Source organism: Symsagittifera roscoffensis, chromosome 9 (assembly GCF_963678635.1).
Source record: "Symsagittifera roscoffensis chromosome 9, txSymRosc1.1, whole genome shotgun sequence".
In the NCBI taxonomy this organism is placed as follows: domain Eukaryota; kingdom Metazoa; phylum Xenacoelomorpha; order Acoela; family Convolutidae; genus Symsagittifera; species Symsagittifera roscoffensis.
In genome coordinates, this window is record NC_087070.1 from 26441382 (window position 1) to 26585560 (window position 144179).

The 144179-nt window shown below is 36.1% G+C and overlaps 3 protein-coding genes across 9 annotated transcripts; all 3 read left to right on the top strand.

The window, feature by feature from the left end:
• The first annotated feature begins 19329 nt into the window (after positions 1-19329).
• LOC134853940 (phosphatidylinositol 4-phosphate 5-kinase type-1 alpha-like) lies at positions 19330-65679 on the top strand. 4 transcript variants are annotated; one of them, XM_063869936.1, is made up of 18 exons: positions 19330-19435; positions 19727-19779; positions 26022-26078; positions 26603-26656; positions 26833-26931; positions 27130-27164; positions 33166-33388; positions 33532-33681; positions 35895-36042; positions 48196-48353; positions 48796-48861; positions 49929-50014; positions 54929-55021; positions 56860-57140; positions 57495-58035; positions 59638-59791; positions 63149-63346; positions 64190-64294. In XM_063869936.1, exons 1-17 carry the CDS (start codon positions 19417-19419, stop codon positions 63302-63304), a joined length of 2373 nt encoding a protein of 790 aa, XP_063726006.1. In that variant the 5' UTR covers positions 19330-19416; the 3' UTR covers positions 63305-63346; positions 64190-64294. The 4 variants fall into 4 exon arrangements, with proteins under 4 accessions (XP_063726006.1, XP_063726009.1, XP_063726005.1 ...); XM_063869939.1 differs by lacking the exon at positions 63149-63346 and adding an exon at positions 60004-60028 and having other exon boundaries at positions 64190-64290; XM_063869935.1 differs by lacking the exon at positions 63149-63346 and having other exon boundaries at positions 64190-65679.
• A 2240-nt stretch (positions 65680-67919) lies between these two features.
• Positions 67920-68531, top strand: LOC134854787 (uncharacterized protein C1orf131 homolog). Its single transcript, XM_063871145.1, has one exon. It carries the CDS (start codon positions 67920-67922, stop codon positions 68529-68531), a length of 612 nt encoding a protein of 203 aa, XP_063727215.1.
• Positions 68532-77117: 8586 nt separating this feature from the next.
• LOC134854498 (uncharacterized) lies at positions 77118-109902 on the top strand. Of its 4 annotated transcripts, none has more exons than XM_063870772.1 (5): positions 77118-77453; positions 102233-102357; positions 102725-102908; positions 103565-103668; positions 109370-109902. In XM_063870772.1, the coding sequence occupies exons 2-5, from the start codon at positions 102355-102357 to the stop codon at positions 109451-109453; spliced, it is 375 nt and encodes a 124-aa protein (XP_063726842.1). In that variant the 5' UTR covers positions 77118-77453; positions 102233-102354; the 3' UTR covers positions 109454-109902. The 4 variants fall into 4 exon arrangements, with proteins under 4 accessions (XP_063726842.1, XP_063726843.1, XP_063726844.1 ...); XM_063870773.1 differs by lacking the exon at positions 77118-77453 and adding an exon at positions 80035-81045; XM_063870774.1 differs by lacking the exon at positions 77118-77453 and adding an exon at positions 81047-81162.
• Positions 109903-144179: the final 34277 nt, after the last annotated feature.

Sequence of the window (144179 nt, forward strand, 5' to 3'; positions counted from 1 at the left end):
GCCTCTACGTCAGTGTCTTGTTGATTACTCTTGTTATACCGCTCGCAATCCATAGAGACCGGAAGCTGGGATACGCACTGCCGTTAAAATCTAGATATGAAATGACTGAAAATGTGAAAAATTTAAGGGGGAAAGTAACAGACGAAAAGATCGAAGCCATCAAGGACGTGTAAATGGAAATCAGGAAAATTTTTTCTAGACATAAAGCGGTTATCGGGTGCTGTAAATTCGTTGAACATGAAATAGAACTAGAAGAGACGGCGGTACCGCATAGGGAGGGGGCGAGGCGCATGACCCCGAACAAGTGCGAGGCATGTAGAAAGGAGATAGAAACTTCACTGGAGTATGATATGATTGGACCATCCAAATCACCGTGGGCGTGTGGAGTAGTGATGGCCAAAAAGAAATGAGAACAGTTAAGTCTTTGTTGTGAACTTCGATATCTGAACTCCGTCATAGTGAAGGATGCATATCCCATACCTAGAATAGATGAGAGTCTTTCAAAATTGGGGGATGCAAAATTTTTCACAACTCATGATCTGGGGTCCGCTTTTTGGCAGGTGCCACTTAAGAAACAAGATAGGGATAAAAGGCGGTTTGCTTGCGAGCTGGGATTGTTCCAATGGAAAAGGATGTCCATTTGTCCTTCCAGCGCGACGGCCACTTTTCAGCGACTGATGGCACAGGCACTAACAAGTGTGTCGAAGAAGTATGGCAACTTGGTGATGTGTTACGTGGACGACGTGGTGATTGCGACACTTACCCTGGACGACCACATCGAGCGACTGGACTAGGTGTTTGCATTTATGAAAAGGGCAGGATTAAAATGTAAACCCTCGAAATGTGAAATTCTAGAGGACTCGATAAAACGCCTGGGGAGGATGGTAGATAAAAATGGCATCCGACCAGACCCAGATGCGGTAGATGCAGTGCTGATTTGGAAGTCGCCAAAAACTGAGCATCTTTTTCGCCAATTACTACAGATAGTTCATCAACGGTTATGCCGTCAAAGTATATCGGTTGCAACAGCTCATGAGGCATAAGGGCAAGAAATTCACGTGCAGTAACGCGGCGAATAAAAAGATAACTACGTGAAGCACTTGTGCTAGGCATGCCTAGAGAATGAAATGTACGTACTGGACACAGACGCATTGGTGGTCGCGATCTCTGGCATACTCCATAAAGAACAGGAGTGCAACGGTAAGACTGTCCTGAGACCAATAGCCTATGGAAGCAAAGTCTTGAGTGGCACGAAAATGCAGTATGGGGCACCCAATGTGGAGATGTTTGCGATTGTCACCTTTCTGGAAAAGTACAGGGCCTATCTAGGCAGCGAGCCTTTCAAAATACGGGTCGACAACAGAGTACTCAGTTGGTTAAAGACGTACCTGATGGATCAAAGCTACATCGAGAGATAGATAGTACGGCTTGATGGTTACAATATGATAATTGAACATATGACGAGGGACAAACACCAGAATGCTGACAGCTTGAGTAAGAAAACGGGATTCTACGAGAGGCAGGAGCAGAGGGAGGCTGATAGTCCTGAGATAAAATATGGTTTCTCATTCATGGACAAGGAAACATACGATTTTACCAACTGTTACCAACTGAGCATCGGGAAACGGCAATTTTGAAGAGGAAATCCGGAATGCCAGTAGAAATCTTGCTCAAGTCAAAGAAAGTCAGAGAGTCGCTGAAGGCGAAAGGTTACGACCTCGACGAAGTGGAAACAGGGAAGGCGACTGTAGGGCAGGATTTGATGAAATTGCTTGAGAAACTAGCCGATGACAAACCCGTGGTCTCGATCAGAAGAAATGATGAACCAGAAATCACCATTACGAGAAGGAAAGAGGTAATACGTGATGAAAACTCAATGAAAGCCGGGGAACCAGAGAACAAAGAGATGGTGCGAAAGTTAGTCGAGAAAATCCGGGAAGAAATACAAAGGCGAACAACGCTACGTAGAAAAAAGTGTCATTTAAAGAAGAAAATGAAGATCTCGGACTAGATTAAGAGTCCGGAGAGTGGCCGCCTCTAGAGAAGGATGATGACGAGGAAAATTTGTCCGGGGATTCAAAAGAATGGGACGAAGCTTGAGTGGAAAGTGATGGTAAACAAGACAGTCTCTGCATGATATAAGCTGAAGAAAAAAAAGGTATCACGACAGGGAATTACAAAGTGATCCCTCGTCCGGGACATACAACCTGGATTATAATGACGTGAACGGAGGAGAAGAGCTAGAGATGATAGCGGTATCAAGAAAACTTTTCAGGGAACTATCATGCAACTCAAACATCAGGACGAATCTTGAGCCGGAGGGTGACAGGGATGTCTTGAAAGGGATAGTATGCGTCAAACTTAAGGACGATATATACAATCCCGGAGAACTGAACGGACCAGTGATGGCGCTAAAGGAGCACGTCAAGGTGAGGCACAGGCTATCGGACCTGATACGAGCACAGAAAAACGACAAAATAACAAGAAACCTCTACAAATGGATCCGAACGGGAGTAAAAGAAAAAAGAGTTCTTGAGGAGGACAGCTACAAGATCTTGAGCCAGTTCTACAAGAAAAGTAAGGACTTACTATGCCACACAGCTGACGCTTTGATGGCCTGCAGCAGAACATATGAAGGAAAATTACTGCACAAGCATAACCTCATCATATTACCGCAGCTTTATCAAACGGATATGTTGTTCAGATCGCACGATCAGATGTGACATCAAGGAATAGACAAGGTGCAACAAAGAATTTTACACCGATTTGACTGGCAAGGAATAAAGAAAGCTTGCGGAGGCAGTACCATGTCAGCGGAAGAAACTTGCGACCACTTGATCACGCTCTGGATATCGCGGTATGGTTGTCCGATGACCTTCCAATCAGATAATGGGAAAGCATTTGTTGGAGATCGAACAAAAGAGCTCATGAGAAGATTCCACATTGCACAAGCACACTCGACGACCTACCATCCACAGACGACTGGACCAGTAGAAAGGCAAAATAGGAAGCTAGTAAATTTGCTCAGGATATTTTGCTCGAGGTATATGACGGACTGGGACAAATATTTGCCACAAGTGGTAGGAGCGTACAATAGCACACAACACTCAACAACGGGAATTAGTCCTTTCATGATGCTAAAGGGCAGGGAGAGAGCAATGCCCCTGACGTTCTTCCACCCAGAATATGAAAGCAGAAGACATCACCTCAAGCACAAGTGAAGTAAGCGGTCAAGAGACAGCTATGCACAAGGAATACAGCCCAAGCACAGATGAGACAGCGGATGAAGTGTTGTGAGAAAATGCTTCAAGCGAAACCATATGCTGTTGGACAAAATGTCTGGGTGTTCCAGAATGTCATACCTCAAATAGGAACGAAAAAGCTACTAAAGAAATGGAGAGGACCGTTCATGATAACAAAAGTGCACCAGCAGGGTCCTTTCTATCGCTTGAGGACGGGGGGTGTGGCGCACTACGAAAATCTGAAACCTCACGTCCCGTCACCGGAAGACTGGTGTGTGTCGCAAAACATAGAAGAACTCGAGTATTTACTGGTGGAGCCAGCGTTGGAGGTAAATGAGAAAGGCACCAGGGAGAAAAATGATGGCAACGAGAACATGAGTATGGACGACAATGAAAAATTAGAGGAAGGCTCGCACGAAGGACCTTTCGTAGAAGAGGACTGGAATGAACCAGAGCAGAATGAGGTGCCAAAATGGACAGAACCAGATCTGCCCATGACGACGGAAACAAGAAGGGGTGGGGCGCAAGAAGACAAGTATGAGGTACAACAAGTATAGTGATGACTTCTTGATTGACAAAAAACAGCAAGAGGAGCTAGGAGCAAAGATGGTGAGCATGGGCGAACTAGTGGCAGATGAAGATTGGCAAATCATCAACGACAGTGAGCACTCGTGGCAGGAGGACCACACGGTACGAGAAAAAGAAGTAGATCTAGAACAAAACGAGTTGGAAAGAAGAGAGAATACAAACTTGAGGATTCTAGAATGGATGCATGATCTGCAGGCTGACGAGAAAGAAACACAAAGTCGACATATCAGCAAGGAAGCACGTAAAAGGAAGAAACTGGTTGTTTGGCTGAACGGCGACCGACCGATCATTAGACATACCACCTGACAACTTGAGCCCAGCACCATCGACGGGGACGTCGATAAATATTTTTGTCCGGGAGTGGGGGTAGGTCTTACCCACACCAAAAATTTAATGATTAAGAAACTCAGGGAGATGAGAGAAATGAATGGACTAGAGCTGGATCAAAAAGAAGTCGAGCCTACCATTGGAAGAAAAATCAAGACCAAGGTCGAGATAACAAATGAGTATTCGGGAAACATCCTAATCGCGGATAGTGACTTCATCTTGTCAGATAGGATCAGCGCAATCTGCATAACAGCGGACATGAGTTTCAACACCAAATTGGAAGCCGATTCTAAGAGAGAATACCAAAATGTGGAGTTTCTGTTCAGGCAGAGACCAGTATTGGGAGGACTGGCGGCACTTCTTCCTTCAATTTCACATATTCGTCGCAAATACCTATGCTTTTTTGTAACAAGAGTCAGTGAGAGAAACGTGATAGATCCCGAGCATGTTATGTTGGCATTGGCAGGATTGAGGGACTTCCTGGTGGAGAGAGCGATAAATGAGGTTTCAATGCCAGTCTACGATCCGATTAGGGGCAGATTGAACCCTAGGGAACTATAAGCCATCCTGCCCGTGGTCTTCGCAGAAACAGAGAAAATGGTACATCTACACAAAAAATAAATTTTTAGCATCGCCTGAGTTTCGGATGGCAACGAGGGTCTCGAAGTTGGGGGCACGAGGCTCATGAGCTAGGTAGAAGGGGGCACGCGACAGGCAAATAGGTTTTAGTGTAACTGGCATGAAAATCGAAACAAAAGTTTTATCTTAATTGTTTGGTGCTAAAACATAAATGGAATTGCATGGTTTTATTAGCTAATTGAATCATTTTATCGAAAATTGTTTGAATAATGTTTTAAAGGTGCAGAAGGGGGAGGTTTTGGTTGGTCATGACCAAAAAAGTTTTGGTCTAAAACTCAGCTTTCTTTTCTGGTAGTATTTCTTCCAGTATTACACAATCGGTACCGGAGGAAGGTATTTCTCGAGTCTTTATCTGTGCAAGGTGTTTCTTCTGTGCATGACTTCTTGATTGACAAAAAACAGCAAGAAGAGCTAGGAGCAAAGATGGTGAGCATGGGCGACCTAGTGGCAGATGAAGATTGGCAAATCATCAACGACAGTGAGCACTCGTGGCAGGAGGACCACACGGTACGAGAAAAAGAAGTAGATCTAGAACAAAACGAGTTGGAAAGAAGAGAGAATACAAACTTGAGGATTCTAGAATGGATGCATGATCTGCAGGCTGACGAGAAAGAAACACAAAGTCGACATATCAGCAAGGAAGCACGTAAAAGGAAGAAACTGGTTGTTTGGCTGAACGGCGACCGACCGATCATTAGACATACCACCTGACAACTTGAGCCCAGCACCATCGACGGGGACGTCGATAAATATTTTTGTCCGGGGAGTGGGGGTAGGTCTTACCCACACCAAAAATTTAATGATTAAGAAACTCAGGGAGATGAGAGAAATGAATGGACTAGAGCTGGATTAAAAAGAAGTCGAGCCTACCATTGGAAGAAAAATCAAGACCAAGGTCGAGATAACAAATGAGTATTCGGGAAACATCCTAATCGCGGATAGTGACTTCATCTTGTCAGATAGGATCAGGGCAATCTGCATAACAGCGGACATGAGTTTCAACACCAAATTGGAGAGCAATGCCCCTGACGTTCTTCCACCCAGAATATGAAAGCAGAAGACATCACCTCAAGCACAAGTGAAGTAAGCGGTCAAGAGACAGCTATGCACAAGGAATACAGCCCAAGCACAGATGAGACAGCGGATGAAGTGTTGTGAGAAAATGCTTCAAGCGAAACCATATGCTGTTGGACAAAATGTCTGGGTGTTCCAGAATGTCATACCTCAAATAGGAACGAAAAAGCTACTAAAGAAATGGAGAGGACCGTTCATGATAACAAACGTGCACCAGCAGGGTCCTTTCTATCGCTTGAGGACGGGGGGTGTGGCGCACTACGAAAATCTGAAACCTCACGTCCCGTCACCGGAAGACTGGTGTGTGTCGCAAAACATAGAAGAACTCGAGTATTTACTGGTGGAGCCAGCGTTGGAGGTAAATGAGAAAGGCACCAGGGAGAAAAATGATGGCAACGAGAACATGAGTATGGACGACAATGAAAAATTAGAGGAAGGCTCGCACGAAGGACCTTTCGTAGAAGAGGACTGGAATGAACCAGAGCAGAATGAGGTGCCAAAATGGACAGAACCAGATCTGCCCATGACGACGGAAACAAGAAGGGGTGGGGCGCAAGAAGACAAGTATGAGGTACAACAAGTATGGTGATGACTTCTTGATTGACAAAAAACAGCAAGAGGAGCTAGGAGCAAAGATGGTGAGCATGGGCGACCTAGTGGCAGATGAAGATTGGCAAATCATCAACGACAGTGAGCACTCGTGGCAGGAGGACCACACGGTACGAGAAAAAGAAGTAGATCTAGAACAAAACGAGTTGGAAAGAAGAGAGAATACAAACTTGAGGATTCTAGAATGGATGCATGATCTGCAGGCTGACGAGAAAGAAACACAAAGTCGACATATCAGCAAGGAAGCACGTAAAAGGAAGAAACTGGTTGTTTGGCTGAACGGCGACCGACCGATCATTAGACATACCACCTGACAACTTGAGCCCAGCACCATCGACGGGGACGTCGATAAATATTTTTGTCCGGGGAGTGGGGGTAGGTCTTAGCCACACCAAAAATTTAATGATTAAGAAACTCAGGGAGATGAGAGAAATGAATGGACTAGAGCTGGATCAAAAAGAAGTCGAGCCTACCATTGGAAGAAAAATCAAGACCAAGGTCGAGATAACAAATGAGTATTCGGGAAACATCCTAATCGCGGATAGTGACCTCATCTTGTCAGATAGGATCAGTTCAATCTGCATAACAGCGGACATGAGTTTCAACACCAAATTGGAAGCCGATTCTAAGAGAGAATACCAAAATGTGGAGTTTCTGTTCAGGCAGAAACCAGTATTGGGAGGACTGGCGGCACTTCTTCCTTCAATTTCACATATTCGTCGCAAATACCTATGCTTTTTTGTAACAAGAGTCAGTGAGAGAAACGTGATAGATCCCGAGCATGTTATGTTGGCATTGGCAGGATTGAGGGACTTCCTGGTGGAGAGAGCGATAAATGAGGTTTCAATGCCAGTCTACGATCCGATTAGGAGCAGATTGAACCCTAGGGAACTATAAGCCATCCTGCCCGTGGTCTTCGCAGAAACAGTGAAAATGATACATCTACACAAAAAATAAATTTTTAGCATCGCCTGAGTTTCGGATGGCAACGAGGGTCTCGAAGTTGGGAGCACGAGGCTCATGAGCTAGGTAGAAGGGGGCACGCGACAGGCAAATAGGTTTTAGTGTAACTGGCATGAAAATCGAAACAAAAATTTTATCTTAATTGTTTGGTGCTAAAACATAAATGGAATTGCATGGTTTTATTAGCTAATTGAATCATTTTATCGAAAATTGTTTGAATAATGTTTTAAAGGTGCAGAAGGGGGAGGTTTTGGTTGGTCATGACCAAAAAAGTTTTGGTCTAAAACTCAGCTTTCTTTTCTGGTAGTGTTTCTTCCAGTATTACACAATCGGTACCGGAGGAAGGTATTTCTCGAGTGTTTATTTGTGCAAGGTGTTTCTTGAGTATTAATCAGGGCAAGGTATTCCTTGAGTTTTTGACAAGTGAGATTTCTTTTGTGAGAAGCAAAAACATATCGTTTTCGAAAATCCGTGCCAGCAGCCTTCAAGAAGCCCACGCTCGATGAGCTGTATAGGCGCTTAAGGGATCTTGATTACACGCAAGTGGAAAAGCGCTGGCAGTGATGCTTAACGCTATCATGCAACTAGAATCACATGAAGAATGCAGAGAGTCGGTGAACGAGGCAGTGTTGATGGTGGGCTACACATCGGACGGGATTTCTAACCAAGAACAGATCAGGTGACTGTCCTTGAATATCGACGAAGGCTTGAGGGGATTCGACCTGGTGAGAAACCCCGGGTTGAACAACGCGACAGAGTATGGTGCAGGGGAATTTCCCCTTCCAACCAAACCGCCGACGAGAACTGGGACCCAGTCTAGCAGCAAGGCGCTATCAATTATACGGTCTCAGCAGACAGAAGAGGCATATCCAGACCTCAACAACTTGAAGAGGGAACTGGAAACGGCTCAAAGGGAAAGCGACCAAGCCAATCTTTACAGGGATCAAGCCATTCTCGAGAAAGACAAAGTGATACTTAAGAGGGACTTGTTAAGAGCGGAACGGGATCAAGCCCAAAAACTACAAGAAAATACAGCAAACTGCGACCAGATGAAGTCAAAAAATGAACGGTTGCAGAGAAAACAGCAAGAGTTCGCGAGTGGCCAGGAACGGAAAATCGAATACGCCAATTGAGCCCTTGATGATGAGGTCAGTACCGGAGTCCAGGATGGAGGTGGATGAAACTCCCAGGTTGAGCGGCCACTTCAACTTGGATCGTGTAGCCCAGGAGCAATTGAATGAAGACCTGAACACGTGGACGCCACTAGAAATTGTCCTTGAGAGATCATGAGTCGGGCCGAATAAGGTCGCTGAGGGGGGACATCGCACTGCCGGGTCTGACACCCAGTTCAACGGGTGGCAGTCAGGCTAGCGCGGGGACATCCCGCCTCAAGAAATTGCAAGAGAGGCTGCAGTCAAGAGTTACCGAGAGTCCGGCACGCGAAGCTGAGCCTCTCACTCGGAGAGAACATCCAGTAAGGAGTGGGATCATATCCAACTACAAGAAGAACATTGATGGCGCATATTACCGACATCACAAGGAGGATTGGACCGCAGTGAAACGCGAGAGGAGGGATGCCTTCAATGACGCATCTTGGGTGGGACACTTCACGCAGCCTAGAATACCCGATGGCCCGGTCCACATGATCATTTGGGACAGTCTTGTCAGGGTTCTGACGAGGATCCAGGCGCACTGGCAGCAATGCTCCGGGTGCAGCAATGCCCCAAATGTTGGCGTCATTGGGGATGTTGGAGATGGGAAAGATGTATACAGTTACCTTAATGATGGGAACCAACGACGTTTCTAGAGGCGAATCGAGGAAGATGATGAGGTTGCAGGAAATGGTGAGCTGCATTCTTGAGGCGCTGAGGATCTACTTGGACCCTACGATGCTCACGGTTTGCACGCTTCCCTACAATATGATGCCAGACTAAAATGCAACCAGCATGAACGAGAGGATGCGCCACATCAACGAAATAATCAGATAAGTGCAGAAGAAAAGCGTCCTGCCCGTGAGGTTGCTTGAGTCGCGTGAATGGTGGAGGATTCCCTGCCGCACAAGTCATCTTCGGACAGCATCCATTTTTATGGTGTCTTTCAGTGACACATCAACAATCTAGAGTCGGATTTGGTAGAGACTGGCTAATTCACCTTTGGTCCACCCCGATACCTTCCTTCTTTTCAGTTAGACCAGTTACCGACCGATTGGGAGGGAGTATTGATTCTAGAGGGAGTTCGGTGAGCCACAGGAGCAGGCAGCTGGGCTCGACACCCATGGAGGGGATGAGATGGAGTCTTCCACGCCACAAAGCTCAGTGGTGTTGTCAGTGGTGGTGGTGGAAAAGAATAAAAAGTCACGGCATCGGCAGGAGGCCCTGGAGACTCAAGCAAAGCCAGGTACTTGGAGCGAGTGAACGATCTAGACTTCGAGGAACTGGCCTGCAGGCGGCAGCTGATGGAGGTCTCGGTGCTCAAGAGTCTGTCGCACGAGGATCTGAGCAACAACTATTGCGTGGACTGTCTGAAGGCGCATGAAGCAAATTTTTCTCGAGTTAAGACCTTGGAAACAACGGACCTAACTGGAATTCCCAAAAAATCGATTTTCGGTCCAGTCAACTACCGGCCTCTCAAGGAGGTGGGAAGCCCAGGACTCATCGTGGTACCACCAAAGCATCGCATGAACGTTTGCAGAACTAGGATGGCGATTCCTGCGCAGCTAAGGGTCGTGGAGAAGCTTCTCGAGGCGAAAAGCATGGGACTCCCCGATACTGCTTACATGGGCCCAAAAACGTCGGAAGATCCAAGAATTGGAAAATCCTATGAAACCTCACAGACGGCCAAGACTCTGGCAGTATATGATTTCTCAGATCATGGAGCAGCGAGAATGATCATTGTGGCGGGGTCAGACTTCGATGGAACGTCTGCAAATTTGTTTTGGCCAAAAACGTTGGTTTACCTGCTGCCAAGAGCGGAACTCAATCAGATGTTGACTCTGATTGTGGCTATGAAGTCAGAAACGCCGTGCGAGTCCGAGTTGTTGCTGTTCGATCGCAGGGATGAATGATCATCTGCACGCAGCAGGATTGCTTGAGCCCTTGAGAGACAGAGAGCTTATGCCAAAGAACATCTGGGATGCGATACAGACGTTGTTTGCCGCAATGAACGCGGTGCAGGAATTTGTGACTTCTCGATTGGCATCGAAAACGAAGTTGGTATTCACATAATCACCAGGCTATGCAAGCATGCCACCATCTCTTCAGTTCGTATATGCGATTTTAGTCTTGGTAGCGGAGGGCAGCGGGCTGCGGATGTTAATGGCAACTCCTAATCGAGAACTTGAGCCGGTGAAATTGAGACTTCTGAAGTCGGAGAGTGCGGCGGCTTTGGCAGATATGTCTCACGCCCTGAGGGGTTTCTACGAGCTTGCAAGGATATTGATCGCCTTGGATGAGGTGGTTTGTCTCGAGATATCGAATTTGGCTAGACAACTTAAGTTTAATCCTGAAGTCGGTTATGACCACCCCGTGGTGAGCCATTTGACCGCCAGTCTGTGGTTTCGGAGCATGGAGCTCACGATAACGGGTTCCACTAGCTGTATGAGGGGACCCATAAACGATTGGAAGATTGTGTCAGGAGCAGAGAAGCAGTTGGAGTCGATAGTGTATCGTCTAACTCAAGAAAGAGGGAGATGGCCGTTCTTGACGCCAACGTTGGAGAATGGGGCGGACCAGACGAAGCAAAGCGCGCTTCCCCTAATTAAGCAAATATGGGAGTTTCTGCAGGATCCGCTTGAGCTCTCCGAGAAGAGGGAATTGACGGTGGGAACGTTCTTTATGTCAGCAAACGAGATCACCCTCGCTGGCTTCTTGAGAGAGCATGCGAAGGGTGAATTTAAAACCAGGAAATCATTCAAAATCTTGAGATTCTTGAGTCCTTACTGGGAGAAGAAGTACACGGATAGGATATTTTACGCGGCGAACACTGTTTTTGAGGCATTTGTACAGGATTTCTTGAGCATGTCAATCAATCTGCTGCTAGCTTTGTATCTGAAGTATCCCAGGTACTTGTTCAACATGGGTCCAGCTTACATGGTCAGCAGGGGTGTCGAAACCCTCAGAATTGACGGGTACTTGGCCTTAATACTCTTAACTATGGAAATCTGGTGGCATTCCACCGATTGATGAAATACGTGGATCCCCTGTCAGAAGGGAAATCCCATCCGAGTTTTGAGACCTACTCCTACAAGTGTGCTGCTGGGCTAAAAACCCTACTGGTGGAATATCTCTTAATGCAAAATCGGCACTTGACAGGAGAGGAGAAAAACCCGAAGACTAAAGAAGAGATACGGGAGGTGAATGGATGCATGCCTCTTCTGACCGATTTGTGCATGGCAATGCAATCGGATCCTCTAGGAATAATCAGAGGACTGGGGGAGGTAGTTACTTGCATCTACAGACCCGCGGTGACATATGCCTTCCCAGATCCACTTGTGACCGCGTACCAATATTCAGTTTTGTACGTGAGCCTGATCAGCATCTTGGACGGAACGGCGCTAAATTGATGCACAAAAGAAAACTTGAGAGGGCAGATGAGTGAAACGGTGCTATTCGGAAAAGGTGAAGTATCCAGAGTTGGTAGTGTTCAATTTCAGAGGTCAGCTTTAATGCAGAATGGGGGGAAAACGAGAGGAAATTCTGGAACCTGAATTCGTAGGCGAAAAATACGAGAGAAGTCTTGAGAATTCCAGCGTTGAAAAATAGTTTTGATTTCGTGACGAAAGAGCTTGGAACAATTCTTGAGCGGGACGTGTTGCCTGTCAACATCCCAGAGTTTCGTTTCTGTCGCTGAGCCGAATAACATTGGGATTGAATAGCCCAATGAGGGTCCCATCCATACACGCTAGAGATGCTGTGGAGCGACAGCAGAAAGTATTCACGCATGGCTATGATCCCCTGTTCACTGGATATTCGGCGGCAGTGTACTTCCGACGTGTGAAATCAAAATAATTTCTTGGATCACTCAAGCCAAGAAGATGTGGGGTTCGATGCCTCTCAAGTATGAAGTCCGGGATGTGAACAAAGTGCTTGAGAGGGCTGGGTTCCAGAATATGAAGCCATTATACGATAGCGGGAGGATGATTGTTGAAGAGCGTTATCTAGCTCTGAAAGACGAAATGAATTTCTGTACGAGGACGCCCCTAGCACCTTATGGACTAGACGAGGTGGAGTTGCGGTACGATGGACGAATATTGGACGCAGCGGGACCATAAAGCGATGGATCCGGAGACGCCTTCACCTCTGTCAGTGGACACTCTTGAGGACAAGAGGAGCCTTCCGGTGGAAAGCAGATTTGAAAATGCGCAAGAGAGGGAACAACTTGAAGCAGGCGAGGGAGAGAGGATGAATGAAACCCTCAGCGAGGCCGGAGAAGAAATGGAGTTAGAAGCTACACCCAACGAAGAGGTGGAACCAGGTTATTTCTGTCCCGGTACCACGCGCGAGCTGCTGCAAAACTTGAGCGGTGATGATTGGGCAGACACTGCTACGCCACCCTTGGGATCTCCTCGGAAGAATCTAGAGTTGCAGCCAGAAAGTGAGCCATCGTGCTCTTGAGTAACGAAATCAGAGAGAAAAACACTTTCGAAGAAAATAAGTTGATGTTCTTGGTCACTTTCGATCAGAAAGGGTGGCAAAAAATCTTGTGTGAGTTCAATCAGAAAGTGGGGCAGAGGGGCAAATGCTGTTCACATGGAGCCTGGCAGGAGTGGCGTTAGAATAACTGACTTCCAGCGATAAACTTAAGTTGGGCGATAAAGGCCTTCATGTATATCGAATGCTGATGCAGCTTGTTGCTCGAGATAACTCTGGATTAAGTCTGGCGCGGAGGAAAGATGCCACCTGCTTCTTGAGATGGATCATGTCAGTGATACCCGATGCTAAAACCCAAGTCTGCTACCAGAGCGCGACGGGAGGCAGAGCATTGGAGAAGAGAGTCTCGAGTGTCATCTTGAAGTTGTATCAGAGTACTGGAATTGAGAAGGATGATGATTCGAGGCAGTCACTGGAGAACCACGCAAAATTAGACGAGATCAAGCAAGTCTCCAACAAAAAATGCGATGAGTCATGACGTAAATCGTAACTTGGCTCTAGCGGAGGATTACTCGAGACCCACGAAGCGCGGGGAGTATCAACATGTGTCTGGCGTGATGGGAATTTCGTACAACCCTTTCTTAGACTCGGAAGCGGGAGCTGCCTAGATGAAATTTGAGGTCACGGAAATTGAAGTTTTGGACGGCGAAAATAATCAAAAATGATGCGACTGACACGGGAAAGCCGAGCTTGGGGTTGCTTCCTGAGAAGGTACCTGAGTTCATCTGTGTGCCACGATCTGCGAAGAAAGTGGAACTGAGGCTAGAGGGGAGGACAACGTGCTGTCCACAAAGTTGGGGACAGTTTGGAGACTGCTGAGACCATCCTGGTGTCCTCACCCTGAAGCAAACTTGAATCAGGAGGTCACGCAGCGAATGAGGCTATCACCAGGAAAGGATGAGGAATTGAGAATCCTGAACGTCATACACAAGTTGATCCTGCCTCAACTAGAGAAATCTAAAGAAATCACGAACAAGTCAGACGAAACATCAAAGGAAAAGGAGCCAGGAACATTTCTTGATATGGCAGCGGAAGGTGGAGAGCACACTTGTGATGGAAAATCTTGCGTGAGGATACAGTCATTCCAAAGGAAGGATCTAGCCACTTGGTTTGGTGACTTTACAGAAAAGGAGAAGAGTGAGGTGCAAATAGTGGCCGATTGTTACGCGAGCACCACGGTGAATTTAGCTACGGCACTAGAATTTTTCTCGATAATGTGTACTCTCGAGTCGCTGGAAATGCTGTAATCAGAACATGCTGGAAATGCTGGAATCAGAGTGTGGAGCCTTGGCCTGGAGTGCTGCAGATGCTACAGAAGCATATCACGGTATGGAAAACCGGTCTGGAGGCAGAGATGGGGTTTTCTGTGAGTGAGGCCTACAGTCTGTTGATGAATGCGAAGTCTCTGGTGGGATCAGTCATGGAGAACTTGTGAGGAAGTCATTACCCACTGCTCATGGCAATGGTGGAAGCGTCCAGACAGAGGTTGATGATCGATAAAGCTTTGTCGGTGCCCAAGTGCGTACGCTTAGCGCGAATGTCACATCATGCGCATCAGTTGTTACGAAAAAGGGTGGGGGCGGTGCGAGGGAACCGAGTGGAGGACTTGAGTGAAATCTGGGGAGAAGAACTTTTGAGTTCAGAAAAGGAGAATACTAGTGATTTCTAAAGGCAAAACGCAATCGGGAAGGCGACAAACAACACGCAAGCGGCAAACAAGAATAATGTGACGCACGCAAAAATGATAATCGAACCATTGTTCGAACCTTTGCCCGAGGCATCTGAATAGCGTAACGTCCGAAGCATCAATCTGACGCACAGAGAGTACCCATGTCCAGAGCAGTCAAATCTCTGCTTGATATGGGATATTGATTAGATCCGGTCGATAGGAATAATTGACCATCAACAAAAAGTTACTCTCTTCGTGGTGAGCTCGATGTTGGCTTTGGGGTGGATTGAGGAGAATACAGCGAATTATCGGTAGTCAAAGGCACCGACAGTGGAGACGATACATGCTATTGACTAGAGCAGGAGGCTTGAGTTGTTTGAGACTGCTTGCAAAGTATTCGCTGTACCCATCGAAATGAGACACATGTGGGGTCCCATAAGGTTCTTCTCATGTTTCGGGCGACGTTGACCTCTTGGCCTATGAAAAACTAGAGGATTAGTTCTGATGATGAGGAGGGATTAACGTGGCGAATCACAGTGTCGAGTGCATCTGGAACCAGTACCTCGAAAAACTGGGGCAAGAGTTGAACAGGATTCTCAGAGATCGGTTCCTGAGTCTTGAGTATGGAAGAGAATGGGGCTTGAGTGTGATCTCAGATGGATTCTGAGGGCATGGAAAAAAACTTTAACATACAATTTTTTTTATAGCTATATCTATTTATATATATCAAAATATTGCATGACAGTTTTCTGATTGGGTTGGACGAAAATTTTTTTAAAGAAATAACTTATAGGGTGATATTGAGGGTGCGGGTGGATGCAGATTGTGATTACTGTTTAGCATAAAGTGACAATTTTGCATGACTGTGAATTCTGAGGATAGAGATAAAGTTGAATCTGCTGTAAACTTCTGTAAATGACCACTAGCCTTGTATCTTGAGTCGCACTAAACATTCTGGAGGCTCACTGACATGACGAGGACATTGATCTTGAGTCCGGGGAGTATGTGCCAGTCGGTCATATCTGGAAGTTTGGTTTTGTACTGGGGATAAAAAGTAATTTTTCAAAAATTCGATTTGACCCTGTCAGGCTCAAGTTTCCCGCGACAACTGAAATTACAAAATGAATCAGATCAAAATACTCGAGTTAAAATTGCTGGAAAAACGACAGAAAACACCGGAGTAAAATTGATTTACCAAAATAATTTTTATTTCGCTGGGAAATCTGATAACTTCAATAGTTGTAAATACAGCAAAAGGTTAAAAAGCAGTTGGCTTATAGCCCGTTGAGTTAACTTCTAAAGCTTCCAGTAAGCAGGCAGCATTACCGCGTTGCAGTGCAATGCCGAGTCTTTGTTTGAGGAACGTGAATGACCTTTTCTCACCAGTGGTCGTCTTGATTCTATAGGAAATAGAGGATAGAGTTTTGTATGTCGAGCTTCCAATGCCACCAAGATGTTCCACGGCGATGGGCTCGAACATGCAGTTGCGTGGCAGACCAGAATAGTGTTGGCGCTTACGAAATTCAGCATGGTTAGCAACAGTGGGACCATCTTCGAGGCCTGTTGATAGATTTGACTGTGCTTGTCGGTTTACACAGGTAAAGTCCCAGACTAAAACTGCGCCATTTTTCCATGGAACTAAAGTAGCACCGTCTGGTCTTTTACCATCGTCACGCAGCATACCGGTCGGCTCGAGTTTGCTGTGTACTCCTGCTGATTTCAACGCGTCTCTGATGACTTCATTACCAAGTTGATGCCTGATGAAACGACTTTTGGTTTTCGGGCATATAAGTGGATGAATGCCTTGGCTGTCGCATTTAGTGCCACATGCACAGTTGCATGAAAAAAGAAGGGGGGCACCAAGGCGAAGTCCCGTAGCAATTCTGAAAGCGTCTTCAGTCAGCTGGAGACCGAGCGTATCAGACGGAATAGCAGCAAGCCAGTCTCCGGAACCGGGAACAGAGCATCCTTGTAAACGAACTTTGTCACTGTCACAGGTGGTGTTAGCTAGGAGAGACGACCGCCTACGAGAAACAATCGGAGTGTACCAGCTTTTCTGCCACTTTTGCTTGTCTTCCAGTGGCATATCAGGAGAAACAGTTTCAGACCACAGTTCAATGGCATTCTTGAAGGACTTGCTGGTGTATTGAGACGCAATGACTTTGAAGACGTCTTCACTGGTGGCGCGTGTAGACGAAATATAGGCAGCCAAAGTAAGGTCCGAAGGTGACTGTAAGCCTAGACCACCGAGTTTGATAGGCAATGTGAGCTGATCCCATTCTCTGTTGGTAATCAGAATGTTACTGACAGTTTGAACAGCTCCACGGATATAAGAGGTGATTTTTTCAACAGAGTTCATAAAAACAAAAGTAGGAGCAGTGCGGAACAAATACATGAGCTTAGGCATGGCAAAACAATGTCGGAGCAGGAAAAACGCGACGTGTGAAGGCAGTAACGGAAGATTCTTGCAGAGGTTTTCGATTTTCTCTCTCTTCTCTTCCAATGCATGCTGTAAAGTTGTATGGCCCAGAGGGCTTCCTAGCAGTTCAGCGTCTTCGGTGCTCACGCTGCTGATACCAGGACAGACACGTCTGAATTCACGTAAAATCATATCGCTCTTTTGCTGGTCTTGAGTGAAGACAGTGATTTCACATTTGGTGTTATTGAGGTTTAACCCGAGACCTTTGGCACTGTCAATGAACTTGGCGAGGTCACGCAAAACTATCTGCCACTTGTCCCCAGCACTGATGTCGTCCATGTAACCGACCTTGAACTTGGATGAGATTGCAGTGAGACAGCGATGCACTCCGAGACAGAAACCAAAAGACGCAATTGGGTCCCCCTGTTGGAAACCTTCTCTCGATAGCAAAGGGTGGTCACCATAAACAAGGAAACTCTCCCGCTCGTAGCACATGTTGAAAAAGGCAAAAGCTCAGGGCAAAACTCTTCGAAAGCAAAAGCAATACTGTCACGACGCATGGTGTTGAAAGCATTGCTGAAATCCAACTTGAGGAAAACGTCTTCGTCTGAAGCTAACTCGAAGAAGGAGCGAGCAGCATGGACCGCAACTTCGGCACCATTTTTCGCACCAGCACCAAGTTGAAAGGGACTGAAAAACTCCTTGAACCTCGCTGTTTCGTACTGACCAGCACATTTACCTGCAATCCTGCGCCAGACTTCTCCCACAGCAATGGGCCTCAGGTCATCTACTTTTCCTTTTTTGGCAAGCGTCGTCAAGTTGGCTGCCGCAAAAACTGGTCAAAATCCAAAACTGATCCAAAATAATTCGATACGAGTAGAATTGTCTTGTTTCTGATAAAGGATCGAGAGTTCAAGATAAAAAGTTCAATTGACTGGGAAAGTGGACAACCGAAGCTGCCCAATGATCCAGAAAAAATCATCTGATAGAGATCAATCATCTGACTCCTTGATATTTATTTTACTGATGTATCTACTTTGATACGTTAATTCAATTCAATAAATCGTCTTGAGCAAAACTTACTCACTTCAAACTTGTTCTAGAGTTGCTGTATTACACTACCTAATTCTAGAGTCGCTTCACTATGTGAATACTCAATTTAAACTTCTTGAGTGCATTTTATGTGATTATGTTGAGAAAAGGCGAGTTTCAGGTTGATCCATCTGAAATGGATCAAAGTTCCACTGTGCAATAAAAACTAACGGTATACCTAGGCTTCCAACCCTGTTTTTAATGATGTTCGCGTGGTTTAGGTATTTCGAGACCTGATCATGGGGGCGATCTTATTTCTAGCGTGGGGGGGGGGGGTATTTTGGTATTAGCCTTTACACTGTAAAAGGTTTGTAGTCTCATGTCGCAAGTTAACCGAATTGGCTCCGATTGAATGAGGCTCAAAAACACACTCCCTGGCCCTTGAGCCAATGATTATAGGGCCTATTTTTCTTAGCTTCATATACTTAAGTAGGCGCCTGTTACATTTCTCGTGTCGAGTTGCGTGTTCTTATTGAAGAAACTTAACACGTATCGAGTTTAATGTAAGGTTGATGTAAGGTCGAGTTTAATGTATTGAGTTTTATGTAAGGACATCAACACTTTTCATCTCCTTCTGATCATTATCACTTCTCTATCTAGAAAATTCAGAAGATTTTGACTGGAATACGTGATGAAGGGCCTACTGATTGCAACCTCTGTTATTATGATAATTTTTTTAAAAAAAAAGAAACTTAACACGTATCGAGTTTAATGTAAGGTTGATGTAAGGTCAAGTCGATCAGATATTTTAACCTTCTGATCACAACAAAAAAAAAACAGAAAATAAAAAAATGCACGATTAGCACAGTTAATCTTTTTAATAGCCAATTTTCTCACTCAACCGCTACAAATAAAAATTCGTTGCTGCCATTCATTTCAGGCCATTCTGGTCGAATTTCATACCTTATGTGATTGTTTTGCCAGTTGTCTCAGAACCTTGCCTATACCAATAAGCCTTACCCCTGATTTTTTACCTGTACTCATTTGTTTATCCAATTGTTTGCTTTGCTCGTTTGATTTGCACTTCTTTTGTTTTGGATGTCTAATTTGGAGAACTTTTCTTTTTATTCAGATAGATATATGCTACCTAAGGATAAAACGTGTCCTCACATTCAGGAAGTGCACCATATGGTTTGAAACGATGTTATGGCGGACCCTGAGTCAAGTAGGTTTTCCTTGACTCAATGTCTTTATGAACACGAAAAACTTAAAAATACATCCAACATAGACAATTCCATCTCTGCTATAATCGAGGAGGGTAGATTTTAATTGAAAATTCTCGAACTTTTGCCGATGTATTTACATAGTGTTGGTATGACCCTATCCAACTTGTGCACGGACCGTCGCATGACTGAAGGGCCCATTTTAATTTGCCCCTTTTTCTTATTAACGCTTCGCATAGAGGTAAAATGCTCGTCAATGTAGACTTTCACTAAGGAATGTTTTTTTTTATTAGAAGCATCCGGAGACATTCCAGCAGTGTCATCGTCTGCAGCTGGTGGAAAACAGGTAATTTTTTTGTCAATGTGAATTTCGTTCACCATGATAATTTCAGATTTACAAAGTATGCATGGACTGGAATCTGTTTAACAATGACCATTGAAGCTGCCGTTGGTTGTTAAGAGGCGAGGAACTAATAATTTGTTTCATTCTATCGTTCCTTGACGTTGCTTCCGACACAGGTCGTGAATCCTGAATTGATCACGAACGGAGATTAACAGATATTTTTTGACTTTTCGTGGGGATATTTGTCTAGTGAAATTCCACACCATAGGTCTTAATGGTGTACGATTATTGAAACTAGTAATGATCTTATTTAATAGATCTTTTTTCATTTACAATTTTTCTCATATTTTTTTTTTTAAACTTGAACAATCATATTAGGATAGGAGGCCACATCTGCATCCGTTGTTCGTAAATTGAAATCACTCCAGCAAAGGGTCGACACTTTTGGAAGATTTCTGTCAAGATTAAAAACATCACATCTAAGAAAGTCTTACAAACAAAAATACATTATCAGTCATATAGTGAAAACCAAGAGGTCCGTAATCGCAAACAGCACAAGCCAAAAACTATTGCTCCTGATGGCAGACACTAAAGTTGTATATTGTCTATATGATTACGCTGATGGGTCGCCTCCAATTGATAATTCCATTCGACCTGCCGTTATTTGTCCACCTCTCGACAGCATTGCCTGCGCGTTCGACCGCATTAATAGGCAGCTGAGCCGAGTGTAAATGGCGTTCTTCATCTCCGGCGTGCTGGTTGCTGTTTGCATGGCCACACGAGATGCAAGGCGGTCTAGGAATGCGATGGCCTCGTTTCCCCACTCGCCATAGCAAGTGACTACCATAGGAAGGCACTCCCAGCCAAGTTCCCGGCACTTCGCGTCGTTATTGCCGTGCTTTCTTGATGCCGCGGCCGCTGCTGCTGAACCCCTAATTGCGAACCCCTATTTTTTGTTGGTTTTCTAGCTCTAACTTGCTCTTTGTTGATACTTAGTTGTTTTTCGATATATAAGAAAATCATACCGAAGAAATTCGCTGAAAATGTAAAAAATTCCAAATCAGTTTTGATGCGTTGTTTGAGTTTTTATATGGACGTTGTCTAATTTTGAGCTGTTTGATGTCAAATTCTAATACATTTCACATTCAGAGAAACCAAGGAGTCGAAATATAATGGACTAGATTGTGTTTATTTAGGTTCTATCTGGTTTCATTAAAATTTATTGTAAGAAATTTGTTCTTTTTTAGGAATCGGTGAACGTAGTTGAGACTCTTATATAGGTGCTGCTGATTGTTTTTGTTTTTTTTTTCAGGAAAAGTCTTAAAACTTGTTCAAGCTCAAGTTTACGTTTTCGCGGTCTGGCTTTTTTCAGTTCAGTTTATTTCATTTGCTAAGTGGAAGGCAAAGCCAACGTGTAAACGTCTCAAAAAACGTGACCGAATTCTAGTTTTGATAGTGGAGTGTAATTTTCAGCGGAATAAAAACATTACCTAATAATCTAGTTTTCTCAAATTGGGCTGATATCATCAAACAAGTTTCGATCATAAATTGTTCAAGAAATTCAGGAATGAACGGGCATCTATTGTGGTCTCTGGAATTCGAAAGTTTTTTTTCGAGAAGTAAGTCATTATTGTTATATTCTGTTACTTGCGTTCATTTAATCTTTTCCAGCTGTCTGTTGGCTTTATGTTGTTTGTTATGATATCTGAAAGTGGCGAAGAACTTTTTCTTTTGGTGTGTTAGTTTTTTTTGAACTTCATCCCTTTGCTATTAACAAGGTTATTAGAAACGGGTACTTGACTTTTTCCCCGCAATTTTTTTTTCTGACACCTTTTCTCCTGCAATGAAACATCGCTTGACTCGTCTGTGTTGAAACTTTGCTGCAACAGTTCTTAAGTGTGCATTTTAGCTTTCAAAATATGCGTCCTATTCGAAAATTATGATTTTTTTTCGGCTTAAAAGCTTTCTTCATATAGTATAACGGCTCAGTGGCTACATATTCCATCCGAAGAAAAAACAGGTAACGAAATATGCTGAAAAAATGAAAGAAAAGCCCGAAAACGCCTATTAAATTGAGCTATGATGGAATCAGACTTCCAGGAATACCTGAACCAAGAGGTGAGAACGCCCACAAAAGACTCCAAAACGATAAAGAAAAGCTGCGGAAGATCACCACGTTTCTAGAAATTGACTGCGTCATAGAGGACGTGAATTGAATAAGCGTTTCGGACCAATCGAAAACGAGAAACCAAGTAGTCAAGCTGGCCAACGAACACCAGCGTCGGCTGCTCTTGCTCTGCTCATAAACAATCTTCATACACGAAACGAGTGTACCTCAGTAAAGAACTAGACCCAGACGAACAAAAGTTGGAGAATATCGCTCTCAAATCGGGATGCCATCTCATCCAGAACGAAAATGTCAGCTCGAAGGACCTTCGAATACGTAATATAAAGACAGAAGTCAATGTGAGGAGCATCCTCCAACTGAATAGGCGAATGACATTTGCGAATGCAATAGCCACTAACGACTATGATATACTGTGCATCAGCGAAATATGGCTAGTACAAGAAGTCCTAGACGGGGCTCTATTTTTACTCGAATACAACCTTTACAGAAGTCATCGCGTGAACGACTCATTGTCTACAAATCATGGCGGTGTCATCATTGCAATTAGAGGGCTGATACACAAAAGAATCCATTTGGAATTCAAACACGAGTGCGTCATTGTTCAGGTCTACAATTAGGGTCACTCAACACTTATATGCTGCTTTACAACCCGCCCAAGAACAGCCCCTATAGATTGAGCACACATGAGTTCCTTGTCATTTTGCAAACTCGGGACGAATTAAAGATTTCCCAGAACGTTTGCAATATTATACTAACTGGTGTCATCAACCTACAAGAAACAAGCTGGGAAAGCAGTGTCAGAGGATGACTTCGAGTCTTCCATTACGGAGAGGCTTTATCGAACGGGGCTTCGTCAGGTATTGCCAAACCAAAAAGATAAAAATCGGGATGTTTTCCTGACTCAGGAACCAGAACTCGTGGAACACTCATGCACCGATAATAAAATTGAAACTGTCTACTCGATCCCTAAGAAGAAGCTTTCCGACCATCACGCCTACGGAACAGTGTTCTCTTTCGAGTTCAAAACCTCGATACCACCTACAAAGAAAAATACGCCTTCAAAAAAGCTGACTGGAATGCTTTCAATGAATGCATATATGAGCGGCCTTTCAATCCGAACTGTTATAGCAATGTGGACGAATTGGTGAAACAATGTGCTCATGGCTCCGAAAACTAACGACGAAAATACACCTTCAGTAATGGCTTACCGATCCAAAGTGCCACCCGGGATCTGTCCATCAACCTCGCACTTGATGAAACAAATTGGAATTATGCTTAGAAAATATTAAAAATCTCCAAAACTGACGCTTCGAATTAGAATTTTCGCTTGAATTAGAATCTTCACTACAGAAATACCTCAAATCATTTCATATGAATAAGCCGTTCTCAGACAAAGTGTACCTATAGGATAACGAGAACAATAAACGTAACGACCAGCAGAATTGTGAACTCATCAATGTGTTCGTCTCGAATGTATTTTCACAAGAAGGTAACAGTACTCCCCGAACTACGAAAATTCATACCTTGACTTCATGCAAGTGGCGGAAGAAGAGATAAAGCACTTCCTAATAAAACTGGACGTGGACAAAGCCTGCCTACCTAACATTATAGGCAACATTTTTCTGAAGAATTTGCCTGGATTAGAAAAGTCCTTGAAGCCAAACGTCTCGAAACACATCCAAAAAAGCAACCATAGAAAAAAAGTCAATGCTTTTATAGGATATGTTGTCCCTGTACTAACATATTTCACACAGGTATGGAACCCCTCCAAAACCGTTATTAAAAAGATCAAAAAGTTCATAAGGAAGCGACTTCATGGTTATGCAACGGCTGCACCGACTACAAAGTGAGACTGCTCCGTACGAAAATCCTGCCGCTATCCATGTACATGGAACTGCGTGATGTGCTGTACTATATTTCAGTGCTGTAAGGAAACTACGAATCTGATGATATACCTGCAATATCCAGTTGCGGAGGTTCAACACGACAACAAACTGAGCTCGGCGTGTCGCGACCCCGCTTAAGAAAAAACTTTTGGATCCGAGCGCCCAAACTACTGAACATAGTACAGAGGAGTGTGAAAACAGATGGTGTAATCGACAAAATTACAATTACAAAGCTATATCAAACGTTCTTCCGAGAAAAGTTCAACTAGGTGAACTCATTTACATGGCGAGGTCAATGCATTTGTGGAACCTGCAACACCCTGAAAAAACTCAATTTTGTGCCAGATGATAACTGAGGGGTGAAAATTTTTGGAAAATTGTTCTAAAGCCTTTACTACTACTACATTGCGTCGTTTAATTTTTGTGCGCGCGTGTGTATGAAGGGCAAAGGAACATTAAAACTTAAAATTAGTGTTGAAGTTTCTCTCGGCCTAAAGGGTTTCTGCTGAGGTATTATTGGCTTTGTTACCGATTGGAAGACTTTCTTTCGATGTTATTTTCATATTCTGTTGCTTTGGCTTGTTTTTTTTTAAACTAGCTTCATTCATTTTGATATTGCTATTTTCTCTGCTGACATTATCAATTTCTTGAAAATTTAAAAAAAAACTTTACCTAGTACTGAGGTGAAGAAGTTAACTGGTAATAATTACGTTTTCAAATAAGTTTCTTGAAACAATTATTCATTTTTTTCGGAATCTTAGTTTCTGTCCTTGTTTCCGTCGGTTCATTTTCCGCTTTTTCCTCAAATGCTACTTTTATTATCGGGTACAGTTTTTTATCTGCGTTTTTTCTAAAGCATGGATTTTCTACAGTTTTTAATATACTTGAAAGTCCAGTAATTTGAAAGTTTACCAAATCTATTTCCGGGACAACGAAGGTCTATGGTACGAATCGGGCTAGAAGCTGTTTTTGCAAATTTTGATGGTTAATTAATTGGTCTTTCTTGTTCTCTTTCTTTTATTATTGTCGCTTGATATGCCAGAGCGCGAATTTTCTTTGTCATGTCATTAATTATCAATATTTTGATTTATTCCTATATATTCATTTTGATTTGTTCCTATAATTATAATTTCAAAAAGCCCTGACTTTGTTTTATTTCATTTTTCGCTTGATAGTTTTATCTGACTTAAAGGGTTTTGGCTTATATTATATCAGCTTAGTCAAATAAATTTGCGTTGTTTGAAAGAAAAATAATCTTTCCTCCTTTTGGGCTTCCCGGCGAGGTGGGCGTAAAAGTTTTGTATTTCAAAACCTTAATATTTCAAAATTGTCGCTAACAACTCGGCTTAATTTTTTCCACTCGAAAATTTTTTGAATAATTTTTTATGCTGGAGATTGTTTTTTTGCATATTTTCATCAATTTGAGCTTCATTCGAGACAAGCGTAAGAAGTTTTAGATGAGGTTTTTTCTGCACTGAATTTTTTTTTTTGACTTATTGGCTTCCGTCTCATTTTATGTCCGCTTGCGTATAAAGTTATGTTTTTCTGTTCCGCTTCTCCTGTGTTTAAATTTTGAAGCTCCCCAGAAGTACATGAAAAAAAAACCCCAATTGTATCTTAAACAATTGCTTGAGGAAGCGTTAGATGTGAAACAAAAGTTTAAATTGCTAAGGCATGGATGATCATTTGGTTTCGAATTGTTGATAGGAAACTTAAGTGTTGAGTTTATTTTCCTCCATTTGTATTGTTGGGCAGAAATTCTTCCGAAAATCACGGTTGAACACAGTTTGTTGACTATTATCTCAGATTGGATTTTGTAATTAATGTTAAACGGTTTTGATCAATCTTAAATGGCCGAAGACTGGTAACTAGGGTTCGCCTCTGTAATAGTTGAAATAATTCGAGACATGGATTCGGGTCTATCCGTGAACTAAATGTACTAAATTGTACCAGAAAATCAAATGAACAAAAATAAAAGCTTAGACGAGAAGTAAATTAGATAGCAGGCGGAAGTTTTTAATTAGCTTTCTTGCAGTAAGTTTAATTTCTAAATGATAAATATTCACATTTAAAAATAAATAAAATTTTCTGTTGTCAATGTCGCCATATTGAAACGAGTTTTTGCGCAAGAAAAAGGTGTTTAATTGATCTGGTAATGTGTACTAATGGTCCTAGGTTGTTTACTGATTAGATTATTCCTGCGTTTCATTGACTGAAGAGGGTTTGATTAGATAAAACGGGATAAATACTGTGCGCTGAGAGCATCTCATGTTTCACGTGACCAAGAGGTTTGCCAGTTATTCTTTGAATTGGTTGGTAGATAATTTAATTGCAGCTGGTTGATGTACTCACTCTTATTCTTTGCAATTAGGTTATCTTTCTGAATCCTTTCACTTCATAATTGTGGATTGAAACTGGCAGTTTAGTGCTGGTTAATCATAGTCGTTGCTGATGATTGTATAATTGGAAACTGGACATTGTTTTAGGTTATAAAATTACGAAAATTAACTTAAAATCACTTGGGGTGAAATACTCGCTCATTTTTTCGAAGAATATTCATTTAACTAAGACGTGTTTAATGAGTTGCCTCTGTCAACACTCACCAAAGGTAAACCTCTAGCTATACATAAGTTACAGTTATACATCAGTCTATTAGGCTTAATTGTCAAAGTCTGTAAGAATACAACTCTGGTAGTTTTAACTTGATTTTCTCCAAAACTGAACAGTTCACTTTATTGTCACCTCTAGCCGTGGTAGAACTATTTCCGCTATTTTGTTTGAAAAATTTGCTATAATATTTTCTATGTTTTAGAAAGTGGGGCACACGACCTTGAATGCCAACAATGAACCACAGAAGTTCAAAAAGGTGAGATTATCGAAATAAGTTTAATGGACTTAATGACATATATATTTTAAAATGTGTATGAAATTAAAACTTTCCTTTCAATTACTGTGTATTTTGATTATTTCTGGGGGTGAATAATGAATAATGGGTATTGATTAGTATATTTTACTGTGGTCTAATCGGTGTGGTGTGTGTAGTTGGAACTTGAGAACCTGCAGAGATCCATCCAACATGGCATGCTCACAGTCATCTCTAACAAGAAGCTGTACGAGCCAGAACGACAGATGCTCATGGTGGTATGTACAATACTCTCCCCAGATCAATATTGAAATTTCATCCAAGTTGTCAAAGCAGAAAAGTAGCATTTGGAACGTATCCAATTTTTCTCTATTGTAGTTGGTTGGTTGATTGAAACTGGAAAAGATTAGTATTTTGATGTCATTTTTGAGAAGACTTTGTGAAAACTGCAATTGATTGTCTGAAAACTGTTTCAGGATCTGGAGCAAGTGGTCATGCTCAACATCCAGGGGTGAGTAAAACCTTAAATGTTACACCAATACATTGTACAACACCAATAGTTATAGAAACCGTCAATCAACGAACTCGATGTTTTGTGACTCTAAAATGGACACTTTTTCTCTTAAGCTTAAGATTAAGACAATTTATTCACAAGAGAAAGGACCAACATACGAGCTGTACAGATCATCTAGGCTACCGCTGTTCCCTGTTTAAGAACTACATGCAGTTTTTTTGGTTATTTTCGGGGCTGGGTAATGCTGCATGAAGCGAGACTTAACCACTTCACCACCGCTCCCCTCTTTTTGCTTCTCTGATTAATGTTCCGACTTTCACGGAATATTTATGTGTGGGCTGGTTTTTAAGAGTGGATGAACGAGTGGCGTTGTAGTGCATCGGTAGTAGTGGCGTTGTGGTGCATTGGTAGTGATGGTGCCCAGCAATCATATCGGGTTCAAATCGCACGAGCGCTACTATTTACAATGTGAGCCACAGCTTAGTTACCCTTAGATAATTAAGCTTCGGGTTAGGCTTCTGGCTGGTTAACTAAAAAAAGACTTTTACATAGATTGTGACGCTTTTTTTGTTTTTTGTTCCGGAAAAGGCTTAGAAGTTCGGGTTCAAATTTTATTTTTCGCTATTCGATTTATGATTTAAGTTCATTTCTTTTCCTTTGTAAACTCCACTATCGAACAGCGAAACTAACGAACAGCAAAAGAGAAAAACGTGATCAACTTCTAATTTCAAAAATGGATTCCCAGCTGAAAAAAATATCACTCATTAATCCAGTGTTTTCAATAAGTGATAAATCTAAATGGTTCTATTAATACAATTTTTTTTATTTATTACATTAATTATTTCTTTGAAGTATGAAAATTGAAGTTTTTTTTTCAAATAACAACTGTTTATTTTTTGTTTTCTTGCGTTCATGACACTTTTCCAACTTTCTACTGGCTAAGTTTTCGTTTACTTACGTTCGTTGACTCATTTTGATCTGTATGTTAGCTAGGTTTTTCATTCAGTCATTTTTTGAAGCATGAACTCAGCATTTTTGACAAAAGTACCAATTATTTTTTTATATAATCTGAATAATATTATTGTCCCGAGCTCAAATTTAAGCATTTTTTACATATGATTGTTTTTGTGCAGTTATGGAAATTCAAAAATTGCTAATTTGTCACTTTGGGGCTCATTACCGCACGAAACGTTGTTTCTAATTCAATTGAGGCCGGTCATTTGTTCTTGATATTAGTATACAGGACGCTAATGACATCCCTATGTAGTTTACATTAGCTTGCAGGAGATAAAATGAAGATATAATTGTTTCCCTTTTTTGCTCATTTCCTTATTTTTGGTTTTGTAATCGGGAACTAGGCTTTTTTCCCCTAAACAACTTTTCATACATATCTGTAAGAAGTTGTGAAGTTGCCTTATTAGTGAATCTTAGCAAGTTTGAAACTCCTTCTCACTTGGCCTAGAGGTTATGCGGTCACCTTTTAATCCAAAACTATGGAGTCCGAGTCCCGATCGGACCTTGTTTTTTTTCAGCATGTATGAAACTGAAAGCTTTTCCAGAATAATTGAATTGTCCGATTTTCAATTTTTTGCTTATGTTTTTTCGGCTTTGCCACACCGGGGACTTTTCTTGTGTTTTCACCAGTATTCTTTGTAGTTGTAGGTGTTTTAACCCTTGCGATAAGCAAGGATATGGCAATCCGGTACTAGACTTTTTTCCCTGCAAATAACTTTGTTCACAGGACTTTCATATGGACTCATTTTTTGGAAGCCTGTTAGCAATTAATTTAATGCTACAGATAAATTTATCATCCTATTTGAAATTATCTCTCATGTTCGAATTAATTTTTTTGATTCTTATTTTTCTTGATTTTTAAAAATTTCGTCCTACATTAAGTCGTCTCTGTGGCCTTATATTGCGCTTTATCGTTCGATGAGCGAAGATTTTTTTTTTGTGTGTATGTGTTTTGAGAGTGAGGGGGAAATAATAACTTTTTATTAGTCTTGATTTTTTTTCGGATGTGTTTACCTTTGCAATATCAAAGGTATTGCAATCGGGTACTAGACTTTCTTTCCTGTTAATAACTTCCCATAAAACTTTATTTCCCAAAGAATTGTCTGCTCATTATTTATCTGCTTATGTTTTGGCGACTTAGATGTCAAATTGTAGAATAGTTTTTTTTTGTAGTTTTTTTTACATAGTTGCTTTTAGTGTTCTGATTTACCTCTGATGTTTGTAATTTTACTAGCCTTGACGCTTTATTTTCTTTTGACGTTTTCTTTTTTTTTCGCTTAAAGTCTTTGTTCTGATCAAATAATTTCGGCTTATTTTTTATTGGCTTAGTGACCTAATTTTGATTCGATTCACCTCTGGATCGAGCAAATGGCTTGAAATCTCAATAGAAATACTAGTTCAAGTTTTTCGTGACATTTTTTACGGCTTTTTGTTTTTTTTCTATCGGATTGGTAGGTTTTGACCTATATTGTATTGGTTTAATAGCCATATTGCGTCTGTCGACGGGCGAAAAAAAAACTTGTGTGCGTGTCTGTGTTTTGGGGGTGAAGGGGATTTATTAACTTAGGTCGTGTTCATTTTTTTCGGCTTAAAGGGTTTCTGCCAAGGTATTTTTGGCTTTGGTAAATTTTTTCTGATACTTATTTCACATTCCATTGTCTTGGATTGTTTTTTTTATTTGAAAGCTAGCCTTGTTTTTTATAGATATAGTTTTTTTCGACTTTCGATTTTTTTCTGACTTAGCGGCTTTCTTGTTTTGTAGCTCAGCTTCGCCTCTGTGTTTTAACTTTTTTTCGGCCTTATAGGTTTTGGCCATTAGTATATGGCTTAGTGGCCTCATTTTGCGCCGTTGAAAAGTTTTCGTGGTTACGTGTGTATTTAGGGCGAGGAGGAATTAATAACTTTTTGTTAGTCTTGGTTTTTTTTGAATTTTTTTCGGCTGTTTTGTTTCTTTTTTGTTTTCCTTTTTTTGTATTTAATAGGTTTCGGCCTATTTTATGTTGGCTTAGTGGCCTCATACTGCATCATTTGTCGAGCTGTGTCTGTTTTGAGGGTGCGGGGGACTTGAGAACTTTCTTAATTTTGTTTTCGAATTTTTGGTTTTTCTTTTTTTCCCCGCTTAATAGGTTTCAGCGAATTTTATTATACCGGCTTAATGGCGTCATATTGTTTCATTTGAAGCCTATATAAAGTTTGTGTGTGCGTGTATGTTTGAGGGTGAGGGGATTTCAGAATGTTTTTGAATTTTTATTTGGCGTAAAGGGTTTCTGCTAATGTATTCTCGGTTTTGTTACCGCCTGATAAATTATCTTTCGATGCTAATTTTACTTTCTACATTCTTGGCGCTTTTGGTTAAAACTTGACTATGCGTTTTTCGATAGATCTAGTTTTTACTAGGTAAAATTTAGTTTTTCAAATTTTTTTCCTTTGTCGGCTTGATAGGTTTCGGCCTATGTTAAATCCTCTTTGTGGCCTCATTTTGTCTTGTATCATTCGATGAGCGCAAACTTTTTTGTGTGTTTGTGTTTTGAGGGCGAGGGGGGCCTAATAATTTTTTAATTCTTTTGGGTATTGCAATCGGTTACTAGACTTTGTTTCCCGTAGATAACTCAAGGCACAGAATGGTCAAAGTTAGAAATGGTAAATTTAGGTTCTGTCACTAATTAATTTTAATTTCCATGCCTTTCGGGCACAGTTGGTCTGGAGGTAACGAATACGCCTGGGACTTGATAACTTTTCATTATTCTTATTTCTTCAAATTTTCGTTTTTCCCTTTTTTCTGCTTAATAGGTAGTCATATTGTTTCATTCGAAGCGAATACAAAGTTTGCGTGCGTGTGAAGGTAAGGGGGATTTAATAATTTTTGTGATTTTTCATTTGGCTTAGAGGTTTTTTGATTGAATTTTTATTTGGCTTGAAGGGTTTCTGTTAACGTATTCTCGGATTTGTTACCGCCTGATATTTTTTTTTTCGATGCTAATTTTACATTCTATTTTCTTGGTGGGTTTTTGGTTCTAAACTAACCATATGTTTTTCGATAGATCTAGTTTTTTTACGTTTTTTTTTCGACTTAGCCGCTTCCTTGTATTTTATCGCCTGTAGTCTGAAGTTTATCTTCGCCTCTGTTTTGATTCACTTCTGCACTTTGAAAAATTAAAAGCACTAACGTTGTTTATTTTTCTTGGTTTTCCTTTTTTATGAGTCGATGAAAGTAGTTCAGACTCTTCTATAGGTCGCGATTATTTTTTTTCCAGTTTTTTTTTCAGGAAAAGTCTTAGAAAATTGCTCAGGCTCAAATTTACTTTTTCGCGGTTTGACTTTTTGAGTTTTTTTGTTGAGCTTTTTTCGTTAGTTAAAAGGAGGGGAAATTCCGCTATTGAACAGCAAAAGTGTGTAGGTCACGAAAAACGTGATCGCTTCTAGTTTCGAATTAAGTTTCAGATTTTTCAGCGGAATAAAAACATTACTCAGTAATCTAGTTTTTCCTAAATTGGGTTAATTTTATCAAAAAAGCCTAAATTATCAATTGTTGTAGAAATTCGAAGAGCTTTAAGGCGTAATCTAGTTTTTCCTAAATCGGGTTAATTTTATCAAAAAAGCTTAAATTTTAAATTGTTAGAGAAATTCGAAGAGCTTTAAGGCCGTCTTTTTTCTGGGAAAATTCGAAAATTGAGATTGTTAAAAAAATATATGTCAGTATTTTTTCTGTGTACTTGATTTAATTGACTCTTTTCCAACTGTCTTTTGGCTATGTTTTTTTTGTATAAAAGCTTTATTCGGCCTAAATGATTTTGGCTGATGTTTTATCGGCTTATGTACCTTATTTTGTGTAGCATCGAAGGCAAAAAAGGTTTATTTTTTGAAACATTCAAGTAGTTTTTTTATTTTGATTTTTTTTGTATTCGCTAGCTTGCAATGCTGAGCTAGCATTATATCAAAATGATGTGCGATGCTCCGCTTCGCCTCTGTGACAGTTTTTCGACCATTTTTCTAATTGGCAGTAAATTGCAGTCGGAACATACTGGACTTGGGCCTGATATACGATTAGTATATTGGGTTTCTATGGCCATTTATCTATCAAAATAACTCCTAGAGATTGTATAGTTAGTAAGCGGCAATGCAATAAACAAAATGGAGACTTGTTTGGGTCGCGTGGTATCTTTTTGTTTCAGGAAACGCCTTTGTTTTCACGCTCAATTTTTTTTCGCGGTTTGATTTCAATCTGGTTTCTTTTGAAGTTCAATTCAAATCAATTTGCTAATTAATAATCCAGAGGAATTATAAATGGACAGATTGATCTAGGTAATAGTTTCCTGAAATTCGTTGAACATGTTTCTTTACTGGTCTGATTTCGTTTTTAAAAGTAAGAGAACAATATAATTTTCACTCAATAAAAAGTTTTTGATGATTTTTTGACGTCTTAAAATGCTCTAATAACTACAGAAATGCATTCATCCATATCAATGCTTTTACGAATGAACTTAGGTATATATGCACTTATTAAGTTCATTTCAAATTCATCTGCTAAAAGTTAGATAAAAATTGCTCTACAATTACGAAAGCGGAAATGATGCGAAAAAAAACGAATGTCTTCTAGTTTCGAAAGTGTTAAAAAATCATTTTTAAGCGAAATAAAAAATGATCTAGTTTTCTTATAATTTGTTATAGATGATCCAGTTTTCTTATAATTTCTTATAAATGATCCATTTTTATAATTTCTTATAAATGATCCAGTTTTCTTATAATATTTAAGCGGAATAAAAAATGTACCCATTGATCCAGTGTTTTTTAAATTGGGTTGATTTTATCAAAAAAGTGTCAATCATAAATTGTTGAATTGAGTTTTAACCTGATAGATTTTTTTTGAAGTTCGAAAGTTAAAAGTTTTTTCCGGTTCCTTTGTTCTTTTAATTTTTCCAACCTGCTGTTGGCCATGTTTCATGATTCGCCATTTGTTCAACTTGATGTTTTTTCTTGAGTGTAGTAGTGAGGTTCCGAGTAGCGTGTCAAACAGTAGACTGTTGAGTCACGTTTCTGGGATAGATGTGAGTGACTACCACGCCAATGAGTCAGGAGGAGGGACTGCTTCTCCCACCAGTTCCGGCTCCAGCCACGTCTCAGTTGCCAACTACAGATTCAAAGCATACGCCCCCAGGGCTTTCGATTTCTTCCGCAAAATTTACAAAGTCGACAAGGCAGAATTCATGGTTTGTGCATATCAGAAACGTCTCAATTACTGCTTTTCGCAGCTTTTACACCACATTTTTCAATAGCATGTGAGGTGTCCGCCGAATTATCTTTTCAAAAAAATTTATTGTGTAATGTTGCCGTGACTGATGTGGTGTTGTAGAGATCGATAGGTGCTCCGATGAAGTGTATTCCGAACCCGGGTGCCTCTGGCAGTCTCTTCTTCATCTCGGGCGACGACTGCTTCATCATGAAGACCCTGCAGAAGAAGGAGGCTACGTTCCTCCTCGAACTATATCCAGGATATATTCTGGTAAATGGTCAACATTTCAATCGGATCGGATAGAGTTTTCTGTATGGAAAAAGAAAATATGTCACTTTTCTTTGTTGTGGAATTCTTGAAAAGTATCATTGAAGATTGAACTAAAGTTCAGTTTGTTGATAAAGCAAGGAAAAACTTGCAAGGCTTATATTTGTTTGCTTACCGAAATTCGCCAACCTTTTTTAACAGTGCTTTATTTTGCTGTAATAAAACGTTTTTACACTCGCGAAAGCATGTGTCTTGTAATCGGGAACTAGACCTTTGAGTGCTTTTTTTTCAGTATGTACGCACAAGTTATTTCCCGTAAAAAGTGATTTAGTGGTCGTTCGTTTATCTGCTGAAATTTTGTCGGCTTAATTGCCAGATTACAGATTTTTCTTGTGCTGTAAGCAAATTTCATGGTAGTTGCAAGTGTTTTTCAGTGTACTTTCATGTTTTTTTTTCGGCTCAACTGGTGTCTGTTCGAAGATTGTCAGCTTTGTTTCCGCTTCGTAAGTTTCGTTCAGTTGCCAATTTTAAACTCAAATGTCTTGCGTGGCATGTTTGCTTGAAGTTCATGTTTGATAATGCAGGGATTATGAAATTGTATGGGATTGGGTTTTTTTGTATTTTATTTATTTTGAGACGCTGTGGAAGATTTTTTTTTGACTTTAGTCTCTTTTACTTTACCCCTCTGTCTACAGCCTTCGAAAAAGTCTGTGGATGAAATATTTTACCCATTTAGTTTTTGTTTTCTCGGAAACTACCATCAGAAATCTGAGGTTTTGGTTTCAATGATCGGGTTTGAAAAGCTCCCCCGCATTATTCGCCAGGCCAAAATTGTTTTTCTCAAATAGTCAAATTTTTGATTTTTTTTCTGAAATCTTACCTCTCAAATTGAGTTTGTGGATTTAAGGGCGATAAAGGGTAGTGGAAAACTCACCTGCATTAGCGCCACCCACAATTTTCCTACAAAAAGTTATCGCACTCGGAAAAGTCAAGATTTTGATTTTTTGTTTTTTTTTCTACTTTTTGAATTTTCTAAAAAGATCTGAGAGTTTGCGTTTAATCCTAAGAACGGAGTAAGAGAAGCTCATTTGCATGTGCGATTTCGCACAAGTTTTTTTGTCACAGAAACTTGTGACCCTCGGAAAAGTCAAAGTTTTGATTTTTTGTTCTTTTATAATTTTTGAATTTTCTAAAAAACTACTCTCTCATATCTGAGTGTGTTCAATACAAAAAACGGTTTGTTAGAAGCTCATTTGCATGTGCGAATACGCCCAAGTTTTTTTATTCAGAAAGTTGTGACCCTCGGAAAAGTCAAAGTTTTGATTTTTTGTTTTTTTTTAGTTTTTTGAATTTCCTCAAAGGCTACGCTCCCATTACTGCGAGTTTTTGTTCAATCCGAGGAAATTTTTGGCTAAATGTTTTACCGAAAAAGCTATGATGTCAAATTTTTGTTTTGTTGGCAGTTTTTTTAGATTTTTCTAAATAACGATCCTACCAAATCGGATATCACAGGTTCAATCGAAATAACAGGTTGTTCAAAGTCCACGTTTATAATTGGAAACGCCCAGTTGTTATAGAAAAAATAATGGTCTTAAAACAGTCAGAATTGTTTGAATGGCCTTCAAACAGTAAAATTTTGACAGTTTTTTGGAAACTTTTTGACTTGTCTGGAAAACTACCATGCCAATTCTCAGTCTAACTGTTGAATCGAGTACCCCGGCTTTGAATATTCTCTACTTCAGCGGCCTCTACCTTTGCAGAAAAAGTAATGAATTTCGGAAAGTCATTGTTTTGAGTTGAAAATTTCAATTGAAAGAACTGGTTGCGAGAATATTTCCTGCAGAAGCGGCGGCTTCTTATTTTTTTAAGAGAAATGTTGTCCTTGGGAAAATTCCAATATCTGCCACTTAGTTTAGAAGAGAAACCACTAAGGTTTTATGCTAAGTCCAATTTTCGAAATTACGCATTTCGTCTCGCAGCAGTACAACAAATTAAAAAAAAATCAAGATGTAACTCCAGCTTTTGCTGTGTCCCTAGTTGTCTTTAATCGAGACATGACAAAAATTTTAGCTTACGATTTTTCATTTTCTACGACTTATATATTTTTTTAATGTTTGTGCTGTATCGCTCCGCTTCGCCTCGTAAGCGGAACTAAATGCTCGAGGAACTATGTAATGAGCGAAATTAAAATTGTCATCGAGTTGTTTGTTGTGTAGAACCTCTACCAGTCTCCGGATACACTGCTTCCCAAATACTTCGGCTGCTACTGCTACCAGAGCATCCTGGGCAAGAATGTCCGAGTGGCCATTATGAACAACCTCATACCTCGCAATGTCACCCTTTGGAAGAAGTACGACCTCAAGGGTAGGTACATTCAAGGGTAGGTCCTCAAGGGTAGGTAAAATAATTCGATCATAGGGGGATAGAGAACAGTAATAAGCCCCTGCAAAGCAATGAAACTGATTGTTATACAATCAGTATTAGTCTAGAATGAGATTTAAGGTTATTTGGTGTAGTGTGTAACGGAATAAGATTATGGCTATCAAGAGGTGTTATTGATCATCAAAGTGATGCAGAAAATTTTCCCAAAGGGGCCTTCTATGTCAATCCAAAGCTTTTTAATGCCAAGTGAGTTTTACTTATTTAGTTTGCCCTTTCTTCCCGAAAACGTCGTGAAAGATTTTTCCCCCTATCTTACATTGAAGTCTGTGTTATAGTGTTCTTGGACTGAATTTCATAAGAAAACGCGCTCCAGCTTGACTATCAGTTTCGAAAGTGAATCTGCTGGTGAATTTGTTTATCGACATTTTTCCCTCTGATTGAGCATCATGCGAGACAAGCGTACGATTTTTTTTAGATCTAGTTTGTTTGACGTTTTTACTTAGCGTTCGCGATGATTTTTTTCGATTTTCTTCAGGAAAAGTCTTCGAATTTGTTCAGGCTCAAAGTTATTTTTTTCGCGGTCTGACTTTTTATTTCTTTTTAAGTTCAGTTCATTTCCCTTGTTAAAAGAAGGCAAACTACGCAATCGGACAGCGAAAAAGTAAAGGTCGCGAAAAACGTTTCGAAAGTGGAATTTAATTATCGAATTTCCCAGCGGAATAAAAATTTTATCTATTGATCCAGTTTTCTGAAATAAGTTACTTTCATCAGAAAAGTGTCAATCATAAAATGTTTTAGAAATTCGAGCTTTAAGACCATCTAATTTTTTCTTTGAAATTCAAAAGTTGGGATTTTCAAATTTTACTTGCGTACATTGATTCTTTTCCAGCTGTCTCTTGGATTTTTTTCGACAGTGGCGTCCATTTCGTGCCCAGTCCGGTAGCAAAGCTTGCAATGTTATGTTTGTGCCGTTTTGTAAGTTTTCGTGTTATTTATGATTCTGATGTCCATTTGTTATGAGAGGCCAACTTCATCGTACTTCTGTTTCAGTCATATTTTCTCCTCCCAGGTCCAATTCAAAATAATAAAATATGATCTCCGTTCATTCAATTACTATTACGTTCAGCTGTATAAACAAGCGATCGTTATTTTATAAGTTCGTTCCTTTTTCCGATCAAAGTGACATATTTCAAACTTTGCATTAAAGTTAATGCGTTGACCAAACAGACAATTTGTTAAATAAAAGTCGCTTAATCAATATTGGGCCAACAGGCATATCTCGTTCACCAATTTTAAATTCTCGTCATTATTACACTAACAAGCGTAGTGCATTAGTCTGACTCCACTTTTTTTTTCTAACCTAACTCGCAAATGAAACTGCTCATTTGGTGGCATTTTGCTGTAATCACGTTCTGTAGCATTAGAAATTTCATAGCATCTGTTTTATTTGGGCTAGTTTTTGATGGTCGTTAAGTGTGCGTGGCTGAGAGGGAAGTACGTGAGACTCCAATTCTCTGGGTAGCCGGTTTTAATAATTCGAGGATTTGTCTACTTTTTCTTATTTAACTTTATAGAGCTGCTTTTTGTCGTTATCTCGTTACGGTGTGCGAAGCGCAGTTTTGCCTTCATGTCAAAGTATGGGAATATACTACTGGTAACACAATACTGAATTTTAAGTGTGTCCCTTTTTACGCTGAGTATGTTACTTTGGCTTGAAATGTTTTGGCTAATATCATGTCGACTTAGTGGCATCCTCATGTTGCTTTGATTGAATGACGATTTTAATGCTACGTGAAACTTCTTCTAGGTTTGATTGTTTATGCTTGTTATTATTTGACTTTTTAGTTTTTTTTTGGCTCAACGAGCTCCGAACCAAGTTTGTCAGCTAAGTGACCGATTTTGTGGCATTAATTTATACCGTCATCCGGAAGCCAGATTCAAGTTAACTTCATAACCACAAGAAACGAAAACTCACTTTATCTCCTGTGACGACTGAAACGAACCATAAAGATATTGTGAGTAGTAATGTTAAGGCCCTCTCGCCAGCTTCATCTAAAGCAGTGGGGGGCATTATTAACTCGGGGTTGAATTGTAACAATTAATCGCCAAACTGCTTCGAGCGATGGGACTGAAATCGACAAGGGGTTTCAACCCAGGAGCCAGATGATGACACTTGAGCCAAAAATAAAAGCAATAATTGTCAGATGTGCAGTGATACCTTTATTTATACATACGTTCTCTTAATCGCAATTATGATGAATTAGTTGCTTCTTTAAGTTCTCCGTCTTTTATTACTATAGCTATTTGTCCCTGAGACTTGGCTCAACGATGAACAGGATGATCCACTGCTTTTTTCGATGCATAATTATACAACTCTTGTAACAATAAATCGTACAAAAAGAGGTGGATATATACTAAAGAAATTTCAAAAAACTTGTATCAAGATTCAGTAGGAGCTCTAAGCTTTCGAGCTGATTCTTTAAAGCATTGCTGCAATTAAAAATTCATTAACTCTTGGGTGCGTATATAGACTTCCAGACTCGAACCTTCAAGATTTTTATCTGGAGTTGGATAATTTTCTCGAAAACTCAGCAAGTAAAAATGTATTCATTCTGGGAGATTTCATTAATGACGTCTTCAAAGAGGGCTACATACAGTACATATATGGAGTTTCTATTAGCACAAATAGCTTTTGACAAGTAATAAACAAAGCTAAGCGCGTGACTGCTTCACTTTACTCGTGTATTGACCATATTCTCACAAACCTTGACGAAAATAAAGTGTGATGCCGGGGTTATTGAAAACACAATAAGCGACCACTATAGTACTTTTTTTGAACTGAATTTTTCATTCAGTAACAAACGATCTGAAAAATGACGCGAAATCTAAGGTTCTTAAAATCCAAAACTTTAAAAGATTATTTCAATGATGTTCCACAATCCGAACTCACTGTATCCAAATTGGACTCAGTCGAATCTTTGACACATCATTCGGTCCTAACATTAAACAAAGCGGCTCCGCTTCAAAAAACAAAATTTTTTCTTTCAGGAAAATTCATGGTTATCGAATAAATTTTAAAGTGCCATCAACAAAAGAAATGAATTGCACAAAAACATGGTTTCAAAAAATCAAAATCCATCAATTTGCAATCATTTCGTGAAGCAGCGAAATAAAGTTATTGATCTAAGCAGGCTAGATTAGAAGTTTTACGAAGAGAAAGTGAGCTCTTGCATGAAAAATTCAAATAAACCTTACCTAGCAAGTCATTGAACAAATTGAAAAAGGATTCATGAAATGAAAGCCGATCATCAATTAGATGATTTAAAAACGATGGTACATGCCTTCAATAAGTTCGTTGTCGACGTAGGTTCGAAATCAGTGTCAGCCATTCCTTATTCTCCTCTGATAATACCGAATGCCGTAAATTTCTCTACGTCTTGAACCGATGAAAAGTTTTGAGCTGCAAGACAATAAATGAACTACCGAGTGGCAAAGTACCCGGATTAGATGGTCTCGCTAACGAATTGCTTAAATCATGTTCCCATGTTATTGTGCCATATCTGGTTAAATTTTTCAACGAATGTCTTACGAACGGAAATTATCCTTTTGTGTTCAAATTGGCAAACATCTCACCAATTACAGGCCTATTTCTTTGCTCTCATCGTTTGGCAAAGTCTTTGAAAAACTATTCCATTTTCGTTTCTCGAGATACCTGTTTTTTTGACCAAAGCATTCAGCAGTTTGTGCAAATGTCGAACTCTTTGAATTGGTTAAAGAAAATCATTTAAGAAACGAACAACCGATTGAAGTTTTACTTGACTTAAAAAAAAGCTTTTGAAACTGGTAAATAAACGATATTACTTGAGAAGTTTAACGCGTATAGAATACGGGGTCCGGCATAAGGTCTCGTAAAAAAACTATTTACCAGACTGATTCCAGTTGCTAACATCGGACCATGTCAGCTCTGATAAGTAACCGGTGAAATGCTTGGTCCCTCAAGGCTCAATTCTAGGTCCATTACTTTTTCTCATTTATATTAATGACATGCATCAAGAGTGCAACTCTTTCAAAACCGTCCACTACGCAGATATCTAACTCAAATAAAAAATTTTCTGCTGATCGAACTTGACCAAATTTACCACTGGTTAAGAGCTAATAAACTTACTTTGAATACTAAGATAAATAAATTCCAATTGATAACTTTCAAAAACTCATCTCCACCTCTTTACTTGTTACCAAACGGCGTTAATATTGGACGTCAAAAATCTGTGAAATATCTTGGCTTACATGTTGACGATAAACTTTTTTTTAAGTCTTACATAAATTTTGTTTGCTCAGATGTAAGCAAATTAGTAGGGCTATCGTTTAGACTCAGTTACTTCTTAAGCAAATATCTGCTACTGCGTTTTTATGACTGATATTTTAAACCTGAAGTTCAATATGAAATTTTGGTGAATGGTTGCGCAAAAAACGGATTTAAAAAAGTTTTTAAGATTCATTAATTTTAAAAGCAAATTAGAATCTAGCGATCAACTTTCCGTCAAAGACAAAGTTTTAGATGTCTATAAGTTGCATATATATGATCTTTTTAAGTTTACCGTGAAATCAAAAACTTGTTGAACCCAAGAGTATTTTTCAATAATTTTTGTTGAAAACGCGAATAACCGTAAAACTAAATCAAGTGATCAGAACCTGTTATATTTATAGCGAGTCAAAATGAAGTTCGCCCAGAAATCATTGAAAGTTAGAGCTCATGTTATATAACCATCTGTAAAACTCGGACTTAGTCCTTTTTTATTTGGACTCAAATGCTTCCATCCATATTTTTGTGCAGTTTTTAGACAATATCCTAACGTTTGATAATCAAATAGAAAAATTATTTTTCTAATTGAGCTATTGCTTGTGATTACAACACAAAAATTTGTCTATCGCCATACACGTGCTATTGAAGTATGTGATCATTTGCTACCTGCCTGAGAGAATGTAAATAAAGAAAGGTATACTTTGCCTGTCGGTTATCCTCTTTGGTGCGAAAACTGCATATATGTACGTTTATTCACTGAAGAAATTTTTTATGATTTATATTTTTGTTTCTGTTTTTTCTTCCTATACAGGTTTTCGTAGTTATTCGGCCGGCTGGCCAAGCTATGTTTGTGATGCAAGTGATGTGAAGCTCCGAATTACTTCTGTGTGTACTTTACTCTCGGTGGGCTGAAAAATCAAACGAATCTCAGTTTTTTATCTTGTCCATAAACACCTTTGCTTTTTATTTCTGTCTGTTGGCTACGTTTTGATAATGGCATATTTTTAAGAGTCTATAAACAGCAAAAAGTCAATGGCCACAAAAAAACAATGTGATTGACTTCGTTTCGAAAGGGGATCTTAGTTTTAAAATTTTTTCAAAAAGCCAGTCATTTCAATTTTGGTTTACTTGCGTTCTTGACTCCTTTTCAACTGTCTGATGGCTATGTTTTTAAACAGCTGAAATCATTGGAGTTCATTAAAGTTGAATCACTTGGAAGTTGGAGTTCATAAAATCATTTCGAAGTGGGGGTTTTGTTTTCTATTACATTAGCAAATCAAGAAATAATTCCAAATTGCGCAATGCTTCCGTGATTTCGCTAGAACAGGTGAATGGCAATTGTACAATTTTAGCTCGGCAGCATTTTGCGCCAAATTAGTTTGTTTTTCATAAAAGAACAAAATTCAATTAAAAAACCTAACCTTAATAATTGCTTTTCTGAGTCTGACTATGCTGCGACGCTTGACCTCAGCACAAAAACATGCTGTTTCATTTATGACCAAGTTTCAATGGTTGTAGAACAGATAAAGGCGAATAAAATTAAGCTGGGTCAACTAAGTCTTGGTTTCTGTCTTGAAATGGTAGTAATGCTGTAAAACATGGCATTTTATCGAGTCTTTAAAAATAATCTGACTTGTTAGTATGTTGAAAACTGAGAAGATGAAACTTGAGATGGCCTTTGTGTGTAACTCTGCCGACGATATGATGGGTGGGAATCCCAAGTGTAATAACCGGATGTGTTTGAAGAAGAATTTCTGCGTCTTGTTTCGTTGTTCGATGAAAGATCGACACCCTCTTCAATTCGGTTGGGATAGTACGCACTGAAAGAGAATACGAGCAATCATCTTTCAATCTCAAAGTTAACAGTCGATAAAAATTGGTCTTGCGAAGTATCATATAAGGCTATTTGGGAATGCATTTTTAAGAGTACTCTTATATAGGTCTTGCTGATTTTTTTTGGGTTTTTTTTTCAGGAAAAATTTAAATTTTGTTCACGCTCAGTTTTGATTTTTCGCGGTTTGACTTGTGATTTCTTTTTAAGTTCAGTGCATTTCTATTGTTAAAATGAAGGCAAACTCCCCTATTGAACACCAAAAATGTAAAGGTCACGAAAAACGTGATCGACTTCTAATTTCGAAAATGGAAATTTATTATCAGATTTCCCAGCGAAACAAAAGTTTTACCTATTGATATAGTGTTCTCAAACTGGGTTAATTTTAACAAAAAAGTCTCTTTACTCTTTTCCAACTCAGGTGGCTAGGTTTTAAAATTTTTATGTGAAAAACAAGGGGTATAGGACCCGGGAATCTTTACAAAGGACCTAATAATTTGAAATGCAAACGTCATGAATTTCTAAATTAGCAAACGCTTGTGTTCTGCGATTTTTTTTTCCAACCTAAGTATCATAATTTAGTGCTGAACAATCATTTCTACTGCAATGCCATTTCAGCATTGACAATTGAATTTTATCGATTTTTTTTTTGTGGCTAGTGTTATGATAAGCAAGGCGTCATGGTGGAAGCTGTGGAGACATCTGGCTGTCGGTTGGCTGGGCGAAAATTCACAGTTCAAATCACAGTTCGTATCAATGTTTTATTTGATGCTCAACATTTAAAAGAAACAAATGAAAGCTTAACTAACATAAATTAAATTAAAGAAATCAGAAATTAGTAGTATTTTACTAATTCGATAGTTCTGATGTTTTTAAGTATCTAGCTGCGTTTTTTCGTATTTCGCTGTCTGTGACGCCTTCTTTCTGGATTTTATACGCACGCGCTTAGTCTCAGCTAAGCTTTGTTCTCGTCGAATAAATTCAGTGAAATTGAGAGTAATTGGCGTGCACATCCCATTCCCATCTGAAAAGCGCGATTCAAACCTTCCATCGAATTGTTTGTCTTTTGATTGCGCGCTCTCTCAAAACTAATTCCAGAGGTCTTGATCCCTATCTTTTCAAAAATATTCCACATATGGAATGATGGCAAATTTTCGCCCAATGGATCGTTGGGGCATTTGAACTCCAGATCTCATCGGGGGATAGTTCACTTTAGAATTCGCCCTGTTTCGTCGGATCTATAAAGGGAAGATAAGCCGAACTCCTGAGTTTTTCTCCAAATAGCTTTTTCAAAGTGGAAAAAGCAGCCTTTGCTAATGGCATGAGGGAAGGCTGATTGAAAAGTATTGATTGACATTTTTTCGAAATCCAGCTAAATTTTGACGCTCTAGGCAACAAATTTACACTAGTTGAAATGCGTCCGCTCTATAAATTGAGGCATGTTAGTTGGTATTTTTTTTTTCAAAATGACTGGTACTGCTAATGTTCATTCAGTTTTTCCCAATAGCGTTGTCGGTCTTATTTTTGCTTGTGTATGTGAAGTGCAACTTCGCCTGTGTCACTTTTAAAAAGTATCGATTTTTTCTTTTGTACCATTGTTATTCTTCTCAATGGTACCTGTGGTTGGAACATTATGTGTTACTTGCACATTGGACCGGCTTCTCTTATTGTTCTGACCTCTGAAAGCGGCTGGAAACTTAGTCTGTTTTTTTTTTACTTTTTCACGGAAAATCAGGTACCACAAAATGGGCATCGAAATGGATCGAGTGACATATCATATTACAGAACTTTCCTTGGTGATTCGAACGACATTGAAAAAACTTCAAAAAGTTTTTTTTTAGTTCTTTTTTCAATCGAGTAGATCGAGTTTGAAGCTTCGTTAAGCGTTTTCTAGCCTATAAAAAAGATGTTCAAAACTTTTTAGGTTTTGAGATAAATTTTGTCGCTTATGCCTAATTTACCTACAATCGTTTCATTTCAAGCTGATGTCTATTTTCTCTCTTCACCCACGCACAAAAAGACTCAAATTTGAAAAAAGTAATTATTTTTTGAATGTTGTCGAAACTCTGTACAGCTTGCACAGTATCCTGCTTGTTTCATAAGGTTTTACTTTTGTTTCATAAGGTTTCGGCTAATTAAGCTCTGTGTTTATATTTCATTTTTGTCCGTGTTTGTTTGCCAAAGGCTTACTTTGCTAGGGTTTCTTTTGCCTGTGTTTCTTTATTAGCTGATGAAACGTGCGCATATATGTCGAATTAGTAAGATAGAGTAGTGATAAATAAATTAATAGCAACAACCTGTGTAATGCTTAACAAATAGCCTTATTTGATGGTTTAATATGCTTTTCTATCGAATTATTTGTAAAGTTTGATTTTGGGATCTTTACAAATTACATGAATTTTTATGGCATGGGCGATTTTGGTAGGACGAATCTGTCCATTATGCGTGCTTGAACTTGACATCTATTAAACATTATTTGAGTTTTAAAAAAAATCACCAAGACCTATATAAGAGTCTTCGCTACGTTCATTGCTCTTAACAAGGAAATAGAAATCAGTCATATAAGAAATTATACATCATATATTGAAGTAACCTTGAAGTCGTGGATCTTTGATTTGAGCTGGGGACGTAGTCGGGTGGGTAACTGTTGCCCATGGGTAGAGAGTAGCGTCCTGGTCCTACTAAAGACTGTCGGGGAAATGTATTGTCGGCTATGTATCTCCCATCCCAGGGCAGAGATCCCGTCGTAGAGTAGGTGTCGAAGCTTGGCCTGGAACGACTAAGCAACGAATCTTTTTATGATATATTCAGAAAATATTGCAGTTGTTTTCGACGGCAGAAGTGGAAAAAAATATCAGATGAGTTATAGATTGGGGTAGGAGTTTTTTAAATCACATTTGAGTGTCGCAATATTCACCAAAATGCAAACTATGCCGAATCTTCAAGTAACTAGGGCAATTACTCAAGGGAAGTTTGGGTTCAGATAGGTTGGGCAATTACTCAAGGGAAGTTTGGGTTCAGATAGGTTGGGCAATTTCTCAATGGAAGTTTGGAAGAGGAGCAGTTGATATTTTACGGTTGGCTGAACAAAATCAAGCTGGTTCTTCTCAGGTGTTGATGACCTACCAAGTGTAATATGTAGAAGTTGTAGTGCTAGTTGGACTCCAGTCGCCATGATGTCCAGGTCCCACTCCTCGATTGTTTCCAGTCGATACAGATCCAGAACTCCTTCTGAAATGGGATCCAAGAGGCACATCACAGTATGACTCAAAGCTCAGTCTGTGTTGTTGTTGAGGTGCTGTTTGGGGTGCATTAGGTGGGTTGCAGTAGTCTGCTGGGGTGATTCTTTGTGGAGGTTGTATTGGGGTAGGTGACGGGTGTTGGTAGTAGTAGTTTGTTGGAGGGTTTTGACTGACAGGAAAGAAGTAGTTTCTAGTGTTGTTCTGAAGGATGTTTGGGGTTGGTGTTCTTCTGCTGGTGTATCCAATGTTGGCGTAGGCGTACTCGAAAGGGTGAAAGGTGCGGTATGTTTGATGCTGCATTTTTGAGACTGATTTAAAGAATCTAAATTATGAGAGGATTCAGTGACTAAATGTGGAAGCGTAGATGTACAAAGAAGCTCTGGTAGGCAGAGGCGTGTGGAGAAGTTTGTTCAGGTAGACGGCTATTGAAAAAAATTTGTTTGATCATAAGTTTCAGAGCTTCAGAAAAATGCTATAATGATTATTGTTCATAAGTTTCGAGCGACAAAAGCAGGGTTGGGAAATGATCTTTGAGCATTTTTTGAAAAGTTGCAACAACAAGTTGAACTCTTCTGATTGTTCCATCATTAGGTTTTAGGGCAGGTATCAATTTTTAAACAGTTTTTTTTTGTAATTTGAGCAGTCTTCCTGAAATCTGGGTACAATTTCGGTGATTTTCGAGCATGAAAAATGTGTAGTTCTTTCTTCTTCTCCCTCACAGGAGCTTCAACTTTACGGTGTAGCGAGTGGATTTACTAGGTGAGTATGAGACAGGGGCGGATCTAGGATTTTCTCGAGGGGGGGGCGGATTTTCAAAAAAATTTCGAAAATTTTGACGACCTTTTTTTTAGGTCGACCAAATTGATTTTTCGAGCTCTCCTAAAGCATTGTTTTGCCCCCATTTTGGCAAAGTTTTCTGCGCCGCAGGCAAGTTTTTGAAAAACAGTCAAAAAAAGCCGTTTTTGGGCACTTTTGTCGAAAAATTTTGACAAAAAAATCGCGTTTTTTTGGCGCACTCCCCCTCAAAAACTAGTTAGTATTGGCGCCAAAGGCGCCCTTAGAAAAATTTTAGGGTCGGTAGGCCAAAAATGGATTTCTTAAAAAGTATCAAAGGGGGGACCCTTTGGGTCGGCAGGGGGTCGAATCCCTGAGGGGGGCAAATGCCCCCCCCCCCCCCCCCCTAAATCAGCCCCTGGTATGAGACCAAATATGTTTGTCGTGGCCTAATTAATCCGCATATCAATTTCATAACAGTCAAGCTATGTTAAACAAGTTTTATTCGTTAATATTTGCACTTGAAGGAAGGGGCGTTCAACAGTGCCGAACTACAACAGTGCCAAAACTGAAAATGTGTAAAACAGTGCCGAAAATTGAGGCTGTTTGACTATTTTGAGTTCTGTTTGTGAATTGTTGGCAATTTGCTTGAATACGTGTTTTGTTTTAGAGGGAAACGATTTACTGAGTTAATTTTTGTTCGGAAAAATTTATGACGCCGCGCTTGGGGAACTTTTGTTTATTTTAGAAGCGGCATCAATTAAAATGGCTATTTTTGACGGGGAGGGTTCTCATGCTTGAAGGACCGAATGCTTGAAAAATTTCAACCAATCAAAATCGCTAAGCATTCCTGTTGGCTAAATGCCTTTCTCACAAAATCGAAGTCGATATTAACAGAAAATATATTAAATCAGTGGAAAATAATCAAAAATGTTACAAATTGCGGGTTACAACCGCAATACTATTCAGATAATCATCAAGATTCATGAGGTCAAAATCATAAGAATTTTTCAGTCTTGAAAAATCATCTGCTTATTATCTAATCGGTCAATATTAACACTAATGGCCTGGAATTTTGACTTTTCAACTTCCGTCGATTTGAATTAATTTACTTGAGTGATTTGGGATGATTAAAAACAGGTGGCCAGTCAATAAGCAGAATGGTCTAAAAGCAGAATGGGTCCAAGAGCAGAAAAAAATCAGCTTTTAATAGCTAATCTGTAAATTAATTATCAGAAATGTCAATAATACCAAAGCAATGAACATTTTATGCATAATTTGAGTAATTCAATCAAGAACTTTTAAAAATAAATGTAATCAAAAAACTTAATGAAATTAGTCAATTCATGCATAATTTATTCGTTTTCTTGGTAGTTTTTGACGATTCTAACAATTATTTTATCAATTAGCTCGTATAAACCAATATAAGTCAAAATTTTTCTGTTTTTCTGCTCTTGGACCCATTCTGCACTTGGACCCTTCTGCTTATTGCTCCGCCTCCTTAAACTCAGTATTCAAGCTATTTTTGGCACTGTTGCCCAACATTTTGATTTTCGGCACTGCTGTACGTCGGCACTGCCCTGGGGCAGCCATCTTAAAAATGTTGATAGAGATACTACCTTTATTTGCGTTATTTTTGGTAATTTTTCCGCTGACATCAGAGTTTATGAAAATTGGTTATATTAGCCATGCTTGGTTTCTCATTTATAGTTTGACGGCTGGTATGCAGTAGTGTAAGTCAGAAGTCGTCAATCTTGCAGGATTAAAGTCAAAAGCGGAATCATATTCTCTATCTCAAAAAGTCAATGCTCGATCTTAAACACTTCTTCTCTTTAAAAACGTCTTTTGAGAATCAAGAGCAACTTTTAAACAATTGTGCGTGGTCAAATTGAGCCTCAAAGAGCCCCCCTTTCCCCTGTTCAACAGGACGACATTTTTGGTGCTTCATCGTAATTACAAAACTCAATAGTCTGATTGTGTTGTAGGTTCCACATACAAAAGACTGACTGATGTGTCCAAGTCCAGCAGTAAGGTGCCCACTCTGAAGGACCTCAACTTCATTAACGACTTCAAAGGCTTCAGGATCCTCCTCGAGTCAGACGTCTACAACGCACTCATCAACAGACTAGAAAACGACACACTGGTTAGTTCAATCTTCGGTCTGATTGACTGCGTCATTAATTCTTCGCTCCACCTTCTATTTGTGCAGTTTTTGACAATAATAAGCCTCTTGACCGAAGATTACGTAACATTAGTTCAATTCACTTCAGTTAGAGCGACAACTCAGATCTATAAGTCTTTTACAAATTTGATGAAGTTTCTTTATAAATTTGATGGAATTTTTTGTCTTTGTAAAGCTATCCGAAGATCAACAACACCACTGAACTGTTGGTCATTACTTATGACCGGTTATTCAGTTAATAAACTACTAGCCGTTTTTGTAACAAAATGGTTTGATAAACCCGATCACTGATGAGAATTTTAACATCATCCCCCCTTAACGGCTTCGAGGGGAGGATGTTAACTTGGTCCGATAATTGAGTGTGATTATATTCTGGGTTTTTAAAATGTTTTTTTTTGTTCAGATGTTGGAGAGTTTTCAAATCATGGACTACAGTTTCCTCATGGCCATCGAAGAAGTCGACGAAGAGGTAAGTTCTCAAGACTTTTTTATATTTAAAGCGGACTGGCTCAATAAAGCTCAAAATATCGAATTTTCCTTTTCAAGCTTTAACATATTATGAATGAGTCGAGTCGACTTGTGATTGAGTCGAGTCTTAAGCAGTCAGGTTACGGGGGTAACGTCAACTTCATGCATTTATAAAGATAGTAATACTATTTTTGGTATGAAATTGCTGGTGAATAATGCCGGTTTGCGCGAGTGGTTCTGGTTGTATAGTGGGATTTGAAACCACAATTACAAGCGTGAAAAGCTTAAGTCTTGACCAATTAGACTATATACGAAGTAACCACTATGCTTAGCCGGGTGCCGGACATCAAGCCGACGGGACTTCAAGGCGAATCGTAAAAATAGGGACTTCAAGCCGAATAATTCCTTATAAACTCGTGAAATATGATTAATTTGAAAACTTTTTTGAAGAATTTCTGAAGTTCATGATCTTTCTTCACAAGTTATCGGCTTTTCATAAAATTTAAGCCTCCAAATGATGTTTCGGAAAGTTGAAAAGTAAAACATGGTTGAAGGCATTTTTCATATTCATAATTTCATTTTTATAATCGCCTGCCACTTGATTAGCTTGAAAGCCACAACTTTATATTAAAAGTACCATGGATCAACGTTAATATTAGAACAAGAGTAACGTCATTGGCTTAATATTGTGTTGTAAGGTGGCCAGTCAATGAGCAGAATTGCTAAGAGCAGAAAGGGTCCGAGAGTAGAAAAACAGACAAATTGAACTATACGGTCTCAAAGATAAAACAAAGGATGTAATCGTCAGTTATACTAATGAAATGAAAAATTTATACACTAATGAGGATTTATTCACTTCAAGTTTTTTTTATTGATTTTTCTGCACTTAGACAATTATGCTTATTGCTCTGCCTCCGTGTTGTTATAAAACTAAATGGTAGTTTGCTTCAAATGGTGATCGATTTCGGATTTACTAAATTGAATTATGGACAGTGACGGTATTGAGGTATCTGCAGCGATATGAAAGTATTCAATTAAATAAATTTAATTTCGTGTGATTTGTTTCAGAAAGACCGAGTGGCGACATTGAGACCGGGTCAAGACAATGTTCCATCCTTCTATCAATATAGTGAAATCTTGAACCTGCCTATGCTGTTAGTTTCTCGAAAAAATTTTACGCCATGTTTTGCTGGATGGCTTTTCTGTCCCTTTTTGGGCTGGTTTTAAAAGTTTTTTTCGGATCTACTTAGCAATCGCCCTCCCTTTGGTATCCACCAAAGAATTTCCACCCCTGTGAATAAAACATTTAATTAACACTAGAGCGTTCTGTTTAAAATTCGAATTTTGCTGCTGTGTGACAACTTAACTATTGCCCCCTTTCTTGAAAGGGGAGGCGACTGTTAAGTAGATCAGTTTTTTTCCACTGTTTTCGGCGTTTTGACTGTTGATTTCTTTTCAGGGGCAGTATTAAAATCATTTTGCAAGCTACGCTCAAAACAACCTCCCCGAAAATATAAATTGAAGTTGCGAGGTGTCTTTTCGGCTATACCCTCCCTTCATAATGAAAAATCAAATCAAAATTTTTGTTGCAAAATTAGATCGATATTACTTACAAATGCTGCCTATCAATACGAGGCAGGCCAAAGGAAGCAATTAAATCTAATTTACTACCAAAATGTTCTTTTTTCTTGTCTGCTTGCCGTTTTCTTCATATAAATTTCATAAATCTGAGTTCAAATGCATTCTGAAATGCCGTTTGGTTCCCATTTTTGCAGTTTTTGTATTGATTCACGGCTCTTGATATCTGTCTTATGATTCTTAGTAATATCGATTGAATTTTGTTATTGAGCTTGCGAGCGCAATGTGTTTTTACGAACCTTCTTTTTTTGCAACCGTACTCGCAAATAAAAAAGCTCACTTGTTGGCACCTTTGCTATAATCACGATCTGTAGCTTTGAAAATTTCATAGAATCGGTTCTTTTTTTGTGGCTAGTGTTTGTGAAAAATTAAGCGTCCGTGACTAAGTGGTTAGTGCGTTAGACTAAAAATCTCTAGGTCGCAGGATTAAATGCGACACGTAGCCGAATTTTGACTAATTTGAGGCTTATTTCTACTTTTTGCATTTTCTAGTGCTGCTTTTTGTCGTGTTCTGGCTGGTGTATGAGAAGCGCAGCTTCGCCTCTGTTGTTTTCTTATTTTTTGTTTTCATTATTTAGGGTGGTATAAGCGAAAAGACCCATTGCGAGATATGGATTCAATTTCTTGAGTTCTCAGCGGAATGGGAAATTTACATCCCTCAATTCTGCCTTTCTCGTATTTGGTCAGCTTAACGAAAGTTTTCTAATCCTAAAAGGATATCTCATGTGTTCTATGAAAAATTGAGTCAAGTTCTCTTGTTGAACGTTGCTTTTTGCACAAATGGCTGTTAGATAGTGGAGAGCGCAAAGTGCTGTTAGATATTTTTGATCTTGCGCATTTTTTGTCGGAGGTATTTGATTTTTTTTTCTAAATTATCCAAGTGCTCCGGCTACCAAACCTAAAATGAGCTTTGGAATTAGTTACTTTTTCACCAAAATCATCAGTCTGGCGGGGTTGAGTGATATATTGTTTTAAAGCTTTTCACTTGCCATTTGAGCTGTGGTTGACAATTCCCGAAAGTTTAATTGTAGACAAGATATGACAAGTCTTATTTAGAAAGATTCGATTGTAAAGTGTCAATGAATGTACAGGGTATCCAAAATCTGACACCTTTGAAAAGGCAGTCATTTCTAATTCAATTAACGTATGAATCTGATTTTTCTCAGGATGACAGCTCCGATGTGGACTTTTGATAATTCATGAACAAATATTTTTCCATCGCGAAAAAAATCGGAGCTCTACCAAATTAATCAAAAGTGTTGAAAATTTCTGTCGCTTGGTCACACGGGATCAAATTTTATCAGCTACTGCTTCAGTCCGCGAATGAATGACATGCCGTGGTCGAGTGGGTTAGGCACATGTCTCTCAACACGAGGGTCATGCGTTCGAATCCCGCTTCGGTCACGGCTGGAGGGGTCCCAGTGTCATCCGCCTCCTCAAGGTGGGACCGGCTGCGGCGAAATGGATGACATCTCCCCCTCCCCCATGGTTGGTCCTGCACTGAGCAGGCCGGGGGCAAATAAAAAAAAATGAATGACATAATGTCATCAATTTGGTTGGAAACCTTTCCAGCATCTCTTAAAATGGCAATTTTTCGTGAATTAACAAATGATCACATCTCTTCTATGAGGTGCTAAATTTTTTATGGTGCTACGTCAATTCACTAGAAGTGACAACATTTTCAAACGTGTCATAGGGGTTGGGTCACCCTATAGTTAAGACCCTTATTTGAAAATTGATCGCGCCAAATTTAATCTTCTGCGGTTTGACTCGAATTCAATTCAAATTCATTTGCTAAAAGAAAGGCAAATAACGTTCCAATAACGAAAGCAGAATTTTTTTCAAATAGGGTTTTTGCTATAAAAAAAATCGAAGTTAAATTGGTTTTGAAATTCACAGAGATTGACGGTCATACTTTTATTTATGAAACTAAGTTTTTTCAAAAAAAAGTCAGTCGTTCCTTGAGTTCTTTGACACTTTACTATGTCTGAAGGCTATAGTTTATTCTTTTTAAAATGTTAATCATTGAATCTGTTTTTAAATCATTACTGTCTTGGATTTTTCCTTGTTTTTTCCACGCTCAATTTTGTGGTGGTTTGACTTTAATACTCATTTCAAATTTATTTTCTAAGTAAAAGGCCTACTGTCTGATAACAGAAGTGCAAATGGCGACAAAAAACTTTATTCTTACAATTATGAGCGCGCAATAGAAACTTATTTATTGATCTGGTTTTCTCAATATGAGCTAGTCTCATTCAAGATAGCTTTATTAAAATTCCGGAAGTTTCTGATGATTTACAATTTTTTTTGAATCTCAAAAGTTGAAAATATTCATCAAAGTTAGTACTTTCTCCTGTTATGTCTGAGCTCATCAGCGCATCCAACTGATGGTTGGATATGTTTCGAAAAAATTACGCATTTGTATAGTGCGAATTAGTTTTTCTGACATAAGTTGCAAATCGTTAAATTTCTGAGTTCCGTTTTTTTTTGCATAGAAACGAGCAGAAAAGCAAAATATATGCCGAGGATTTAAAAACGGGCTGTAAGGATTTTACTTTGAACTATTTTCTGGCCATGTTTAACGGGTTTTTTTGAACCGTCTGAAAGAAATTGATATCCTGAGCTTGAATATAAAAGATTTTTTTTCCTCTGAGCTTTTTCTTAAACTTATAGGTGTCTGAAAGTTGGAGGTTTTCTGTTAATATGTAGCGTGAGCTGTATTTTAATTGACTCAGAAATCATTTTAATTGATTCGAGGCAAGGTTTTTGGTCCTGTTAGTTTTTGGATATGTTGAAGTCCGAAAAGGTGTTCGGATATACTAGACGAGAAGCTTATCCGTTTGTACGTTAGAAGACGGGTGTAAGGATGGGTTTTCAGGGGGGAAAATGTTGGTTTTTAAGAGTCGATGAACGTAGTTCAGACTCTTTTATAGGTAGGGATAGTTTTTTTCTCGTTTTTTAGGAAAGGTTATAAATTTTTCAGGCTCAAATTGAGTTAACAGCAAAAGTTTAAAAGTCACAAGAAACGTGATCGACTTCTAGTTTAGAAAGTGGAATTTAATTTTCAGACTTTTCAGCGGAATAAAAAATTATTTATTGATTCATGTTTCTCAAATTGGGTTAATTTCATTAAAAAGTGTCAATCATGATTTTTTCAGAAATTCAAAGAGCTTTACGGTCATCTATGTTTTTTTGTAATTCAAAAGTTGAGATTTTTTCAAAAAATAAGTCATTTTTTCTGTTTTTTGGCGTTCATTGACTCTTTTCCAACTGTCTGTTGGCTGCTCTGTTTGTTTGTTTTTTTTTCTCCGAAAAGTTGTTCGATCTCAGTTTTTATATTTTTGTGGTGTGATTTTTGATTTGTTTTTCTTTAACAAATGAGATATAGTTAAAGCATTCCAATATCAAATGGCGTGAAGGAGTTTTAAAAGAGGAATTTTGTTTCGGTCACTTCACGAAGTGAAAGCAGGAACTATGGCATAAGGCATTTTTTAAACAGATTTTACTTCAAAGAATTCTCAGAGGGGATCAACTTTTTGGCCTAGGATTCCATAACCTAGTTCTGAAAAGGTTGCTCAGTGTCGGAATAATTTTTCGATTTTAATACAAAATTTAGTGACACTGACAACTCAATTTTGATGAAACTCATTTTATTTGTACTCTGCGTTTTTTTTAAGTGCAATTAATTCTCTTTTTGTAGTGTTGGTTTTCTTAAAGCATGGTGGTCGGAACTTTCTATACTAATTCCGCAGCAATTTTCTATGTTTAAGATTTAATAATTCCCAGCAGATTATAAAAGTTGCGTATTGATCCAGTTTTCTCAAATTAGATTAATTTTTTCATGAAAGCGACTATCATAAGAGATTCTTGAAAATCTAACAGAGTTTTTCTCAAGTCCATTTAGCTTTACTCAACTCTCTAATGGCTGGTTTGATTGTTCTTTTTATCGCTTATTCAGATTCCGTCCTGCATAAATTGATTTGCGTATAAGTTGCCTTTCACATAGGTTGTTTGTTTTTTTTGGCAATTTTGAGGGACCAAAATAAGTAGTTTTGGAATCATTTTCAACTCAAAGCTCATTTGTCGCTGAGATTATCACCAAAAATATTTCGTAGACAATGGTGTTTGTAAGTACCATCATGGTGATTAGCTCGTGGTGCTTCTATCTCAGTTTCTACATTTGAATAACCACTTCGATTTAAAATAGAATCAGATTTTTCTTTTTCGCGAAGATTTTTATGTTTGGGCCATTCTGTAAGACAAGTTTTAATGAACTTTGAATCAATTGGTATTTATCTTTTTTACAACTGTTTACAATTAGTCTCTTGTAAAGGCTTTTCAAGAATCTATTTACTGGTTATAAGTTGAACGGCAAATCAGTATTTTTGGATGTTGGACTATTTAGTTCGTTCATGGATGTTGTTTTTCAGACGTCACCAAAAAGGAATTCCGGCCAAGAAGGAAGAAGATGGAAAGGGATTGAGATTATATGTGGGCATCATCGACATATTGCAGAAATACGTGTAAGTGGGGAGTAATTTATGACAGACAAGATGTCAAGACACACTTCACTTTATTAGGATGATAATGAGTTGGGCCTGTCTTTTCAAGGAAGTAGAAGTCATAATTCGATGAAAGCGAATAAGTTGGAATTTGGCTGTTTTTAGCCGCATTTGCTTTCACGAATATTTCGATGATTGAAAAAAAAGCATTGAAAAAAAATCATGCGCTCACAGTAAATTAGTTTCATTGAATCGTGCTGTGTTCTTTGAAATAAAGATAAAATATAACCTTTTCTTTTGTTTCCTGGTAAATATTTGGATGAATATCTTGAAAAATATGATTTTGGCTTACATATAATTTAATTTTAAACTACTTCTATTTAATTTTAAACTAAAATAAATTGAATACAGAATGGCGAATGATCTTGATCATTTTTGTTTATTAAATGTCAATAAGCGAAGTGAACACACTGATTTTAGTTGTGGTTTTTTCAAGAAAGTCGAAAACTTTGATCATGCTCAATATTGATTTAAAAATAAACGTTAACCATGCTTTCCGATAAGGAAATTCAAATTTCGCATTGCAAAATGCAAATGTTGCGAAAAATATGAATAAATTCCAATTTTGAAATCGGTTTTTCGTTGTTTTGGATTTCGAGCGGAATAAAAAACTTTCCGTTGACCCAGTTTCTTTCTCTAATTTGGTCAGTTTTAATAAAAAACCAACAATAAAAGTTTCTTGAAATTCAAAGAGCTTTACCCTGATTCCTTTTTTCTTCAAAATTTTGAAGGACGTGAGACTCACCATCGCGATGTCGCAGGTTCGAGTCCGACTTGTAGCAAAGTTTTGCTAATTCGAGGCTCAATACTACTGTTTCCTATTTCACTATGTAGAGCTGCTTTTTTTCGTTTTCGCGCTAGTGTTTGCAAAGAGCAGCTTTGGGCTATTTTTCCTTTTTCCCCACCTCGCATGAAGATAATTTGGATCAATTGAGCAATCCCCCCCCCCCGTAATGACCAATTGAGCTATCTCGCCCCAGCAAAAACGAATAAACTCTTCAAAAAGACGTCAGCAAACGGAAGTAGATGGATGTTTTGTTTATAGCACGCAATCATTTGACCGACTGAAGTTTTTTATATGAGTATCGAGAAAAATTTTGAAAAAAAAACTCGAAATTTATGAATTTTTTTTTGCAAATTTTTGTATATGCGACCATAGCCTCATCGAGGAAAGCGATTTACCAGGGTTGGTGCTCTAGCCTTGTATCTAAATAGCAAAAACGGTTCTCCGCAGCACCTTAATATTGTACGCAAAAGCTTTTTGTCATTTTAAGAAAGAAAAAAGTCGCTTTTTATGCCTGATTTATTGATTCTTTTTTCTATTTGAATGAAACTTAACTTTTGAGCTTTGCTATTGTAAATTTTGACTTTCCACAGTCGTTGGAAAATATGGTTCATGATTTCATGTCATTCAAACTATTTTCAAGTGGTTATAAACATGTCTCAAGTACCTATTGAGCTATCCCCCCCCCCCCCCCCCCCCACGCGAGAATGGGGGGGGGGGGGGGGGGGGAGATTGCTCACTTGATCCGATAATTTTTATGGTGTAGCGAGTAGTCTTACAAGGTGAGTGAGTATGAGGATCAAATATCTTTGTTATGACGTAGTTAGTCTGCATGTCAACTTTCGTAACAATCAGACTATAGGAACAAATTTTTTAATTGTAAAAACTTGCAGGTAGGGGGAAAATGAAAGAGAGCCCATGTGTGGTAGGATGAAATCGTTTTGTGTGGTAGGATGAAAAAGAAACTAGAGCACAGAGTGAAGGCAGTATTTCATGAAATCGTTTTGTGTGGTAGGATGAAAAAGAAACTAGAGCACAGAGTGAAGGCAGTATTTCTGGAGAGTCAAGACAACGAGGTGTCAGTCACTCATCCCACCAAATTCCAGAAAAGATTCATGAACTTCATGAAGAACACAGTGTTCAAAGAGGAAAAGACATATACCGGTGCCAGACCCTCTCACTTGTATACCCATACAAATCCCTATGCCCACCATTCGAATACAACCTACATGCCACATCACCAGACAAGTTCCATGACTTCCCACCATCCGAACGCAAATCACAACTCTCTCACAGGTAAATATGAATTCAAAAATTCAGTCCCAGCATTATGGCTAAGTGGTAAAGATGCGTGCTCAGCCATCAAATGATTGTGGGTTCAAAACGCTCGTACGTCGCAATTTTTGCTGTTTGCTTTTGTTAGCTTTAGTTTGTTTATTATGGCAAAGCTTAGATAATTGACATCCGGGTATTAATTAACTTCAGCAGAAACTGTTTATTTCGTTTTGCAGTGAGATCTAATTGCTTAGCGAAGCCATGAAATTATTTTGAAGGATAGTTCATGAGTTGTTTTTTGTGAAAGTCTTTTCCAGAGAAAGCATGGCTTTTAGAAAATAGATTTTTATCAATAATGTTATTTCTCCAATTTAGCTGGAACCCTTAAGCAGCCGGGTAGCAAGCCACAAGTGTTCGCCAGTTCATCCTCGGGATTGGGTTCAGATCTCAGTCCCAGTTCAGATCATTCGCCGAACCACCGCGGGTCTGTTGGATCCTCGGGACAACCATGTGGACCCGGAGCAGAGATGCCGCGAACTCCGACCCACCCCGTTACTAGTACATCGAACTCTAACAAAGCAGAATTCAGCTCAAGAAATACAGTAGTAGAGTCATCAACTTCAACTTCATATTATCGGGGAGGTAACCAAACAACGCCCAATGCAACATCCCGTAGTCGAGTAACGAACCAAATGACACAAGGGGCGAATGTTATTCACTCCACTCCGAGGAGTACATCGACACGGCTACACGACGATGTGGATTTTGATATTAGTAAGGCTAACACGAGTACTCCTCGCGTGACATCGACAATAGATGATGAGTCACCCGCATCCTATCGGAACATCAGGACTGCTTCTACTACAGCTCCAGTGCTGGCCAAACAGGAGTCACTCTCGGGGTTCAATAAAGAACTGTAAGTGGAAACAGGTCACTTTCAGAGGACCTCCAAAATATAGTTTATTGAACGGTTACTTGTCAGGCAGATTTACGTATACTGGGTATAGATGATATTTGTTTAAAAAAATAACTTATTTTTTAACTGATTTTTGATTATTAACTGGAAGTCAGTGATGCCATTTAAAAAAGTAAAAGTTAAAATTAAAAAAAATATAAAAATTGTTGGCATCATTTCAAATTTTTCCGTAATTATTTAATTCTTTCTGAAACTATTTAAGTTTTTCTTAAGAAATTTAAATTTTTGTTCTCTGTTTTTTACTAGTTTCCCTGCCATTCGGGGTTGAAGAACTGTAAGTGGAAACAGGTCACTTTCAGAAAACCTCCAAAGTATAATTTATAGATCGGTTTCTTGTCAGACAGATATACGTATAGTGGGTATGGTATAGATTTGTTTTTAAAAAATTTTAAACTAATTACTTTAATTTCTCAGGCAAAGCTTGTGTGATATTACGAACTCTCTTTTTCTTCCAAACTTCAATAACCAGCGACTAAGTATAGCCAATGCTAAGGATTTTAACGCAGACTATTATATTACAAATAGCACTTTAGCTTTAAGGCATCATGAATCTGTAGCGTAGAGGTAGGGAAGGAGACAGCAGCAAAATAAGGTTTTTCGAAACTTGGCAGTGTCAGATGTTTTTAATGAAATTTTTCGTATACTATTAAAATGCGTTCGCTCTACAAATTGAGGCATGTTACTTGGTAAGTTTCTTTTTTTGAAATTGACTGGCACTGCAAATGCGTTATAATTGGCGTGCGTCACTTATGAAATTTTCCAGACTCAAAGTTTCACCCATTCAGTTTTTCCCAGTAGCGTTATCGATCATATTTTTGCTTGTGTATGCGAAGTGCAACTTCCCCTCTGTGTATAATCTTGGGAACCAGTGATGTCCATTTTAAAGAAAAATTAAAAAATGGTTAAAGAAAATTATAAAAATCGTTGGCATCAATTTAAATTTTTCTGAAACGATTTAAATTTTTCTTTAGCAATTTAAGTTTTTCCTAAGTCTGTTTCAAGTAGTTTTTGTGAATTTTTGGGCTTTTTTCAAAATTTTAAAAAAATATGTTGAATGCATTTTTCGGGTATATCTATTTGCTTTTTCCGCTAAACTTTTGCTTTTTCCGAGGAACTGTGAAACTAATTGAAATTACTAAACTGTGTACTTTGGCTTCGGATCGAATACCGCCCGAGAAAAATTAATTTTTGAGTGGGCTCATAATGGACATCACTGGTGGGAGCTAATATGCCAATGACTTGAGCTGAATTGTTTTTAGGAAAAGTCTCAAATTTGATTTTTCACGTTTTGACTTTTGATTTCTTTTCAAGTTCAATTCATTGAGTTTTTGAAATGAAGGCAAGCTCCACTATCGAACAGCAAAAGAGTAGAGGTCGCAAAAAACGCGATCGACTTCTAGTTTGTTTCGAAAATGCAATCTAATTTTCAGAAGACAAAGGTTAAGCCTGTTTATCCACAAGGGAAATTATCAACATACGAGCTGTTCAGCTCTTCAGGGAGAGCCGCTGCTGTGCCCCTGTTTAAGTATTACTACGTTTCAGCGACGACAGTTACAATGAGACGCACAATGCTTCTAAGTTTGGCCCCCGAGCCACTCCTATGGCTGCAAAATCCAAACATCACCCAAGTGCACAACCATCCCGTGCAACCATAAACGGCTCAGCTGCACCCATAGTGGCAAACTACGAGAGCTCGGTTCGTACTTAGTTAAACAGTTCATAAGTAGGATGCGAATTAAAAATAGTAGATTGGTGACAATTTGTACTGACCAACAAATGATCGCAGCGATACAAACAAGTGTTAAAACAGCTAAAGATAAAATGCTGCTTTGTTTTTGTTGGTGTAAAAAATCACTCGAATGCTTGCTATATTACAGTAGATAATTAACAGTTCGTTCATTTCGACAGGTTTGAAACGATTGTCGCAAAAGAGGTATATGTTTCTATGGCTCAAGTTCTCTTTCCGCTATAAACAATAAACCACTCGGAGACAGCTTCTATATTGATATGTCGGGTCATTTAGTTTTACTACAATGCTAACTAGTTTTTAAACCAAGAATACCATCGTTGCAAACTGTTTTGATCATGCTTGCGAAATGCTAGTCAAGTTTTGACTTTGCTCATGTCAAACAGATTAACCCATCCGTTATATTTTTGAGAAATATTCAATCATTTCCAAACTAAATATGGTAGCCAAACTTATGAAGCTAGTCGGTTGAATTGGTGTCATTTTGGGTATCAATTTCTCTTATTGAATTCATGGTATCGGTATAATCTTCCTTTTTAAGGCTGTTTGATTTATCTGATGAGGATTCAATAAATGAATATTGAATTTGCTAATCTTAAATGCGGGGATAGTTACTATAAAAGAAGCTTTCAAAAACGTTTCGCACTCTTTCGAGTTCAGATAGTGTGTTTGTAATCTTTTCATTTGGTTTGTTTAATGCAAATTATTGCAATGGCGATGCTTTATAAAACGGATTTCTTTTGCTATATTCGGCTTAAAACTACTTGATCGATATGTCAAAAATGTCTAATTCAAAATGGGCAAGTGAAATTAAGAAGAACACTCATTCTTGAGTCTTCAGTGCTAATAGTCTTAAGATTGATTGATTGAGAGTCACTGGACCTAAAGAAGACTCTTATATAGGTCTTGATTTTTTTGGTTTTTTTTTTCAGGAAAAAGTTTTTAACGCTCAATTTTGATTTTTCGCGGTTGGACATGTGATTTTTTTTAAGTTAGTTGCATTTCATTTGTTAAAATGAAGGCAAACTTCACTATCGAACAGCAAAAAAGTGAAGGTCACGAAAAACGTGATAGACTTCTAATTTTGAAAATGGAAGTTAATTATCCGTTTTCCTGCAAAACAAAAGTTTACCTATTGATCTAGTTTTCTCAAACTGGGTTAATTTTACCAAAAAAGTGTCCATCATAAATTGTTCTACAAATTCAAAGAGTGTTAAGGCCATCTATTTTTATCCAAATTCAAAAGTTGAAGATTTTTGAAAAATAAAGTCGTTTTTTTTTTATTTCCTTGCGTTCATTGCTCTTTTCCAACTCAGTTGGCTAGGTTTTAAAGTTCCTATGTGAAAATCAAGGGGTCTAGGACCCAGGAATGTTAACAAGGGACTTTTTAATGTGAAATGCAAACGTCGTGATGCCTAAACTGGCAAACGCTTGTGTTATGTGATTTCTTTTTTCCAATCTAGGTATCATAATTTAGTGCTGAACAAGCATTTCTACAGCCGTGCCAGCCTTACATTTTAATTTTATAGATTTTTTGGTGTCCATGATATGATAAGCAAGGTGTCATGTTGGGATTGTGGAGACATTTGACTGTCGGTTGGCTGGGCGAAAATTCGTTACTGGCGACGATTCGTATCAATGTTTTATTTGCTGCTCAACAATTGAAAGAAACAATTGAAAGCTTAACTAACATAAGATAAGACAAAGAAGTCAGAAATTAGTAACATAGTATTAGTTATTTTGATCTGTTAGTTTTTTTAGTTTTTAGACAATTTTTACTGAGCTTTTTCGTATTTCGCTGTCTGTGAAGCCTTCTTTCTGGATCTTAATAGAAAATAGTGCGGCCGGCTGGAATAATCAACGTGTTGCTCCTCCTGATTTAGTGTAAAAGATTGAAGTGATTTTCACTTATTATAGGTTTTGATTTTTTCTTTTTTAGGTGAAAGTCTGAAAATGCGCTCGCGGACTAAATCCCCCAGGATAAAATCCCACCGGATATAATCCCACAGGACTAAATCCCCCATAGGACTGAATCCCCCTAGGACAAAATCCCCCATATTTTATTCACTATGATGGAAATCAAACTGTACACATTATATAATTTCATGTTTCTATTGATTCCATTTTGAACTGACTTCCATTTATACATGCATCGCCATTTTGACGTGACTTTTTAGCAACTTTAAGATTCCAGCATTCAGTTGACTTCCTATAAGAATGAGCTTCGATTGCAAAAATTAATAAGCCACGTGGCACAGTCAGTACGACAAGTGAATGGAAAACAATGTTGATTCCTTCAGCGTGAGTTCGAATCCCAATTATGACATTTTGTGCAATCAATGTAAAGGTCTGTTAAATTTACCCCTAGGGGTAAAAAATCCCGCGCTTCCACTAAGGTGGGGGTGCGGGATGGTGTGAAAGGAAGTCCCCGATTCCTAGAAAACCATCTTCTTTATTATGTCAAAATTTCAGACCTCTAGGATCAAGGAATGTTGATTTTGGGGGGGTCCGAAATTTTGAACATGATTTTGAACTTAATTTAACGTTAATTTATGTTGGCTGATAAACAAATTAACACCCGATATAAGTCTTTAATTAGTCTTTAATCTATCTACTTCTTTTCTGTTAATTATCTTTCATCTTTTAATTCAAGTTTTAGTGTCGCTGTTTTGTTGAATTCGAATGTGGGGGATTTTAGACTAGAAACTGGGGGATTTTGTCCTAGGGGGATTTGGTCCTACGGGGGATTTAGTCCTGAGGGATTATATCCGGTGGGATTTTATCCTGGGGGATTTTATCCTGGGGGATTTAGTCCTAGACCCCTGAAAATGCTTTAATGACTAAAGAGGTGCATTCATACATAATAATGCATTTATGAATTCACTTCAGTATATATGCGCGTTTTGAGTTGGTAGTATGTTAAATTGCGCGCTCTAAGTAAGAAAGCGGAAACTGAACAAAAAAGTGATTGATTTTTAGTTTAGTAAGTGGTTTTTAGTTTTAAGATGTCTCTTTGGAATAAAAATTTTACCCATTGATCCAGCTTTCTGAAATTGGGTTAATTTTATCAAAAAAATTAGTCAGTCACAGTTGTTCTTGAACTTTAAAGAGCTTCAACCAGATGTATTTTTTCTTCGAAATTGGGTACTTGTCAATCGTTTTTTTTTTCGTTTACTTGTTCTTTACAATGTTCCAACTTTCTGTTGGCTATGTTGAAAGCTGTTACTCCTAATTTATTCTTTTTAAAACAAGTCATGTGGAAAATGGTAAAACTACGTTGGTATATGAAAGAACAAATTCTTTCAGAGCAGAACTTCGTTGCATAAAATTGACGAAGCTCAAATGGACCATCTGTCAGCTCATCGTAAGGCATCTTATAATGCGGAAGACAGTGCTAAACTTCCCAGCGCCCATAGAACAACTAATTACAAAACAGTCAACAACTCTGTCATTTGGCTGTAGTGTCTGAGTTAATAAGCACTACTGGAATCGTGATGACCAATGGTGGGTAGATGCGAGAATGTGGGGTTTGTGTTATTGTTTTTGTGCTTGTCTGTGTATGACAAAAAGTGTTCTTCATTTTCCTGGGTTTTCTCTTGACATTCAATAGTCCTTTCTCTCCACGTTTTGTGTGAATTTTGAATGTGAGCTCTCCTCAGAATATCCTTGATTTTGACCAAAGCAAAAATATGTGATCTTTGGTACTCTAGGTTCAACTTATGAACAGCAGTGAATTTGTCGGAGAACCTCATACTAGTGATGAAATACATACGTGACCGTGAGAATTAAATCTTAGGCTAAGTGTGCTCGGGTAATTTTAATACATTATAAGTTGGGATTAAGAGAAATAGTGAGATCGTTTTTGGTATCATATCTTAAATCGATGGTGTTGACAGATCCGTTTCCTTAATCATTTAGGATCGAATCGGCTATCTGGGCATACATTTTTTCCCAGTTACTCTGGCGAATTCAGCTTGGACTCTCATATCCTTAAGTGTATCCTATATTCAACGAATGTTTTCAACACACTGTACCTATTATGTCTTTTTTATCAAATACCTTTAATTGCAGAAAGTTCCAACAGAAAAAAGAAAGCAAGAAATTTTCGTATGTGCCTAATATCTCCCTAGTTAAAGCCAATCTAGAGGAGCTGATGTGATGTGGCTAATAATGTTCAATATAAAGAATGCAGATTATTGCTGGCGTCGAACCACTAGCCTCTGGATTGAGAGGCGAAGCGAAGCCACTTCACCTCAGTTTCATTTACTCTTAACAGATGTCTATTGGAACTTTTTGTCAAAAACTAACTTTTTGGAAGAATATTTCTTCACCTAATTGTTTGTTTAGAACGGAGATGCTGCCAACCACAATGTAACCGATGTCAATCAAGTAGAACTTAACGTGATGCAGTGTAATGTGTTGGAGACGACGCCTGAAGTTGAGGAGAGTGATTTTTCATTTCAACCGGAGCAAGACTTCAATCAAAACCACGCTCAACTACCATCACAGGCTCCTGTTCAATTGATGCATGAAGATTGTCTCTGATATAGCTGGTCAAAAAACTAGACGAGCAGCAAATAGTTGTGGCTATTTGTCAAGTGTTTCTATGTAGCGAAAAGTGAGACTTTCCATCGGCCATAATTTGCGCCCTGAACCGCAATTGGTTTTATGCTGATTTTTTTCCACAGTTCATCGCCTTATTTCCATCTTGCTGAAGTGCGATTTTGATCGTTAATCCGGGTCGAAGTTTTCACTTGGTCCATGTCTGGTTTTTACTTGCGAATAGCAATTGTTTTGTTAAAGTTCTATTTAGAACAGTAAATTGTAATTGAGCTGATGTTTGTTGATTTGGTCGCTGGCTGTACATGCTTTCCAGAGTGCACACCAAATGTTATTGGAGTAAATCAGATGTATCTGCATGCATATCGAATAGCCCTTAGCCCTAATTACAATGTTTTATCAAATTGAGACCTACCACGAAACGTTCTAGAATTGTACAATATTAATACACTTATTGCTCTCGACTTTTATCGAAGATTTTTCTTGCGAATTTAGAATAACTTTGGTTTAACTTATATCTTACGACCAGTATACTTATGACCAATTCAGGGGGTCTATTAAAAGTTTTCGAACGGAGTCATTTTCGCGGTTTCCCAAAATCTGTCTTGTTTGACACTCTCACACCTAGAAGTAGTCAAAACAGTATTCAGAAAAAAAAGAAGGTTATTTGGCTACAAATAAATAACGTTGAGTATTATTAGATAAGTGACTGATTTTGGTGGCTATGTGCTCAAACTATATCCGCCCTTGCAATCATAAATATTAAATAGCAAGAGGTTGAAGCTTTGGGGAATCTATTCAATTTAAGCTAAATTCGCAAGTGAGCATATTTTTAGTGTTTTTTTTTGTAGAAAATTCTAGAATTACTGACTAATCAAATTTATTGTTATCTTTCGTTCTCTAAACAGTGTCTAGTGGTTTCCAAATGATCACATGTGATGTCGTTAATGTTCTATGTTTCCCTATGTTGTTCAATGTATTTCCAGTTGTAGAGCCCACATGCAGCCCACAGAAGAAGCAGATTCTTTTTCACTCTCTCTGTTTTGGTTGCTCAATTTAACCATTTCCAAAAATCAAATTTGTGCTAGAGTCTAACGATACAATCTGCTGTTTCAACTTCAACTTTATCTTCTCATTTAAAATTATTGATGATTACGTACTAAAAACTAATTTAATAATTCAATTTTCAGTCAGAGTAGTTTTACATTGCAATTGCGATGATATATCTGCATATAATATTTATTGCTAGTCGCTATTCCCATATTCAATTCATATTTTTCTACCCAAGTTTTCAATACATACAGACGTTAATGGAATTGCGAGCTTGCGTTGCGAGAAAAATTTTTCGGAAAGACTTTCAAATCAAACAGTTAATTTTTTGGGGCAGTTAATATTGAATATTTTTCAAGAAATGTTCTGACCACTAAAAATTGGGTTGTGGTGTAAAGTTTTTTTATTTTAAAATGTCAAGAAAATCGATATAAAAAGATGAGGCCGAGTAAAATATCATCCTAAAGCCGGTACCGTCTACTCAGTTCAAGGTGACATGAAGCATTATGAAACATTCGCAAAAATTGTTTTGATTTTCTCATTTATAGATAAATTTATGCGTAGTAATTTTTGGTTTCGTAAGGTTAAAATATGGAGCTTGTGCTCGGTTATTACGCAACATTGTTTTCATGCAGATGAAGTAAATATTTGTATTTTCTCTTTAAAGCGAATTTTTTTTACTCGAATCACGCAGCAACTTCTGTTCAAATGTTCGCGAAATTTTTGCTCGAAGAGTGCGAAGGAACTTTTAATGCTTTTTCTTCTCCCCCCTCACCTCACATAAGTATCAATTTTATGCAGTAATGAGGGGTTTTACAAGGTTGAGTATCAGGACAAAATATGCTTCCTGTCTTGGCCTGATTAGTTCAAAAGCTACAAAGCAAAGGAACTTTTAAATATTTTTCCTCCCCCCTCCTACATCACATTAGCATCGATTTTTAAGATTAATGGACGTATTGAAGACTCTTATACTGATTTTTTTTTTTTCAGGAAAAAGTCTCTAATAACTACAGATGTGCATTCATACCTATTGATGAATGCACTTAGGTATATATGCACTTTTTGAGTTTAATTGAAATTCATCTGCTGAAAGTAACGTAAATAGCACTCTCCAAATACGAACGTGGAAATGGTGCAAAAAATGTGAATGATTTAGTTTCGAAAGTGGAATTTAATTTTTAGATTTCCAGCGGAATAAAAACTTTACCTGTTGATCCGGTTTTCCCAAGTTGGCTTAATGTTATCAAAAAGGTGCCAGTCGTAAATCGTTCTAGAAATTCAAAGAGCTTAAAGGGCATCTATTTTTTTCTTTGAAATTTGAAAGTTGAGATTTTTTAAAGAAAGTCAGTGTTTTTTGTTAAAGTTTACTTGCGTTCATTACTCTTTTCCAATTTTCGATTGGCTATGTCATAGAAAAATGAGAGTTTTAACAGTGCTGAGTATCAGCACCAAATATCTTCATTAGTCCACATGCCATTTTTTGTAACGATCGGACAATGTGAACTTAATATTACTTATCAAAATTCGAATGGGGGAGCCGAACTTTGAATTGGGCTAGTTTTTTTTTCCAACCAATTTTGCCTATTTCAAAGAAAGATCCTACCAATCATATTCAAGCCCTTTTGGTCGATGTTCGGATCGTTAAAAAAAAGGTAAGTTCAGTGTCGCGAAAAACTTGTCCGAATTTTTCCGTTTTTCAGACTAAATTAGACGAATCTGGCTTTCCAAATGTAGCGTTAATTTGATTATAGTTAACGATAGGTCTTGCATTTTGTCTGAACTCAATGGCCCTTTCTATCAGAAGAAAATAACGGGGAAATTCAGACAAAAGTTTTTTGTTATATCACTTGAAAACAATTTTTGTATTTCAGTTAGTCGGAAATTTCTGTGGCACTTGCACACCTACCGACTTCTTGTTTCAGGCTTAAGATTTTTTTCAATCTAGAAATTCGTTCACGCTTTTTTTCTATCTCGTGTCTTACGACTACCCCTCCGACTTTTTCCTGTCCCATTTTACGTACCTCAAAGAAAGCTCGCAGCCAAGTGTCGTATCAACTAAAAATTAACTTACTGATATGATTTATTCTATGCCATAGCGCTCCTTCACACTTTTGTGTGTATCAGAAGAGCAAATGATCATAAAGTCAAAGCTTCTGTCGTTTGTAGGCAAAGTAATTGAATGATGAAAAGTAGGCGGGGTTGAATTCATGATTATGATGTGTTGTTTTCATACAGCATGTTTTCTTTTTCAATCGTTTGTTCCACTTTTCTCTTGAATTTTTTGTTTCGTCGCTTGTGCATGCTGTTAAATTTTTCTCTTCAGTTTTCGATCATTGCTTGTGTAGGCAAAGCGCAGCTTCGGTTCCGGTGAAACTAGGCATATTAAAAATGATAAAAGTTGTTCGTTTTTAAATTTTTTGTTCCAATTATGATCTGCTGGTTCAACTGCTTGTTTCCCAGAAATGCTATGACCAGTATCGAAGACCTTATTCCTTTGAGAAAGGACTACAAACCACCCGCTGAAGTGGAAGTAGTCAAATTCGAAGACCCCGAGAAAAAGTTACGAAACACGAAAAGGAAATTAGCGGAAGAGAATGAAAAAGTTAACGCTTTACAACCGAAGCCAGGAAAGGAGGTTAAATCGCTGAAATATAGCAAGCAGTTGACAAGAGAGTTAAACTCGATGAATTTCGAAATCCAGAGATTCACTACGCAATCTCTAAATAGGAAAGAGCGCCTAGAAGCAGAACGAAAACAGTTGATTAAACTGGGCGCGGAGCCACCGAAAAAGAAAAATATTAACTACAAAGAGCTGATGGCACAGCGGAAAGAGGAACGTGACAAGTATAAAGAAGAACGTGAAATAGCTCGGCTACAGGGCATAGTTTTACCCAAAGACCCTCCTAAATTGACAGGTGGTAAAAAGAAAAGCAAAAATGAAAGAGCGAAAGAGTTATTTGGAAGTGAGAAGTTTGAAAACGCAAGTGATGGGCAGATGGGTTCATACCGAAAAGGATTCCAGGTTTTGTCTTCATCTGATTTGAAGAGAGTGAAAACTAGCAAGTCTTTAAAACTTTAAATTGCAAGTACATAGTTAAGCATGGCCAGTTTTACACGATGAGTTTGAAAGTCAGGTATTCAATTTGTTTTTATTAAGGAGGAAAGTTCAAGTTTTGTAAATGTAATTGATTGGCAATGAACCAGGTGGCGACACGTATTTGGTCATTTTTTCAGGAAAAGTCCAAATTTGATCATACTCCAATTGGGTTTTTCGTGATTGCTTAATGTTCAATTCAAATTCATTTGGTTTAAGGACGGCAAATTATGCTCTCCAATCAAAAAAGCGTAAGAAATACCAATAGTTTTTAGTTTCGAAAGAGGCTTTTACTTTAAAGATTTACCAGCTGCGGTCAAAGTGCCATTCCTTGAAGAAATTTGAAATTCGAAGAGAAACGCGATGTAAGGTCGCATTTACATTTACTTTTTTCAGCTTGTTTAAAATTGGTTTCCGGTCAAAACTGAAATGTCAGGTTTTTTGCTCAAGTTTTGTCGGCTCAGCGCACATTACGGATTTTTCGTGTGCTGTAAGCAAGTATTATGGTAGTTGCAAGTGTTGTTCATTGTAAATTCAGGGGGTACTTGAAACTTGAAAATTTTTATAATTTTTTTTCAGCTTCTGGTGTGTGCTTAAAAATTGTCGGCTTTGTTTCTAATGATAATTTAGAATGCAAATGTCTTACTTGTTATCTTTTCCTTGAATTCCTGTTTGATAAAAACAATTTTGATCAAAATGTTCGAGATGGATTTTTTATTCTGCCAAACTTTTACTTTTTTTATCAAAAACTAGTCTACGGACTTTCAAAAAAGAGATAGCACTGAAAAGACAGCCTACTCCCCTGTGTGCCTGTATAGTTTTAGTCGCTTCTTACTTAACGTCGCTGTCTAGAGCTTTCGAAAAAATCTCATTGGGACCCATTTATTTTTTTTACCGTTTTCTCTAAAACAATGGTAGACGGCACAAATATTACAATGTTAGACGGTTTTAGAGTCCTTGGATTGGTTATAGGAACACCATCAGCATGCGATAAATACATGAAAAGCGAAATTGAAATGACAACTACCCTAACTGAAAAGTTTTCCAAAATAGCTAAAGCATCACCACGAAATGCATACTCCTGCTACATAAAGGGAGCTCAAAATAAATTAAGCTTTCTAACCAGAACAACCCCGGAAGCATAAAAGAAAATGGATGAAACTGAGAAAAACGTAGGACAGCAGCTACTTCCTAGTATTACTGGTAAAAACCATTTAACCCATGAAGATCGCAGCCTTTTTGCACTACCACTAAAACTGGGAGGATTAGACCTCCTCAGTAACACGGACTTTTCCAGAAATTTTGAGTGGTCACGAGCCATTTGTGATCCGTTAGAAAATAGTGATCCAGAAATAAGGAAACGGAACAAACTCTGATGAATAGAAACATCAAAACTGAGAGACAGAGCATCTCAGAGCATCTGAGATATGGATAGGAACCACCAAACACTCCTTATACATGCCCATGTGGACAACCGTTCACACTGAGCCACTCTCTACACTGTCCCAAAGGTGGATACACTCACCTAAAACATAATGAAATTCGCGATACCTTTTCGACACTCCTAGACGAAGTATGCCATGATGTTGAAAATGAGCCGAAACTTCAATCGTTGGAAGGCGAAAGCTTTCACAACAAAACAACTACTACTGAAGATGACGCTCGACTTGACATCAAGGCAAATGGACTCTGGAGAGGTCGATTCAGCCGAACCTTTTTCGACGTAAAAGTTTTCAACCCATGCTTAATCCTGCCCTAAAACTATATCTGACGCCTACAAATATCATGAGTGTCAAAACATTAAAATATCAAAAAATATTTCAGCTTTTTTCCACTAATTTTTGCGTGTACCGGAGGAGCAGCACCAGGCTCTACAAGAAACATCCAGAAACTAGCAGAGAAACTTAGCGAAAACGGAACGAATCATACTCGGACACAATAAACTGTAAAAGAACAAAAATGCAGGATCCTTTGCCTCAGGGGGTGCAAAAAACTTGAATCTACATTCAACATAGACAATTCTATCTGTGCTATAATCGAGGAGGATAGATTTTAATTGACATTTCTCTGGATGCAATAAAACCGACTTGATTTATTCGTAAACTTTTGCCGAATCCAACCCGTGCACGTACCGTCGCATGACGGAAGGGCCCATTCTAATTGACCCCTTTCTAAAACTACCCTCTTAAATCTCAGACTTTCAAAATTCAGTGGATAGAACTGGTAGTGGAAACTCCCCTGTCAAAGCGGCTACGCCCAAATCGTATTACACAAAAAAGTACAGCCCTCGGAGTAGACGAACATGTTTTGACCGTTTTCGATTTTTTCCTAACTACCCTCCCCAATAAAAGAATGAGGTTTCAATGAAAGTAACAGGTAATGGAAAGCTCCCCTGCTTTCTCTGCCACCTTTTTTTCTGACCGTATTTTGGAATTTTTCTCGAAAGATACCCTCCCAAATCTGGGACTTTGGGCGCAATCGAAATTGCAGGTTGCTTGAATTTCTTCACAAGTGGTTACGTGCAAGTTCTTCAACGCAAAAAGCTATGAATCTCTTAGATGTCTATTTTTATATATATTGACGGTTTTTTGTAAAGTGTTTGACTTTTCTCAACTATTCTGCCAAATGTGATATCAATAGTTTACTCAAATCAACAAGTTATTCAAAGCCTAACATTGTAATTAGCTACGCCACATTTTAGATAAGTTATGGCTTTCAAAAAGTCATGTTTTGAAACTTGAATGTTTTTTGGTAACTTTTTTGACTTTTATCGAAAACTACTCTTTAATTTCGCAGAATTTTGGAAAAGTTCAAATTTTTTTATCGAAAACTTTTCTTCCACTTCTCAGGTTAAGTGTTCAATCGAGAAACTCGGTTATGGGAATTTTCTCTGGTTAAGCGAAGATGATTAACCTTGTGATTTTTCTTAATAACTACTCTATCAGATCAGAAAAGGAAGCTCAATAGAATGACCCGATTGCAAGGTTTTTTCCTGTAGAAGAGGTCATTCCTTAGGTTTTTGAAACCCTTGCGATAAGCAAGAGTATTGCACTCAGGTACTAGACTTTTTCCCGTTTTGTTGACAAAATGGTAATCAGTATAAGTCATACCCGCTACATGCATGGTTAGTGCATCGCTGTTTTCTGAATTATTAGTATAGTTACTGTGTTGCTGAAATATGTACCGCTAGGGTAAAGAGGTAGCGTCCCTCATGCTTGAAGGACCGAATGCTTGAAATTAATTTAAGCTTACTTTCAGCCAATCAGAATTGAGTATTGAAAATCTCAAAGTAAATCGCAAAAATCTTAAAGTAAGAAAATAAATCCAGGCCATAAGTGTTAATATTGACCGATTAAATAATAAGCAGATGAGTTTTCAAGACTGAAAAATTCTTATGATTTTGACCTCATTAATCTTGATGATTATCTGAATAGTAATGCGATTGTAACCCGCAATTTGTAATATTTTCGATTTTTTCCATTGATTTAATACATTTTCTGTTAATATTGACTTCGATTTTGTGAGAAAGGCATTTAGCCAATAGGAATGCTTAGCGATTTCGATTGGTTGAAATTTTTCAAGCATTCGGTCCTTCAAGCATGAGAACCGTCCCCGGGTAAAGAGTTAAAATTCAAGCATGAGAACCCTCCCCGGGTCGGCTTTTATTATGTAGCTTAATTTTCCTTATATTTTTTTTCTATCAATTTTTTAGTTTATTGCAGCGATAGAAGTCTAACGATAAGTTTTTGAAAAACCTTAATCACCACTAAAAGCCCTCTGTAATAAAATTTTTAAAAATATATAAAAAATTGTCTATTTACATTTTAATTTAAATTTCTGGTTTTTCCACAACTTGTACGTTCAACAGCTGTTTTTTAACATCTGGCTTAGAGCTGCTGAAGTGATACTGGGTCTTCAGCTGAGAAAACTTTTCAGTTATAATTTGATTTTTTATTTCGTACGAATTTTTGTCGACTTCTTGCCGGGTGTTTTATTTCGGTAATTATTTGTCGGTTTTTTCTGCACTTTTGTTCTTTATATTCCATAGGGTAAATTTAGTTAATGCTTTCTTAATTCGTTTTCTGTTCGGAAATAAAAAAAACTGAAATCAAAAAAAATTGCAAAAAAATTTTCAGTTTTTTTTCGGACGCTGGTTTCTGATTTTTGAAATCAGAAAGTACGCGTGGGACTAGTTTAAATTTTTACTTGTTTGGTGTATTTTAAGATTGAGCGGTTCTGTTTGAAAACAATTCAAGTTGATGGTATAGCGAATTGTTTTAATGTCAAAATTGTTTCGAAAGAAAAATCGTACGTTTCCAGAATGTTTTATTGCAGTTCTGACTTAACTGTTTTGTCGACGAAGATATATGACAAATTTTTCTTAAAGATTCAAGTGTGTGGTTCTGTTTTTAGCTGAAAATTCTCAATTCATTTTTTTGCAGTTTGTACTGGTCTTTTTTATATTCACATTTTAGGCTGCCATCCACCAGTTCCATTAACGTTGCGTGTCAACTTCATATTTGATAAGTTTGATAAAATTGAGTTTTCATAAGCCTTAATAGTTTTTTCAGGTTTTATGCAAGTTTGTGAGGAAATTACCTGATACTTTTGCTTTTTTCTTTTCAATTTTTTTCTCAATTTTTTCATTTTAGTTTATAGCAAATACGGGTCGGCCTTTTGCGAAACTCAATTGTTCCTGCAGGACATGTAGTTTTTTTATTTGCAAGATTTAAAGCAAAGTTTATTAGTACGTTTAGAACTATTGGATATCGGTTTTTTGACAAACTTTTTTTTTATCGTTTCCATCTATTGGTTATGAGAAAGACATGAATGGAGTTCGTGTTGCCCTTTTTTTTTCAATTACTTGAAAATTTTTCTTGATTTTTCAAGCTTACGATTTATTTAACAGATTTCAATCAAGTTTTTCACTTCGTTTCAGGCCCATTGTTTTGATTTTTCTCAATTTTTGAATTTACCCAGATCTTCTCAAATCAGTATAACAAATTTTTAAAATGTCAATTTGTTATGCCCATGCTGGGCCATTAAATAACTTTAATGAAGGCATACGAACAATTTGTTTTAACTAATTTTTCGCTTTTTTGCTTGTTTTTTCTTTGCCTTATGTTTGATTGTTTTTTTTGTATCGCAAGTGATGCGAACCTTCGCTTCGCTTCTGTGCTGAAATTTGAATTAATCCTGAAACAGATGTGAAAACATAACAGTTAACTTTTACTGAAATTGCTTTGAAGTGAACAAAAGTTATCTAGGCCATAGTTCTTTTTTTGAGCTTGGTGGGTTTCAAATTTAAAAAAAAAGATGCTTTTTTTGAGTTTGGTCGGAGCAAAAATCCCTTCGTTCAAAAAAATTCAGACCGTATTTGCGATCGATGCCAATTTGCCGGAATCCAATTATCATTATTTTGCGATACGCATATCACTTCAATGTACAGCCGGTTTTCCATTTTTTCCCAAAAAGTGCTTACTTGTGAGGAAGTGTATACATTGAAAAAAGTAGTTCCAAAAATCTAGCAATGAAATTAGTTAGCGGTTTTTTGAGCTTCAGAAATTATTCAAAAGCTACTCGGCAAAATTGATGTTTCCAATTTTCTGAGGGTGTAATTTGTTTTCAATCTCTGTAGTAAAGCTGATTGAACGAGTGCCTCTTAGTCTTGAGCTGTCAGTTTGATCCCAGGGACAACTTGAGCTGCTTTAAAGCTTTTAATTAAAACTCAAGTTTGCCGGTTGTTTGGTAAATCAACTTTGCCTGTGTACAAATTTGATGCATTTCTTTTAAATTGAAACAGGTAAATTGTTGAAAACTAAATTTTCAGACGCTTTACTTTTGGAGTGTTTAATTTTTTTACGTTTTTTTATTTAGCAGGGAAATGACGGAAAATATGAATTTCGCAGAAATTTTTTCTTTTCCATAAATTTAATGCATTAGACGTGTATGTTTTCCAATTCTTAGATGAAATTTTTGATATTCAGTTTTATGCAAAGTTAGATACTTTTTCGCATAGAATTGGCGATAACAAATGCTAAATTTTTGCTAAATTTTAAACCAAATTTTTGTACTCAAAATTTTGAGAAGTACGCCGAAATGTTCCATTTATCGACTATTCATTTGTACTTAATTGAAGTTAATTAATGGATATTAAGGGAAAATGCATGTCTAAGGGGTACCAGATAAAGGGTGGATGGTGAGGCGGAAAAAAGAGGGGGCTAGGAGATGAAAAAAAAAGGTAAAAGGAAAACAGAAAGATTTTTCAAATTTAATTTGGCTCTTTTTCCTCCCCCTCACACAATTAAGAATTTTATAGTGTAACGAGTGGTTTTACTAGGTTAATTATGAAGACCAAAAATGTTTCTCATAACCTAATTAGTCTGTGTGTCAATTTCATAACAATTTGAAGTGGGAGGAGGAAGCAAAAAGAGCCTTTAATTTTTTTCGGTTTTAATTATTTTGATTTTCTGGTCTAGCGGTAACAAGCGTGACTCCCGTCCCGATAAAGGGGTTGTGACCCCCGTAGTGAAATTAGTTTTCGTTTTATTAATTTAGCCATTTATATTATTCAGTTTAAAACCATAACTATGGTAAAGTTCCCAGTAAATTTCAAGGGTAGACAGAGCAGATCAAGTTATCTACCCTTTCCAAGGGTTTCGTGCCATCAGTATTTTGGTTGTTATGTAATTTATACTCTTGGATAAAGTAATTCTTCTTTTTTTCTTATTCTGTTACTACTTATGCTAAGTCCTATTTATGTTTCTATGCTACGTAGCGCAATAAAGAGCGGAAAAATCAGTGCTCGGTGAGACTTAAAGTTTGAGACATCTGCCTAAGTATTGTCGGTTAGAAGACTGCCTCGTAATTTTTTTTTTCAATTCTGTTATAATGTTAGCAATTGGTGTTCTCGACATGTTTTCTCGCTCAAACTTAATTTCATTCGCGAAATAAAATTCTGGTAGGTTTTTTGTTGTTTTCCTTGTTTTTTCTAAAAAATTTTTAGCAACTTAGTGACTATCTTCTATTTCTTAGTCACTTAGACTATTTCAGTAAATTTTTGCTTAGTTGAAATGGTTGAAAAGCCCCCCTTTTTGCTGCATTAATTTTCGGCCGGTCCTTTTATCAATTTTTGTCAAACCTGCGTGCCGTACCGTAGAAGGTGTTGAGAACAGTCAGTTTCATTCAGTTAGAAATTTATTTTGATGATCCAGTAAGCTGTTCGAAGTAATCATGTCGAGTATTTTAATGAGATTGATTCGAAAAAAAATTCTAGTAAAAACTGAAAAGGTGTAGACCTCTGAAAAGGTGTAGTCAATGTTACATATTAAAACAAACTATTTTCAACATAAATTAATTGATGTTGCGTTATTAAATGCGTCACATTTGGCAGATGATTTACTTTGAATCAATAACAGCATGATAGCTTTCACTAATCATTCTTATAATTAGTGCATCTCAAAGAGAGTAATCAGGTAAGTTCTATCGGAGTCCCAACCTTGGTTATTCCTCGCGTATCATTCTCAAATTCGATAGATCTTTCTGCAACTTTTTAAGCTGGCAAAACATCTGATACCGAAAGGCAGGAAATTCCGTCGATTAAATAACAAACCTGACATTGTAGTTGGGTTTTTTGATAACCTGGAAAATTAGTAGTACAACCACCCTTCTGAAAAATTTCAAAATAAAGTTAAAGAATTTTTTTAAAAGATATAACAGTCACTCGTCAGCTGCTGTTACTCGTGGCGTTGAAGGGGCAGAAACTAGTAACGTAAACGAACGGTTTTGAATATTTCTGTTTTCAGGCTAACTAACTGCTAAGGTTGCTTAAAGAATGATTTTAAATGAACATGTTAAAAACAAAACCGGGAGAAAATTTCAAAAAGGAAAATTATCAGATCTCAAAAAGATTTAACATTCACTTCTTCAAAAAGTGTACTTTTGTAATTGAAGAAACGAGTCCCAAGGATGTCCGAGAGTCTTGACAAAATAAACTTTCCATGTTTTTATTTATAGGGTACTTTTTTGTGAGCTGGAATGACGATTGACTTCAGGCAGAAACTTAACAGCAGAAAAAAATATGAACAATTAATTGAATTGGTTACGGCGCTTCAATTAAAATTCTTCAAACGCCGAGCTCTTTAGAAAATTGGGGACCATATCGAGATGAATTCAAAAAAATGTAATCAAGTTCTACTCCCCTCATACACTGCTACAGCCTGCAGGGTTTATGTTCCTATCAAAAAAATAATATGAAAAGCTGAAATTTTACGTATTTATTACTATGTGTTTAAAAAAGGAAACTTCGGAACAACCATCCTTTTTGTACCTTTTAACAAATTGGATTCAATTCAAAAGGCCCATAAAGTGAGTTTTACCTATGGGACGGTATCAATGGGACCAGTAAAAGTATTATAAGAAAAGACAACTATTTCCCTGCCACTTGATTTGGGGGGATGCGGTAACGTGATGACACTTAGGTGGTGGAAATTGAAATGGCTCCTTTTGCACTGAAATTCAGCAATGGAATAGAAATTTCCGCTGCCGCTGCTGAAAAGTCACTCAGGCTGCAGTATTGGGGGAACACGTCGGTTTGAAAAGTCCCGCTGAGCCACTTGAAATTTATTGGCGGCATTTGATGTGCATTTCAACGATACTAAAAACCAAATTATAGATAGGATAAGCATTAGCATCCCTCACGCAGTTATACCTCCTATTCCTCTGATATGGTGAATGGAGTTGCTGATATATCGCATCGCATCTAAAAAGCTATTTTATTTCAGCTGAGCCACTGAGAGCGATAAAAGCTAATCGCATCACTAATTTTCATACCACAATCCAATTGTTCTGCTAAATGTTTGTTTTTCATCAACCTGTGCCGATTTCTCAAGTGGGAGCATCAAATTAGTAAGTAGTCAACCTTCACCCAAGTTGAGGCTTAACTTTCATTTTAACTTGAACTGGTTGATGTTTTAGAATCGATTTTTTGTCAGTTTTTATAGTAGTTTAAATTTGTTTTATTCTAATCATTTATTTTCGATGAATTTAAAATTATTCTCATGGAAAAATCACATGCTTTAAAAGTAGTTTGTCAACCACATAAGCCATGTCTATTTTTTGGGAACAGTTAATTTTTCGGCGGCGTAATAATGCTAATGAACTTTTAAGCTTAAAGTTTCTAACAATGATTCTGCAAATTTTTCTAAAGATTTTTTGATTCATGGTAATTTTTTGTGTTTGGTTCAGTTTATTCATTCAAAGTTTTTATTATGGCCAAGATCATTTGCATGACACTTCCATTTTTTTTTCTTTTATTTAAACCAAAGGTATTGATTTTTTGTTGTTCTTCGAGTGAAAATTTTGGTAAGATTCTTGAGACTGTCATGCGACCAGCGTGCTGTTTTTGATACCGTTTAAGAGTGACTGCGCTGTATTTTTTAGGAATTTTTTTTTTTGTTTACACTTCTGATAAAAATGAAGTAAATATGTTTAGTCTTTTGGGTATTCGTCACATTTTGCAGAGATGCTAATTCACTTTTAAAAATGAATACTGAAAACATGATTGTTTCTGATTTATAAAAAAAACCTAATCGGTGCTCTAGTTTCATTGCTTCTTGAAATTTTTTGCGTACTTTCATGAAGCAAAATGCCTTTGTTTGAACATAGCATTCTTTTATATAACCACTCGCAGAAGAACGTCAAATAAATGCTTTTTGAACTGCTGCTTTGAATAAGGTCAATAAAAGCCTATCATACTGCAAGTTTTCTGTTAATTTCTAAAATTTGGATGGTATAGTTACACTTTTGAAGATTGGGTTAAACTACGGTGAAGGTGCCCTTTCTCCTTCATCTAGATAACTTAAATTACAAAAAAAAAATTGATAAAACCATCGAGTGACAAGAAAGTTTGGTTGGAAACTTTCTTTAGGACGGCCTACGGCAGAGTTTTTGCTCGGACAGCAAACAACAGCTGAAAAATTTCATTTTACTAGAGAAGTTTTTTCTGTCATTTGAAAACTCTTTGCCCTACAAAATAGTTTCATAGAAAATTCTTAATACCAAACTGACTTGATAAATACTTCAAATCGCGACAATAATGTGTCATTCGAGCTGGTTAGCATAGAAAAAATTGAGTAAGTGGCTTTCAATTTTTATTTTTTTTTTAGATTTTTGCAGAAAATAGCGGAACATATATGCTCGAGATAGTTTTTTCTTCAGATTACAAAAGACTGCGAATATGATCATTTTGTTGCTACGTAATGGATGCAATTATAAAATTTATCAAATTGATCAATTGGTAATAATTATTGTGAGCGATATATTCAGCTTTCTGTTCAAAAATTGTGTATATTGAACTGAGTTAAACTGATTGATCGGAATTTAACGTTACTGGAATCAACAATCATAATTTGAAATGGTATAAAATAAATCAAAGTTATACCTTTTTGTTGAAATTCATCGAAAGTCTTTGAGCAAAAATTAATCAGAAGGCAGTTTAAACAACTATTGGTTCGCATTGTTATGGTCATTTTCGGATTTCTAGTAACCTCCATGGTAGACTCGTTAATTAGTCAGACCTACTAACTCTAAATTGTTTCATTGTAACAGAATAATTAAGCAATTCAAGAACATCATTTTTTGAACTAGGAATAATTTTTTTATATTTCGAGATCATATGAGCTGTGAGGATCGATAAATCTCTTTTTAGCAAGCATTATCAAATCGGATTATAGACTTTTTTTCGGATTAACAACTAGTTTATCAGAATCAATTGAATCATCTATGATACCGCTATGCTGCTGACTTTTTCATTTTATGAGAACTCAACTTTAAGTACTGGCTACTATTTACATTCTTAATCTAGTGCTCAAACCAAGATATGTTTAATTAGATTTGATATTAATTTTAGGCTGACGATTTTTCGCGTTAATATTTGTCAACTTAAGCTCTGCCGGTTTAGTGTCCGAATGACGTAGACCACTTTGCATACGCTTCTTATATAATTATCGTCATTCTTATGCGGTCGTTACATGCTGTTTTTTCAATGCTCAAAATCAACCCCACTAGGATCTGTTTGAAAAACTTAAATAAATTTAAACATAAAAAAGTTTTTTTTTCATTTTCTGTTTCGTTGTTTTAGTTCCTTCAAAGTTCTTAGATAATAGGTAAAATCAAATGCGCTACTCTGCTCTTAGAATCATGAAAAACTCTGACTGAAAGAAAACTAAGTCTTTTCCGACTCCTAATGGAAGAAACAATAATATAGACCGAGAAGATAACTTTGCTGACTTCTCTGCTTGAGTTGACAACTTAATTCCTGAAATAAAATCTAGTTTCTCTAAAACTTCCCATTCAATGTTTTCCTTTTCTTGTCTACAGCCAAAGTACAGGCCAATGAAGTAGCACCGAAACTTACATGAAGTTCGAGTAGCTTGATTCAATTTGGTGTGCGGCGCTTCAGGCTTAATTTGTTAAACAAATCGACAAGGTAACTTTTGAAGATTATAAACAAACGGCAAAACAGAATCCAAATAATCTCCAAAATCTTCCTATATTATCTCCTAAACACATTTTGACGCCATTAGGTTACTTTGCGCACAGTGTGTTCCAATGCTTGACTCTTTGTAAAATTCAATGAATGTTTCCGAATTCATCGAACTCTTATGATAAACTTGATTTAATAAATTTTACAGCACAATGAATAAGCCAATGAAACTTTAATATAAATAAGCTGATGAACCTTCAAAAGTTTACTTTACACCCTAAATTGCCGGGCCTGCTTTGATTTCTATTGCCACCTGTCTGTATGCGGTAAAATTTAATTAACGGCTTGTCAAATGAATCTCTTTACAATGTCTTTCAACACTTATATTGTCTCTTGTAACTTTTCCATAAAAATAATGGAATGTGTTTTTAAAGACATCTAGACATATGCCGTTTCATGAACAATTATCTCTTTTCCTTGAAATACAATTTTTAGTGATGATCAGCCCTTGAAACCATCACAAATTTCATGAATTGGTCACTTGTTTGGTGATAGCAAATGAAAAAATTTTAGTGAATGACAAAAAACGTCAAAAACTGAAAAATTTTAGATTGCGCATGAGCAAACTATCTCACTGAAGCCTGCATGCAGTGTAAAAATAAGCAATCCAATGCTCACAAAAATGATGAACTTCATCATCATCAGATTATGAAAACCAAACCGTGAAATAGTTTTCAGTAATTACTAAAAAAACTATTATTTTTCTCCCAAATTTCAATAATGATAACATGCATTTTTAATGCCAATATGGCGTCTATTTATCTCGTCAGACTTATCAGCGAGTCGGGTGTTTGAGTTTTTACAGCAAGTTTATTGTTTATTTACATTTCATGAAACAGAAGAGCCTCTCTTAAGTGCTTCCTGTAGCTTACATCCAAATATCAATTTATTCAAACGTTCGATCAAACTTTGCTGGCTCTATGTTCATTTAATCACTATCATCATCACAATCAAGTTAGTAATAATCACAATCCAACTAAGAGCTCACAACATTGTAATTATTTGTTCTATTCTAAAACCAACTGGTACAAATCAACAACGTTGATTTTGAACATCACAAACATCTAGAAGGTATTGTTTGCATCTGAATCAGAAGTTTAAGCCCATATATTTGGCCCAAAATTTGAAATTGGTCTTCTTAATTTGAAACATAAATTTAGGACATCAACTAACACTACTATTCTTAGTTAATTGCATCAAGCCTCAATAGGTTTACTTTTTCCGTTACTTCCAAAAAGCGGTAGCTCCAAACTTCATAACGAGGTAAACTTTCTGAATCAGAATTTCAATCCACCTGTTTTTATGGCAAGCGAAAGTTCTCATTTAAATTCAGGGAATTATTAAAGCAAATGCAAGTACGAAGATTCTGCTTATATAAGGCATGAAATAATTAGACAAAACTGTGTACCATTTTCACCCTTTTGTACCTTTTTTCTTCGAAACTTCTATAGCTATTCGAAGGGACAGTTTTTGATTCATCATAAGGTCTTTTTTTTCAAAAAAACATCCGGTCCCTAAAACCCTCAATTTTTTGTTGTGATTGTTAAAATACGCGTGTTTTTTTTGGCAATTACCTATCTACCCGGGTTGACCTCCATAGACCAAAAATGCTAATCATACAATTCCATAAACTAAGTCTATGAAAAAATTAGTCATACAAGTTTTTTTGTGTGCACATGGTCGTACTGGATACACAAAAACTGATTTTTTTTCCATTTCTCAGATTAAGTTTTTCAAAAACGCTCAAAATGTCTATGTTTTTGTATGCCTTGATCAATTAAAAACTCAAAATTAAAAAAGTCACCTAAGACAAAAGTAACACAATTCAGTCCGATTCCGATGCATTGTAATTGGAACCTGATCTAGACTACATTTTATGATTGGATAATTTAGATATTTTACCAATGTAAAGTATTTAATATTAACCAATCATGATCCATCTAACTAACAACCCACTTATTTGTAAGTGCTGAAGTTACTTGTAATTTCAGCACCAGAGAGATTTGAATTTAACTTAGAAATTAGTTGGACTCTCCCGAGCACTTCAGCAGCCGCAATAAACCAGTATACCCTAGATCTATTGAGCCTAGCAGAGACTAGTTAAACAACCTGAGACTAGATAGTATAAGGGTAAGATTAGGATCGGTATTAGACTAAGAAGTTGCACGAATCTATCCGGCCGAAAATAAGATAGCGTGACGAGCAGACGGTGTACCCTATCCGAAATTACTCTATGAGTTATACCCATCGGTCCTAACTCATCTGGTGCGACCATAAGTCTCGAACAAGACCTTAATAGCTTAGAATTAACCAAAATAGATTAGAAATTAGACAAAAACATTTAAAAAATGTTATACGACAATAATTTAATCGAAATGTCTCTACGACTCAATAGATCAGAGCCAATATTCCGAACCATAACAGAACTACCCGGAATTGGAAGAAGACCTCGAACCAGAGACGACATACGACAAAGTAGAAACTTGCCATATAGTTATATGATAGTTCGGCCAAAGCCAGAACAAACTTTTGTATTTAGAATACTACTAGCAATGAATTTAGATTTTCATTTGCAAACATAAAATTTTGAAGTCAATCTTCAAAATCATTTCAGGCGCTAAACAAAATTATTAATATACAATAACGATTGATAAAAAGATCTCAGATCGTTTTCCTAAATTCTGCAGTAATATACAAAACATGTTTGAAAAATATTTATTGAAAAATAAAAAATAAAAATTAGTAGCATGACAATAAATGGTTAGTAATCATAAATCATCCTGTTGTTCCAGCTCCATCACCTAAAACATAACAGCAATCATAAACCCACTAATATCATCAAAACACTAAATCTTTCCTTTACACACATTTAAAATTTTATTAAAACTTAAATTCACTTAATTTTAAAACCAGATCATCAAGGCTTATCCTTGGATCTTAAATCATTTTCTACTTAATTAAATTTCAAATTTGATCATCAAGGCTTATCCTTGGATCAAACAGAACAACTTTGTTCTCCCCCACCCACTTAATTAGTGTCTAACGACCTCAAACGTCGATTCACTACCCAACCCTTTCTAAAGACCTAAGACTAATAGAAATTTTTAAACAAAAACTAATCATTCAAATTAGGATAAACAGTGAAGAACTTCGGTTATTCATCCTTCACTTGACCCCCCCTCTTACCAGACCCAGGATAAATCTTAGACTTAGTAAGTTTAAAATAGCATCTAACGAACTACTCGCGTTCTAATTATACCTGAACCTTGTGGATCGATTTACTATTCTCCAACCCTTGAACACAATCACTACCCCTAAGTAAGATTAAGTAAGTTAACACCTTAACTTATACTAGCCACGAGAAAGTAAAAAATCATTCTTCGGAATCGATATACTTTTCTCTCCAACCCTGAACAAATAGACCCAGGTTAAGCTAACCAAAAAATCGTAAGAACTAACAGTTTAAGAAAATAGAAATCATTTAACAACCTTTTGCATCCGTCATCCTAAACCTTATGTCATTTAAAAACCTAGGAAATAAACAAACAATCGTTTTACACAATTGTGAAATAGATAACAAAAAATACGACCTTGTAATCACACCTCATACACAAACAGTTGGATACATTCGAACAAAACGACAAACACTAAAAAGAAAAATAATAACGAAACAAAGACAAATAACACGAAAAAGATTTTCAAAAAATCGAAACGCATTTTCAGAATCAGAAACCAACAGTTTAGACGAACTTTACAAACTAAAAGAATCAATAGATAAAAATTGCCCACTTCACGATCAATTATATTTTTCTGACTCAGAAACAACTTCAAATTCATCAAAAAGAGGAAAAAGAAGAATAAAAAAGCAGTATAAACACAAACCAGTACATTTATACAATTGGAATCAACCAATTCGACACATTAATAATTACATATTAACAGTCATCGAACGAAAAAATGAGCTCAACGCACACCCCAGGTGAAGAAAGTCCAGATGATGATGAAATCTTCCCCTTTATAGTAGATGCAACCACTGATAGAGGACAGCATATATTTTGCAAAAATTTACTATTAAATTTATTTGAACCCGGAATCAGTCCATGTAAAACAGAGTTCCCAGATGTAAAAATCAAAAGACAAATCATAGACCACTACTTAAAAGATATATGCAACATAACACAACAGTATGGAATCTACTCCATAGAATTCACCTCACCAAACCATAATCATAGAAAATATACAATTCAAACAGACGATCTTGATTTAGAATTTTCAAAAGTTTTTTCAGAATATATAAAAAGCATCCAATATCATAACTCACAAAGAGCAAACTCCATATTCACCAATGAAGTTTTCGCAATAATATATAGTTATATTTCGATATTAGAAAACGAAATCCCAATAACAAATGTCTCACCGACAGAAACATCTAAACATTTAAGAGTACGACATGAAATCACACTACTCTCTAGTTATTTAAACATCATTAAAGAAAATTTCACGAAAGACGACGTTTCACAACATACAAAACACGACTTACAAAAAATTTTGGCATGGTTCATAATAGATTATTTCACACATAATATTGATTTAATTTCACAAGCAAGAAAAAATTTTAGACCCCAAAACTCGAACGATGATACCGCTATCACAGAACAATCAGATTATGTTTGGGACCCCGAATGGTCTCATCCCGCATTTATAAGCTTCCCACAATCAATCTCAAGTCAAGCAATAAGTACGATATCTTACATAAGAGATTATGTAAAAGTAATACCATTAACCATTGATGCAACACCATTAAACTATAATACATTTTTGCCCGATACACAAAATAATAGTTTAAACTCTACAGTCATACACAATGAAAACCTCAATGGAACTAGGAATCTTACTCAACAAGATATCCAGACACCATCACACTTCATAAATGAAGAAATTGTACACACAACAACTACACAACAAAGTATTTCACCAATACGCCCAAATTTAACAACACCAAGAAATACAAATCCTTCACAAACACAGGTAACCTTACAATCAACCGTTAAACCTTCGGTTGCCCCTAAATATTCACATATGGATTACCAAACATACAGACCCATGACAATACCATCAAAAACACGCAAAACATTCACTAGAAACAACTTTGCAGACCATAATTATAATTATACACATCCATCAAAAACATATAACCAACCACAAAGAAATTTTAACCAATATACAAGATCTCGAAATTGGGATAACCCAATGACCCAACATAATTCAATAAATTTCCAAACAAATCCTCCACAGGATCACAGTGAAAATTACCCATTTTTTCAACAAAATAAAAATAAAAAACAGACATCTTATCAAATGGATTATTTATCCTCAGATGATGATTTCTTACAACCAGATATATTTGCACCAAATACTCAAGAATATTGTAGACAAGGAATACAGAGAACACGTACAAATCATAGAAATTTTTCTCCACAACCAATAGATGCACAACATCAACAACCAATTCAACAACAAAATCTAATTAATACACAATCTTTTCAACCAATTCAACAACAAAATCCAATGACTGCACACTCGTATCAAGCATCACAAATGCAAAATGAAATACCACTCCCATATTATCTCCAACAACATGAAATAACAAGAAACAAACTTTCAAATTTTTCTCAAATGCCAAATGCAGCAGAATCATTACAAATGACAATGAATCCATACCTTATGGGTGGATCATCAATAACATCAAACAAACCTTTAATGGTTTTCACAGGAACAGACCCTGAATACTCTGTAGAAGATTATTTAAATGCAGTAACAGCAAACCTGATTTTAAATATTGGACCTGAACCAATTAATACGCCACTACATCAAAATTGGATACATCGACGCACAGCGTTAATACAAACAACCTTAGATGGCGCAGCCCAAAAATGGTTTTCAGTACTACCTCTAGAAATAAAATCAAACTGGAAAAGGTTTACACAGGAATTTTCAAAAATGTTTGACTCCGAAAGAAACAAACAACAACAAAGAGTTTTATGTAATGAAATTCGCAGATTACCAAACGAAACCATCAAGCAAATAGCAGTACGAATCGAAACACTAGTTCGAAAAGCATATTCATTAAATACACACGACTATAAAAACACAAAGATGACAGAAATCTTAATGATGACCTTAACACCACAATTAAGGAAAATAGCAATAAAAAAGAGAGCATCCCATCCTTCTTCAATTCGAGAACCCGATTTAGATTTTCGAAAACTAGTAGACAAATTAGAACAAGCAGAAATCACGATGAAACTAGAAGAAACGGAAAATCTGAAATTACAATACGTTAACAGAATTGAAACGACTCCCACTAATATTAATAATATACAGGAATCAGAGACAGACCTCGTTGAAAAAATCACAGAAATACTCAATATTTACGAAAAGAACCCAAACTTTAAAGGCAAACCATCTTTCAAAAAATGGTGTAATTATTGCCGACGATACGGACATAGTATTTCCGAATGTAGACAAAAACAGCAAGACAATCAAAATAAACCTCAAAAATATAAAGAACCAAATAAATCATTCTATCAATACATGAAAAAAGATCAAAATCTACCGAACAAAACAGTCTACAGCAACAACAGTTCAGGAAAACCACTCCCGAACAATACAAATTATACAAGAAATCAATCACCATATAACTCAAGTTATAGAGGAAGATCATGAGAACGAAGAAACACGAATAATTCATCACAAAATCACTACAATAGACCAAATAGTCGAAATAACTACTCCAGATCACATTCAAATACACAACGATTTGTTTCTAGATCTAATTCCCAATCAAGAAATAACTACTATCCAAACAACCAATCACGAAATTCATCATACAATAGGAATAGAAACTACTCCTATAATCGAAATAGAAGTTATTCAAACAACCGAAACCAGAATTACCCGAACAATCAATCAAGGAATAACTCATATAATAGATCGAACTATAACAGACCAAACAATAATTACCAAAACAGATCGCGAAATAATTCACAAAATCGACACTCAAGTTATAATAATCGTTATAGAAATTATTCCCAATCACCACACCGGAATAATAATAACTATAATAATTCTAATAATCGCCACAGAAGTAGTACACCTAAACATCAAAGACAAATCAATCAAGTACAATCTAATCCAGAAACAACATCAGACCCTCCAGGTATTGATGACACAGTAACTGATACGTTACAACTCAATCAAATAAACTGTACATCATCAGATTCAGAAAGTGATACAGAAAACACTCTTTCTATCAATATGATAAAAGTCGAAAATGACTATGAATCTGTCATATATGAACAACCCTTTTCATCACACATATATGAAAATCAATCAGAATTTCTTCAAAATTATTACACTACACCCATAAATTCCACACCAACGACGCAAGAAACAAATGAGATTAACACTACAAATCAAACCAATAAAAATACCAAAACAAAATGCTTGAATACAAACCACATTTATCAAAATATACAAAAAGAACAACCCAAAGAAAAAATTTGGACAATACCATTTCTCTTAGAAAGCCCAAGAAATAAAGAATTTCAACCACCAGACCTTGAAATAGATTTTTTAATTGATTCAGGAGCAGAATCAAACATAATAAACATCCCCACATGGAATGAAATAAAAACTTTACACCCAAAGCTAACACCTCTTGAAACCTCCAGTAAGTTAGCAACAGCACAAGGATCAACATTGATAAACTACGGAAAAATCCAATTATTTCTCCTCCCCACCAGAACAATGGAGCAAAGCAAAATTTTAAATAAGCCATTTAAACAAATATTCCATATCACTGACATTAAATATAATATCATTGGAATACCATTTATTTCGAAGTATATACCAACAATTAACATACTAAATAGTAAAATATTAATCAAAGATAAATATACAAAAACAAAAGAAACATCCTTAACATTTTTTCAAAGATTAAATAAACAACCACCAATCTTTTCAAAATTCTACCCGATATTTAACCAACAAAGAAAACACCTAAAACCACTATCAGGAAATATCTATAATTTTTCAATCAAACAAGTTCACCAATATGATAAAGAACAAAACAAACAAAAATTTTATATGTCAGAATTTGAATTCAAACCTATTCACAAATTTTTCAAAATCACAATCTCATCCATAAAATATTTGAAAAATTCGAATTCCGATATCATTTCCTTACATGTCTATAACAACACACCTTACCAAGTAACATTACCTTTAGGACTTTTAGGATATTGTGAAACCAACGCTACAATATCACCAATACACGAAAAAGCCTATCGCGTAAATAATATACTCCAATTACTAGATATTTGCCAATCTACAATTCTTAATGAAGAATTATCTATAAATAATATAATAAGTAACGAAAACAGAAATACGGATTATTTCACAAAAACTCCATATTTCAAACCTACATTCAACATAAGTAACTACACAGAGGACCAACAAAAATTTTTAACAATGTTTAATTTCCAACATTCACAAATAACACAAGACGAATTCGAAAAATTAGCCAAACAGCTAATTAAATATTCATCAGTCTATGCAACATCAAAATTCGATGTTGGAAAAATCAGTTCATCACTACATCTCCCGTTAAAACCAGACGCAGTTTTCAAAAAACAGAGAGCAAGTAAAGTACCAATTCACTTACATGATAAAGTGAACAGATTACTCGACATTTTAGAACAATACAACATTATATCACCAGTAAACAAAGAGGAACAACCAAAAGGCAACACATTTATCAACCCTGTTATCATTCTAGCCAAAGGAGAATCATTAAAAATTGTTCTCGATGCTAGATACCTCAACTCACTCATAGATGAATCAAAGTGTAATTGGCCCATTGAACCAATACAAGTTATTTTAACAAAAATAAACGGAAAATACTTTACCACCGCCGATATGAATAGTGCATATAATCAAATGCCATTAGATGAACAATCACGACGCTTAACACAATTTGTTATTGGAAATCAACAATACGAATTCAACCGCTTATTCTATGGAATATCCATAGGACCAGCACAATTTTCAGCTTTTATGAGCAAAATTTTTCGACCACTAATACTCAAGAAAAATGCAATCACCTATTTAGACGATGTTTTTATGCAATCACAAACAAAAGAGGAAATGTTCAATGTTTTAGAACAATATCACCAAATACTTCAGAACGAAAATCTGAAGGCCGCCCCCGATAAATCACACTTCTTTTTGACAAAAGTTAAATTCTTAGGGAATAATATAGAAAGAAAAACAATCACTCCATTGAAATCACGTATAGACGCTATTCAAAAACTCCAACCACCAACAAATAAAAAGAAAATCCAAGAATTCCTTGGAATGTTAAACTTTTTAAGCAAATATGTTTATAAAATGCAATTATATCTACGACCATTCTATAACATACTTAGACAACAAAATAATTTTGAATGGAATATAGAACATCAAGCACGATTTGAAGAAATTAAAAAACTTCTAACTGAACAAATTTCAAACACAATACCAGATTCAAATCAACCATTTTATGCAATGTGCGATGATTCGAACTTTGGCATCGGTGCAGCACTATTACAATCACATAATGGTACAAATAAAATGAACCTCATATCAGCAAATTCTCGATTATTCACTCAAGCAGAGCTACGACTCTCAACTCTAATGAGAGAATGTACAGCCATAATATATACACTGACAGAATATGAATTTCTGATACTTGGATCAAAACATCCAACAGTTCTATTCACAGACCATAAACCAATCATCTTTCTCTTTACACAAAAATCTAACCCAAACCACCGAGTTTACAGATTTCAACTAATTCTAATGAAATTTCCAAACTTACATATAGTTTGGACTGCAGGAAAAAATCTTGCATTACCAGACACCTTAAGTCGAAATACACCACCTGAATTACTTACACGAAAAACAACAGTTGAAATACCCAAAAACATAAAATTCTACCTTGCAGAAAACGAAACATCACCCCGATTGGAATGCAAATATGCAGTAAAAACTGATATTGAACAATCACAAATAAATAATTTACAACATTTCCCACTTTATTTAGATTGTCAAAATAATCATTATGAAGTTGATCTACTTGGAACATCAACTTTCAAACCAATCCCATATTCTCAATGGATAAAAAATAACACCCAACAAAAACGAACAAAACAACACCCGCCTAAGAAAGACCATTTTCCACTAATTGAAAAAGAAAATTTAACTGATAAAATAAATTTATCAGGACCACAAACAAATGATTCAAAATACACAATAAATCAAGTTTTTGACCTCCACGACCCACTTGATACAATACCCTTATCTAAATTCGAAATTGAAAACATTTTTCTCCCTCCAACAGAAACAATTACAATTTCAACACTGAAACAATATCAAAATCTTGACCCGATAATTAGACAACTAAAATCATGGCACAAATATAAAACTAAACCTGTCAAGGCAGATTCAACCATTCTAGGAAACAAAACACTCCTCCGATACTTTCGCAAATTTAACAACACAACAATTAACGAAAATACAGACCTTTTAGAGTATAACCTGAATGAATCTACAGTTCCCTGTCTCCCTTTAAGTATGATTCTTATAGCTTTTAATATTTCACATACGCAAAATATTAAAGGACATTCTGGATCAGAAAAAACATATTCAAATTTTATACAAAATTTTTACTTCCCAAATGCACCAATTTGGATAAAAGTACTATGCAATGACTGTATAGTATGTCAACTAAATAAATCTTACCCAAATCAAAAACAAATAGCACAAAAACAAGATTTTAAAGGACAAAGCTTGTACTTTAACCATCGTATCTCATTTGATACCAAAGGACCAATTTCACCCTCATCCGAAGGAAACTCCTACATTATGGTAATTGTTGACGCATTTACACATTATGTAGCACTTAACCCAGTACCACATTGTAACGCTTATTACGCTTACACAACACTCTATGAACACTGGATAGCAAAATTCGGACTACCAGAAATTTTAGTTACAGACAACGGTACAGAATTCATAAATAATGAAATTATCACACTATGTCATTTATATAACATTAAACACAAACCACGTACATCTCATGCACCTTGGACAAACGGCTTAGTCGAAGGTATGAACCGTTCATTACAAGAATATCTTAGATGTATCATCAACGGAAATGATACAAAATATACCGAATGGTCAGCAGATGTAAAATTATTTCCCTTAGCGTATAATTCACAAATTACGACAACTTTAGGAATATCACCATACGAAATGGTTTTTAACCAAAAGCCACGCAAACCAATAATGTTTACAGCAAATTCTCATAAAAACGCACAAGGTTATTGTCAACCAAATAAAGACTCAATTTGTTATAACCTACCTTTACATACACACGATGAAGATCATTTTCATCACCCACAAATTCTTAAACTAGCCTCCGGTACACACACCGAATGGATTCTAAATAGAGATAAAAAACACAATGAAATTTATCAAAAAATAACAAAAAAGTTATTACAAAGACAAAACATTAATGAACAAATCAATTCACGTTTTACACCAGCCTCCGAATTAAAAATTGGAACATTTGTTTTAATACCTAATTTTAATACTCAAAAAGGAATTTCTAAAAAATTACAACCCCTTCGAAAAGGACCATACCAAATAATTGCAAAACCCACTGATGTCACATATAAAATTACCGACTCAAACAAAAAAGAAATCGTTCAACATCGAAACAACCTATTACCTTATTACCCAAAAGAATACGCACTCCGCGAATTAACTCAATTATATTCTTTCACAGGATTAAAAATCATTCAAAATGAACCACATCTGAAAAACACAGAACAAAATGATAACCCCACCGAAAATCAAAACACAAAACCAACCGCCACCAAAAACAATACACAAAACCATAAAGAATCCTCAAAACAAAGAAAAAATAGAAAAATGACCGAACAAATAATACCCCAAGAACAAATCGACAAATCAGAAAATAGAAAAACAACAAGACTCCGAAATCAACCACGTAAAAACTATAAAATATTCATCCCCCAATCTAAAATTTTAAAGAAAGTGGAATTTCAAAAGTAATTTTAACATTATACTTCACAATCTTGAAACCTCCGAAACATTTTTGATTTACATTTTTCAAAATAACATGCTGACAAGTACGCAATAATTCTAGTTCAAAATAGACCAATAGGATTCATCCAATCCGTCACTTTCTCTAACTCAAACTAAGACCAATTAGACGAATCATATAGAACTCCAGGCACATCTATAACTATAACTTTACGACCTCCAGGTCAAAAATAAGCAAACCACTCCAACTTGACAACTAAAATAAATATCACCATAATACCGTACCCCTCCCTTATCTAATAACCCAAAGATCAACAATATTTCCCCAACTCAGACCACAAATACCCCCAAAACAAATTTGTTAACTTAGCCTAAAGTAACAAAATGAACATTTTAATTAGCCTAAAGTATAAAAATCTCACCATACCCCGGATCATTTGACAAACAAAAATAAAGAAAAAGACGACCTCCCAATCACCATGAAAATTGCCCCCAACAATTTTTTACAAAACTCAACCCACTTGTCAAAAAACTAATAAATAATCCGACCACACTTGAAAATTGCCCCAAACAACAAAAAATATTCGATCACGAAGCCATTTCTTAAATGCTCTTCTATCAAACAGTCACTAAAATTATCACAAACCTCAAACAATTTTTTACGATACTTGAAACTTTCATAATATTTCTTTTTGATATCCTTGAATCTTTTCTAATACTCTTAACCATTTTTTGTAATATTTTTTTAATTTTCTACACTATATTCGAACTATTTCTCCAACTTTCAAAAACCCTTGATTATATCCACAGGTACGATTTATAAAACTTGTCTAAATGATACGAACTATTTTCAGTAGAACTGATATTTTTCTACTATTTGTAATTTTCATAACATTTCTATCATCCCTCATTTTGACTATATGCAAATGTATAAAGAAAGCAATCATCACATTCGCTCTAGCAACAATCCCCCTAATTCTTTTCTTGGAAGAATATTATAATAAACATAAACCTTCCCACTAAAGTAACAATTCAAAAATCCATCAAAAATTGCTACCCAACAGTCACAAAGTCAGTCTTCACCGACATCATCCCAAGATAACCAAACACCACCTTCAATTACTCAAAATCCTCAAACATCTACACGAATTTCTTTTCAAGACAATCCATACACTTTTGAAGAACGACATGCTCGTTTATCAGAACCACTAGAACCAGTTCAACGACAAGCACCTCTAAGCGAACCAACATATAACCTATACCCAACACTACCACAAGAACTAAGTAGAATAAGAAATCCTAGTCAAAACCAAAATACAGTCGAAATAAATAGACAAATTATACATCCTCGACGAAACAGAAATTTTCAAACTCCTCGAGTTCATTTTGATATACCTCAATCCCCATCACAAAACACTCCAGAAAACCCCATTGGTATATTACCAGAAACCCCTACGCTTCTTTCACAACGTAGCACCTCAAGCCTACCATCAGATTACTTAGGTTCAACACCAACATCTGAACAAATACGTGAAAATCCCTTTAACCCCCCAAACCAGGCATCACGACTACCATATTGGACAACACATTCATTTACACAAGGTGAATTAAATTTAGTCAATAATCCAATAGATATTTCTACGGATACAACAACATCCTCATCACTACCAGAAACATTATCACTACCATCGACACCATCAATAAGCCAGATTTCACCACCACCTTTTAACTTAAATTTTCCAAATAATCTCGACGCCAGATATCGAGAACAATCATCAATAAATATTCCTTTAAGACTAGATTGGAATACATTTACAGCACCTCCACCATTATTTGGACAACATCAAGAAAGTAACCGCCTTCATAACTGGGCACTTAATAGATTACAATATCACCAAGATATTCACAACGATATCCGTGATCACAATATTCAAATACTCCAACAAAACAGTTTACAATTAAAGTTTGAAATCACAGTTAAGTTAAATAATATTACCCAACATCCCTACCCATTAAATCCACCTAACATAACAGCTAAATCACTACCACCACCGTTTATAACTACTGAAGTAATATACAAATACGACAGATATACCAAAAACACAATTGGTTACATTACATTTTATAATCCATACTCAGGATTATCATACACATGTATATTCTAAAATTATTAATTTTTCTCCAACTCCTTTTTCTAGTAATCTCAAATCAAAACATAAACCCTTCCCCTCGTACAGGACCACAAGATTTATTAGTAACACATTACGATTGTGAAGAAAATGAACAAAAAACACTACATAAATATGCAATAAATCAAGTATCACAATGTGAAACAGAACCACAAGCTATAGAAACCACAGATGTAATAGCAACACTCTATTCAAAAGCCCGAGCAACAACAGTTACAGGTTATAAATTCACAGCAACATTTTCCGAAAAGAAAGTACATTGTTCACAAGTCTCGAACGGAAACAAAAACCGACTTGACCATGAATCATTCTATCAGAGTAATATAGAACGTCTTTTACATCTCAATCCCGACGATTGTAAAAGTGAATTACTTAGACTAAACATCACACAAAATAAAAACTCCGCAAGAAAGTTAGTTAATTTTCAAGTTTTTTCAGACTCTGTACATCAATCACAACTTGAAAGACACCAAGGACATATAAAACTAGACGAAAAATACCCGTATAACGGCGCACACGGACGATTAACCTATGACCTACACGATAAACATTGGATACCACACATTGGTATAAATGACCCATCAAACTGCAAAGCAGACACAAAAAATAAAGGATACCAAGAAATAATGTTTTTCGATTGGAAAATACAACTCGAAAAAATACAACTAACACGAGATTTATCAGATAATACAATGATCTATCAAGGAATCCGATTACCTTGTAAAAATGATCAAGGTTATTGCGACCCTACAACGAGAACACAAGCAACCATTGTTTGGTTCCCCGAAGATACATGTACAACATTTCAAGTAGCAAAAATACACGCTCGTATGATAAAATTTCACGAAAAATATTTTATACAATCAATTCCATATGAACAAGTCCATCCATCACGAAAACTAAGTTCTAATTTTAGAAAAATAGACAATATAGAAAATAAATTGACACGTTTTCGAATATATCAAGAAACAGAACTTGCATGTAAATACAGGAATCCACTTCACAGAACACAATACTCTGAAATATTAGTTGAATACGAAAAAGGATTCGACATGACCACTGGAAAAATAAAAATTGACCCATATGCCACAGGTCATCCTCCAAACGAAGGAACATCCTATATACCAGTTAATTTTGAAAAAAGCAACGGACAACCTGGTGGACATCTAAAACCCCATGACACCAGAAGCACACGCTTACAAGAATTATCACTAATGAATACTACATATTTCGGTAATATCCGCTATGATATTCATTTAGATATGAAACTAGATTATACAATTAGCCGAATTTTTCAAGAAATGTCACTCTCCGAATTAGAAACACTACACCAACTATGCGAATTAGAACGAACACAAATATTACAATCACTTGCACTAGCAGTATTAAAAATACCCTATGCAGGATACTTATTATCTGGAAATAGATCAAATTTTTTAGACTATGAAGGAAACATCTTATGGTTTTATGATTGTACTAAAAAAGTATCACCACTATACGTTTTGAAGATAAACGATGTTATAAAAGAATCCCTATCTTTTATAAGAATAAAGTACATTTCGTGGATACACTTTCACGAAGAACCTATTTCTGGGATACCGCAGTCCCATGTGGATCAGAAAACAGCCACAATGTAGTACAACTAAACCCTGATGAAAATAAATATTATCTTCTCACTCCATATCCCACATTAATGCAATCACTCAAAAAATTTTCACCAGAAAGCATTCGCGCTATTGCTCGAAACCCAAATATAGACTTACAATCAATAGGAATCTATTCAAAATCAGATATTCAACATCACATTAGAACACAACAATTCCAAGAATTATTAACACAAATGGACACTATACAAAGACAATCAATAGACCAAAATTTACGCAAACTTGCAGAAACCGCAGGATTTGCCGATATCTACACGCAAGACTATAGCGGATATTTTAAAGACATTAAAGATTATATATATCTAAACGGTGAAAAATACCGTCCCCAAGATATATCACCTATCAATATTTTTAGCTTTGTTACACTCAAGAATGAAATTCTTGATTTTCTAAGATGGCCCTACTACATCTTAGAAAAATTGACTATTTTATACGCAATGTTTAACTTTATTGGATTTCTTTTCTCACTTTTAAAAGGAATCTACAACACATGTGCTATACACACACAAGTAAACAGACAAGCAAGCGTAGCACGCATACTCTTTGCAGGATTTTTTGGAATCTTTTCTACATCTATAAACAAAATTCTTTTAGACGCACAAATAAAAGAATATAATACAAAAATAGCAACACGACAAAATACATACGACGAAGAACATAACAATGTAGACATAACGCCAACGGCACCACAATTACCACCCCTACCAAATAACCATCCACTATCCCTAGTCCCACGAAATTTTCGAAATTTAGCCATCACACATAATCCAAATTTTCGACTCACCACATCACAAAGTCCCATCCAACATATAATGACACACCAGTCACAAGATCAAAATACTTATGAACAAATTATTGAACAACCCCATACCACCGCTTTTCAGTCTCAAAATAATCATTTTTTTTAGCCCACGATGAGCCGCCAACTTGGATCACTACACCGATCAAATTCCCACCCAACCAATCTTACCTCTCCAATCCCAATAATACCACTTTTTGCTTTTCCGCCACCCGATTTTCCATCTAGTAATGTAACATCAGGCATGAATTCCGACACTAATTCACACATCTCAGTTTTATATTCCATCTCACAACTCAATAACCCGAATATTGAAACCCCCGATGAATTTGCCGACTCAGAACCATCCCCATCAAATCATTTTCATGATTCTTCTAAATTTTCTCAACCCCCTTTTCAACCCATATTATCCAATAACCCTGACCCAATCACTTCCACACCCTCTTATGCTTCCCAAGTTACCCCAACCTACTCCTCATACCATTCTGACCAATCATCTCATTCTCCAGACACCCCCCGAATCTCCCCAGAGCTAGACAATTTTATTACCCTTCAACAACAACCCTACCACCTCCATACCCCAACAATAAACCAAATCTCCTCCACAATAAATTCATCCAACCCCCCTACCCCTACACCCTCTTCAAATTATACTGAATCATTAGCACCATCATCCACATCAACTGAATCTTCACTTAACACTAATAGAGCTTACCGCACTTTTAAAAGAAAGTTCCCCAACCATCCTTTCCCAGCAAAACCAGGAACAGCCCGTGAATACATCAACCACCCCAAGCATACTAACACAAAAGAATTTTTAGCCATCACCTTACCCTCATTCCCACAATACACCTTAAACACCCCCCACGACACTAACGAAACACGCAACTTTGTAGATGAATACGTTTTAATGCCCACTCTCTCTTGGACCTCATATTATCATTTTACTAACCCTCTTTGCTTACCTTTATCTAACACTCACATCGATATAGAGCGAAATACGGACATGCTATATCGACTCACTACACCACTAACCGCTAGACAATTTACTTACGTTGGATATAAAAAATCACTAAAAACACACACTGCACCTAGAGCTAACGAATATACACTCGAATACTATGATCACAACATCATCAGAGCTAACCAAGATCAATTCTTAGACGACGATCGCTTCGCTAATCCACAAATTACCGAAAAATTTTTCATCAAGACACCATATATATTTACACTAAACATCTTCGACCGAAAGTTTGATCACATTATTTCAGAAGCACTAACAGACACACAAGCATACGAAAGTTTTAAAGAACGCTTCCAAATATTTTCACTAACCTTTCATTTCCTTGCACCACACGAAAGAGATTTACACTGCTCACACGATATTATGTTGCGCACTAAACAAACCCACACATATAGTTATTATCGCTTCATCCAAAATCACTTTGACCTACACACACCCTCTAGACAACCACACCATCGTTTTCAATTCATTAATTCCAAATACACTTCACCATTTTTCCTAAATTTCACATATTGCATTAAAGATATTAACCTTCATGGTATTCTTCGTAATTATGACCCCATAACCCAAATGTACATCTTCTGTCCCATCACCAAGACCTTCAACGCCGAAGAATCCCGACCCTTCCTTATCCCGCACGAGTTTGTACAACCCATAGAAATCCCAATTTTAGAATTCATCCACAATACTAAATTCAATCACAAATTATATAATCTAATCCAAAACACACCTTATGAGTTTGCAGTTGGCACTGAAGAACTAACCACTATTAAGGCACTTCAATTGCTTTGGCCACTGCTTCAGACTAAAAATATCATCCGCATCTTAGCTAAACTACTAACAACTTCAGAACTAATTCACGACATCTTCCCCCACGGTTTTTTCCCCGACGAATAAACAGGTAAGTATGAATTAAATGAATATTACTAACTAATTAAAATATTAAAAAACTCACCATACTTTATCCATGTTTTCTTTAGATTTTTAGCCTTCATCCGACAATCGCCTACAAAAACCACAAAAGACAAATAAAAATCGCAAATTTCATCAAACAGATTTCAAAAATTCTATTAATCTCTTACACTTATAAATTTATAAATTTAATACCAATGCAGTAAATTCATTTCTAAAATTTTCCCCACAAGCAGTAAATCTAATTATGATGAAAATTTGTAACTTAAAATTCCCCCATAACTAGCAGTAAATTTCCAAATTCTATGCAGTAAATTAATAAAATGCAAATGCAGTACTAACCTTTTGATATTCTCATTTATTCGCACAGAAATTCTATCCACACTCGCACAGCTCGCCCACGAAGAATTGTTTAAAATAATGAATTTCAGTTTCAAGTTTTCACACTCAACAACTCTAACATATAATAACATGTTTCAAACCTTCCTTTAACCCGGTTGGAAAGGAATCATATACTAAACAAAACTAACCAACGCAGCTTACTAAATACCACAAATCATAGAATAACAGCATGACTAAGAAAAGGAAACCAACGGTACCCAAACCGGATTAACCCAGTTTAAAACTGGATAATTTATTCTTTTGAAGACTATTATAAAGTCTAAGAAAGAAATAATAAAACACAAAAAAGTCGAAAGACAAACCCATACCACGAACAATTTGCTTTTTGGAAAAAGGACATAACCAACAAGACATAAGAAAAACCACAACAAACCCAACATAAAACGTTGTCACATAACAGGACCCCTCACAAAAACCGCATGAAATCATACTCCCACTCCTGGCCTAACCCACCAGGAAGGACGTCCTGAGCATGCTCTATAGCCGGCCTAACCCACCGCGCTACATCCACGCTTTGTGACCACACCTCTATTTTTAATAAGAGCTACTCAAGTGTGAGTAACTCTTCAAAATAACCGAACTAAAACAAAAAGCTTTTGTGAAAACAACTAACTAAAATCATAATTAAAAAATATTAAACTAATAAATGTTTTATAAAATGTAAATTACATTATGCAATACATAGATCAGAATACAACACCAAGGACGAACATCTAAAGACAAAACGACCCCACTACACTCGAGAGAGAATGGCCAACCACAATCGATATGCCACTCACAATCACAACTCAAAGGATTTAGAGTACGACTTGACTTCGCAGAAAAGGACTTCATTGAACTAGACCAATGACCACCTCGATGTTCAAGTATACGTACAGATCCGAGTAACCAGGCATCCCCTCCACGCACAATCTCCACGCCATTCCCAAATTAGATCAGACACAAAAGAAGTTCTCCACGCAGAACAGAAAAACCTGACATAGCAAACCATTCTGAAATCAGATTTGAGTTTGTTGCAAAGACTTAGTCGTTGTCACTAGAAGACACAACGTCTTATGTCTCTAACTCCAGCTTCCTGGAACTCCTTTAACAAAGAGGAAACAGAAGAAATAAGATGTTCGCCAAACACCAACGTCCATCATCCATCCTTCGAATTGCAGAAGAACTATTCTAAAAAACTCTGTAAAACCCGGATGGGTGGAACCTGATCTAGACTACATTTTATGATTGGATAATTTAGATATTTTACCAATGTAAAGTATTTAATATTAACCAATCATGATCCATCTAACTAACAACCCACTTATTTGTAAGTGCTGAAGTTACTTGTAATTTCAGCACCAGAGAGATTTGAATTTAACTTAGAAATTAGTTGGACTCTCCCGAGCACTTCAGCAGCCGCAATAAACCAGTATACCCTAGATCTATTGAGCCTAGCAGAGACTAGTTAAACAACCTGAGACTAGATAGTATAAGAGTAAGATTAGGATCGGTATTAGACTAAGAAGTTGCACGAATCTATCCGGCCGAAAATAAGATAGCGTGACGAGCAGACGGTGTACCCTATCCGAAATTACTCTATGAGTTATACCCATCGGTCCTAACTCATAATTGCGAGACGGTCAAACCTTTTCGGACTTTAAAAGCACTGGTTTTGGTTCTAGCCAGGAGTCCATTTTGTTATACAATTTGAATTAATTTCTCGAAAACATTTAATGGACAGACTTCTGTTTGACTGCTTATTTTTTGCCGCAAGTGCGTCGTTTGAAGGGAAAAATAGATTTCCATGACTTTGCGTTTTAAGAGTAAGGAGTAAAAAAAATTTTGTCACAAATTTTAGTTTCGACTTAACCAGTCTCTGCCCAAGTGTTGTTGTTGGCTAGGATTCCTCTCTTGAATGCTCATTTAACACTAGCAAATGGGGATCAAGTTAAGATCCTCCACCCCAGCGCTTAATATAAATTAAATTTGCTAAGCGTGCAATAAATTAACACTACTTAACAACACTTTGCTTCAAAAGTTTTCCTCAAATAAAATGAATCATTTGAGGCTCATTACTGAAAAAAAATTAGACAACTATTTCGGCTTTTTTTTCAAGTTGTTTTTTTTTTCCAACTTACTGCTATCCATCTGGTTCTTTCTCCACTGTGTTCATGTTTTATTGCAAGTAAGTTTTCATTAATTTGTATTTTATTCTGAAGAAACGCTTCTTTTTTTCCTTGAAGTTTATAAAAAAACAAATACTCAAACTTTCGAGTGAGAAAAACCTTTGTAGTCTTGAGAAACTTATTTTAACAAAAAATCAGCTTCAGTGGCGTGACATAAAAATAGCACATTTTCGACTTCAACGAGCAAATGAACAAATTTTTGCCTCATGTTTTTGTCGCCATCTTTTCAATTATTCAAGATAAATTATTGATATTTCTTATTACATGTTGATAGGAAGTATTCGGAATGGGCTAGCCGATTAAAATTGGTAAACCTTGTGCTTAAGATTTCAAATATCTAGTTTATCAAAAATAAATTTAAAGGTGTTCTTGCTGGAAACTCGCAAACAACACAACGAATCTAAATTTATGTTGTCAGAATGTTGTCATTTTTTGAGAGCTAATCTAATGAAAAATCAAATTGACGCCATTAATTTTTGTGATGCAAGATTCCGATGTCGGAAGCTATCCCAATTTTAAACTAGAGAATAATTCCTGCTGGAGTGTTCTTATTATACGCTATATCTTTCTATCGAAGTTGGTTCTTTAAAGAATTATTCTGCGCAAACGTAAAAATGATGTCATTTTTTTGTCGAAACTGGTTCTTTAAAGAATTATTCTGCGCAAACGTAACAATGATGTCATTATTTCGCATAACCCACGTGTCGTAAGTGTCGCATAAGCTTTTATCTGAAACCAAAAAAAAATTTATTTCCTGAAATTTCGTTTCAAGCACAGTCGAAGCACTGTCGATAGTCGGATATTTGTTTTAGGCGGCCAAACACAATATATATTTGAAACATATAGGGAACTTTCAATCAAACACAGCATCAGAGACAGGTCTTCAACAATCGAGCAGAGCGCAGAAAACACTGTCCGCATAACAAATAAAAGCATGGTGAGTCTTTTTAAAATTTCCAGAAACTTTTTACGGCTTACGCTTGATCACTATTTCTGCCTTGATCTCTATTTCTGCCAGGTGTCGAAAAGTTGGGTTACAAAGATCTAAAAACGGAATTAAAAATTTTTGCTATTTGGACAAACTGGAGAGAGGAGTCACTCTTCACTTCGACGATGAGTTTTTTTTCTGCATTACAGAAAAAATTTGAAAATTTTCAAGGAAAGATTTTTTTTTCTATTTTTTTTCTATTTCAATTTTTTTTATTGTACTCTTGAAACTAACTTTGCAAAAGTAACTATGATGGGAACTTCCTCTGAATTTTGCACAACACCAAGATACTGCCGTTTAAGTTGTCTCTGTTTAGTCGACATTCACAGATGATGAGCGAGTGTTCGATGCCACTGAGTTCAAGAGGTTCCTCGCTCAGTCTGAGTTCGACACAGAGACAGGCGGCAAAGTGACCCTGGCGGCTAAACAGGTAGATAAAATGTGGGCAGGCTGCAAAAGCGACAGAAAAAGCATATCAAGGGCGAACTTCGTCAATAAGGGTGAGTGTTAGTAATAATAGATTGAAATGTGAATCATATCATTTCTGATCAGCTATTAATAAGTACTCTCCAGTTAAGAAATCATCATTCTTGTTACAATTGTGAGTGCTAAGCCTAAAGAACGTGACAATTTGAAAAAGAGAATAGAACATTTGTAAAATTCTTAGATCATCTAAGCAGGAATAAAAGTATCTCAAAAGTGCTATCTTAAAGAAATTCTTCTAAAACATAAAAATTTTGAATCTTACTCAACTTTTCCGTATCGAGTATGAAAGAATAACAAGGATCTAATGTTTTTCGGAAGATAAAAAAGAAAAATTAAGAGAATATTTGAAAAGCGACTACCATTAACTCCGGTTGAACTATATTTGAGCCTTTTTGACAACAGCTAAAATACTAACATCTAGTTGATGGTTTGTGATTAAATGTTATGCCAGTTCTGTTACGGTGCTCAGTTTGAATAATAAAATGAAGGCTATTCAAAGTCAATAGAATTGATATTAAACAGCCGCTACGGCATAGAAAAACTGGAGTTGGTATGATTTTCTGTGCGTGGAATGGAAATTATTTATTATAGCTTGATGTTTTTTGTGTTAATCTTTGGCGGATTTCATTTATTTTGCAAGCTTCGTTCATGACAAAAGATGCTGTTTCAGTGGTTCCAGAGGTTGCCTCGCTTGTGTATGGGGACAATAAGCCAGGTAACCAGCTGAGGGTGTGGCAATGTCTCTCCAAACAACTCCTCGCCTCACACTCACAGGTATTTCTTCTATATTTGGTGTACTTCGAAGAACATACTTGTTCTTTTTATCAAGGTTATTGCAGCGACAAACAGTTGGTTAATAAGGAGTGAAATAATGAGATTTGAGTGATAGTTCCAGTAGCAATTCAGATCAAGTATATATGGTAAATCACCTGCACAAAGTTGCTCGAACCAAGACTAAAAGTCATGTTTCACCAGCTAATTTTAACAAAAATCGGGGAGTGATCTTTCACTTTGAACCGAACAAGAAAGGCCAATTCCAGTAAAAATGATGTTCACCTTTCAAATTAGGTGGTTTCTAGCAGAATGTCTCGGAAAAATGCAGTTTTGCATCTTCCCAAGTTTTTCGTCAAAGCGTCTGCAGGCATGTTTGCTGTTGGTAAAAAAGTTAATGTCACGTTTTTCTGTTCAACTAACTCTCGAGGGAAGTGTAGTTTTATGGCAAAATGCTTCATCTTTCCGTGGTTCATTGAACGTTTACTAAGGGCAATACAAGCTTGGTTATGAACGAGAACTTCCGAAGGCCTATTACAGATTATGCCTAAGTCGCTAAGTATGCCCTGTAAATGAATTCCTTCCGTTACTGTTTCGACCACAGCATTCTGTTCTGCTTTGGCTGTTGAAGTTGATACACAACGCTGAAGTCTGCTGGACCAACTTATTACACCTGAGTTGTCACTGAGTTTAAAACAATATCCCGAGGTACTTATCCTATTGTCTATATTTCCAGACCAGTCTGCATTCGAATAGCTAATAAGATTCAACGCCTTATTCCTCCCATATACTAAAGGTAATTTTTTTGGTCCTAGCAGATATCTCAGACACTTTATTCCGGCTTTCCAATGCTTTTCACCTGGGTTTTCCACAAAAGAACTTGGAAGGTTTGCTGCAAAGTAAATGTCAGGTCTACTTGATAAAGCTAAGTAATTTAGACAACCAACAAGTCCTGTATAGTCACATTTTCCATATTTTCTTGTTCTATGCTACTTTCTGAAGGACAATCTTCTTTTGTCAGTTTTTTCGTTTTCACAAAAACGAAAAAGCTTTTCGTTGTTATTGATTTTGCTTCGGTCATCCTTAATCTCGATTACAACTTATCAACATATTTCTGCTGACTTATCTTGATTTCGTTTCCTGCCTGAGTAATCAATTTGCATTCATAAGAACTATTTATGATCACTTATCTCACTTATTAACTTTCTGCAAACCAGCTACAGAAAGTTTTGTCCGCTCCACAAAAAACAATATCATCGACCCTCGAGCAAATTCAACATTCTATCTCTCCTTCAATCCTCCTAACAAACAAGCACTCATCAAAAACTGAATTTTCAAAGCCTAACTCCTCAAAATAGCCTTTTAGAGTCCTACGACAGTTTCTATCGGACTGCTTTAGTCCATAAAAATGACTTTCTTCAGAAGACAAACTAAAGGTTTTCTTTCTTCATCAAACTTCTCGAACCCTTCAGGTTGCTTCTTTAGAATATCTTCATCTAGTTTGGCATGCAAGTATGCAGTTTCAATGTCTAACTGTCTCAACTCATACCTATTTTGAACTGCTAAGCTCAGGGTTATTCTTATGGTCGACGTTTTGGCTGTAGGCGAATAAGTTTCGTGAAAATCCCTTCTCTAAACTTGGGTAAAACCTTTAGCATCAAACCTAGCCTTGCACCCAGAAACTTCACCAGTAGGTCCGTACTCCAAAGCAAAATATCATCTGCTGCCCATAGGCTTCTCTCCTCTATTTCTATTCCCAATTTTTGTTTTTCCCTAATGAATCAAACTTTTTTCATTGCTTCTTGACAGTCAGGGTCTGCTAAAGCTTCCTTAGCATTTTTTGGTATAGTTTCGAGCACTTCTCCAAAAAATACTACATCACCTACTTTTTCTCCTTTGTCACTTTCTATCTTTTTCTCAAAATAGAACTTAGATTCGTCAAAACTAACGTTTCAAGACTTTTGCACTTTGAGTTTTCCTTCATTCTCAATTCCTATCAGATAAGCTTTGTTATTTTCCAGTGTCCCCAAGAAAATTCCCCTTCTAGAATTTTGGTCTAGTTTTTTGCGAAACTGTTTTTCCACAAATCTATACGCTACATATTCAAAAGTTTTCACAAAATTAAGGTTGGCTTTTTCTCCATACATAGACTTGTAGGGTGTTTTGCCTATAGCAGAAAGAAAACACATGTTTTTGAGACTAGTAGCCACTTTAAGAGCATAAGGGCAAACTGTTTTTGATAAATTGGCATCAAAAATCATGCAGCGAGCCATTGGAGTAATTGTTCCCCACAACCTTTCTATCTTTCCGTTCTTTTGAGGGGTATAAGGAGCCGATGTTTCCAATCTTATTTTTTGTTTCTTACAAACTCGCTTAAAATCCTGACCAATGTTTTCTCCTGCGCCATCTGAAACTAAAATCTGAGGGACTCCTATGTCTGCTATGAACCTTTCAATTTTTTCTGTTGCCTCATCTCTCGTTTTCATGAAATATATATTTAAATATCTAAAAAACCTGTCCACAAAACTTATAGCATATCTATGTCCATACTCTGCTATCGAGTTAATAGGACCTAAAATGTCTGTGTGAACAATATCTAGTGTCCTGGTTGCCCCGGTGTAACAATTTTTCGGGACTGGCTTTTTTTCTGCTTTATTCAACTCACAGTTTTCACAATTCTCAATTTCAAAATCACTGATATTTGTGCCTTCAACATGTTGCTCTAAAGACTGAAGTCTTTGTAGTTATTATGACCCATCCTGCAAGGCCGCTGTTCCAATGTGCTAACTACATAACACTCGTCTTTTCCTACGCAAGTGTCCCATAAAAAACCATTTTCCTCTCCTAATGGGTAAACTGAACCATTTCCCTGGCGAACAAACGAACTCGCACCAAAAACAACTTCTGCTCCTGCTTTCTTCATTTTTCAAGAACGTACGAAGTATTCTTCAGCTCAATAATCTTAATCTTGCCTTTCTCATCTTTCACTCTGAATCTAACTTCACATTTCCCTAAAACTTCTGACTCAGAAAAACTTGAATTGCTAACCGATCCTTTGAAGTTCACGTCTAAACTAACAAACATCTCTCGATCCTTAATCTTATTACTGGTGGCTCCAGAGTCTACGACTGAGTCCTCGCCCGGAGACATTCCACTCAGAAAACTAAAATGAGCCTCTGTTTCAGCTGCTAGGTTCTGCTGTTCTCGTTTAGTTTTACTAATGAATTTTTTCTTTGCTTGGCAATATTTTGCAAAATGTCTAAACTCCTTGCACTCAACGAACTCAATTTTTCGAACTTTTTATTCACTATCTCGTCTGCTGACTAACTTTTCTTTGCACTGTTTCGACACATGTCCTCTTTTATGACATTTGAAACAAACCAAAATCTATTCTCGTTATTAAAAGCATGCTCCTTTTCAATGACTTATCTCTCGCTATCAAAACTCACTAAATCTCTTTTCAACTCATCTAAATGTTTCTCATCTCTACTAAACTTGGCTATAGTAGAAAAAGTTTCAAATTGTTTTGGAATCCCTTTCAAAATAATTGAAGTTAGCATTTTTTCACTCACTCCTTTGTTCACTTGTTCTAAAATATACTGAATCTCCTCTGCTCTAGTCAAACAATCTATCACTGTTTCATTGCTATTAATTTCCAAATTTGCAAGTTCGAAGTTTAGTTCTCGAAGCCCGAGTCTTTTAAAACTCTTAAAACTTTTCCTTAAAACATCCCAAGCATTCCTACCATTGCCCTTGTAAGGTTTTAAAAACGAGACCAATTTCTTATCTAGGTCCTGCACAAGTTCGTATCAGATTTGGAACTGTTTTTCCTCAAAAATCTTTTTTTCCTCTATCCACTGCAGCTTGTTTTTGATCACTGCTTGCATTCGGTCTTAAACTTTGCATAAAGTTTCTATAATCAACTGTCTCATCTGAAATCTTGTTTAATTTCAAGGTGAAAATTTTTTGTGCCTCGAAATGCTCTTCAAAGTAGAAAATACTCTTTTTCTCCCAAAACAAACTATCCTATCGGTTTTCAAAATGTCTTTCCTAATGTAAGTTCTTATATTCCTTTTAAGTCTTACACAAAAGTTAAGCTCCAATCAAAATTCAAAAAGCTTAGTATTGCCCCTGGTAAAATTCAATGACCTCGATTTCTCTTACATCAAAATCATGTATTATAAAGACCAATATTGCCCGCTTGTATGACTATGCAAGTATTTTTGACTACCTAAATCTGATTCGGAGCCTAACGGTCTGTGAACCGAATAACACATTCGCAAATTAGCAAAGCTAAGGTCCTTCCTCAGATTTCATACAAGGTAATATATATATTAGCAATATATAAGTTCGTCTTTTTGTGCTGGGGTATCAGTTTCTTTTTTTATGGCATTGTTTTCTTTGGATTGGTTTTCTGTCAGATTTGAGCAACTGCGTACGAACAAATTTATCCCTCCGCAAAAATTGAGTATAAATCAGCAAATTTTACAAATAAAACATGTTGTTTAGCAGTTTGTTTCAGTTTTCTTTCACTATCAATCTTCGTGTAATGCTTCTCCCACTGCTGTGCGCTTTCAGTGCCACTTCGTGTAGCTTTTGACTGTCTCATCTTTTTGTTGTAGTTCCCTGCTTCTATCGTCAGAGTTGTCCATCTCTAGAAGTTGTGTTGCCCTGCCCTGCTTCTGTCGTCAGATTTGTCTGTCTCTACTAGTTGAGTTGTTTGCTTCTATCTTTGCACTTCTCTATCTGATCAATCGTCTGTCTCCAAGTAGTGTTGGCCTGCTTCTATTCTCGCAGTTCTCCATCTGATCATCTGTATATTTCAAGTTGTGTTTTTTCACTGTCACAACTCCACTGCAAATCTCAGTTCTTTTCTTATTCGTTTGAACAAACGGTCAATCTTGACTCCTGACTTCTCACTCGTGATTGTGCATCTGGGCCCATAACCTATCAAGGTTATTGCAGCGACAAACGGTTGATTAATAAAGAGTGAATTATGAGATTTGAGTGATAGTTCCAGTAGCAATTCAGATCAAATATATATGGTGGATCACCCGAACGAAGTTGCTCGAACCAATGACCAAAGACCATGTTTCACCAACCTTTTTACCAAGAGCAAACATGCCTGCAGTCGCACTGACGAAAAACTTGGGAAGATGCAAAACTGCATTTTTCCGAGACTTTCTGCTAGGAACCACCTAATTTGAAAGGCGGGGTATTGGTGATTTTTCGTAACTGAAATGAAATTGATCATCTTTATTCGGTTCAAACTGAAAGATCACTTCACGATTTTTGTTTAATTTAGCTGGTGAAACATGACCTTTAGTCATTAGTTCGAGCAGCTTATTGCGGGTGTTTACCATATATATTTGATCTGAATTGCTACTGGAACTATCACTCAAATCTCATTAATTCACTCCTTATTAATCAACCGTTTGTCGCTGCAAAAACCTTGATACTTTTTACCAATCAAGATGATTGCATTGTCACTATGAGCTCAAAGCTACAAAAAAAATAATAAAAGATCAGACTCAAAATATTCCTCTGCCGTACGCGAGATATAGGTACACCAGTTTTATGATGCTTTTATGACGTCACAATTGAAATGTCTCTGAAATCGGATGTTGAGTTTTGGAGCAAATTTGTCAATGTTGGAACTGCTCTCAATTTCAATGGTCGTAAACCAAAATTCTGTTTGTTTCAGTCGCCCCTATCAGTGATTACTCAACAGTCTGCACCAGCGCTACCGTCTAACACAGCAGTATTTACAAACGCGTTCGACGAATGAATCAACCAATTTTAACTAATTTCAATATAATTTCAAATGTAACTATTCCCCTATGCAATCTTTTTCCATAAATTGTACAAGCTAGTCTTAAGTTAAATTGAAGTCTGAGATTGGTTTGAGTGGTTACCTTTTAGTAGTAGTAGTTTGCATACCTGTAAATCAGTGGGGGAGGGGCGAGCAGGGCGCGGAAAAGAGCTGGAGCAAAAATTTTCTAGGTTGTTCTTGAACCAGTTTGAGTTAATGACCAATTTAAAATATTCTAGAACAACCAAGAACATTTTGTTCCTGCTGTTTTCCCGCACAGGGGTTACAGCTATGCAAACTACTGCTACTACTGCTCATAGAGCTATACTTCTGTCTGTTCCAATACACTGTCTTTACGCCAAGCTATCCTACTTCATCTGGATAGGTTCGTGCAAATCATCAATACAAAATGGATTTTTTTCTCACTTTCTTTAGTAATCAGAAAGCACTAGTTTGCAAAAGTAATGATTGAGATAAGCTGTTTCAGTTCAAAATGCAATTGTTAGATAATAAAGCCAGTTTATCCCTGGGGGGGGGGGGGGGGGGGTGAGCGTGGACTCGGTGAACATTTTTTTAAAATTGATTTTGAATAATGATTAAATTTAGCTCTCTTTTCAAATACCCTTGTTCTTGCTCAACCCTTCCCCACAACCCACCTACCTAAAATGAACACTGTTTCAAGACTTTTACTGGGTTTTAGCACGGAATTGATTCTTTCGCAATCTATCTTTCACATGTATAATTACTATAAACAATCTTAGAACAACCCCAAAGCAATGACCTACCCAACTAACATGTGGCTTAATTGTCTGTGGTTCAACTTTAAGGACTTTTAAAACCTTTTATAATTAACAACTCAGACTAAAACTGCAACTCAGACAAAGTCTGCAAACTAGTATGTTATTAGTTTTAAAACCTAATATGTTATTAGTTTTAGATTTCGAATTCCCCTCTCAGAAAAAGCCGTCAACGTATTTATAATCAAATTTAGAGGGATACCTAAGTCCTGCGAAATTTGCGTATTTTTTTACCATAAATTGTATACCCCGTGATAACAAAAAACGACATTCAAGACATTTTTTGTTGTTAACGGATTTAACTATGTTGAAAAACCAAAATATCCCTGAAATTATTTGAATGAAAACTGTCTGAGACTGAGAAAGGGTTTATTCATCCAATTTCTTCTGGGCGACGATGTATGTGCTTTTTTTCAATATAATATATTTAAGTTTTGAATCAAAGTAGCTTTATGATGATATTTTTTTCAGTGTTTCTACAAGTACTTCTGCAAATGTGATGAAGACTGGGGAAACTTCTTACGTTTGCTGGAAACCCCGTTCAATATTGCGCTAGGCTTGTTAACAGATAGTCATTTCAGGCCGATCTTCCTTCAATTGTTTGCTAACCAAAAAGATATCAAGAAGTTTTGCTAACTCCTATTAAAATTTATTCTTTTTCTAGTTTTATTAATTAAATTAATAACGGTCAAAATTGTTTCAAAATCTCAACATCATTTTTTAAAAAGTGTTTTTTTTTTCAAATTTTGCCAAATTATTACGGACTTTTATTTGGATCTTGAGAGAGACCGAATTTTGAAAAAATACTGCAAGATATGGAGTTCAAAAATATTATTAGTTCGTTTATGCAGTTTTTGAGTTAACACAACTATTTGTTTGTTTACTTCGGATGAAAAAAAGATGAACGAGCTTGATGAGATTGAGGGTTAGAATTTGGCGCGCGGCCTTTTTCTGCTACCCACTTGAACCATCTTATCCGTCGGACATTGGTAAAATTCATGTTTATTTTTGTTCATTCAAACACTCTGGAATATGGTTTTGTTGGTGATACTAGATCTCAATTACTACTACTTTCGCAAATTTTATCAGTTGAAATTGCTGAGACTGTCGAAACAAGGTAATGAGCTCAATACTGACTGCTGATTGTTAATTTTTCATTGAACCCCAGTATAAAAAAGCAAAAAATAAGCAAAAAAGTTCCACAGTATTCAAAACAAATTTCATGATATACAAGGGGAAATCATACCGTTTTTAAGTGTTGGAACCTTACATTTTCGCAAAGTCTCAGACTGAATTTGTGAAATAAAATTTTGTTTTTGTAAGAATCTATTTAATTTAAAACTCAATTGATAAAATTTTAAAACAAAAATGAGTTTATCAAACGTGCTTGTTCTACATAAATTTTAACATACAAAGAGTTAGTCTGCTGGGTCGCATTGTTGCTTATAGGTTCTATAAAAGCAGCTATCAGATATAATTGAAAATTTGGAGATATCCAAACTTGGTTTCGATTAAAATCACCTGGGAATTACATGTTGTTTTCACTCGCAACCATTACCCTTCTGGTGCATGTTTTGGATGCGTTGACTAAATGAGATATGTTGCCTTCTGGTAGCATTGGCCGTGAAGCTCGAAAACGAGCCAAAAAAACTTGAAGTTAAATTAGGGAATTTTTTCTGAGTTTTTTTTAAGAATATTAATCCATGATTCAAAATTTTGCCATTTTGATCAAATGAGACTGTGGACAGTCGCTCTCCTGTAACCAATACTTCAAAATTTCTGTTGCTCTCCGAGGGATACCTAAGTCCTGCTAGAGGGATACGTAAGTCCTGCCAAACTTAGAGGGATACCTAAGTCCCGCCAAATTTGCGTTTTTTTTACAATGAATTGTATCAATTTGTATACCCCGTGATAACAAAAAACGACATTCAAGACATTTTTTTGTTGTTAACGGATTTATATATGTTGAAAAACCAAATTATTTGATGGAAACTGTCTGAGACTGAGAAAGAATTTATTCATCCAATTTCTTCTGGGCGACGATGTATGTGCTTTTTTTCAATATAATATATTTAAGTTTTGAATCAAAGTAGCTTTATGATGAGATTTTTTTCAGTGTTTCTACATGTACTTCTGCAAATGTGATGAAGACTGGGGAAACTTCTTACGTTTTTGAACAGAAACTACAGAGTTTTTCACGTCTTTGCTGGAAACCCCGTTCAATATTGCGCTAGGCTTGTTAACAGATAGTCATTTCAGGCCGATCTTCTTTCAATTGTTTGCTAACCAAAAAGATATCAAGAAGTTTTGCTAACTCCTATTAAAATTTATTCTTTTTCTAGTTTTATTAATTAAATTAATAACGGTCAAAATTGTTTCAAAATCTCAACATCATTTTTTAAAAAGTGTTTTTTTTTTTCAAATTTTGCCAAATTATTACGGACTTTTATTTGGATCTTGCGAGAGACCGAACTTTGAAAAAATACTGCAAGATATGGAGTTCAAAAATTTTATTAGTTCATTTATGCAGTTTTTGAGTTAACACAACTATTTGTTTGTTAACTTCGGATGAAAAAAAGATGAACGAGCTTGATGAGATTGAGGGTTAGAATTTGGCGCGCGGCCTTTTTCTGCTACCCACTTGAACCATCTTATCCGTCGGACATTGGTAAAATTCATGTTTTTTTTGTGCACTCAAACACTTAGGAGTATGGTTTTGTTGGTGATACTAGATCACAATTACTACTGCCTTTTGCAATTTTGATCAATTGAGACTGTTGAGATCTTCTTCACAAAAACTAGTTTTAGAATTTGGGGCGCGGCGTTTTTCTGCGATACACTTGAACCATCTTATCCGTCGGACATTGGTAAAATTCATGTTTATTTTTGTTCATTCAAACACTCTGGAATATGGTTTTGTTGGTGATACTAGATCTCAATTACTACTACTTTCGCAAATTTTATCAGTTGAAATTGCTGAGACTGTCGAAACAAGGTAATGAGCTCAATACTGACTGCTGATTGTTAATTTTTCATTGAACCCCAGTATAAAAAAGCAAAAAATAAGCAAAAAAGTTCCACAGTATTCAAAACAAATTTCATGATATACAAGGGGAAATCATACCGTTTTTAAGTGTTGGAACCTTACATTTTCGCAAAGTCTCAGACTGAATTTGTGAAATAAAATTTTGTTTTTGTAAGAATCTATTTAATTTAAAATTCAATTGATAAAATTTTAAAACAAAAATGAGTTTATCAAACGTGCTTGTTCTTCATAAATTTTAACATACAAAGGGTTAGTCTGGTGGGTCGCATTGTTGCTTATAGGTTCTATAAAAGCAGCTATCAGATATAATTGAAAATTTGGAGATATCCAAACTTGGTTTCGATTAAAATCACCTGGGAATTACATGTTGTTTTCACTCGCAACCATTACCCTTCTGGTGCATGTTTTGGATGCGTTGACTAAATGAGATATGTTGCCTTCTGGTAGCATTGGCCGTGAAGCTCGAAAACGAGCCAAAAAAACTTGAAGTTAAATTAGGGAATTTTTTCTGAGTTTTTTTTAAGAATATTAATCCATGATTCAAAATTTTGCCATTTTGATCAAATGAGACTGTGGACAGTCGCTCTCCTGTAACCAATACTTCAAAATTTCTGTTGCTCTCCGAGGGATACCTAAGTCCTGCTAGAGGGATACGTAAGTCCTGCCAAATTTAGAGGGATACCTAAGTCCTGCCAAATGTGCGTTTTTTTTACAATGAATTGTATCAATTTGTATACCCCGTGATAACAAAAAACGACATTCAAGACATTTTTTTGTTGTTAACGGATTTATATATGTTGAAAAACCAAATTATTTGATGGAAACTGTCTGAGACTGAGAAAAGGTTTATTCATCCAATTTCTTCTGGGCGACGATGTATGTGCTTTTTTTCAATATAATATATCTAAGTTTTGAATCAAAGTAGCTTTATGATGAGATTTTTTTCAGTGTTTCTACAAGTAATTCTGCAAATGTGATGAAGACTGGGGAAACTTCTTACGTTTTTGAACAGAAACTACAGGGTTTTTCACGTCTTTGCTGGAAACCCCGTTCAATATTGCGCTAGGCTTGTTAACAGATAGTCATTTCAGGCCGATCTTCTTTCAATTGTTTGCTAACCAAAAAGATATCAAGAAGTTTTGCTAACTCCTATTAAAATTTATTCTTTTTCTAGTTTTATTAATTAAATTAATAACGGTCAAAATTGTTTCAAAATCTCAACATCATTTTTTAAAAAGTGTTTTTTTTTTAATTTTGCCAAATTATTACGGACTTTTATTTGGATCTTGCGAGAGACCGAACTTTGAAAAAATACTGCAAGATATGGAGTTCAAAACATATTATTAGTTCATTTATGCAGTTTTTGAGTTAACACAACTATTTGTTTGTTAACTTCGGATGAAAAAAAGATGAACGAGCTTGATGAACTCGAGGGTTAGGTGTTGGCACGCGGCTTTTTTCTGCTACCCATTTGAACCATCTTATCCGTCGGACATTGGTAAAAATCATGTTTTTATTTTTGTGCACTCAAACACTTTGGAGTATGGTTTTGTTGATGATACTAGATCACAATTACTACTGTCTTTTGCAATTTTGATCAATTGAGACTGTTGAGACGTACTTCATAAAAGCTATTTGTAGAATTTGGGACGCGGCGTTTTTCTGCGACACACTTAAACCATCTTATCCTTCGGACATTGGTAAAATTAATGTTTATTTTTGTTCATTCAAACACTCTGGAATATGGTTTTAATGGTGATAGTAGATCTCAATTACTACTATCTTTCGCAAATTTATTCAATTGAAATTGCTGAGACTGTCGAAACAAGGTAATGAGCTCAATACTGACTGCTGATTGTCAATTTTTCATTGAACCCTAGTATAAAACAGCAAAAAATAAACAAAAAAATTCCACAGTTTTCAAAACAAATTTCATGATATACAAGGGGAACTCATACCGTTTTTAAGTGTTGGAACCTAACACTTTCGCAAAGTCTCAGACTGAATTTGTGAAATAAAATTTTGTTTTTGTAAGAATCTTTTTAATTTAAAACTCAATTGATAAAATTTTAAAACAAAAATGAATTCATCAAACGTGTTTGTTCTACATAAATTTTAACATACAAAGGATTAGTCTGCTGGGTCGCATTGTTGCTTATAGGTTTTATAAAAGCAGCTATCAGATATAATTGAAAATTTGGATACAGCCAAACTTGGTTTCGATAAAAATCACCTGGGAATTATATGTTGTTTTCACTCGCAACCATTACCCTTCTGGTGCATGTTTTGGATGTGTTGACTATATGAGATATGTTGTCTGGTAGCATTGGCCATAAAGCTCGAAAAAGAGCCAAAAAAAACTTGAAGTTAAATTGGGGAATTTTTTCTGACTTTTTTAAAGAATATTAATCCATGATTCAAAATTTTGCCATTTTGATCAACTGAGACTGTGGACAGTCGCTCTGCTGTAACCAATACTTCAAAATTACTGTTGCTCTTCGAGAAAATTCCAGCTCAATTTTTAGAGAGTCACTAACAAGTTCAAGAAAAAAGCTTTAATGATTATACTGCTGAGTATATCTGAGATCAAATACCAAATAGAAGAAATTGAGGCAATTTTCAAGCGTAATAGGATAACCGTATTGTTCAAAATGCAGACTTTGATTGTTTTCGAAGTAGGCTAGCTATTTATGACCTGTGTCATGGTCTACATTGGCACTACCATTTGGAAAAATGCGTGTTAAAAAAACTGTTTTAAAATTGAACTGAGTTTGTTTTCTATTGACCGCTAAAGATAGCGTTAGGAAGGCAACTACTAGCCGTCGTATAGGTTCCAAGTTGGAAATATCTTCTGAAATAAAACGATTCTGACTTGCACGTATCACAGAAGTAATGCTTTTAACTTCGTTAAAAATGTATCTGGCTGGCCACTTCATTAGTCCTTCTTGAATTGAAATTTGTACGGATTCACACACCAATTAACATCGTGCAAATTGACGCGCTCCTTATTTGAGCTTAACATTTTGGATTTGTTATTTGAGTTGCCAGAACAAATTCTGGCTTTGATCGAGTTTACTCCTAGGTTGCTTCTAGGAATCAAAAATTGATCCGTGGCAGAAAAATTTCAACAGCTTGTTTTCTATAAAACACAGGTTTGTGAGACTTTTTGTCCACTGTAGACGCCTATCACGGTTGTTTTTATATTATCAATTGATGAAGCATATGTTTCCTTGAGCTAGAATAATCTTGAGCTGCTTGTTTTTTTTTTGACACAGTCTTCGGTATGAGTTATTTCAATTTCAAGAAACGCTTTTTGAGCGTATAATTTGTTAAAAATATTGAATATGGCATCGAAGTTGGGGGAAAATGATTGTAAAGTATCTTATAACTTACGACTTTTGAAGCATCTCTAATATTTCCCGAACTTGCATCACTAGCTAAAGAATTACTGTCAATTCATATTGTTGCCTCACTTTTCAACTCAATTTTCAAGTAAATCATTGTTGCGACAAGTATTTATCAAATAACCAACCACTGTAGCATCAATGGAATGGAAGTGATAGCTAGTGTCTCCTGTTTAAATCAATTATCAATTAACTCCGGCACTTCATATCTGTTGAAAATGTTTCGAACTGAATGGCGTGCTGTCTTGAGAATTTCCATGTTTAATCCAATGTTCATCCAATTTCTTCTGGGCGACGATGTATGTGCTTTTTTTCAATATAATATATTTAAGTTTTGAATCAAAGTAGCTTTATGATGAGATTTTTTTCAGTGTTTCTACATGTACTTCTGCAAATGTGATGAAGACTGGGGAAACTTCTTACGTTTTTGAACAGAAACTACAGAGTTTTTCACGTCTTTGCTGGAAACCCCGTTCAATATTGCGCTAGGCTTGTTAACAGATAGTCATTTCAGGCCGATCTTCTTTCAATTGTTTGCTAACCAAAAAGATATCAAGAAGTTTTGCTAACTCCTATTAAAATTTATTCTTTTTCTAGTTTTATTAATTAAATTAATAACGGTCAAAATTGTTTCAAAATCTCAACATCATTTTTTAAAAAGTGTTTTTTTTTCAAATTTTGCCAAATTATTACGGACTTTTATTTGGATCTTGCGAGAGACCGAACTTTGAAAAAATACTGCAAGATATGGAGTTCAAAAATTTTATTAGTTCATTTATGCAGTTTTTGAGTTAACACAACTATTTGTTTGTTAACTTCGGATGAAAAAAAGATGAACGAGCTTGATGAGATTGAGGGTTAGAATTTGGCGCGCGGCCTTTTTCTGCTACCCACTTGAACCATCTTATCCGTCGGACATTGGTAAAATTCATGTTTTTTTTGTGCACTCAAACACTTAGGAGTATGGTTTTGTTGGTGATACTAGATCACAATTACTACTGCCTTTTGCAATTTTGATCAATTGAGACTGTTGAGATCTTCTTCACAAAAACTAGTTTTAGAATTTGGGGCGCGGCGTTTTTCTGCGATACACTTGAACCATCTTATCCGTCGGACATTGGTAAAATTCATGTTTATTTTTGTTCATTCAAACACTCTGGAATATGGTTTTGTTGGTGATACTAGATCTCAATTACTACTACTTTCGCAAATTTTATCAGTTGAAATTGCTGAGACTGTCGAAACAAGGTAATGAGCTCAATACTGACTGCTGATTGTTAATTTTTCATTGAACCCCAGTATAAAAAAGCAAAAAATAAGCAAAAAAGTTCCACAGTATTCAAAACAAATTTCATGATATACAAGGGGAAATCATACCGTTTTTAAGTGTTGGAACCTTACATTTTCGCAAAGTCTCAGACTGAATTTGTGAAATAAAATTTTGTTTTTGTAAGAATCTATTTAATTTAAAATTCAATTGATAAAATTTTAAAACAAAAATGAGTTTATCAAACGTGCTTGTTCTTCATAAATTTTAACATACAAAGGGTTAGTCTGGTGGGTCGCATTGTTGCTTATAGGTTCTATAAAAGCAGCTATCAGATATAATTGAAAATTTGGAGATATCCAAACTTGGTTTTGATTAAAATCACCTGGGAATTACATGTTGTTTTCACTCGCAACCATTACCCTTCTGGTGCATGTTTTGGATGCGTTGACTAAATGAGATATGTTGCCTTCTGGTAGCATTGGCCGTGAAGCTCGAAAACGAGCCAAAAAAACTTGAAGTTAAATTAGGGAATTTTTTCTGAGTTTTTTTTAAGAATATTAATCCATGATTCAAAATTTTGCCATTTTGATCAAATGAGACTGTGGACAGTCGCTCTCCTGTAACCAATACTTCAAAATTTCTGTTGCTCTCCGAGGGATACCTAAGTCCTGCTAGAGGGATACGTAAGTCCTGCCAAATTTAGAGGGATACCTAAGTCCTGCCAAATGTGCGTTTTTTTTACAATGAATTGTATCAATTTGTATACCCCGTGATAACAAAAAACGACATTCAAGACATTTTTTTGTTGTTAACGGATTTATATATGTTGAAAAACCAAATTATTTGATGGAAACTGTCTGAGACTGAGAAAAGGTTTATTCATCCAATTTCTTCTGGGCGACGATGTATGTGCTTTTTTTCAATATAATATATCTAAGTTTTGAATCAAAGTAGCTTTATGATGAGATTTTTTTCAGTGTTTCTACAAGTAATTCTGCAAATGTGATGAAGACTGGGGAAACTTCTTACGTTTTTGAACAGAAACTACAGGGTTTTTCACGTCTTTGCTGGAAACCCCGTTCAATATTGCGCTAGGCTTGTTAACAGATAGTCATTTCAGGCCGATCTTCTTTCAATTGTTTGCTAACCAAAAAGATATCAAGAAGTTTTGCTAACTCCTATTAAAATTTATTCTTTTTCTAGTTTTATTAATTAAATTAATAACGGTCAAAATTGTTTCAAAATCTCAACATCATTTTTTAAAAAGTGTTTTTTTTTAATTTTGCCAAATTATTACGGACTTTTATTTGGATCTTGCGAGAGACCGAACTTTGAAAAAATACTGCAAGATATGGAGTTCAAAACATATTATTAGTTCATTTATGCAGTTTTTGAGTTAACACAACTATTTGTTTGTTAACTTCGGATGAAAAAAAGATGAACGAGCTTGATGAGCTCGAGGGTTAGGTGTTGGCACGCGGCTTTTTTCTGCTACCCATTTGAACCATCTTATCCGTCGGACATTGGTAAAAATCATGTTTTTATTTTTGTGCACTCAAACACTTTGGAGTATGGTTTTGTTGATGATACTAGATCACAATTACTACTGTCTTTTGCAATTTTGATCAATTGAGACTGTTGAGACGTACTTCATAAAAGCTATTTGTAGAATTTGGGACGCGGCGTTTTTCTGCGACACACTTAAACCATCTTATCCTTCGGACATTGGTAAAATTAATGTTTATTTTTGTTCATTCAAACACTCTGGAATATGGTTTTAATGGTGATAGTAGATCTCAATTACTACTATCTTTCGCAAATTTATTCAATTGAAATTGCTGAGACTGTCGAAACAAGGTAATGAGCTCAATACTGACTGCTGATTGTCAATTTTTCATTGAACCCTAGTATAAAACAGCAAAAAATAAACAAAAAAATTCCACAGTTTTCAAAACAAATTTCATGATATACAAGGGGAACTCATACCGTTTTTAAGTGTTGGAACCTAACACTTTCGCAAAGTCTCAGACTGAATTTGTGAAATAAAATTTTGTTTTTGTAAGAATCTTTTTAATTTAAAACTCAATTGATAAAATTTTAAAACAAAAATGAATTCATCAAACGTGTTTGTTCTACATAAATTTTAACATACAAAGGATTAGTCTGCTGGGTCGCATTGTTGCTTATAGGTTTTATAAAAGCAGCTATCAGATATAATTGAAAATTTGGATACAGCCAAACTTGGTTTCGATAAAAATCACCTGGGAATTATATGTTGTTTTCACTCGCAACCATTACCCTTCTGGTGCATGTTTTGGATGTGTTGACTATATGAGATATGTTGTCTGGTAGCATTGGCCATAAAGCTCGAAAAAGAGCCAAAAAAAACTTGAAGTTAAATTGGGGAATTTTTTCTGACTTTTTTAAAGAATATTAATCCATGATTCAAAATTTTGCCATTTTGATCAACTGAGACTGTGGACAGTCGCTCTGCTGTAACCAATACTTCAAAATTACTGTTGCTCTTCGAGAAAATTCCAGCTCAATTTTTAGAGAGTCACTAACAAGTTCAAGAAAAAAGCTTTAATGATTATACTGCTGAGTATATCTGAGATCAAATACCAAATAGAAGAAATTGAGGCAATTTTCAAGCGTAATAGGATAACCGTATTGTTCAAAATGCAGACTTTGATTGTTTTCGAAGTAGGCTAGCTATTTATGACCTGTGTCATGGTCTACATTGGCACTACCATTTGGAAAAATGCGTGTTAAAAAAACTGTTTTAAAATTGAACTGAGTTTGTTTTCTATTGACCGCTAAAGATAGCGTTAGGAAGGCAACTACTAGCCGTCGTATAGGTTCCAAGTTGGAAATATCTTCTGAAATAAAACGATTCTGACTTGCACGTATCACAGAAGTAATGCTTTTAACTTCGTTAAAAATGTATCTGGCTGGCCACTTCATTAGTCCTTCTTGAATTGAAATTTGTACGGATTCACACACCAATTAACATCGTGCAAATTGACGCGCTCCTTATTTGAGCTTAACATTTTGGATTTGTTATTTGAGTTGCCAGAACAAATTCTGGCTTTGATCGAGTTTACTCCTAGGTTGCTTCTAGGAATCAAAAATTGATCCGTGGCAGAAAAATTTCAACAGCTTGTTTTCTATAAAACACAGGTTTGTGAGACTTTTTGTCCACTGTAGACGCCTATCACGGTTGTTTTTATATTATCAATTGATGAAGCATATGTTTCCTTGAGCTAGAATAATCTTGAGCTGCTTGTTTTTTTTTTGACACAGTCTTCGGTATGAGTTATTTCAATTTCAAGAAACGCTTTTTGAGCGTATAATTTGTTAAAAATATTGAATATGGCATCGAAGTTGGGGGAAAATGATTGTAAAGTATCTTATAACTTACGACTTTTGAAGCATCTCTAATATTTCCCGAACTTGCATCACTAGCTAAAGAATTACTGTCAATTCATATTGTTGCCTCACTTTTCAACTCAATTTTCAAGTAAATCATTGTTGCGACAAGTATTTATCAAATAACCAACCACTGTAGCATCAATGGAATGGAAGTGATAGCTAGTGTCTCCTGTTTAAATCAATTATCAATTAACTCCGGCACTTCATATCTGTTGAAAATGTTTCGAACTGAATGGCGTGCTGTCTTGAGAATTTCCATGTTTAATATGGAATTTTTTTGGAAATCTTAGGTTTTCATTTTGTAGGTTTTTGTTTATTTGCTTCTTGCTGGGCAGATTCAGAACGTTTGTTTTCTAGAAAGGGTCTGTCTCCACCAAGTTGATTTTTCGATGTTGATGCTACTGCTCGTTTGATTGCTCTTTTCAAACTCGTTTTTTCTTCCACTATCTCCGTAGTTTCTGGGACCCTGTTTGCAGCAAAATCTATGCCGAATCGCCTTGTTCTTTCCCCGATCTGACACTACTTGTTATTTGGGTTGGGTGAATCAAGAGTCGTCCTAGTGAAAGCTTCTTTTAACCGGTAAGCAGTGTTTGATTTCACTTTCTGCACGAACAAAGAGAGATAGAAAACCTACGCAAACCACAAGAATTTTTGTTCCAACATTTGGGAGACAATCGGCTCCTTTTAGTCTACGTTCACCAAACTTCAACTTTCGGCTTTGGGAGACACCAAACTTCTTTTATATGTTGAGCGAGCATTGGTAGTCAAGCATAAGCATATGCATGTCAATTTGGAACATGAAACTTAGTGTGAGCCACCTTACTTTTTAAAAACTTTTCAGCATCACGCTCGTTCAAGTATGTAGCTTTGTTTTAGTTTGTTTTTGGAACCACATGCTGCTGGGCCACTAGTCCAATGTTTCTCCAAATTGTTTCGTTTAGTTTTCAAAGACTTTTCATTTGCGGAAAGAGAACCACGTTGGCGCATCACTCCGCCCCAAAGACGCTCAAAACCTTCAATAGCACCATTACTAAAGTTTCTAATTCTTTTTTGTTCTTAATTATTGATCGATTTTTCGTCCTATGATAAGGGGTTCAGCAAAGGTTTTTTCAAACTATGTAATGTTTTAGGTCTTGATTTGAAATAAAATGCTCGTGAATTGCCATTTTTTTAAGTGTGAAAATTAGAATTCTGAAGGTGACTGAACCTTTGGTAACTTTTTTCGAATTGTATAGAGGAAAACGCCGACAAATTTACGAGTATTTTGAAATCAAAAACTAAACTATTTCTCAGCAAATTGGCCTTGGCGTTTTCAAATATTCTGTTCAGCATCAAACGGCTGCGTACTTGACTGGTTTTTGTTCTACAAATTTACTTAAAATTGAATGAAGAACTGACTGCTTGTTGGCGTTGGAAATCTCCTTGGGAGCATTTGCAGTTTTCTTTTCTTGAGAGATTTTGTGTTTTTGACAACCTCAAAGACGGCTTTGCTAGTTATAAACTGAAATAAATTTAGACTTTTCTGTACAATCGGTTTTATTTAAAAAGTATGATTTGGAAAAATTAGATGACTTTTGCAGGTACTCTGAAAAAACGGTTCATTAATAAGTTATGTAGAAAATTAGAACAAACGCTTGAGGCTCAATTCAATGGTTAGATAGTGCAATGCTGCCGGACAAACAAATTCAAGTATATCTATTGAAATTTTCGAACTCAATACTGCACCTCTTTCTGCTATTTTCTGCTCTTGATTTTAAAAAGAGACGCTCAGTTTCTGCTCTGTATATTTCATTTTGTTATTGCATTACCCTTGGCACATTTCCTGACAATGTTTTCACTACAATATCTGACAGAAAATAATACAAACGAACTGTCACATTTTTTGATTTTTCTCGTATTATACTTTCCTTATTGATTTTTCTCAGCTTTGATGTGAAGGCTTGTTGTGAAGTCACCACTAATAATAGTTGTTTCTGCTAAAGAATTAGGTAAATGAAAAACAGTAGAAATAATTTTTAAATTTAGCGAATGTTGTCAAGTATTTGCGTCGAAAGATCTACCAATAAATGAATAAATATTTTGAAGTCATAAATGTTGACAAATCCAACTATTTATCAAATAAAGAAGTTTGATTCACATCTCAAGGGGATTTTAACAAAACTATATGAGCTAATTGCAGCTCAGTTGTTCTGCCAGCTGGGTTTTGTAAAATAAGCAAATTTTGATATAAATCACATGTAAATTTTCAAGTCGTTAGCCGTAGCTACTTCTGTGAGTTCATTTTAGTGTAAAAATTGCTGTATTAAATCATCAAAATTCAATACTTCTTTACTCTGCTCTTCTTTGGAGTGTTCTATTGGACCAATTGTTTAACGAAATCAAATTTCCTTCCTTGTATAAACTCAATGTGAGAACAAGTTTTCGGACTTCATCATACAACGGTTGATAATGCTGATGAAAACAAATAATTGAATCATACAATGATTCAAATGTTTTCTATTTAAGCGAGTCAAAAAAAATTATTTGATTTACTGGAAGCAGTTGGTGCCAACAAATACTTGATAAGTCTATCATTTTTCCGATTTCTTCTGTTCATATTTTGGGATTGGGCAGTATGTAACCTCTACACTTATCAATCAAGCTAACCGCAATGTTTTGTCCTGCTCACAATCAATCACATAAAACTTGTAATTATAAAATCCAATTGCAACTAAAATTAAAAGGAATGTTCCAAAAAAAGACAATTTTTAACCTAAAAGCGTTGTTAACAAACAGAGTCTAAGGTTTTATCTCCTGGTTGTGATTGTCAAAATCAAAATTTGTTAATGCTACCGTGCAATCAGCTGTATCCTTTGCCGACTTTTTAGAAAAGATCCAAGGTTAGTTTGAACTTTGATTATACAACCTTTCAAAAAAGAAAAAAAAATTAGACTTTTTAAAAACACATTGAGTTGCAAGACTTTTGCGTTCAGCATGTTTACAATTCTAGTCTTTTTTCTTTTAATTTCCACTTCTCAATATCTCCAATTTTGGACAAGCAATTTGAGTCGGATCCTTGACGTGGGAATTATTCAGTAAATGCTGTAGAAGAATGCGTTTTTTTTATGTTTACCATAATAATATGCGTGTTTCAGGTTGACTTATGGTAAAATTGTATTTAGCTTTCTGTAGCGAACATAACATTCGTTCCAACTGGTTTTGTGACAATTTATTGTGCAACACTTCTTTTGTCGTTTTCCGGTTCTTTTCTTTGATCAAAGTGGAGTGGAGGCTGTAGGTTGAAGTTCGTTAGATAAAAAGATGTGCAAATTGATTTTGCTTTAATAATTTTTCCACGAAACCTTTCCCTATCGAGTACTACCATATTGTTTCGGCTGAGTTGTTTCTTGCCACATGACCATTGCACACCCACCGCACGGACGCCGCTCGCTCGTCAGCCGCTGCCCATCCCATAGCTAAATAGAAAAGAAAATTAAACAAAATTGAATTGATTCATAAAGCTTCATCAATCAGTCGGTCAACGTTTTCATTTTTCTTCTGTGTCTTTTCTTTTTTAGCGGAGCTTTCAAATCAAATGGATCAACCTTGATTGGTGGTAACTCTTGTTGTTGACATTGCAGCTGCTGTTGAAAAAATTTCTAAGACAGCTCCTTCTGCTCGCTCATACTCGTGTTGATCTGCTGATAAGTAAGCTAAGCTCCTCTGCAAGTAGAAATAGTTTGATAAACACAGAGGTGCAGCCATTGTTTTCAAATGCTTCAACCACCAGCATCATGTTTTGCTTCATGACTGTAGTTTTGCAGATCAGTAACACAATCTTAAAATCACACATCATAAAAGCACCCGCTTGTCATACAATTTTCATACAATTTCTAAAAATGGTTGAAAACTGGTATAAACTTATTTCTGTGGCTGTTTGATTCTAATAAAACAGTCTGGTGATAAAAAACTGAGGTTTCCGTTTTTTGAAAAAAAATACTTATCATACAATTCCCATATATGGAAATTGTATGACTGGCATTTTTTTGATGGCGACACAAAAAATGTTTAAGTAATTTTGAAAATTTGGCCCAAAAATTTTTTTGTTTTTTTTTCAACCGCAAATCGATTTTCGTACGCAAACAAACATTTTTTGAAAAAAAAATTTTGCATGCAAAATTTAATATTTTGTGTGCATAACGTAGTCCTGGATACGATAAAATTGGCTTTTATTTTCTTTTCACTTGATTGTTTTTTCAAAAACGCTGAAAATTTCTCTTTCTTTTGTATGGGGTGTTAATGTACGCCTTGATCAAGGTATGATAATTTGAAAATTCAAAAATTTAATATAATCATCATTAAAAAATTTTGCCAAAAAATAAAAGTTTGTTACTTTTGTTATATCAATTGTGAAAGACAGCCAAATTCAGGTCGTTTTTTATGCATTGTAAATGCAAGACCGTCCAACCTTTGGTGTTTTGAGTTACCAAGGTCTTTGTCACTTGTGTTCGGTTGCTGGGAAAATTTTTGGTTTATGGGAAAACACCTATCATACAATTTTCATATATAGAAAAATGCTTATCATAGAGTTTTCATACAATTTTCTGTACGTATGGAATTGTATGAAATTGTATGACAAGAAGTTTCTCATATATGGAAATTGTATGATAAAAAGTTTTGGTCAACCCGGGCACACAATCATAAAAGCACACATCATTTTTTTTGCGTATTTTATAACTCAAGGGATATGCAGTTATTTTCAAATTGCTCTATACTATTTCACTGAAAGGCATTTGTTCCAATTCAGTCTTTTTCAAGGTTGAACGTTGTTTGGTTCAAACTAATTTTGGTCAAGTTTCTTTTTCATAGACACAATTCTAAATTTTGAGTTGTTGAAGATCATTAAGTTTTCAATAAAGGCTTAATATAGCAATTGGTGAAGTCTGATTGGAATAATGACTCTTTTGGTTTTGTAATTAACTTTGTAATTAAAGTGTTCAAAGTAGCGTTAGCAAAGCGACTGAGTAGGAGAGTAAAAATTACCGGTAAAAAAGCAATTGAACATGAGAGTCAAATGTGAGAAAATGGTGGCGGCGCTGGGTAGAAAGTTATTTGAGGTTTCAGGTTTAACGTATGCAAAAATTCAACCGGGGTTTTTCAAAAAAAACGTTTCTATAGTTAAAAAAGGGACGCAAGTGATACTATATATGGTAACCTTATGAATTTTTGAGAATTGGGAGGTACAAACCCATCTTTGGCTTCGCTGCTGGAGTACTTTTAGATAACGCAGTAGTTAGCCCAGATATTCTAATGCTTTTTGCTCAAAAAAAACTTTTGTTTGTATAAATTTGGGTACCAGCAACAAGTCTCAATATCATCAAGTCTTAAATTGGGCGTTGGTATCATAAAATTGGTATCAGATAATATCACAAAATTCGGTCTTAATAATATCACAAAGAAAGAAAGAACACTAAATTGGGAGTAGATGCAATGAGTTACTCTTATAAACAAAATATCTCGTTTAGCCAGTTCCAACGTTGTCATTACTACAGTCAAACCTAGAGTTCTCAAATTGAAATGGGAAACATCTGTAAAAAAAATTCTAAGAAGTTCGATCTGAAAAAATTGGGTACACACAAGAAATCATTCAAGGTTGTATTCGGAGTAAACTTTTCTTCAAGTTGAGAAAAGCAAGATCTGCTTACGAGAACACATATTTTCAAATCATGTGAACTGGTAAAAAAAGACTTGAAACAATTCACTGTCTGAATCGTCATTTCAAATTTCACAATAAGAAAGATACATCAAAACGCAAATTGATTTTTGAGGTATGTCAACGAAGGTCCAAACGCAACATAACTTGCAAAATCACAAACTATCTCAGGCTAACGACGAACAAAAACTGCAGTCTGTCCGTTTTCCACTAAAAATACGGGGAATTTTGAAAGTTTCAACATGTGAGCACAAAAAATGAAAAAAAAAATTGAACAACTATGTGGATCATATGAGAAAAAATTTGCGTGTGTTAAAAGCTAGTGGCGCAATTGATTATTCACAAAACGAGCGAGTTCAATCAAATTGACTGTTTTCGAAAACCTTTTTTGGAGACAATGCTTCAATTGCGAAATCATTTGATTTCACATAATCGGGGGGGGGGGGGGGGGAGCATGTCGTTTAAACGCCTACGGTACGACAAAGTAAAGAAATGTATAAAAACAGCTTCTCAAAGCTAAATTCAATGTCCAACATCAATGTACCCTTTCATTTTTTGCTTCATTGCACAGAAATGAACCGATTTCCGCCTTAATTGCTATTACGAACACAGTAGTTTTGCCCAAACCAAAAGTCAGTCATTGAGAACAGAGGCAAATTTGAATCCCTGAAGAGAGACGTATCAAATAAAACAATCTAAAAAAACTTGGAGAAATAGCACTAAATGCAAGTTCTAGTGTCTAAATATGTAACAATTTTGGCTATTCACGTTCTCACAAAACCAATGTGAGCAAACAAAGGAAACAGTTTTCGGTTTTTTTTTTCTCAAACACAGTCCAGCAGTGTGGACACTTGAAAAAGGCCGTCATGGAGCTTTTTAATCAAAATAATTTATGCGTTGTGTTTTCAGAGCACTAGCTGCTTTTCCGCTGAATCGTAACAACTATCTCGTTGAGTGAATGCTCGAATTTTTCGAATTATGCTCTTCAAGTAACGAAGTTGAAGTTAAAAATTTGTCAAATTTTCCAAAAAGTCATACGATGTTTTCCAAAAAAATTCAGAGACAATTTGTTAATTCCTTTTTTTTCTATGCCGTTGAGAATTACAGCGATGTTGATTCTCTATCTGAAAAAATGGTACAACATAGTCAGATTGCAACCAACAGAAAATGTTTTCGAGCGATTGGAAATCATGTTTTCGAGCGATTGGAAACCGATTAGAAATTTAAACACTTTTTTTGAGAAAAATCGCTGCTCCAATTGTAATACTTACTTAAAACGCTGTCGAATTCCATTACGATGATGAAGATTGATAACTTATCAATGTTGGCATAATATAGTGATATGATGGAGTCTGAAGAGTCTACAAATTGAAGATTGAGGATTTGTAACTGAAATTTGACTGTGTTCACAGTAGCACTAGCGAAGTGACTGCTAAGAAGAGTAAAATTTATCGATAAAGAAGCAACAGAGCAAGCAAGCCAAAAATTAAAAATGATGAGTTCAGTTGAGGTACAATGTTTATCATAAACAGTAATTCCGTCGTTGTTTTCCATTCTAAGAAATTGACACAAGTGATTCCATATTTAGTAAGTTTTGCAGATATCTGAGATTTGGGAGATAACAATTTTTGTGTAGCTTCACTGCTGGTATTCTTTTAGGTAGCTCAGTAGTTGACCCAAACATTATGTTATTTACGGGTAAGTCAAAAACTAATTTTTTTTCTCATTACCTGCCAGAGTTTCGCATACTGGGTTTCTCTATTAGGTTTAGTTTAACATAAAATTGTCAAAAAACTACCTTGCACTTTCATAAGTCGCCCGCCATAAAGCCGCTTGATTTTGACATAACTTTGAAATAAGTCTTCTATCTCAAACTCAAACTCTTCTTTATCAAATTTTTCTAGTAAAGTTTTCCATATAAAGTTAAATAAAAGGCAGAATTTACTTTTTTTTTCAAATTTGGGTGTTGTTAACATGTCTTGATCTCACAAAAGTAGAAGAGTTAATGCAAAGAAATTTTTTGGTAAAAGTTCTGAAAAAAAATTTTCCAAGAGATTCAACTTGAAAAAAACACATGAGTAAACATAAAAAAGCATTCGCTGTAATTGGTGTAATTTTTTTTTCACGTACAGAAAAGCTGAATATACACACGAGAATACATATTTTGAAATAACGTCAATTTTGTAAAACAAGCTATATTCAAAATTCACAATAAGGAAAACACAATAAAAGGTATTTCAAAGAAGTTCCAAACGCAACATAACTTGCGTTTTTACAAAATATCTCACGCTAAAGACAAGGCAACAGGAAACACGGGGAAGGTAAAACCTCACAATTGAAAGCACAAAAGTATTGAAAATTGAACAAAAAGTGTCCATCTTATGAGAAAAGTTTTGCCAGTATTCAAAAGTGTTCACAAAAAAGAGCCAGTTCAATCAAGCTGACAGCTCTCAGAAACAATTTTGGAGGCAATGTTTTAATTGTGGAAATCATTTGATCGAACTCTTACATGAACAGGGATCAGGTCTTTCAACAGCCTCATTAGAGGGTTTTCAATTTTTATCTGAAGCCTATTGGCTACGACAAAATGGAAAAAAAATATGAATATAGCTTTTTCAAAGAAGTTTCGAAGATCACTGCTTATTTTGGTTACTTGCTTCAAAACACAAAAACCAACGATTATTGCTTGTATTCTTGTTCTACTCTAATAGAAACACAGCCATTTTGCCCAAACCAAAAATCATTGAGAACACAGGCGAATTGTAATCACTGAGAAAAGACATTTTGAATGAAATTATTGAAAAAAAAATTGGCATAGTGGAGAGAGAGCGCTCAACTAGTCTAACAGTTTTGGCTACTCACATTCTCGCAATAGCAATGGGTGCAATGGAAAAAGGCAGTATTCCTTCTTTCTTCAACGCAGTCCAGCAGTGTGTACTTATGGAAAAGATCGTGCTGGAGCTACGTGTGGAAACATTTTATGCGCCCTCAGAGCACTAGCTGCCATTTTCAGTTGAACCGAATCAAATATCACGCTGAACGCATGCTCGAAGCTTCTGAGTTATACCGTTGAACTAACAAAGTTGAGGTCTAAAAATTTGTCTTGTATCATACAAGGATTTTCAAAAATCTCAGAGACTTGTTGGGAAACTTATTTTCTTCTATGACGTTGAAGATGACAGCGATGTTTGTTCTTTATCTGAAAATTTGATATATCATAAGCAAATAGAAACTAACTGTGTTTTTTCTAGCTGCTGGAAATGAAAACTGTTTCAATAGAAAATCAAACATGTTATTAAAGAAATGTCGTTGTTACAATCGTGTTACTTAATTACAAAACGTCGAAACTTTGAAAACCATTATAAAACTGTGTCAAAAGAACAGGACTTGTATATCCAGGGACTACAGTCCGAAACCATCATCATTTGAAGTCTTTGAGTTTAGCAGACCACACGAGCTGGGATTTTTTCAATCGTTCGGTACCTTCAAATTTGCATCCAGGTTTGAGCCTGTTGCTCCGCCAAACGGCAAACAGCGAGAATTTTCCCACGCTTTATTTGTTGCAACAAAAAACTGCGTTACACAGCCAAACATATGCCAGTGTATGTTGGATTTCAGCACAAAATCTGTTTCTCAGACAGTAACTCAAACAAAAAATAGCCTATCGATTCTTTCATTGGTGCATTGTTTGAGTTATCTCAATCAAATAATCTTTTCAATCTGAAAATTTGAGAATGTTTCGGAGCAAATAAGACTCCTAATTGAGTTCAAGAAACACACTCGGATGAAGGAGCTCCTTACCTGAAAAATTAAATCAATTATCCAAAAGATCACTTTGTAAAATGAAAGTTGTAGAATTTAACAGCGTTTTTTACTACTCAACTTGACTTCTGAATTTTTTGAAGTATTTAACGACATGTTGTCTTCTGGCGAAGGTCAATATTATAAGAAAAAAAGCAGATTCTTGACATTGTTGTCGGCTTCCATTTCGATTTATTGATGGTAGTCAATTTTTAGCGGCGGCCAAATCTCTCACTAATTTTCCCACGGCCTATGGTATGACTGCAGAAAAACTTTATTTACCTCTTGAGTACTTAGATAGACTTCTTATGACAAAATATCCAAAGCAACAACACCTACGTGTTCTGCTTTCTTTTCCAAATTGAAAGGAAAAAACACTCTCAAGGCTGTGTATCAAAAAATTTTAAAAAGTTGGTTATCCTTCAAACTCAAAAACCAAAGACAGGAGAGGAATTTTTCGATCTTATCAAAAATGTATGGATTTACAAAAAGTTTCAGATCATGCAACATTTGTTGAAATCATAGTACTAGCTTGATGTTGAACCATTGCATGAACTAGTTCACAAGAAATTGCGACAATTAATACAACTTAGAAAGATAGAAAAACTTGAATTAATTGAATTCTTCATGGCTTTAACCAAGGTAGAGCAATTTTTTGGATTTGAAGAAAAACAAAGATTTATATGTCCTGGGGCGAAAACAAAAAGTCGGTGGACCAAGTTCAGTGCTTAGCCACTATGAAAAAGTTGACGAATCCTTTATTGGGGAGGACGCAGAAAATTTAGTGAATTCAATTGTTAGTTTTGGTGCCAATGCACTATACCTTTATGCGATCAGTGGTAATAACCCTACAGGACCGTATACAATCTATAAACAGAATTCTAGAGATTGACTGCAACCCGAAAGACATCGACTTCAAATTGTGAAAAGAGAGAGAGATCGTATTTTTTCCAAGACACACTATGCAAGCAACTTATCGTGTCTGGTTACATCGAGCCTATCATACTCACACATCAAGATAGGAAAGTTCATTCCTGATGCGTGCTACCAATCATGTTGCATTGTCATAAAATTTTTGGGTTGCTTCCACCATGCACACTTTTGTTTGCTTACTGTGATATCTTTTTGCCGAATATAAAAAGAATTTCCATGAACGCAATGCGTTCTTTGAATTCCACCGTAAAAAAGTGTCATGCATGTATTCCATTGCATTGTTGTTCTGTATTGAAAAGGTTTTTTTTGCTGCCTAGATCTGGGAGAGTGATCGGTCAATCAAAAAATGAAGTGCCTTTGACGTATCAAGAATTGAATCGAGAGAATTCAACGCTACTGAAAAAAAATTATAAGTTTTTGAGGAGTTACCGTCCATTTCAAAAACACGACTGTAAAACACAGCAATCTTGAGGGACATATGAAAAAATTTCTGGTTGTAAATCGAATTAAGTCTACTGATTGGCGTTGTCTTTTAGCTAGCTAATTCAAAGCAAAAACTCTTCTGACTACAGAGTATATTATATGGTATCTGATTCAAAGTCTCGTTGTCAGTGAAGGTCACTTATTCATACAGTACAATCGCGCTAAAACAATCACGCAGTTCATATGTTTTGTGAGCTATAAATGTAGACTTGGAGACTCTAATGTTGAAAAGGCCAAAAACGTCGAAACTAATCCGAACCGGTGCTTACGGGATCGAATTGATCAATAAAGCTATATTTGAAAATACTGAGTATGATAACAAAAACGCTGCAGCAAAAAAGAATATTTCAACGCTTTTCATGTGCTAAGATGTTGACGATAGCAAAATTTCTGAAAAAAAAGAGTTCAAAGAGAACAATGTATCCTAATTTTTGTTGGCTTCTGTAACTGAACAATGAAAAACAGCCCTTTATAGAATACAAATGCAATTTGCCCAAAAAAATTGTACCTCCATAACAAGTAGCGCTATTGAAATGGATACTGTTTCTATGTATGTAGCGTTTACAGGGTCTACGATCAATTATTGTGTGACTATTGAAGCAAGAAAAACGTTTAATGACTTTTAATGACTAGTTACAAGTAAATTACAGTGACGAGGATTACTTGATGACGACGAAATCAGTTTCGTAATTTGTATTGTTTGTGATAAACAGGAGCCTTTTGACATAAACACACCTGGTTTCTTCAAAAATGAGCGGAGCGGAAGAAAAATGGTCTGTTTAAATAGCAAAACATAGTGTGCATACAACGAACTTGATCAATTTTTTCAGATGACATTGAAAAGTTCAAACCGGTGCATCAGTTACCTTCTCTTAAAATAGAGGAAAAACTATTTCAAACTAAAAAAAAACATTTGAAGAAGTAAAATATGGCTTTCGACTAGTTGAAAACCGAATCCAAACTGACGAATAAACTAAAAGTTAAAAATAACCTTGTACATTTGTCATCGCTTATCTTTAAAAGAATTTAATTTTTGAGTGTGAACATTGAACTTTTCATTAATTTCTAAATGTAGCATGTAACGTTTCTTCAAACTCTTGTTGAGAAATTTATGTAAATTGTTTTGGAATTATTGGAGTTTTTTTTGTTGGTGGTCGCAGTTATGATTAGTCAAAATACTAGTAATTTGTATACTCTACACTAAAATTTTAATTCAATACTTGTTAGTTTTCAAAACCACTTTTGTATGCTGTAGTCAGTGTGAGGTTTTAAAAGTAAAATTGAAAAACTATCTTTTGTACTTTTCGGCAAATTTGACTTAGCTTCGTTCAAATAAATTTGTTTTTTGGCGTATCCTGTTGATCACAATCTGCCAGTGAGTTTGGTTGAACATACTCAAAGGATAGTTTTTGTTATCTCTGTTTGGTATTCATTCGTCTCTCTAAAAAACTCAGAAAAAATTTCAATTTCAAAAAAGTGTAAATTTTTCGAAACTTTTCCCTCAAAACATCCGAGTTAAAAGTATTGCAAAGGTAGTTCCACAGGGGATTAACTTTTTAAATCATTTTTGAAATACCGTGTCATTCTGACAGATAGCCAGAATCATTAAAGTTTTTAGCAAAAAGTTTTATAATTTCAGAAAAACTTCGCGTGTCAGTGTCCGTACAAATTTCGACGTTTTGTTTCGGCTATTCGTTTTAAAGAGCGCTGGATTCAAAAAAGTAACATAACAAAATGATTTTTGAGGTGCGTTAGAGATAATAATAACTCAGTGTATATATTTCTAGAGGTTTTTGGATGTAATAAACAATTTGATAGATTCCGAACTTTTTAGAAGATATTATTCTAATATAAAAAAGTGAACATTTTATAACAGATACGTTTAAAAATTGGTATTTTATATCCTTCCTGAAAATTCTGAAAAGAAAAGTATCAAAACTATAGAAAAATTATTCGGAAGTTTTCAAACAGATATTTTGATTATTTTATTCATTTCAATCAAAAATGTGAAACATCAGGATATACAAAATACAAAACAGATTATTCAGGTGAGCAGTTTTTTGTTTTAAATGGGATCGCAAAATTCCAATTGCTTAAAAAAAATTCAATGCTAAAAAAAATTAAATAAAAGTGATGAAACAATGTTCAATTTAGGCAGGTAGCTTGTTTGGGGGTGCAGGTAAGCGGGGACATGGGGATTTGAGTAGAGAGATAAATTTAATTTTCGTTCAAAATCGTGAAAAAACTGGTTTGAAAGTTTTTTGTCTGCACATACCCGAGATACGCCCCCCCAAGCCGTGACAAACTGGCATTACCACCTACTTCTATTGTTTGTGGTTAAACGTACATCTCGTTTTAGTGGGATGTAACGTCATTGGTTAGTTATAATACTTTGTGGAGTCTGTTTAAATGATACCCGTTTCGTGGTGCTCATTTTTAGCTGTGATCTTTCAAGTCGAGCGCATATCAGTGTTCGACTGAAAAAGAATAGTGAAGACAGTTGTTTGGATCGAGCACAAACTCGAAACGCACCTCGAGCAGGGGCGAGCTCCATCGTAACGTGCCTCGAGATCACGGTCTAAATAGAGTTCGAGCGCGGTCGAAACATATCTCGAGCGCGACGGAAAAAGAGCCCGAGCACAGTCGAAAAAAATTAATTGTTTCCGTAGTATTTCAAACGATGAAAGAAACCGCGAAAATAGACTTGAATAAAGGCTTGAATCTACAAACGTTTTAAAATATGTTGGAAAACTGGAAACAAAAATTTTCATACTCCACTCGTCTTGATTCACCATATGATCAAATTACAATAATTTGAATTTGAATTATCAGTATTCTCATGCTTGAGAGTAATATACATTATTTGGGGGGGGGGGGGGGACTGAAGACCCCATGTATTAAGATTGGCTACATCTTATCTGGTCTTCAATCTAGGCTTTAGGACAAGAAATAGTTTTTTCCATGGTTTAAGATTTGTGAGAGCTTTTACCATGAATTAGGACTTTGAGAGGAAAAAGTGGTAAATTTCAGAAGTTGTCGTTGCCCTATATTTCCACGGAATAAGATAGTAAACAGATGTTTCCTCTTTGAAATAGCTAACATAAGTTCATTAAAGTAAGGTAGGGAGGAAATTTTCCATTGTATCAGGATAGATTTTGGAGTTTCTGATGTTATTTTTTAGACGGAAAGTTTCAATTTCTTCTTGCAAAATTTTTAAATTTTGGGATACAATAGCAGAAATCTCAAGTTTCTGGTAAAGTTTGCAGAAAGTTGGCTAAACTTGTACCCCATCTGATCAAATTATTAACTAAAAATCTACGTGTATAGTGTAAAATGAAACTCAAACTGTATCGTAATAGGTATCATGTTAGAACAAAGTGAGTGTAAGTCCCAGTAGCCTTCTTATTGATTATTTTGGATAGGGCACGCCAGCTGATTGTCACGCTATCTTATTTTTGGCTGGAAAGATTCGAGCAACTTCTTACTCTAATACCAATCCTAATCTTACTCTTTTATTAAATAGATCTAACAATAAAAACTATATTTAAACCTATACCAAACTCTTATTGAATAAAAAACCACGCACAAAAAACACAAAGCAGACACCACCAGAACATAGAACATTTCCAATAACAAAAAAACGGATTTTAAAATGACGCAAAAAATTTAGAGGACAATTGGATACACATGAAAAGTATACAAAAACAAAAAAAATTGAAATAAAAGACCATGTTGATAATATTCCATGGACAAAACAAGTAATTTTAAATGTTGTTTACCATACTCAGTCCAGCTCACAAATGAACTACTTAGAAAGTAACAAAACCTAGACCCCGTTTTTTTTCTGATGAAGTCTTGGCAGAAATCCAAAATTAAACTTGCTGAAGCAGATGTTACCATTTCAGGAAATAAAATGACCAACAACAAAATGACCAACATCAGCCTTTTCTAAAAAAAAAATTAGTAAATCAAGGTAATAGTAGATGCATTCACACTTTTTGTAGCCTTAAGCCCAGTTCTTAATTGGAACGCTTGTTACGCATATACAACACTATATGAACACCGGATTCCAAAATTTGGATTACCAAGAAACCCTGTCCCGGACAACGGCACAAATTTTATACATAATGAAATCATCACTTTTTTCCATACTATAACAAAAGACGCAAACCACGAACTTCAAACGCCCCATGGATTACTGAATTAGTCGAAGGCATGAACCGCTCGTTATAAGAATACTTACAATGTATAAACAATGGAAACCATAATAAATAGGCTGGATGATCAATAGACATAAAAAGTTTTCCAGTGGAATACAAATCTCAGGTAGTGAAAACTTTTGGCTCTTCGCCCTACGAAAAGGATTTTATCCAAAAATTACGAAAACCAATAATGTTCAATGCCAAAGCATGGTAGGATATCTTAAACTGTCAAACGACTAAGTATGTTTTAACCTACCATTTGATACTGACGATAAATATCAATTTCATCGACCACAAATTTGAAAAACAGTTGAGGTATTCACACGGAACGGATCTTGAATAGAAATAAAAAACACAACGAAATGTATCAAAAATTAGCAAGGAGACTACTACGAAGACAAAATCTTCTCAACTCAGTTCACGTTTTACACCGGCTTCAGACTTGCTCCGAACACCACTTTCACAAAACACAAAAGAATAATACAAAAAAATTAAAACCACGAATAATACGAAATAAAAACAAAAAGACCACTATCAGATTAGTGATAAACCAATAGATATCACATATAAACTAATCGAATTGAATCAAAAAAAAATCACAGGTGGAAACAACATTTGACCATATCCCCAAAAAAACGCCCTCCGAGAATTAACACTACTTCACTCACTTACTTGACTCCATATTTTTGAATCACCACTAGATAGCAGCAACCTAAAGATCTTTAGACAAGTCAGTGACGCCAGAACAAACAGCAAAGACCTTTACACGCAAAACAAACTAAAGCGAACCCAAAACCAGACCCATTACCAAAAGAAAATATCGTAAGTTTCAATAAGAAATATTAAATCCCGCGGCGGCAAAAGACAAACAGGAACAATGCAAATCATCTCGATTACAAAACAAACCCGAAAAGACTGCAAAATGTTTATCCCACACTAAAAAATTTTTGAAAATGGTAGAATTTAACAACCCCTTAAAACACAAAGAAAACAAAATATAAACACGTCACCTTGACTTGATAGCACTCCCTTCTTACGTTTTCATCAGTTTTAAAACAAATTCATCTCATTTTTCATTTTTTCAGAAGTTTCCATTTTTCATCTCAATTTCTTTAGGTTAAATCATTGCCTTTTTTTCTGTGCACTTAAATCATTTTATCACAGAAAAGTTAAATCCTGGTAACATCTCAACCCTGACAGTTTCGAAAACGAACTAAAACGATCAAAATTTGGTAAGACATAAAAAACGTGGAACACTCATAAAATCTCATATTGTTCCATACTCGACACATCAACACCAACTAGAACAAACTGAAGGTCAAATATGATTTGACGATAAATACCCCTATGATGGCGCACATGGGCGAATATTTTATGATCTCCACGGTATCAATCCAAAAGTAAAGACAGCACAAAAATCCAGGAACCATCTAGCATTATGTAAAGTTTTTTGGTTGGAAAATACAACTCAAACAAGTTCAACATACACTAGCTTTAAAAGACGACACTATCATATGTCAACCATCATCAAAAATGCGATAATCCAAGAATGTATTTTTTTGAAATGTTAAACTTTCAATTAAATATGTTTTTAAAATGCACTTATACATCAGAACATTTTATAACCTATTACGTCAACAAAATGATTTTGAATGGACATTTGAAAATGAAAGAGGTTCGATGAAATTGAGAAGCTAATCAACGAACAACTTTCAAGCATCAGTCTTAATCGTATCCAACTATTTTATGCAAATATCACTAGCTTTAAACAGTTTTACCTCACCCATTCATTTGTACTACGTTGATATAAAAATACAACAGGTACACAAAAACGACAACAGGTACACAAAAACACCAAAAGTAAAGACATCAAAAGAAATCCACTGTTCAGTTTTCAGCGAAAAAAAAAACAGACTCAATCAAGAATCATTTTATCACAGAAAAATTAAGTCCTGGTAACATCTCGACCCTGACAGTTTCGAAAAAGAACTAAAACGATCAAAATTAGATAAAACCAAAAAAAGTGGAACACTCATAAAATCTCATATTTTTCCATACTCGACACATCAACACCAACTAGAACAAACTGAAGGTCAAATACGATTTGACGATAAATACCCCTATGATGGCGCACATGGGCGAATATTTTATGATCTCCACGGGAATCAATCCAAAAGTAAAGACAGCACAAAAATCCAGGAACCATCTAGCATTATGTAAAATTTTTTGGTTGGAAAATACAACTCAAACAAGTTCAACATACACTAGTTTTAAAAGACGACACTATCATATATCAACCATCATCAAAAATGCGACAATCCAAGAATGTTTTTTTTTGGAATGTTAAACTTTCAATTAAATATGTTTTTAAAATGCACTTATTCATCAGAACATTTTATAACCTATTACGTCAACAAAATGATTTTGAATGGACAATTGAACATGAAAGAGGTTCGATGAAACTGAGAAGCTAATCAACGAACAACTTTCAAGCATCATTCTTAATCGTATCCAACTATTTTATGCAATGTGCAATGTTTCAAACTTTGGAATAGGGGCAGCATTACTATAATCTCCTCAGGGAACAAATTTAAAGAACTTGATCTCAGCAAATTCACTACTTTTCACACAAGCAGAGCTACAACTCTTTAAAGTCATGAAAGAAGGTACAGGTATAATTTTTACGCTATATTTCTATGAATTTTTAAAGCTTAGATCAAAACACACAAGAATTTTAAATACAGATCACTATCAATTATTTTTCATTTTACACAAAAATCAAATCCGAATCATAGAGTAAGTATTTTCAATAGATTTTGATGAAATATCAAAAAATCCAGATGTTCTGGACAGAAGGGAAAAACCCTGTTTCAGCAAATACTCTAAGTAGAAAACACCACCAAAATTATTAACATAAAAACCGACATTTGAAAATCCAAAAAAAAGGTTAAACCTTTTTTTGCAAATGACGAAATATCACCATGACTAGAATGCGAATACGCAAAACAAATTACACCATATGCAAATGAAAAACTGACCTAAAACTGAACCCATCTTATTTCGAATGTCAGAACAATCATTATTAATTAGATGTAACAGTAAAAACTACAATTAAACAAACCTATATCATATTCTTAGTGGATGAAAAACAACACATCAAAAACACAAAGGCAGACTACACCAGAAATAGAACATTCCCAATAACAAAAAACCGAATACGCGAAAAAAGAACGCTTATTGCCTATGTACTGCAAGATTATGAACACTGGATAGCAAATATTGGATTACCAGAAATCCTTGTCACGAACAACGGCCCAGATATTATACATAATGATATCATCACTTTTTGCCATTCTATAACATAAAATACAAACCACGAACTTCAAATAACCATGAGTTAATGAATTAGTCGAAGGCATGAATGGCTCGTTACAAGAATACTTACAATGTATAAATAACAGAAATCATAAAAAATACGCTGAATGATCAACCGACATAAAAGAATTTCCATTGGTATATAAACCTCATAAGACGTCAACTTTTGGTTCATCACTGTACAAATATGGTTTTACCCAAAAACTACGAAAACCAATATTGTTCACTGCCAAAGCATCGTAGGATTTTTTAAACCATCTAAAGATTCAATATGTTATAACCTACTATATCATACTCACGATAAAGATCATTTTCATCATCGACAAAATTTAAAAACAGCTGATGTATTCAACCGGAACGGATTGTCAAAAGAAAGCAAAAAAACTACTACGAAGGAAAAAAAAATCTTCTCAAATCAATTCACGTTTTACAACTGCTTCAGATTTGCTCGAACCCCTAATTTCACAATACACAAAACTATATTAAAAAAATTAAAATCACTAAGAAACGACCACTATCAGATTAATGATGAGTCAACAGATGTCACATACTAACTAATCGAATTGAATTAAAAAAATTCAAAGATAGAAACAATCTCTGACCATATCCCCCAAAAAACCTTCCCTCCAAGAAGTTACACACTTTTACTCATTTACTTGACTCATATATTAAAATCACCAGCAGATATCAGCAACCTAAAGATCTTTTGACAAGTCAGAGACACTAGAACGTGCAGCCAAATTATTTACACGCAAAACAAACTAAAGACAACCCAAAACCAGACCCATTACCGAAAGAACAGGAAAAAAAGGCAACTCGTAGGTTACAAGAAGAAATATTAATTACCGCGACAAAACACAAACAGGAAAAAGGCAACTCGTATCGATTACAAAACCAACCCCGAGAAGACTGCAAAGTTTTCATTCCACAATAAAAAAACTTTTGAACGGTAGAATTTCATAACCCCTCTAAGCACAAAGAAAACAAGATATAAACACATCACTTGGACTTGATAGCACTCTTTTCCTACATTTTTTTAAAAGTTTTTTTAAAATTTCATATCATTTTCCATTTTTTTTAAAACTTTCCATTTTTCATCTCATTTTCTTGGACAATAGGCTAAATCACTGCTTTTTTTTCTGTGCACACTTTCTTCTCGCAACCGCCGTTCAATTAAATGCTCGAATCTAAAACTGAACAAGAATTCTACTAAATTTCAAAGACTTTCAATTCAAAATAAGCAACCCATACAAGTTTGACAACTCAAGTTAGAACCATATCAAAATTTTAATCTCTCTCTCTATCACATAGAACAGAAATCAACTTTGTCGAATAAATTAATACCCCTAAAACCCCAAAAGAAATAAAACAAAGTAGCCTTAAGTGAAGTGAACCCAGAATCACTTAGCCTAAAACTAATCTTTATCATAAAAGCTCCGGTTTATGAAATTTAAAAAAACAGCGACTTACTTTCAAAACTTCTAGACTAGCCTTCACCAATCCCTCTTCATACCCAACCCCTCATGTCAACAATCAAGAAAAAACCCGACTTCACTCGAGACAAGAAAACCAAAAACAAATAAGAATAAACCACTCGGATCAGTGATTTTATTTTCTGAATGCTTACTTTTCAAAAATCTGCTAAGCTTTCTATGAAAACTTTTTTCATTTTCAGTTCAAACTTTTCCAATTTTTCCAAGTTTTGCATTTTTGTTTTTGAATTGTTTTTTTTTGTGTTCATTTTTTGCAATTTTTTTCTTTCTTGCGAATATGAATTTCAATTTTTCAATCTATTGAGTTTCGAATCAGATACAATTTTTTTGGACAGTTTTTCTTTTAATTGTTAAGCACTCTCTTTAACAAAATAAAGAATTCTAATCTTTTTTACAAATTTTCTAATCTTAATTAAGATCCTTAATTCAAGCGCTTTGTAAATGCCTTAAAAAACCAAAATCAGCAACGTACTAGCTATAGTATTGACAACCAGTTTTTGAAGAACTTAACCAGATCAAATAATCTCTTAACTTGTCAGACAAAAGATAAGATAGTATCAAAGCTGCTGATCAAATCCCAACATCAACTTCCCCATTTACCAACCCATCTCAGAATCTTTAACAAAACCATCGTACAACCGATATTTCAAAGACAAAAACTGACCGTTCTCTGGCATATAATCGATCATCTTATCTCGAAAATCCCTGTATCTTTGAAGGCGAACAAGCACAATTATCAAAACTTTTAACTCCGGAACATTGTAATGCACCTTAAAGCGAAACACAACACGAGCAATCGTACAAGATACACCCATCATTACCGCAAACTTAAGCAGAACAAGACATACAAGTCAAAAACAATCTCAAAACTACAATTGAAAGACAAATATTTCATCCGCGATAAAATAGAATTATCACAACACCACGAATTAGTTTTAACATAACTTTCAACTTCATCAACCCTACAGACAGCTACCATCGAATGTATTCCCTCTCGTACAAACAAAAACTCAAAACCATATACGCCAAAATTATCATCAGACTACTTAGGTTCAACCCCTACTTCTGAACAAATTAGAGAAAACCCATTCAATCCCCCTGACACTTTCCTAAAGACCCCACTTTGGATGAACTACAATACTCCACACAGGGAATTAAACTTAGTTAACGATCCAATTTATATCCCTTACGGTACAATATATCAACCCTACTAGAAACACTTTCTCTACCATCAACGCCAACTGTAACAAATCTTTCAACTTTAGACACGTTTCCAATGTTTTGCAACAACACCTAAATAATAGAGACCATGAACTACAAAACATTTCTAAATCCACGAGTAGATTGGAATACTTTTGTAGCACCTCATTTCTTACTTGTTATTATTTAGACAGCACTCCACTTCTCAGTTGAGCACTACATCGATTTTAATAGAGACATGACATTCATGACAACATACAAGACCATAATATCCAAATGTTATCCCAACAAAATTTATTTTGCAACTTAGAAATAACAATAATGCTTATTATACTCACAAATCACCCTTTGTCGCTGTCTCAACCAGATATCACAGTTCAGTTCTACCTCCTCCATTCTTCTTACTAAATTGATACACAAATGCGATAGGTACACAAAAAAGACTTGATGTCCTGTGTTTTTTGTGCTGGCCTTACATTTAGATGGGTTATTTATACCAATGGGTTATTTATTATGGGATATTTATTGTGAGAATCATGAAACAATCGTCCATATGTGCCATCATAGGGGTTTTTATCGTTAAGTGGTATTTGACCTCCATTTTATCTAGTTGTTGTTGACGTGTCAATTCTGGAAAATTATTTGTTTTTTTGATTTTAAATAAAATTGAACGTTTTACATTGTTTTCACAACTGTTAGGGTTGTAATTTAACAAGTGTTTGTTTTTTCTTTGGTTAGATGATTCAAGATTCAGACTTTTTTTTTCTGCTGGATGCTTGTAGACAGTGGACTTTCTTTTCAGAAATTTTTCCTTTATTTTTTTTAGCCTACAAGTGTTGTTGCGCGAGTTTAATGTAGGGCGTGGCAAGAGAATTAGTTGCTTGAGGTTCTGATAATTCGCATTGTGTTACTTGGTTTAATGCTTTTTAGTGCAGTGTTTTTTGCTGGTTGTCTTCGCAATCCTAGTTTGTTACTAAGAGGTCTGCGGTCCTCTGCATGGTGATTGGTTGTTGTGAACTAAAATTTCCAAGGATGCTTGGAGCTAAGGGATTTTTTTGAAAGATACACGTGTATGATAGGCGTGAGAATTGATTGTATAAAGATGTACAGCCAATTGTCTTTTTTGTGTACCTATCGTATATTTATATCATCCCTTAGAAATGAATGGAGGAGGTAAAATGTACTGTGATATCTGGTTAGGACATTGGTAAATGGTGATTTGTGAATATAATTAGCATTTTGATTAATTCTAAGTTGGAAATTGAATTTTGTTGGGATGAAATTTAGATTTTAAGGTTTGTTTGTTTTTATGAATGTCATGTCTGTATTGTAATCAATGTAGTTTTCAACTGAAAATTGGAGTGCTGTCTAAACGTATACCAAGTAAGAAAAGGGGTGCTAAAAACTCATTCGAATCTTATCGTGAGGATTTACTAGTGTTTTGTTGTTCATGGCCTTTAATGTTTAAGTGTTGTTGCAAATTTATTGGGAACGTGTTTAAAGTTGAAAGACTTGTTATTAGTGGCGTTCATGGTAGAGAGAGGGTTTATATTAGGGTTGATGTGTTGTACGGT

Excerpts from the sequence above, each read along its gene's own strand:
- LOC134854498 (XM_063870772.1), top strand. Across the intron at positions 102,909-103,564 it reads GGCGAACTTCGTCAATAAGG|TGGTTCCAGAGGTTGCCTCG; the intron begins GTGAGTGTTAGT and ends ATGCTGTTTCAG. Across the intron at positions 103,669-109,369 it reads TCCTCGCCTCACACTCACAG|TCGCCCCTATCAGTGATTAC; the intron begins GTATTTCTTCTA and ends TGTTTGTTTCAG.
- LOC134854787 (XM_063871145.1), top strand. The coding sequence starts at position 67,920 with ATGACCAGTATCGAAGACCTTATTCCTTTGAGAAAGGACTACAAACCA.
- LOC134853940 (XM_063869935.1), top strand. Across the intron at positions 19,780-26,021 it reads CTGCAGCTGGTGGAAAACAG|ATAAAACGGGATAAATACTG; the intron begins GTAATTTTTTTG and ends GGGTTTGATTAG. Across the intron at positions 55,022-56,859 it reads GACATATTGCAGAAATACGT|GATGAAAAAGAAACTAGAGC; the intron begins GTAAGTGGGGAG and ends TTTGTGTGGTAG.